We start from the raw sequence: 144,179 nt of genomic DNA on the forward strand, positions 1-144,179 counted from the left end.
ATTCAATGTAAATCTTTGTTATCATTTGCCATGTACAATTATAATAATTGAAAACTAGGTTGACAGAAAGCTTAAGTTCTTGATTAACAAAACATACATATGGATTTCAAAACATTTGAAAACTTCTGTTTTAAGATTTCTCCAGGAAGGTGGGTATGGTGGTGCACACCTGTAATCCCAATACTCGGGGGGTTGAGACAGAAGGATTGCAGGTTCATGGCCAGTCTTGGCAATGTAGCAAAACTCTCAGCAGCCTAGTGAGATCCTGTTTAAATTAAAAATAATAATAAAAAGGGCTGGGGGTGTATCTCAGAGGTAGAATGCCGTGGGTTCAATCCCCAGTAGCACATAAAAAATTATTTTTAAAAAACAGTTCTGTTATCTTAGATAGAAAGAATTAAATCTAGCCTGAGTGGGTGTTAAAATCAAATTGACTTCAAGATGGGTGCCGTGTTGCAGCTGTAATTCCAGCACTTGAGCAGCTGAGACAGGGGGTCAGTCTCAAAATCAGAGGCCTATAACTTAGTGATTCCCTCTTTCAAGATTAAATAAATGAATAGTAAATAGATAAATAAATAGGCTGTGTGTGTGTGTGTGTGTGTGTGTGTGTGTGTGTGTGAGAGAGAGAGAGAGAGAGAGAGAGAGAGAGAGAGAGAGAGAGATTTAAAAAATTGTTGAATGTTTGTTCTGATATTTGGACCTCACCCATATTACAGAATGACCTGTAGTGTTGAACAGAGTATTAAAAAGACAAAAAAAATTGTTTAACTCTCATGCAAAAGTAACAAGATTAAATGTGCTTTTGCTGAATGATATTTTTTTAAATTTCTTTAGAAAGAAAACCTCTACTCATATCAAACCACCCTACCCCAGTTGGCCATCGTCACTGAGATTTCCTGATCTATGACCTCTTTGTCTCCAACTCCATGCTCTGATTGCAACTGTCACTGAGTCACACAGCCTGCTCTAGGCATGGGGCCAATTTGATTACAACAACTGCTTGTGTGACAGAGAAAGGTAGTTTTCAGGGCCCTTGCAAATGGCTTACCCAAGCTCCTGACTCGGGCATAAATTTTGGCTGTCATTCACAAGATGGAAAATAAATATCCGAGTAACTTAATAAACCAACAAACTGGAAAATCCATATGAGCATAGTGTTCTATAACCAGGACACAGAAGAAATAACGAGACTGATCACATCCTAGACTTCTTTTTTTTTTTTTTTTGGTGGTACTGGGGGTGGAACCCAGAGGCTCTCTACTTCCGGGCTATACTCCCAGCCCCATTTTCTATTTTATTTGGAAACAGGGTCTCACTAAGTTGCTGAGAGCCTCACTAAGTAGCTGAGGCTGGCTTCGAACCTGCGTGATCCTCCTGTCTCAGCCTCCCAAGCGCGGGGATTACAAGCGTGCGCCACCACGCCCGGCTCACATCCTAGACTTCTAATAGGCAGACCTATGCACGGCCACTTTCTTCCAAAGCACAGTTTCCATATACTCAACACATCTGCAATCTTATTTTTATTTTCTAGGACTACAATGTGACTTGCTCATTCAGAATTCCAGATTTACAGTACGTGGCATGTGCATAAACAGTGTTTATTTAACTGAAGTGGAATAAAAATAATTAAGTCTCCTGGAGGCATAAAGGTCCCTGCTGGATAGCCTCATTTACCCCCAAAGCTGCTCCTTTGATGGGGAGCGAAGGAGGTTGGGAACCTGGTATTCTTTCAGTCTTCAAAGTCAAACTGAGTCATTACGTTTTTAACAAATGGTTTCAACTTCCTGGAGATGAAACATGTTTTTTTTAAAAACCTAAATTTTATCAAATAATATGGTATTCTACTAATGCAGTCAAGACAATCAAAACTTCATATGCGAGTAAGATATCCAAAGCACTGTGACAACTCTGTAGTATGCCACTCTATTTATTGTCCTATTTCCTCATTACCTTTCTTGGTTTAAATCTAAAACATAATCTAGAGCATCAAAATTACTAAAACTCCTGAAAAGAAGTAAATCTTTTATTATATTATTCTACTCTAATAATTTATCTTTGTTTCACTCATGTATTTTGTCCAATAAAACCCAGTAAATGGGCACTTGTCTGAGTGAAAAAATAGACAACTAATAATATTGCTGCAATATAATGAATAAATGTACTTCCCTGCTAGTGCTTTACATGTACCATCTAATTTAATCATCATAACAAACCTCTGTGTTGGTATTATTCTTGCTCCTACTTTACAGATGAGGAAAATTAGGAAGATCCAGTCATTTAGCTGGGCTTCTTGGCGCACGCTTGTAATCCAGAGGCTGAGATAGGCGGGTCGTGATTCGCGCATAGCCTCAGCTACTTAGTGAGGCCCTTTGCAACTTAGTAAGACCCTGTTTCAAAATAAAGAATAAAAAATAGGGCTGAGAGTATAGCTTGGAGGGAGAATGCGTGTGTGTTCCATCCCCAGTACTGCAAGAAAGAGAGAAAGGAAGAAGGAAAGAAAGAGAGAAAGAAAGAAGAAAGAGAGAGAAAAAGGAAAGAAAGGAAGAAAGAAAGAAAAGAAAAGTTAATTAATTTAATAATTTCCCCATGTTTACATATCCAATCTTTGGCCCCGAGGCCCAGTGGTTTCCTGTTCACACAAAGAAAACCAAAGAAAAAGATATAGTGTGTGTGTGTGTGTGTGTGTGTGTGTGTGTGTGTGTGTGTGTGTGTTACTGGGATTAAACCCAGGGCATTTTGAGCTACATCTGAGCTTTAAAAAACAAAGAACAAAAAAAAAAAAAAACTTTTTTTTTCAGTACTGGGGATGGAACCCTGGGGCAGTCTACCTCTGAGCTACACCCCCCAGTCCTAGTTTTTATTCTTTATTTTGAAACAGGGTCTCACCGAGTTGCAGAGGGCCTCACTATGTAGCTGAGGCTGTCGGTGAACCGCGATCCTCCTTTCTCAGCTTCCCAAATGCTGGGATTACAAGCGTGCGCCACCACGCCCGGCTACCTTTTTTATTTTAAAACAGGGTCTTTCTAGGTTGCTGAGAGTCACACTGGATCGCTGAGGCTCATCTTGAACCGTGATCTTCCTGTCTCAGCGTTCCAAGAACTGGGATTACAGGGTGCGCAACCACGCCCAGCTTGACTTTCTTATTCTAACCAGTAATTCAGGTGAGCAAGGAGACTCTTGGGCCTGAAACGAGGATGGCTCTAGGGGACTGCGAAAGGAAATATAAGATGGTCCAGGCAAGGGCACTCTAGTAAAAAATCAATCATGATTTAAGCAGAACAGAACTCTGTAAACCCCAGGAACTTCATCCCAGGCCTGAAAGGGTCTGTACTTTTCAGCCATCTCCATACTTCCCTGCTCTAGAATATTCATCTCCGGTGTCAGCCAGCATTTTGGTGTTTTTGTATTGCAGCTGGGGTGTCCTCCCGGGAACTCGGCTTTCCATAGATACCTTGGCCTCGGTAGAAACTTCTGTTCTTCCCTCTTGTCTGAGTCAAAGCTGGAACTTTTCAAAAAATATTCTAAGAAATAAAGGGAAGAAAATGAACCAAGAGAAGGAGGAAGAAGGGAAGGAGGAGGGGGAAAGTTCAGAGAACAGTAAGAAAGAATATCTAAGTCATGGGAATTGGTTAATGTTTACAAATGTCACCTCTCTTTTTAGGTTTTTGTTTTGTTAATTTGTTTCTGTTTTCCGGCCCTAAGAAAAGCTCTTTAGAAGTCCATCTATGAACACTGGTCGTGGCGGCGCACGCTTGTAATCCCTGCGCTGGGAGGCGGAGACAGGAGGTTCACACAGGTTCGAAGCCAGCCGCTCTGGCTTAAGAGACCCTGTTTCCAAATAAAAAAAAGTATAAAATGGGTCTGGGAGTGTAGCCCGGAGGTAGAAGGGCTTCCAGGAACCCCAGTACCACAAAAAAATAAAGTCCATCTATGGCTCTTCAATTTAGTAAATTCAAAGAGCTCAAGTTTATTCCCTCCCCCTCCCCTCAGGCGCCGGGGATCAAACCCAGGACCCTCTTCCACCAAGCTACACCCGGCCCTCTTAATTTGCCTTTAGGTGGGGGTAGATGGCAACTGAGATTTCTCTGTGCTATTATCTTATTTAATATGACAATGAAAGCAGATTATCATTAGCTTTTAATGGAATAGAAAACAGGTTCAGAAAAATGAAATACTTTTATACGGGCCCTTGGCTAGTCAGAGACGAGCAGGATTTCTGACCAGGCTACTTCTTTAATAGCTCCACTTTGCAACCTTCAGACTCCCTTTTCTTGTCCTAAGGCACCTCCTTCTACCCCTCACTCCTTTGTATTCTCTTCTGTACCCATAGCTTCCCCCGTAGCTGAGGCAAAAGACTCAGTTCTAGGGCAGTGTACCTAAAATTGAAGCCAAGAGGTTACATGTAAACCTCTTGCAATCCCAGCGCACGCTTGTAATCCCAGCACTTGGGAGGCTGAGACAGGAGGATCGCACAGGTCTGAAGCCAGCCTCCGCTACTTAGTGAGGCTCTCAGAAACTTAGTGAGACCTTGCTTCCAAATAAAGTATAAAATAGGTCTGGAGTATACCCCAGAGGTAGAAAAGGCCCTGGGTTCCACCCCAGTACTACTAAATAAATAAATAAATAAATAAATAAATAAATTAGAAACAAAGCCAGGTGTGCTGGTGCACACCTGTATTCCTAGTACTTGGGAGGCTGAGACAGGGGGAATTTGGGTTTGAAGCCAGCCTCTGCAACTTAAGATGACTCTCGGCAACCTAGTGAGACCCTGTTTCAAAAAATAAAAAGAGCTGGGCATGTAGCTCAGAGGTAGAATGCCTCTGGGTTCAATTCCCAGTCTCTCTCTCTCTCTCTCTCTCTCTCTCTCTCCCTCTCTCTCTCTCTCTCTCTCTCCCTCCCTCCCGCCCTCCCTCCCTCCTTCCTTCCCCTCCCCCTCTCTCTCAGGCACACATGCACACACACACACATCACAGGGAACTATTTGGAGTTGTGGGATGATTAAGAATCAAGCAAGTTGGTTTTTGTTTTTGTTTTTATTTTTATTTTTGTTTTGCGATGCCAGGGATGGAACCGAGGGATATTCTACCTCTGACCTACACCCCCAGCCCTATTTTTTTTTTTTTTTTTTTTTTTGGTGTTACTGGGGTTCCTGGAAACCCTTCTACCTCCTGGCTACACTCTTAAACCTATTTTATACTTTTTTAAAATTTGGAAACAGGGTCTCTTAAGCCAGTGCAGCTGGCTTGGAACCTGTGCCATCCTTCTGTCTCCGCCTCCTAAGCGCGGAGATTACAAGCATACGCCACCACGCCCGGCGTCCTATTTTATTATTTTGAAACAGGGTCTCACTGTTGTGGCCAGCCTCACTAAGTTGCCAAGGCTGGCCAGAAACCTTTGATCCTCCTGTTTCAGCCTCCCAAGTACTGGAATTACAAGTGTGTACTACCACATTCGGCTGGACAACTTCTTTAAAGGTAGAATTACTGAGATTCATTTTGTATACCTTTAAGGGTTTTAACGCCCATTTCCAACTTGTACCTGTAGAAGCTCTGCCCTGCAGACATTTTTTTAGGTTAGGTTCCCTCCCCACTTACATGATGGGGAGACACTGGTGGTCTAGGCTCCATGGAGACCGGCCTTCAGCTCTTGACTCAGAAGTGCTCTCAAACAGTGGCTCATTCAAGAGACTTAGAAAAGATATAGCACAATGTCCTGGCTGGTGCATCAGATCTTAGCTGCTATTGTTGCTAAAAGTAGCACTCCTGAGTGATTGCTTCCAGGAATGTCTATCCGGAATCTAGCCACAGAGACTGTGTGCTGTTTCTGGGAACTGGCACATTTCACATGCTGTCTCTTCCAGGGCCCATCAAGGCATAGCTGTCTCTGGTAGTCAAGGGAACACGGACCAGTGTGGAGATGCTCGGTGCAAGATCATTTTTTATAGAATCCAATAGGAATATGATCTGATATCAGCCCACCAAAAAAAAAAAAAAAAAAGCACCAACTATATGTGCCAGGTAATGAAGAAACTAAAGCAGGTCTAAAAAATTAAGCAAATAGACATATTAAGGTTATTCCGTGAGAAAAAAAAAGTCTTTTCTTCTCACCTCTTAGAATTTCATGGAATGAAATGTGTGCAGAATTACAAATAATATGCATCACATGTTTGCAACATATTTTAGGATTCTAATATGAGAAAAGATGGAGAAATCATTTGGAGGCGTGGCACTTTCCCATGTAAGGTCAGCATGAAATGATTTTTTGGCTACCTATAGATATATTTTTTTAACAACAGTCTATCATAATGCTAACCTTGAGAGACAAAACCACCTTGTTTTCAAAGAAATCTGGCTGACTTGATCATGTAGGATCTGTGTAAAAAACAGTCAAATTCAGGCCATTTACCTGAATGAAGCTGACTGAGATGATGAAAATGTAGAGCTTTGAAGCTGGAATGGGTTTTCTGTTTAATTGGCATCGCCAATATTTTTAAGAATATAGTAAGAGTAGGGACTATAAATAACTTCTATAGATTATCTAGTCTCCACGTTTCTTTTATAGATTAGGAAACTAAAGCACCAAGAAGTTACATGAATTTCTAAAAGTCACTTTGCTGGAAAATGGAAAGTGTGGTGCCTGACTACAGACTAAGACTTAATTTAGTGTGCAGACCTTTATTTTCTTTCTCGCTTGGCCTTCCTAAATAGCTCCCTAAGAATTGGAGATCTTTAAATATAAAAGTTCTTCCCTTGAGGCAAGGCAGTAAATGGGATATCACAACTACTAACTACAGGTGTTTGTCTTTTTCCTCTCTGCTTGTAATTTATCTCCCATTTGGTGAGTGGGAGAATATTCTTCTCCCTTCAAAAGCCTGTGTATGTTAACTGTGTGTCTCGTGACTGTGTGTCTCATAACTGTGTGTACAAGAGTAATCTCTTCTAATGCAAATTTTATTTTATTTTATTTCATATGGTACAGGGGATTGAGCCCAGGGGCATTTTACCTCCACGCTACACCCTCAGCCCTTCTATTTTGAAACTTAGGGACTCACTAAATTGCTAAGAATCTCACCAAATTGCTAAGGCTGGCCTCGAACTTGCAGTCCTCCTGTCTCATCCTCTCAAGTACTGAGATTACAAGCATGTGCTACCAAGTCTGGCTTTCACGTGGGTTGTAGAAAAGCTAATGTCAGACTTGACTAGCACATGAGAACGCAAAAAGCTGTTTAGGGCTGGGGTCACAGTTAAGTGGTAAAGCATTTTCCTAGCATGTACAAGGTCCTAGATTCAATCCCAGTACAAAAATAAATAAATAAGCCGGGCGTGGTGGCACACGCTTGTAATCCCAGCATTTGGGAGGCTGAGACCAGAGGATCGCGGTTCGCGGACAGCATCAGCTACTTAGTGAGGCCCTCTGCAACTCAGTGAGACCCTGTTTCAAAATAAAGAATAAAAAAATTGGGCAGGGGGTGTAGCTCAGAGGTCAAATGCCCCTGGGTTCCATCCCCAGACCGGCAAAAATAAATAAATAAATAAATAAATAAATAAATGCCTATTTATTTTCTAGTACGGTGATTGCACCCAGAAGCATTCTGCCTCTTAGCTACACACCAGCCCTTTTTATTTTTATGTTTTGTTCTGAAACACGGTCTCACTCAGTTGCTGAGGGCCTTACTAAATTGTTGAAGCTGGTTTTGAACCTGTAGATCCTCCTGTCTCAGCCTCCCACATGAGATTACAGGTGTACACCATCATGCCATGGCTTTTTTTTTTTTAACCTAAAAAGCTATGCTATTTAGAAAAGAAGGATCAGAAGATCATCTCTTTGACCTAGAAAGTTGTATAGTAAAGCTAAAACTTCTGTTGCTGATGTTTACTGCTGCAGCCAAAGTGCACTAAACCTTTTAGGTCTGGCACATGCGAGTGTTCAGTCACTGTGTGTTGAATAAAAGCACCAGAGTCCAGCCCTCAGCACGACGGGATTCAGTTGTGGCTTTCTCTCTGCCCTTGGTCAACCCACCTTTCTAAGCTCCGGGTTCATCATGTTTTACATGAATGTCTTGGATTAATCATCGGTAGATACATGTACTTCTTCCTGCCGAGCTCTGGCTTAGCAGGAAACCTGCCCCTTCCACGTAAGTCCAATGGGCCCATGCTACTAACCACCACATTGGTCACATCTGCCCCTGCCCTGGTATAGTGTGAATCTTTTCCAAGGAAGTTCAGAACTACAGCTAAAAAGATAATACCAGCCTGTTTCTGATGACTAAAACCAAAGCTGTATGGACCTGTACCTGGTTGGTGGCCATCTTCCTCAGTTTGATATCAATGGGAGAAACACCAATAGACTGTAAGAGAGAAGAAACAGCATTAGGGGTAGAACAGAGACAGAACAACCTTCAGCTCCATGATCCAGGCTCAGCGCATCCCTGTTCTTTATGCAATGAAGCACTAAGGAATTCTCATAGTAATTCCCCGTTTAGAAAAATTAGCTGCTTAACCAATAAAGGGTCTGTTAATTGGGGTGAAAACAGTTATATCTAATATTTTCTAATATCTCTTTAATTTCTAAAAAATTGAAGCCGGGTGTGGTGGCCCATGCTTGTGAACCCCGCATTTGGGCCGCTGAGGCAGGAGGATCGTGGTTTAAGGGACAGACAGTCTCAGCTACTTAGTGAGGCCCTTTGCAACTCAGTGAGATCCTGTTTCAAAAAAAAAAATAAGAAATAAGAAATAGGGCTGGGGGTGTAGCTCAGAGGTAGAATGCCCCTGGGTTCCATCCCCATTACTGCAAATAAATAAATAAATAATTGAAGACTTAAAGGACCGTGAAGCCTAAAGGGACAGCCAGACATTTCACTTCGACAGGAAGCAATTTAGCTGCAACAGACTTGAGAACTGAAGTGGGTTCTGCTGAAAGGAGATTTCGTAGAGTGGAGATCAAAGGCACATTTTGACTTGAGCCATCAGGGGGCTAAATGAACTATCATCTTACCTAAATGAGAAAGTAAGTCGTGGAGAAACCAGGCAGAATGGATATGACTTCCACGGTCCCAGGAAAGCTAAGAGAAAGGCGACTTCCCTGTCATCGCTTAGAATTTGGATGTTTTGCTCATCACGGGTTATTTGCATTAGGCTTATTTTGTAAGAAGCATTGCATACAATAGTATCTGTCTTAATTTCTTGGTTTCTTGCCCCTCCTTCCTTAGATTCTGAGCTTGAGGTAAACTCTCCACTCGCATCGGAGACGGAGGCTCAAAGCAAGGGTGTTGGCAAGGAGTGAAACAAGAGAACGTAATCGACATTTCGGAAACATGCTAGGCTGAATTGAATCAAGTAGCCACAGGGTGTGTTTACAGTTTGCCTCCCTCTATGTACTTCGTGCCCCCCAAGACTTCTTTTCTTTATAGTAGAGTCATTGTGCATCTTTATTTTTATTTTATTTATTTATTTTTTTTGGTGGTACTGGGGTTCCTGGAAGCCCTTCTACCTCCGGGCTACACTCCCAGACCTATTTTTACATTTTTATTTGGAAACAGGGTCTCCTAAGCCAGCGTGCGCGGCTGGCTTCGAACCTGCGCGATCCTCCTGTCTCTGCCTCCCAAGCGCGGGGATTACAAGCGTGCGCCACCACGCCCGGCCATTGTGCATTTTTAGTGGGTGACCCCAATATATATTTCACTAAATAATTCCTATGGAAGAAATACCGGGAAAGAATTAGATGCACCTTTCCTTCCTTGGCACTCTGAGAGGAAGACCAGTGTCATGAAACGCTAGGAGGCCTTCCGTTCTGCTGTGTGGTCCTGCCTACTCACACTGGATTTTTATCCTGCCAGATGATGAGCGGGTAGCAGCCCTTTCCCCTGCCATAGTGCGCTACTCAGAAGGAGAAAACCACACTATCCAGCTACGGTTGTGTCTATTGGTTTTACATGTGGATATGAACTGAGATTGGCATCTAATACATATCTAAAGAAACGCAGGCAGGCCAGGTCTCCTAGTTTGATACACATAGCAAAGAAGTGAGCCTAGTATGGTAGTAGTCTCGGAAATGGTGGGAAAATCCCAGGAGGCCATAGAATGATGACCCACTGAGTTCAGAAAGAAACACTAAGATTTTTATTTTTCATTCGTTATTTGTTGCATTTATCTTAAAATTTTTACTTTAGAATGTTTTATAATGCCAGGCGTGGTAGTGCACGCTTGTAATACTCACACTTAGGAGGCTGAGACAGGAGGATCGCGCAGGTTTGAAGAGACCCTGTTTCCAAATAAAATATAAAATAGGTCTGAGAATGTAGCCTGGAGGTAGAAGGCCCCTGGGTTCCATTCCCAGTACCACCAAAAAAAGAATGTCTTATAATGAGCATAATATGTTACTATAGCAATACATTTTTAGTATTTGTACCTTGATCTTATTTAGGAGTATATTTTTAAATTACCAATAGGGATATATTCCATTCTTTGAATTAGTTTGGAAACAAGGATAAAAAGATAGGCAGAATCAGATTGTGAATCAGAACGTGTAAATAATGCTGGATTTGGTCAAAGAACACGAGCTCAACTCCTACCATACTTCTAACTAGTTCACAGGAGCTCGGACAAACACTTTCACTTTTCTGAGCTTTCAGTCCACATTTACTAATGGGTATACGAGGGCTGCGATGTCATTCAGAGGCAGAGCTTGCTTGCCTTGAGTATGCATGGCCCTGGGTTTGATTCCCAGCTTAGCAAAACTTAAATAGAACCAAGATATATATATATATATGAGGCTTGATGAAATAATGCACATATAATATACATAGGTCTGAGCAGAGTATGGAGTATATAAAATTTCAAATAGTACATAAGTTTTAGATATTACTCTCAAACACTTTGATTTTCTTAGAATCTCTATATGTTATATATTATCATTAATAAACATATAAAGAGGCAACACTTAAATATGCCAACTTGCGGGGCGTGGTGGCGCACGCTTGTAATCCCCGCGCCTGGGAGGCGGAGACAGGAGGATCGCACAGGTTCGAAGCCAGCCTCGCTGGCTTAAGAGACCCTGCTTCCAAATAAATAAAAATAGGTCTGGGAGTGTAGCCCGGAGGTAGAAGGGCTTCCAGGAACCCCAGTACCACCAAAATAAATAAGTAAATAAATATGCAAACTAAGCTTTCTTGAGAAATATTCTAGCCTAATTTTGGGGCTAATGATTATTGCTTAGGCAGTTTCAATAGAATAAAAGTTTTCCTTTCTTTTCTTCTATTATTATCCCAACAACATCTGCTCAGTTTCATTTTAATCCATGGTTTTATAAAAACATCAAAATAATATCATTCACAAAAGACTTCTGCAACATATTCCATGACCAGAGATTAAAAAAAAAAAAACTCTGGCAAGAAACTGCACTCAAATATACTGGCTTGGATAACAACTCCTCCTCCTCCTCCTCCTCCTCCTCCCCTTCCTCCTCCTCCTCCTCCTCCTCCTCCGGATGGTCTGGCTTTAGGCCAGACAAGAAGGAGTTGGAAGGAAGAAGTAAAATTTGGGCCAAAAGGAAAGTTCTATCTGTCCTTGTATTTTTGTTAGGGGACAAATTCCCATGTCACTAAAGAAGAAATTTTACTTGAGCGTGGGTACCACTGCCTCATGCAACAGGCATTCTTTACCTTGGCTGACATTTTAAGCTAGGTAATATGTTGTTGTGAGGGTCTGTCCTTAGTAATATCCCTGGACTCTGCCCACTAAAAGCCAGTGGTGTTCCCTCCCTCTCCCCCACCCTCCAGCTGTGACAACTGAAAATGCTTCCAGGCATCCTTCAATGTCTTCTGGAAGCAGGGGGCAAAATCATCCCCATATGAGAACCAATTTTGTGGGATAATTGTCCATTATTTTTTTCTACTATGTTCAAGATGAAACGCTGACTAAACCTGAAACCCAAATTCAAATTTTACATAATATTTCTTCTAGAAAGTGTGTGTGTGTGTGTGTGTGTGTGTGTGTGTGTGTGTGTTACTGGGGATTGAACCCAAGGGCATTCTACCTCCACGATACATCCTCGGCCCTATTTTATTCTTTTTTTGTTTTTTGGTTTTTTTTGGTGGTTCTGGGGTTCCTGGAAACCCTTCTACCTCTGGGCTACACTCCCAGACCTATTTTTTTTTACATTTTTATTTGGAAACAGGGTCTCCTAAGCCAGCGCGCGTGGCTGGCTTCGAACCTGCGCGATCCTCCTGTCTCAGCCTCCCAAGCGCGGGGATGACAAGCGTGCGCCACCACGCCCGGCTTATTCTTTATTTTGAAACAGGGTCTCACTAAGTTGTGAAGGGCCTCACAGATTGCTGAGACTAGCCGTGAGCCTACAATCCTCCTGTGTCAGCCTCCCAAGTACTGGGATTACAAGCGTGTGCCACCATCCTCAGCTCCTCTAGAAAATTTTAAGGGAAAACTTTGAAATATTTGTCAATGGTTTGCACTATAACTAAGGGAAACACAGACAACAGAGTTGATCCCTTCTTTCTTTGTGAGAGTTCACTTTCTCTTCAGTTTGGAGGAATCGTAGAAATATGGTAGGGGAAGATGCCAAGACGATGTTCTCAGGTTGGGAGAAGTCTGTTTGCACATGTGTGTGAAAGGGTTTCTGGGCCAGGGCTGGGGAGGAGAAGAAAGACCAGCTCGGAAACACAGCGCGTTTATCAGTGCCGATGTGAACAAGTTCTTTTTACTCGGCCATCAGGTTGGTGGCATCAGAAAGGCCAGAGGGTAGTTTTACCATTTCCTTCTTTCCTATTGCCTTCCTTTTCTTTTTCTTCGTTTTCTTGTTTTCCTTCCTTTGCCCTCACTTATTTCTCTTCTCTCCTTGGCAGTACCCTTTCTCTTCTAGCTCCTTTCCCTGCTGATATATCTGAGTCAAGCCCTGGTCAGGGAAGCCCAGCATCACGGTTCTGTGTGGGGGCTCTGGAGCCGCATGGCCGGACTCTGAATCAGAGCTCTGCGATTTTCCTGCCATGAAACCCACTTCACCATGTTATCCAACCTCCCTGTGCTTCCATTTTCTTACCACTGAAATAGGGACAATCCTAACAGTGCCTGTTTGTGCTGAGATTAACAATAACATAGAGAAAGCAAGTGGAACAGAGCCGGGGCCTGTGATCACCATCCAGTGACATTTGCTATGATGGTTACCTGCACGTCCTCTGCCAGGGAGGAAGCTGTACCACACTTTCATGGGAGTTCAGCATCATCTGCCTGTTAATATTTATCAAGAGAGTTATTCTCTATTACTGGTTTGGGAAAGAATAAAGTTAGATGTCTGTTTCACCACACTTTTAGGAGTAAGGCTGGTTTAACACTTTTTGCTAGGGAAACAATATAGACAGATGCACATTTTGAACAGTTTCATTGAATTTCTCCCTGACACATTTTATTGTTATTGCTAATGTGAGTCCAATGCATACAATATTTTTATGTAACAAGGGAAGAAAAAAATTAAATTACATAAATAATAGCAGAATATTAAATATAGGAAACTGAAAAGCCTCTCTGAACAATACTTTATTATTTTTCTTTAGAAAAGACAGTGGTATGATAATAGTGCTTAATAAATAAGTATATTCATAAAGTTTTGGGGTGTAACTCAGTGGTAGAGTGATTACCTAGTATGCACAAGGACCTGAGTTTGATCCCCAGCCCCATGAAATAAAAGACAATATAATTTCATATAGTTATAAGAACAGCTATGGGTATAGCTAAGGAAATTGAGGCGAAGGGAAATTAATGATAAACAAGGAAATTAGGAAAATCATTTAAGAAGATTTAAAATGAATGAAATTAAAGTGAGAGATCAGGGAAATGCAAAATGAAACATAAATAGGATATGATTTTGAGAAGGTATCACATTAGCAAAAATTAAGAGATTATTAATATTTTTAAAGTGAGGATATAGAGAAAAAGATATTCTCATGCACTACTGATAAGAAAATAATTGGCTAAGAAAATTAATAATTTGACATAATTTTTTTTTTTTTGTGGTACTGGGGTTCCTGGAAGCCTTTCTACCCCCGGGCTACATTCCCAGACCTATTTTTACATTTTTTTTTTTTATATTTGGAAACAGGGTCTCCTAAGCCAGCGCGCGAGGCTGGCTTCGAACCTGCGCGATCCTCCTGTCTCTGCCTCCCAAGGGCGGGGATTACAAGCGTGCACCACCACGCCCGGCTTGACATAATTTTTAATTATTGGAATTGTGCATTCTCTTTCACCTAGTAATATCACTTATATAAATCTTCCTGAAAGAAATTGTTGCCTTTAACTCCAAAGTATACAAATATGTTCATTGAAGTATTGTTTCTTTTTCTTCTTCTTCTCCTTCTTTTTTTTTTTTTTTTTTTTTTTTTTTTTTTGGTGGTGCTGGGGTTCCTGGAAACCCTTTAACTTCTGGGCTACTCTCCCAGACCTATTTTATTTTATTTTATTTATTTATTTATTTATTTTGTGGTACTGGGAGTGGAACCCAGAGGCTTTCTACCTCCGGGCTATACTCTCAGACCTATTTTATATTTTATTTGGAAACAGGGTCTCACTAAGTTGCTGAGAGCCTCACTAAGCAGCTGAGGCTGGCTTTGAACCTGCGCGATCCTCCTGTCTCAGCCTCCCAAGCGCGGGGATTACAAGCGTGCGCCACCACGCCCGGCTCCCAGACCTATTTTATATTTTTATTTGGAAACAGGGTCTCTTAAGCCAGCGCGGCTGGCTTTGAACCTGCGCCATCCTCCTGTCTCTGACTCCCAAGTACGGGGATTACAAGCGTGTACCACCACGCTTGGCCTTGAAGTACTGTTTCTAATAGAGGAAAAAAACTAAAAACAATCCATAAAAAAGAAACAGATAAAAATAGAAGCAACTTGGCATGGTGTAATCTTAGTACTTGGTAGGCTGAGACAGGAGGATCACAGGTTCGAGGACAGCCTTAGCAAGTAGTGAGACTCTCATCAACCTAGTGAGATCCTATTTCAAAATAAAATATAAAATAGGTCTGGGGGTGTAGCTCAGAGATAGGATGCCCCTGGGTTCAATCCCCAGCACCACAAAGAAAAAAAATAGCAGATAATTTACAGTATATCCACATTAGAAAATACCATATGAAGCCGGGCGTGGTGGCGCACGCTTGTAATTCCTGCACTTGGGAGGCTGAGACAGGAGGATCGCGCGGGTTCGAAGCCAGCCTCAGCTACTTAGTGAGGCTCTCAGCAACTTAGTGAGACCCTGTTTCCAAATAAAATATAAGATGGGTCTGGGAGTATAGCCCGGAGGTAGAAAGCCTCTGGGTTCCACCCCCTGTACCAAAAAAAAAAAAAAAAGAAAAGAAAGAAAATACCATATGAGCATTTAAAAAAAAGTATAGGGCATGTTAAAGTAACAGAATAGTATGCAAAACTTGTGTTTAATTACACAAGAAAGGATCTAAAATTCTATATTCTCAGTTGCTAATAATGATTGCGTTTGAGACTAGTAGGATTAGAGTCCTTACTTTAATTCTGAACGACTTTTTATAGAGTTTGAAATTTTACAAGTAGCACTGGTTTAATTTTTTTAAAATGAACATAAATGAAGTGTTTTTCTTTGCACTTTGGGAATACGGGGGTGACGGTTGGAAAGACCATGTGAGCTTTTAACTCCAGTATATCTGATTTGATTTCAATTCTAGTATACTGATTAAGCTTTGGAACTTCTCTATCTTGATATTATTTTATGCCTTTAACAATTATTATTCTGATTTTTTTTTCTGGTACCAGAGACTGAACCCAGATTGATTTCCAAACCATACTGCCAGCTTTATTTAATTTTTATATTGAAGCAGGATGTCACTAAGTTTCTGAGGCTGGCCTCTAACCTGTGACCCTTTTGTGCCTAGAATTATTATTGTGAATTATGTCTGATGGCACAGGCTCACATAAGATTTGTTAAAATTTTGGGGAGGCAGTTTTGCTAAATCAAAGAGAATAAACATTTTGGGGGCATTTCTATCTATTAAATTATTGAGAGTTCAATCTTAGACATTTGGGAAGATAAAAGATATATGAGAAACTAAAGCTCTTGGTTTCTTAATTTGATATTCAAAACACACACTGGAGCCGGGCGTGGTGGCGCACGCTTGTCATCCCCGCGCTTGGGAGGCGGAGACAGGAGGATCGCACAGGTTCGAAGCCAGCTGTGCTGGCTTAAGAGACCCTGTTTCCAAATAAAATAAAATAAAAAGTATAAAATAGGTCTGGGAGTGCAGTCCGGAGGTAGAAGGGCTTCCAGGAACCCCAGCGCCACAAAAGAACAACAACAAAAATACAAATACACATACACACGAAACCCAAGAACATTTTGAGGAATAAAATAAAAAAAGATTTATTGTAGTTTAGTGTAGACTTTTTACATGCATTCAGAAGAGACAAGAAAGAGAAGCTTCAGTGAAAACTGCATTTTCACTGAGGATGGATAAATGAGACAGGACAGGTGGCCTTGAGCATTAAGAATTAATACAAGACCTGGGCTGGGGGTGCACACTTGCAATCCCAGTACTTGGGAGGCTGAGACGGAGGCTCACAGGTTCATGGTCAAACTCAGCCACCTTAGGCCCTCCACAACTTAGTGAGACCCTATTTCAAAATAAATAATAAAAAATACGCTGGGCGTGGTAGTGCACGCTTGTAATCCCCGCGCTTGGGAGGCGGAGACAGGAGGATCGCACGGGTTCGAAGCCAGCCGCGCTACCTTAAGAGACCCTGTTTCGAAATAAAAATATAAAATAAGTCTGGGAGTGTAGCCCAGAGGTAGAAGGGCTTCCAGGAACCCCAGTACCACCAAAAAAAAAAAAAAAAAAAAAAAAAAAATAGGGCTGGAGGTATAGCTTGGAGGTAGAACACGCCTGGGTTCCATCCCCAGTAACACACACACACACACACACACACACACACACACACACAAGAATGAATGCAAAAGACAAGCACTCTCTAAATTAGGAGATTGCTGAACCAAGCCCAAAGGACCCAGTTACAGAACTGCCAGAAGATATCATTGAAAACAAGCAAGCCAGGTGTATCAGTATATATTGGGTTGCTGTGTTGTATCAAACAGATATGCTCCCACACCCCTCTTCGTTCTTCTGGAGAACAACTCAAGGCTGGGAGTAGCTCCTCCCCGCAGGTCTGATCCTCACTGGTCTTGTGTAAAAGCGTACAAGAAGAGAGAACACAGCCCGTCAGATCTCCCTTGGCTTCAAGCGGGCCCTGGGCGGTTGCAGCTACACCGACTGCTATTAACACTGTTTTCTTCTCGCATTCCGCTTGAGTATGAGAGTGAGGTCAATTTCAAGGGTGTTTCCTCACTTCCTTGGTCTTAGTGATGTTTCACAATAATGCTTTATGGAAATTCACCTGCTGTTAATTCTGGTTTATGTGACGCAAAATCAGCTGCTCACCCACTGCGTAACTCTTACAGCACTTACAGTGGCGATGGTAATTTACTTTTTTTTTTGGGGGGGGGAGGAGTACCAGGGATTGAATTTAGGGCAATTCCATCTTTGAGCTACAACCCAGCCCTTTTTATTTTTTGTTTTGAAACAGGGTCTTGCTAAGTTGCTGAGGCTGGCCTCAAAGCTGCAATCATCCTGTGTTAGCCTCCCAAGTACTAGGATTATAGACATGTGTCACCACTTCAGTTTAATTTACACCTTCGTTAGACTATATACTTTTTGAAGTCAAAAAATGTTTTCATTTACGCCGGGCGTGGTGGCGCAGGCTTGTAATCCCCGCGCTTGGGAGGCAGAGACAGGAGGATCGCACAGGTTCGAAGCCAGCAGTGCTGGTTTAGGAGACCCTGTTTCCAAATAAAAATATAAAATAGGTCTGGGAGTGTAGCCCAGAGGCAGAAGGGCTTCCAGGAACCCCAGTACTACCAAAAAAAAAAAAAAAAAAATTTCATTTAATCTCTAGTGATGAATCTGGAATAAATAAATAAATGAATAAAGTAAATATCTCAAATAATCAACTCTCCTGCTATAGATCTCTTTTGTGGGTTTATCCAAGAAAAATCCATTAAGACTTTGAATTGAACTACTACTCACATGATAGGCTTGATGGTACACATTTGTCATCCCAGTACTTGGGAGGCTGGAACAGGAGAATTGCAGGTTTGAAGGCTTCCTCAGCAACTTAAGAAGACCCTGTTTCAAAATAAAAACTAAAATGGGCCTGGGAGTGTAGCTTAAAGGTAGAATAACCCTGGGTTCAACAAAAACCAACCAACCAACCAAACAACAACAGCAAAGAGTCTCTAAGGTTCTCTGTATCCTTCAGTGAGGACTTTTGGTTTTATTTAATAGGATGGATATTAGAAGTGAAGGTGATTAAAAAGAATAAAAAAGGTATAAACCCAAAATGATGACCACTGAAATTGAATAAGTTATACTTCAAGTGATTTTCAGGGGAATTTGATATTTAGATATATGTAAAGTACAAAGATACTGGGAGAGCACATGGCACTTAGGAACTTGGATAAAAGTATGCAAAGTTTCTGCTACCATTTTACATTTGAATAGCTAGGAACTCCAGAGATATAAACCCCATATATAAACTAGAAGTTGTCCTACTGGAGTAATAAGTTATAATTACTGTATTCAAATAACATTTGATAAGTAGCTATCAGACAACTCGCTTTATATTATTAAAATAATTTAATACCTATGAATTTTGAGATCTTACAGAAACTCGGAAAGAACGGCTCACTAAATATAGACATTAAACGAATATGGCGAAGACTAGTAAATGGAACATATCAAGAACAGTCAGCTGCATTTCTAACATGTAAACCGTATCCAGAGGTGGAAGACTGCAGAAAGCTATGCTATTTTCCCAAATCAGTTCTAAAAAGCCCTATGGAAAATATCAGGAACTACACCTAAAGAGGACAATAACAACAGGTATAGAGAAAACGAAGCCGTTCAGAGCACATGGCACAGCTTGGCAAAGTCCCCAGAAGGAAGTCTGGGACCTCCAACCGAGGAAGGAAACTTGAAATAAACAAAGATTGGCTAAAACCCAGAAAGCCATAAGAGTGTGAAGTGCTTTAGGGCCTGGTGATAAAGGGCTTTAGGCGGGTGAGAGCAAAAGCCAGCAGCTTCTCAGGATTCTAAATGTTTTGGAGAAGGAAGACACATCTCTAGTGAGTATCGTGACCGGCTGAATGACACCAGAAATGAAAGTTTTAGCGTCTAATGATTTTTAAAAATGGATTTTCTCATTTTGGTTTGTGGTTTTTTACCTGATATAACAAAAGCATAATACCAGAGGATTCTAAAATGGGCACATTTGGAGATGCTAATAAGATTGGTGTCATTCGAAGAAAACCCTAACAGTTAATTTTATTACTTGCCAAGCATTAAGTCATACTGCATCCTATATGATCTAAATGTTTCCTTTTGATTTCCATGTCTTCCTAGCTAGATTGTAATTTTCTTTAAAAAATTTTTTTGGGGGCACATTGTAGTCATACATCTTAATGGGGTATGAGATGGTGGAGACATACATGCACACATCACCCAATTAGCCCTTACCCAATTCCCACCCCATTCCCTCCCCCTCCCTCCTCATGGTGTGTGTGTGTGTGTGTGTGTGTGTGTGTGTGTGTGTGTGGTACTGGGGGTGGAACCCAGGGGCTTTCTACCTCCGGGCTATATTCCCAGACCTATTTTATTTTATTTGGAAACAGGGTCTCACTAAGTTGCTGAGAGCCTCACTAAGTACCTGAGGCTGGCTTTGAACCTGCGTGATCCTCCTGTCTCAGCCTCCCAAGCGCGAGGATTACAAGCGTGTCCACCACGCCCAGCTTTTTTTTCCCTCATGTTTGGCTTAGTGATTTGATATGTTTGTTAAAGTACATCATGTGCATTAGAGTAGACGGCAGTTTTCTAGACAGGTCTGTCCCTGGACCTGGCCCTATGGATTCTGCCATCTCTACGTATCTGTGATCAGCCTCTTCTCTCCAGCCCAATGGGCAGTGCCCTCATTTTTTATCTTGTATAGACTACTGAAACAGACTTTTTTGCTGATCTCCCAAATTTTACAACAGTGGTAGAAAGAAAACGGAAAACAGGAAGGAAACATTTAGATAACACAAGATATTAAACAAAACCAATAATAAACACTGCTTATTTTTTCCTTTAATACTGGCATTTCCTTTAGAGTTCCCTGGCCACTGCCACTTCAACTTCTATATTCTGACTGTAAATTATAACTATTAAACTATGCAGGTGTACACACAGCCTCTTAAGTTTTGTTTTGCTTTTTCAAATTATAGTAGATCACAAGAAAATCGCAACAGAATTCAAAGTTGTAAGAAGCCCTGAGCAGGCTGCAGAAGTACCTGCCTTTACATATGCCCAAGAAAGTGTATTAAAGTCCATTTCAAGCTGGGTGTGGTGGAACAGGTCTATAATCCCTGTACTTGGGAGGCTGAGATAGGAAGATTGCAGGTTCAAGGCCATCCTCAGCAAGTTAGGGAGACCCTGTTTCAAAAATAAGGGCTGAGGATGTAGTTCGGAGATCTCGGTTCAATCACCAGCAAACTGCCCCTCCAAAAAAATCCAATTCAAATGTGACATTGCAGTGGGAAGAGGAGGGAGGAGCCGGGCCTGGTGGCGCACGCTTGTAATCCCCGCACTTGGGAGGCTGAGACAAGGAGGACCACACAGGTTCAAAGCCAGCCTCAGCTACTTAGTGAGGCTCTCAGCAATTTAGTGAGATCCTGTTTCCAAATAAAATATGAAATAGGTCTGGGAGTGTAGCCCGGAGGTAGAAAGCCCCTGGGTTTCACCCCCCAGTACCAAAAATAAAAAATAAAAAAAGGAGGGAAATCTAAGAGAAAAGAGGGGAAACAGAAGCAGCCCTCCAGGGTAGAGCCCCAAGGCTACAGAGAACTCAGAGTGAGGTGTGGCCTTGATCCTGAGAAGAGCTGAGTGCTCTAAGTCACAGGCCAGAAAAAAGAGGCTAAAAGGAAACAGGAGCAGAATTCCTGTTTGTGGAGACAGGAGAGAAAGGACGGGAAAGGGTGGCAGGAGTGTCTTACTTTTGTATACCTGGAGACCGGGCAAACCTGAGGAAGAGCAGACTCAGTAGAGGTGAGAAAGGGATACTATTATAAAGAGACTCTTTAAAACAAGGCTTCTTAAGCTTAAGCTGCAGATGAATCACCTGGGGACGTTGTTAAAATGTAGATTCTAATTCAGTAAGGCTGGGTAGAGGCCAAGAACCCACATTTATTTTTTCTTTCTTTTTATTTATTTATTTTTTGTATTAGGGATAGAACCCAGGAATATTCTACCTCTAAGCTATACCCCCAGCTCTTTTCATTTTTTATTTTAAAACAGAGTTTCACCAAGTTGCTGAGGCTGGCCTTAAGTCTGCAATCTTCCTGTCCTGGCCTCCCAAGTATTCACCATTGTGCCTGGCTAAGAACCACCTTTCTAAGAAGCTTCCAGGGAAAGCTTTGCAGCTTTGAGTAGCAAGGATTTACAGTATTAAACAAGAGTGCTTGAAAGATTTTTTTAATGAAATAACCAATGAAGTTGTATTCCCCAAGACAGATATCTTCTAAAGGCTTATCAAATACTTTAATTATAAAATTATCTTCTCTTTTACCTTTAGTGAATGGCAATGAATGGATAACCTGACAGCCAAAGAGGGAATATGGTGCCCCGGTTCAAGCCAATAATAACATATTTGAAAGCATAATTGTTATTGCACGTCTATACTCATAACAAGGTAACAACTTGTCATCTTTACAGCAACATACCTGTAAGCTAAGTGTCCAAGAGAATTTCCTGTGATAACAGACATTCTTTGTATCTGACGGTCGGTGTGGTACCACCAGCCACTTGTAGCTACTGAGCACTTGAAATATGGCCGGCACACCTAAGGAATAAATAGCCACGCCTGGCTAATGGGCTGCCATGGTCATCGATAACTGCCGGCACCACCCAAAGACGGATGTCATTGGCCTTGACTGAAGCTGCGGTCTCCAGATCCTACTCATTAGGAAACAAGTATACCTTAGGCACAGAGACTAAGACAGCTGATAACAGCTAAGAAGCTACCTACCCCTCCCTTTATCTAAAGGTTGGATTCTAGCCGGGTGTGGTGGCTCATGCTTGTAATCCCAGCATTTGGGAGACTGAGACCGGAGGATCCTGGTTCCGGACAGCCTCAGCTATTTAGTGAGGCTCTTTGCAACTTAGTGAGACCCTGTTTCAAAATAAAGAATAAAAAATAGGGCAGAGGGTATAGCTCGGAGGTAAAATGCCCCTGGGTTCCATCTCCAGACCCGCAAAAAATTAAATAAATAAGTAAATAAATAAGTAAATAAATAAAGATTGGATTCTCCTGCCAAATTGTTGTCCAAAGTAATAATGATTAAAAATGGAAAGTATATCCTACCTAGGACTGCCCTATTGAAATATTATATAAAATTCTGAAAACACCAAGATAGACACAAGGTACACACTCACACACATGCAGGCTCTTGAAGGAGAAGGCGATGTGGGTTTCAGCTTTACGCACACACTTCCTACCTCTCTGATCTGCAGTTCTCAAATCTCTCTGGAATAGGATTGATAATAATACCTACTTGGCAAGGGTGTTGGGAAGGTAAGTTCTTGAAGGACATTGTAAATTTTAAAGTCCTAGGCAATGGTTAATTATTACTTACTAAAAGGAAAGTCAATGCCTAAAGCAAAAGTCAAGAGCTAACCATACGGAATCTTGTGTTGTACCGAGTTTGTACTTCACGTACGTGGTCTTAGAAATCTTTTGTGATAGATATTCCATTCCTTTAGATTTATTGCAACAGGACGTAACGTTTAAAAGAATGGGCACGCCAAAGCATGGATAATAGTCAGGGAGGAGCGCTTTATTTAGTAGCACAGGGTCTGGTAACCATCCTCCCTGCTAAGAGTATCCTGCGCATAAAGGAAATCACAGACTGCTCATTTCCTTTGTACTTGTAATCTTGTGGAAACTTCCTGTAAAAGGTAGTTATAGCATTAAAAGTAAACTGATTTCACACGCACCGGAAGCTACCAGACCAACAATTGCAGTCCTTAGGGAGAAAAAGAAAATAGCATCCTTATCCTTTACACTTTGTATTAGTTTGGAACAACATGGAAACTCCAGTGATGGAGAGAGAGACTCATGCCAGAGGCAAGGAAACTATTTAGAAACATGGTTACGATTTAGTAATTCCACTGAGAGGCAGAGCTCATTAGCCAAGAGACTGGTTACACTTAAAAAAAAAAAAGTCATTAAACAAAGTACAGCATGAAAATAGTGCTTTGATAACTACAGTTTTAAAATACAAAACCTTAATAACATCTCCTAAGGAGTAATGTTAAGGGTAATTTTAGAAGCAGAGACACGCACTTGTATTTTATATACTACTAGAACCTCAATTGTTGCATGGTTATACAAAAACAAATATCTGCTGAGAGCTAATATACAAATATTGGCTCAAATACACAAATATCTGCCGAGAGTAACAGCACAAGGCACAGTGTGTGTGTGTGTGTGTGTGTGTGGTGCTGAAATCCAGTTGTATTCCAGTCACAATAGGAAGCCAGAAAAACGTCCTGATTTCCGCCAGAGTGTCAGGCAATACAGCTGCATTTTTACACACAAAGTTTTGGCATATTTTACCTGAAAAGCTTTCCCATTTAAACCCACTGCTAAAAGCACCAAAAATAATGAAATACAGCCTTGGCCTTTAAGTCACATCATTTATTTTTATTTGATAATGGAGATTGAACCCAGGGGCATTCTACCTCCAAGCTACACTCCCAGCCCTATTTTTTATTCTTTATTTTGAAACAGGATCTTCCTAAGTTGCAGAGGGCCTCACTAACTAGCTGAGACTGGCCCTGAACCTGCGATCCTCCAGTCTCAGCCTCCCAAGTCCTGGGATTACAAGCGTGTGCCATCACGCCCAGCTAGATCACATAAAATTTAGCTGGGGAAACAAACATAAACTCATACAATGTCAATTAGCAAAAACCAATAAAAACATTACCAATCCAAGTGCAAATAATAAAGGCAAAAAAATCTCTTCAAAGATCATTTTTGTTTCCTTTTGAGATGAGGCCTCACTACGTTGATCAATGGTTCTGAACTCCTGGGCTCAAGGAGTCTTCCTGCCTCAGCCTCCCCATTTGGGACCACAGGCACCCAACAGCATGCCTGATGACAGATCTGAGTTCTTAAGAAAGATGATCGCTGCTTAGAGCCACGTGCCATCTGACAAAGAGAAGGGCCCCTCTTGCTCTTCTTCCAAACTCTGGTCTGATAGCTCCCTGGAATTTAGAACCCACCTAGGCCTCCTCTGCTTTGTTGATATCCTATCTCAACAATTACTTGGCAATTGTGTTGTTTTTCTCTCTTTGGCCCATAGATGTATTGATAATGAATCCCAACAGGTCACTACCTACCTACCTACCTACCTACCTCTTTTTTTTAGCAGAACTAACCCTCTGGTTATATACTACTAGAACCTCAATTGTTGCATGGTTATACAAAAACAAATATCTGCTGAGAGCTAATATACAAATATTGGCTCAAATACACAAATATCTGCCGAGAGTAACAGCACAAGGCAATGTCTACCTAGGCCCAAGATATAACTTGGACCACCCTTTTTTGTGTTTGGGCTAGAATAAAGAGTTCAATTTAGGGATGTGCTGGCAGACGGATGACAAGGAAAGTGAAAAAAATGAAGGACTAAAAAGGACCAAGTACCTGGCATACTTCTGAAAGAGCAGATTTCTTGGCCCCAGTACAGACTTGCTGATTGCAATCTCTGGGGTAGGGCCTAGGAAATCTGCATTGTGTCTCTGCAAGAAGAAAACCTTAATTAAGGCAAATTTCAAATATATAAAATAATGAGAATGTACATATCATCAACTTACAGCTGATCTTGTTGTTTTATATTCCTACCCACAGCCGGGTGTGGTGGCGCACGCTTGTAATCCCAGTACTTGGGAGGCTGAGACAGAAGGATAGCGCAGGTTCGAAGCCAGCCTCAGCTACTTAGGCTCTCAGCAACTTACTGAGACCCTGTTTATGAATAAAATAGAAAATAGGTCTGGGAGTATAGCCTGAAGGTAGAAAAGCCTCTGGGTTCCATCCCCAGTACCATAAATAAATAAATTTCCTTTTAAACCAGGGAAACTTTTTTTTTTTTTTTTTGGTGGTACTGGGGTTCCTGGAAGGCCTTCTAACTCCGGGCTACATTCCCAGATCTACTATTTTATATTTTTATTTGGAAACAGGGTCTCCTAAGCCAGCGTGCACGGCTGGCTTCGAACCTGCGTGATCCTCCTGTCTTTGCCTCCCAAGCGCGGGGATTACAAGCATGTGCCGCCATGCCCAGGGCAACTTTTTTAAAAGTTGGTAAATTGGGCATGGTGGCTTACGATTGTAATCCCAGTACTTGGGAGGCTGAGACAGGAGAATGTGGGTTCGCAGACAGCCTCAGCTACTTAGTGAGACCTTGTTTCAAATATGGGATAAAAATTAGGGCAAGGTTGTAGCTCAGAGGTAGAATGCCCCTGGATTCAATGATTCAATCTTCAGTAACACACACACACACACACACACACACACACACACACACACACACACACAGAAGAAGAAAAGAAAAAAAATCAGAAGTGTCCTCAGAACAGCATGTCACCACCAAACGCAGTGAATAGGGTGGGGATTCTGGGCCATGGGGTTCAGAACAACCTAAAAAATATTAATTTGGGATGTTGATCACATTGGGCCATGGGGTTCAGAACAATCTAAAAAATATTAATTTGGGATGTTGATCACATCTTGACCCTTTAATTCAGCCATTTGTTCAAAAGTGTCCATTACTGCCTGGCACATGACAACAAAGATGATTTTCATATCTCCTAAAACAATTCTCCTGATGCACTAGAACCTCAAACAAATGTACATCTTCAAAAGCGAGACGCCAGCCGGGCGTGGTGGCGCACGCTTGCAATCCCAGCGTTCAGGGGGCTGAGACCGGAGGATCGTGGTTCAGCTACTTAGTGAGGACCTCCGCAACTCAGTGAGACCCTGTTTCAAAATAAAGAATAAATAATAGGGCTGGGGGTGTAGCTCGGAGGTCAAATGCCTTTGGGTTCCATCCTCAGATCCGCAAAAAAAGGAAAAAAAGGGAAAAAAAAATAAGATGCCTTTGCAAATAAGCAACTTTCTTTGTACTTAGTCACGACTGTGATAGTTATCGTTGTGTGTGTGTGTGTGCGTGGTCCAGGGAACCGAGCCCAGAGGCATTCTACCTCTGAGCTGCACCCTAACTCTATTTTATTTGACTTTTTATTTTAAAACGGGGTCTCAGTTTCAGAGAGCCTCACCAAATTGCTGAGGCTGGCTACGGGTTTGCAGTCCTCCCGCCTCAGCCTCCCAAGAACTACAATTTCAGGCAGGCTTTACCCCTGTCATTAGTGATGGCTCTAAGGACCTGGTCATGTGTCTAGCAAGAGCGGGAGCACAAAGAAGTCAATGATTATTTGTTGAATTCATGAGCACCAGTACCGAATGCTTTACATTTAACTTTCAGAGCGACTACCACCACTTCTCCATGGAGTTTATTACCTGTTTTACAATAAAAGCGTGAACTAGGGTTTACTGAGTTCTTTCTATGAACTTTTTTTCTTCTTGCGGTCCTGGGGATGGATCCTAGGGGCATTCTACCTCTGAGATACACCCTTGCCCCGTTTTTTATTCTTTATTTTGAAACAGAGTCTAAGTTGCGGAGGGCCTCACTTAGAGGCTGAGCTGGCCTTGAACATGGAAGGGCGTCTCCCAAGTACTGGGATTACAAGAGTGCAACACCACGTCAGGCTTCCCATGAACTCTTAATCTGTTCTAAAATCCATGTATATTACTGTCTCATCATGAGGACAGCAGCTCTGTGAGTTAGGTATTATCTTCACTACACACAGGCACGGGAGTTTAAGCCACCTACCCGAGAACAGAGAATGTAACTGATGGGACTGGATTCCAATTTGAGTGGTAATGCCGTTAGTGGTTGTACTGGAATAAGAGGCCTAGATCAGCACTGACTTCAGGTTCTTTACAAGGATGTTTTATTTTTATTTTTTTAAATCCAAGGAACTTTGATTTTATTTTTTTTTAAATATGTTTTTTTACTGGTGCATTGTAGCCAAACATCAAGGCAGGGTTTCCCCATCACCCACATCTTCCTTCCTTGCTGAGCGTAGACAATCCTGCCGATGAGGCAGAAAGCCAGTCACATTAAAAAAAAAAAAAAAAATCTCAGAAATCAAGGGGATGGTTTTTGGGCACAGCGAGTGCTTGGCTCCTTCCTTCCTTTCTCGGACATTTACTAAGCACTATTACGTGCATAATACTGTTAACAGGTTAGCGTGCACGCTCCTCCGGAGAAGGATCCGGACGCTTCCTGAAAACAGAGGGCAGGCGAGAAGCGAGGGTGGGTCCTCTGACTCTTCTCCGGCAGGAACTGTTCCTCTCCAGGTGGCCGTGGCAGCACCCTTCACCCCCGGGGCACACCAATCTGAGAAAGAAGCGAAAAGCGCTTGGCAGAGCTGTGCAGGCGCCCGGCGTGAAGTCGGGAACTTGGGGGATCCGGTGCCCTGGGCACAGGCTGGCTTTCTAGGTAGAGATCTGCAAAGCCCCGAGTCCTCCGGAAGGGCAGACTCTGGGCTGCAGCTCGCGGCCCCGGCTGGTTTCGGTTCCAAAACCTCCCGAGGTGAATGCAAACCTGACAGCTGCCAATCCGACCCCCGGTCCGCCCCCGTGCGGGGCCGGCCGCGCCGTAGTTATGCAACCGCGCTGGCCGCGGGGGTTATTTCCTGTGCTCGGGGCGTGCAGATTCCCGTAGCACGCCTCCCCGGGGCCTCCACGGGGGTCGTCCTCCATTAACCACCGCTCCGGCTCCGGGCGCGAGCGCCCCGCACGGCACACCTCCTGCGCAGCGAGCAGCGGGCGGAGGGACACTAAACTAACCCCCCCGCTCACGCGCGCACACACGCGCGCACACGCACGCTCTTACACTGCCCCCTTGGTGCACGCAGCCCGGGGGCTGCAGCCAGCCGCGCAGCCCGGCAGACAGCAGGAGGAGCTCTCTCGGCGGCCCCCGCGAACTAACGCCGAACTCGCGCCGGCTCCGTCCTCTGCGCGGGGCGGCCCCGCACACGCCGTCCCGGCGGCCGACGCGTCCTCCCCGCCGAGCCGGGCGCGCCGCCCTGCAGCCCGCGGCCGCGGCGGCGTGCCAGGCCGCAGCGCGCGCGCACGCACGGCGCGCCCGTATCCCTCCGCGGCGCGCTCCCGCCGGGCCCGCGGCGGGCGGCGGGGACTACTTCCCGACCCCGGGCGTCGCGCTCCGCGCCGCCGCCGGGACTACTTGGCCGGCGCCGCGGCGGAGGCAGCGGGCTGCGCGGCCCCGAGGGCGCGGGACGGTGCGGGCGCTGGCGCAGGCCCGCAGCCGAGCCGCCGCCGCCGCCCGCCACGGCCGCCGCCAGCGCCCCGCGGGGGCCGGGCCGGGGGCGCCGCCGCGGCTGAGCCCACCATGGTGAGGCCGCCCCCGCGCGCCCCCCGAGCCGCCCCGCCGGCCTTCGCCCCGCCAGCGCCGGAGCCCATCCGCGGGAGGGAAAGATGAGCGAGGAGACGGCGCCCTCTGACCACGAGTAAGCGCGGCCCCCGCGTGCGGGCTCGGGGCGCGGGGGGCTGCGCGCGGGGCGGGGGGGGGCGTCCGAGCCCCCTCCCCCCCCGGCACTGGGCGCCCACCCTGCCGCCCCCCGGGACGCGAGGGTGCGGGAGCCCCTTCCTCCTGCAGCTCCGGAGCCTCGTCGCTCGGCCAGTGACACTTAAAAAGCGGATTAATAAGCCCTGGGCCCCCCCCCCCACTCCGCTTAAACTTACGACCTGTAAGGTTCTTGCTAAAAAAAAAATATAAGGCCAGGGCAGCGGCTTAAACACTGCCTAGGATGGGGACGCTTGGCGGGTGGGCGCTGGGAGCTGTGATGTCTACTTTCGGGCGGTCGGACGCGAGCACAGTGATGGATTTTGAAGGCTGGCTCTGGTCCTCGGCTCCCCGCGAGCGTTATTTACAGCGATTGGACGGGGTCTGCGTGCCCGGGCGCAGACAGAGGCGGCTGCGTCAACTTCTCGAGCATCCCGGCTCTTTTAAGGTTTTGCTCCCTTGGACCGGCTTTTCCGCTTTCCGAGCGAAATAGTCAGCCCTTTAAATATGTTTGCCTCCGCGTAGCAGCTGTCTGGAAGAATTATGTGGCGGTAAAAGTTTGCCAGCCGAGAAGAGAAATTTAATTCGGCGTCGAACATCAGCATCTTTTCTTAAGTCCAAGTTGTGTTTATCTTCGGAGGGCTGGAAAGAGTTAAGTGGCTCAGGACTAGTTCTTAATAGGGTGCATTCCTTTAATAAAGTGCATTCCTCAAGTCAGACCTTTTGAGAAAACCTTACAGTCCAACGCCAAGGCCAGTTTAACATAAAAGAGCTAGGGGAAAAAAATGACAAGAAGCATTCCCCCCTTCTCGGAAAACAGACACTTCTGATGAGCGGGTGCAGAAGGAGGTAGATTGCTGCAGTGTCGGTGCAGTCTAGAATAGCAGAAGTGGCCGCCATGTTCTCTCTCTTTTTGTGAATCGCCCTCATTTGCATAGCACACTCTTCATTCATAAAAAAAAAAATAATTAAGCATCCATCACCTCGGACACCTTGAGAGTATTTCCCAAGGAAAAAAAATCGACGCTTATTTGTCGTCTTGGTGTAGATTTTTGAGTTCAGGAACTAAGGAGAACTTGAAGTTTTAGATTAAATTTAAAAACACGCACACACAAACAGCTACCCTAGTTCTCAGAATGTTGACACAGTTATGTGGGAAATATCAGTTCGGGGAGGTGCTGGGGTCACGTGATCGCCTCCATTCATAAAATACCTGGCTGTCCATTCACAGTACAGTACACTGTCTCACTGCCTTCCGCAGATTAGACCTACTTTGAAGATCAAAGAGTCTATCTCAGATAGTGCTTGCTTAGGAGAAAAACTGCTAAAAAGCTAAACAGAATGACAGTAACTTATTGGTGCCTTTCTAGCAAGTAGCTGGGATTATAACGTTAAGTTTTTTTTTTTTTAAAGATGAGAAAAGACTTCTTACCATTTTAGTTTTTTGTTGTTGTTAAGAATATTGAGTATCTCCTTGTGGCTACAGCTGATACCGAAACAAGTGGAATGTGAACTGACACACGTGTAAAATAGATTTTCTACATGGGCCCGCTTAAAAAAAAAATACTTGCCGCCGTAGATACATAAACTGAAAGTGCAAGTTTTTTGTTTTAAAAAAAAAGTTTTTTGTTGTTGTGTGTCGTGGTATCAGTGGATGATACTCATTACACCAAAATGAGAAAATATTCTCAGTGATTTATACTTGGCAAGATGTCGATTTTTTAAAAAGAATACTAAACTTCATTGGAAGGATGGCTTTTAAAAAAATTCTAAATGTACTTGGTACGAGCCACTTGGCAATCCCCTCATTCATTTAGACTTTTAAAATTCTGTGTTTACAAATGTATCTTGCTTTATTTATAAATTATTCTCTATGAACTTTGTAGTACTCTTAGTTTGGGTAGGAAAATAACCTGTTTTATCACTTAATATTTTGGTGAGAGATGTGAACTCTTTACGGAGGTGAAATGTTGGGGGTTTACTTAAAAATCTATTTTATATTAGAAAGTGATATTTTCATTTGGTAATCAAATTTGCTAGAACTAACATTGCTTGTGCATTAGCTAGTAAACCACTAAGAATGAATTTGGAATGTAGCTTTTAATCTGATAATTTATATGTATCATCTGTAATATGTGAAGTAATGTTTTGAAATGGAAATTTATTATTTATAATCATATATTATGAAGAAACAAAAGAGATACATAGTGACAGAAGCCCTTAGCATAGTTTAAAACTGTTCTGTAATACAAATTTGATTGGGGCACTTACACAGTTCCCCCCTCCTCCTTTTTTTTTTTTTTTTGTGGAACCCTTCTACCTTCCGGGCTACACTCCCAGACCTGTTTTATATTTTATTTGGAAACAGGGTCTCTTAAGCCAGAGAGGCTGGCTTCGAACCTGTGTGATCCTCCTGTCTCCGCCTCCCAAGCACGGGGATTGTGGGCCACCACGCCCGCCCGGCTGTTTCTCCCTTTTTTTAAGCCACTGTTGATAGGGATTTAATCATAATAGATTCTTTGTCTCTCCCTTACCCTCTTTCTCTTTTCTTTTTTTGGTACTGGGGTTTGAGCCCAGTGGTATTCTACTTCTGAACTACACTTCCAGACCTTTTTATTATTTTGAATCTGTGAACCTCCTGTCTCAGCCTCCTAAGTACCAGGGTTACAGGCTCAGTAGAGACTACTCTTAATTTTATTTTTTTTCTACCTGATTTCAATGTTTAGAAAGTGAAAAATCATCAAATTGTTAACTTTTAAAAGATAGCCATTGCGGTAAATCCAGTAAGGCCTTTAGAGGCCTCATTGTGAAACCTTTCTGAATTCAGGGTTGTGTATGGAGACATAAATGGAGGCTGATTGTGAGTATACATTTATTTAAGAATTAGTAGATGTGTAAGTCTTTGTCTTATACAGTAGGAAAATAAATGAAGAAGGAATTTGAATAACAATGTTTTTATCTTAGACTTTGAGATTTGTGGTTAAAAATCATACTTTTCAGAAGGCAGTGAACAAATGTACTCTAGAGCAGAATGCTTTGTGTCAAATAGTAGAGGAACCAGGTCTACATCATTTTTTTGTTTTACAGAAATTATTTTAATACTCCAGTCAGATGTTTGCAGCAGATAACTTTTTGCATTATACACATTGAATAAACCTTCTAAATAGAACGTTGGGCATTAAAACCGTATTCTATAATTTGGGGGCCTTGCCCTGCTCGTGAGTTACTGTAGCTGCCCTTGTTCTCTGCCAGTCACTGGAGACGTGGCGTTTTCTGAAATATTAAAGCATCTTACTTCTTATGTTCACATTAGCCAGAAACATTTGCCATGCCAATACTAGGTTTTCTAACAGCAAGTTGGGACTATGTAATATTTTATAGTTGGGTTAACTAGAATTAGGTCACTTGTGATAACATGGTATGGTATAATCGGTTAGAAACATTTTTCCCTAAATAGAAAACAATTTTTTGTGGTTATATCTTTTGGTGAGTCGTTAAATGTATACCCCATGGTGGGTTATTCTGAGGGTGTATGTGAAGACACATTCACTTTCATATCTTTTACATATATGGATATATGTCTGCATATGCTATATGTGTGTGTAATTGGAAAGCATTCCAGAAGTGGGTGGCAGCATTAATATTTGTAGATGCAGTGTATATGTAATATAAACATTTGCTTAGAATTGGTCTTTGTAAATACCAGGTACATAACTCCCCACTGTCTTCAGCTTTATTTCACTCTTATTTTTTTTACTTAAAACTTTTTTTTTTTTTTTTTTGTACTGGGAATGGAACCCAGGGGCATTCTACCTCTGAGCTACACTCCAGCCCAATCTTTTATTCTTTATTTTGAAACAGGGTCTCACTGAGTTGCAGAGGGCCTAAGTAGCCGAGGCTGGCCGCAAACCGCGATCCTCCTCTCTCAGCCTCCTGAGTGAATTCTGGGCTTACAGGTGTGTGCCACCACGCCCGGCATTTGAATTGCATTTTTTAAGCCCGGTGTGCCGGCGTGCCTAGATCTCTTCCCCTAAAAGGCTTTTTTGGAAATCATTATATTGCCCGGAAGACATTCTCATGCCGTGCCCCTCCCCCAGTTTCCCTTCTTATACCTGATACATATTTATATCAGGGTTTTAGAAATCATGTAATGTTATGATCATTTACTTATGTCTCCTATTATGTAATTCCCTGCTTTCGTTTTTATGACTAGCATAATGCTTGGTTATAGATGCTTAGTAAAATGTGGTGGGATTAATGGAGGCAAGCTATGTATTTTGAAGTCATTAGCTATGTTAGAAAAGCATTGAGGTAAAAATTACGGGAAGAGCAAAGTGTGTGTGTGTGTGTGTGTGTGTGTGTGTGTGTGTGTGACACAGGGGTTCTGAATACACTCCCAGTCCTATTTTATTTTGAAACAGAACTGCTGAGGTTGGCCTCCAACTCAAAATCCCAAGAATTGGGATTACGGACGTGTGTCACCACGCCTTGCTAAATTATTATTCTTTTAAGAAGTTTTACTTTTATTTTTTTCTTAAGGTCAAAATTGATCTCATTTTTTAACATGCTTTGTTTCTATAAGTTTGAAAAATAACTTAGTTCAGGCCTAAAATTATCCTAGGTTCTGTTGGGATATCCGAATGTGCTTGGCTTCTGAGCTTTGTGGTATATCTCAAGAACCATTCATCAATGAGGAGAAGCACACATTGTCCCTGCCTTTTTTAATATAGGAAACTCAAAATTAAGCAGTTTATATCTGGCTGTTTATCAGTTTTTAAGGCCGAGCGTGATGGCACACGCTTGTAATCCCAGTACTTGGGAGGCTGAGACAGGAGGATCGCAGGTTCTTGGCCAATCTGAGCTCCATAGTGAGACCTCTGCAACTTAGTGAGACCTTGTTTCGAAATAAAATAATGAAATGGAGCTGAGGGTGTGGCTCAGAGGTCGAATGCCCCTGGTTCCTTCTCCACTACCCAAAAAAGAAAAAAAAATTTAAATCTTCCCTGCTCCCAAGCTCCTCCACGGTGCCAACCGAGAGGAAGTTACTAGGATTCAAGAAGTTGAAACTGATCGGGACAGGGTGAAATGGAAGGCTGGATAGTTTTATCCTGTAGCATTTGGTGACCGAGAAGTGCCTAGGGGAAGCGGTAACCATCGAGCCTCTTCTGTGTGTTTAACTTGAACTTGACTCGTCAGTCTTACCCAGCTTGGTGGGAGTGTTGGTGAAGAAAAATCTGCGGTTATTTTCTCCAGCCTTTAGTGGGAACTAGAACCCCAACTGCATTAAAACTTCACCCCATGCAGGAGGAGTGAACAAATTTACTTACAATTCTCTATTATATAACAAGCGTTAATATTTTTGGTGTATGAGCTGACCTTTCCCTGTGATATGGTAAGCCATATTCATATGTAGAATTTTTATTTCTTTTCCTTTCTTCATTTCTCCTTCTTGTAAGGACAATAGTCATTGAATTAGGATTCCCCCTCTCAGAATGAATTCATTTCCATTACATCTGCAATAATCTCATTGCTAAGTAAGGTCACATTCTTTTCTTTTTTTTTGCAGAACTGGGGATAGAACCCAGGGTCATTCTACCTCTGAGCTACACCCCAGCCCTATTTTTTATTCTTTATTTTGAAACAGGGTCTCCCTGAGTTGCAGAGGGCCTCACTAAGTAGCTGAGGTTCCCTTCGAACACGCCATCCTCCTGTCTCAGCCTTCCGAATGCTGGGATTACAAGTGTGGACCACTATGTCGGCTGTAAGGTCACCTTCTAAAGTGTAGAGGATTGGGATTTTGTCATGGTTTATTTTTTTATTTTTTATTTTTATTTTTTTGAGGGACACAATTTATCTCATAATACTAATAGAAATTACAGATATTTTTTTCCTTATAGCAAAATTACTTAGTTGTTAGAGCTGTCTTGACATAACATTTTTAGTCAACACTACCCTGAAATTGTTATAGTTATTAAACCCATAACTAGATCTTATATGTTAATATGTTGAAGATCCACCTTATTACTTTATCAAAATTAAAAATACTTTGGCAACTATGTCAGTGTAATTGATTTCTTGTGTAGTCCTGTATATTTTGTTTTAGGCCGTTCACATCGTTTGGAGAAGGGGGCCATAGGCGTCACTAGACTGCCCAAAAGCTCTGTTGGACACAATATTAAAATCTTCTGCTGTAGATTATATGGGGGCCCAGAAGGCTGACCCCAAAAATGGAAACATAAAATAGGAAGATTGAGAAACAAGAAGGAGATGATCGACAAATCCAACACACAGCTAATTCCCAAAGAAGAGAGTAGAGATAATGGAGAAGAAGAAATGTTCAGATTCTGGCTGTGGATTTTAAAGAAGGAAAAAATCAAACCCAGTTCATGGAACAAAACAAAGCCTCACAGTCTAGTGTTTATTATCTTAATACATGGGTAGATCAACACGAGAACATCAGTGTGGGTTCATATTGGAAAATTAAAGTGTTACGATCTTAATAAATGCCAGGAATACAGTCTTCTCATTCAGTCTCTGCCCATAAGAGATGTTTGTCAGTATAGAGCTCTGTTTTCCCGCTCTGTAGAAATTTAGATTTAAGATTTTCTCATAGAATGTGAGTGTCAGCTGGGCGTAGTGGGCACGCTTGTAATCCCCGCGCGTGGGAGGCTGAGACAGGAGGGGAGCACGGGTTCGAAGCCAGCCTCAGCTACTTAGTGAGGCTCTCGGCAACTTAGTGAGATGAGACCCTGTTTCCAAATAAAATAGAAAATAGGTCTGGGAGTATAGCCCGGAGGTAGAAAGCCTCTGGGTTCCACCCCCAGTACCACCCCAAAAAAAAAAAAAAATGTTATCTAACTCATAGTATATAGTCTGAGGAGTTTTTAGATTACATTATATAACCTTTTGAGATTATATTTTTTTCTTATTTTGAAATAGGGTCTTGCTGAGTTGCTGAGGGTAGCCTCAACCTGCAGTTCTACCTCTCAAGTAGTGGGATTACATGTGAGTGTCACCATGCCCTGCTTTTGTGGATTATTTATAAATGAATTTCATTTTCAAATATCCTTGATTCCATTTTTATTTCCTAATATCTTGTGTTATATAGCTCCCAGCATAATTAATTGAAAATTTGAAAAATTCTCAGCATGGCTTAAGGTCATTTTACGGATTTAATCTTCCTAACAACCAATTATTTTATTTTTTAATTACTTAATTAGTGCTACTACTTCCATTTATAAAAATGAGGAAACAGGTTTTGGAAAATTAATTAACTAGGCAAAGATTTACATAGCTGGTAAAGGTCTTCTGACACTCGGGTTCATGTCATAAAATAGTAGCTATTGGACTTTTGGACTGTGTCACAGTAACATACATTTTATCTTCTGACATAGTACATATAACACACGTGCCACAGTGATCTGTAAAAATTGCTTTTGTGTATATTACCGTGTCACTGTGGTACTTCAGCAAAGAAATCTGAGAAGAGTTATGTAACATTTGTGATCTCGAATCTAGCTACAGAAATTCAAATTTGAATTCCCTGGTGACCACTCACAACTTGACCTCGGGATTCACTCACCTGAGAATCCTTTACTTCTCGGTATTAGCTCTTATTTTCCTGAAACAGTAAGCTGAACGTAAATGTAAGTTTTTAATTCCACCAAGGAGATGCATCCTTACAGGACAGCACCCCGAATACCACGTAGTAGTTTAGAGACAGGGCTCGTCGATTGCGGTGGGTCTTGGTCGGCGTTAGGTTTTCATTGGAAATATGGTAGAATTACAGAAGTCAGCCTGTGTGTCATCACTGGAAGTCCAGGTTATTATGAAAGGCTGTGTGTATACCTATGATAGTTACCCCACTGGCTAATTTATAAACATTCCCAAACCATACATCATAAGGATGTCGAGGTCATGGAGGGACAGCATACATCCTGAGTATTTTATAGTAATCAGGGGATAGTAAATCAAACATCATTACATAGGACTCATTTTGTTTATTTAATTTTTGCTGTGCTGAGTATATAATCCAGTGACACTCTGCCACTGAACTCCTTCCTTCCCATTCCTTTTTATTTATCTTGAACTTGTGATCCTCTTACCTCAGCCTCCCAAGTAGCTGGGATTATAAGCATGTGGCACCAAGCCCAACCTGAGGTTAATATTTTTATAGACTATTTTGATGTATTAAGTAATTAAAAAAAACCTGGAGTGACCTTATAAATATATATTATTTTAGCCGGGCATGGTGGCACACACTTGTAATCTCAGTACTTGGGAAACTGAGACAGGAGGACCGCACAGATTTGAAGCCAACCTCAGCTACTGAGTGAGGCTCTCAGCAACTTAGTGAGGCCCTGTTTCCACATAAAATATAAAATAGGTCGGGGGTATAGCCCAGAGGTAGAGGTCCCTGGGTCCCATCCCCAGCACCACCACCCCCAAAATACACACACACACACACACACACACATACACACACACACACACACACACAATTTTTATGAACCAGTTAAAATTTATTTATTTTTTATTATTGCAGTATCAGGGGTGGAACCCAGGGGGCATTTTACCTCCGCACTACACCCCCAGCCCTATTTTTTAGTCTTTTTTATTTTTGAAACAGGGTCTCACTGAGTTGTGAAGGGCCTCGCTAAGTAGCTAAGGCTGTTCCTGAACTGTGATCCTCCGGTCTCTGCCTCCCGAATGCTGGGATTACCATGCCTAGCACACCAGTTAAAATAATTTTTTTTTTTTTCGGGTCTGGGGATGGAACCCAGGGGTATTTGACCTCTAAGCTACACCCCCTACCCTTATTTTTTTATTCTTTATTTTGAAACAGGGTCTCACTAAATTGCGGAGGGCCTCAGCTGAGGTTGTCTGCGGACCATGATCCTGGGGTCTCAGCCTCTTGAATGCTGGGATTACAAGCGTGCACCATCACACCCGGCTTACTAGTTAACATTTTTAAAAAAATCTGGAGTGGATTTGAATATATTCTCATCTCTAGTAAGTTTTCTACATACATCTCTAACAGAGTGGGCTGTTCCTTTGATATCACTGAAGCAGCGCTTTGTTAGACCAGTCATTATCTGCTAGACAATCAGTAGATATCTTGTTTTATCCTTCAGGTTCTTGCTTTCTTAAGGGTAAATTTTTTTTTTTTTTTTTTGGTGGTCCTGGGGATGGAACCCTTCTACCTCCGGGCTACACTCCCAGACCTATTTTATATTTTATTTGGAAACAGGGTCTCTTAATCCAGCTGAGGCTGGCTTCGAACCTGCACGATCCTCCTGTCTCAGCCTCCCAAGCGCGGGGATTATAAACGTGGGCCGCCACGCCCGGCTTACGGTAAATATTTATAATTATAATTCTAGTGATATGAGAAAAGTATTGAATGACAAAGTGTTATACCCAACAAATGCTTAATTACCCATATCATGCCAAAGTAGGGTATTATTATCTAAATGTCAGATTAATATTTGTTTATTATTATTGGTATTAGGGGCATTCTACCTCTGAAGTAGACCCCAGCCGTATTTATTTTTTATTTTGAAATAGTGTCTTGTTAAATTGCTGAGGGCCTTGTTAAGTTTTTGAGATTGGTGTTGAACCATAACTCCTGTCTCGGCCTTCCTAAGACTGGGATCACAGGTGTTCGCCACCATGCCTAGTCTTAAGTGTTTATTAGCGCCTGTAAAAGTAGTGTTTAGGTCTGTTTCAGTAAGGAAACACCTTTTAATTCAAAACCATTCTGTGTATGCTACATATTTTAGTAGTAATTAAAAGTTTCAATACAGTGGGCTCAAAAGGATCAGTCACACATGTGCATTGGGATGGTTTGCTGTTGGAGGCAGCCAAACAGATGGAGATCAGGGTGGTTCAGCATTTCTTACTAGTCAGACTTGCTTCATTTCCTGGATTGTGTATTGCTCCTAGAGTTGGCACCGTCATTGATGTTGGTACACGATTAAATAGCTGCAGCAAACATTTACTGAGCATGTATTATATGCCAGAGAAAAGATAGGAACTAACCTTTTTGAGGTTTATTGTGTCCGGGTGTTAGGACAGTAAGCTTTGGTAGTGTAGGTAACTACAATCCGAGTCTTCTCAAGCAATTTTCAGTCTATATTAAAAACGAATGATTGGTTCTTTGGTAATGAAGCGCTTACTTGGAGGTAGTGATTCCTTGTTACAAGTACAGTTTTACTAGACAGTGAGAACTGTTGAGAGTGAACTTTATCTTGGAGAGGCATCTACGTGCTAGGCTTAACCTTGGAGTTCTGAGTCTCGTGATTTTTGCAGTGTCATGATTTATGTGTCATCATTCACTTGAAGTTTGTCTGACAGGTTTGATGGTATGTCTTGTTAACTCTTCTTTAAAAGAGTTAAAGATTCAGGTCTGTCAACAACATAGACCAAAGGACCAGTTGCATATTATGAACTTAAGTCTTTTAATAACTGTAGCTTACTTTGTATTTTTGTGTTAAATATAAAATTTTATTCATTGTTTGTGAATAATACTTTGTGTTGTTGGTATGATCTATGGGACTGTTTATTTTATCTTTATTTTTTATTGGGGCATTGCAATCATACATCATCATGAAGTTCTGGGTGATGGACAAGTGTGCACACAGCACCCAGTGAGCCTCCCCCAGCTCCCAGCCACTCCCTCACCCTCCTTGCGCACAGTATGGAGACTGGCTTTGATAATTCTGTGTGTGCATACCATGACCATTGACATGTTTCCTTCATCAGATCTCACTCCCCCCTCCCTTCCTGAGGTCCCCTCCACCACTCCACTAGGGTTTTTCCTCCTTTCTCTAGAATCCCTTTTGTATCCCACTTTCTCCCTAGCTTCCACAAAGAAGGGGAAACATCTGACCTTCCATTTGTTGTGATTGACTAATCTCACTTAGCATAATATCCTATATTCCATCTATTTTCCTTCAGATGATATAATTTTGTTCTTTATGACTGAGTAAAATTCCATTATGTGTATATACCATCATTTTATAACCCATTCGTCTGTTCATGGACATGTAGGCTAGTTCCACAATGTGGCTATTGTGAATTGTGACATGCATGCGTTACTATAGTAATCTGTTTTCAATCCCTTTGGACATACCAGGATTGGCATAGCTGGGTCATAAAATCGGTCCATTTCCATTTTTCTTAGGAATTTCCACACTGATCTCCAAAGTGGTTGCATAGTTTTCAATCTGTGTGGGACTTTTTAAGAAATCAGTTTCTTCACCGGCAAGAACTTCGAAAGGATACTTTATAGCTATACGATAATTAGCGGAATTGTGTTGGGATTTAATGGACGGGCATAAGGTGTGTGGTTGTCAGTCACATAAATGGTCCAAACTGCGTAGATTTCTGGTGGGAAGAAAAAGGGATATTTTAAATAAAGGCACGATTTTATTTCCAAACTCCTCAAATAACTTGAACCTACTGAACTATATCTCACTTTCCACTCAGTTATTTATACTAAAAACTGAAAATGTTGTAGGTGAGCGATCAAAGTAGAAGTCACGAGAGACTATGTAAACACCCTATCTGTCATTGCCTATTTTGCCAATCTAGCCAATCTTGAGAAATTTTCCACTGTTACATGTTCAAGAATTACTATTCAAAAGTAGGTGGCAGTAACTGGTATAATTGTTCTTTCAGAAAACTCTTAATGCTTAGCTATACCTTAACATGCAAGGTGTCAGCAAGAGAGAACTTGTTTGTTTGTTTGTTTGTTTGTTTGTTTGTTTGCAGTACTGGGGATGAAACCCAGGGGCCATTCTACCTCTGAGCTACACCCCAACCTGAGAGGGAACTTGTTTTTAAACTATATTTTTAGGTTTTTTTTCTTCTCAGAAATGTAAGCACTTTTAGATACTCATAGTTTAGTCAGATTTCTATATGTAGCCCCAATTAGCAATTCAGGTTTCTTCCATAGACTTAAAGGTATATTGGGGGGACTGTAAAGATGGTCAAGTACCTTAAAACATCAGAATTTTCTAGAAAAGATGATGAAAGCTGCTAACATTTGTACTATTGCTTTAGAATTTAAAGAGCACCTTTACGTGCATTATTTCATATTTCCCAAACAGTCTTGTGAGATTGGTGGATATATGTATATATCTGAAATAGTCCTTCCTCTGTAATAATTTTAGACCTATAAAAAAAAGTAGGAAAAATGTACAAAGAATACATACATGCCTTTCAAACTGTCCCAAAATGCAGGATCTTACATAGCCAAGTCAGGAAATTAATATCTAAGCAATATTATCATCTACTGAGGATGCTAGTATCTACTGATACTGTTCAGGTTTTACCAGTTGTTCCAGCCCAGGGTACAATTCATGATCACACACTGCATTCAGTTGTCATGTCTCCTTACTTTTCTTCAATCTGAAACAGCTCCTGAGGCTTCATTTTATAATCGAGACATCCTTGAAGAGTACTGCCCAGGTATTTTGTAGAATGTCTCAAATTCAAGTCGCACTTTTTATTTTTTTATTTTGCACTACTGGGGATGGATCCCAGGGGCATTCTACCTTCGAGCTACACCCCCAGCCCTATTTTTATTCTTCATTTTGAAACAGGGTCTCAGGGAGTTACAAAGGGCCTCACTAAGCAGCTGAGGCTGTCCTCGAACCGCAGGCCCTCCTGTCTCAGCCTCCCGGATGCTGGGATCACCACCGTGCGCCCACGCCCAGCTAGTCGTGCATTTACCCAACAGCATCGTATTACAGAGTGATGGTGTTTAGGTGCATCCAGTTAGGAAGTGATTGTACCATTACTGATAATGTTAGCTTTGACCATTTGGTTAAGATAATGTCTGTCGGTTCTCTTAAATGGCAAATTCTTTGTAATGAGCATCTTCTGGGATGGTGCTTTAAGACCATGTAAGTAATGTATTTTCTATCGTGTGTTTGTTCAGGATTTTTGCATTTGTTGATGACCCTAGCCTACGGTTCTTGTGATGCTTCCGAACAGTGACATTTTCCTAGTTCTATATTCTACCCCATTTTTATTCATTAGAATTCCAAAAAAGTTTCTCACATATTCGTACTTCTCTTAGTATGTGTTATAGTTTGTTGTCTTTATTTTTATGCTCAATAGTCTCAGGTTTGACCAGTGGAAATCTAGGAACCAGTGCTAGGTGTGCTTCTTGGCTTTAAGGTGAGATTTTACAGGTGGAGAAAACTAAGCTGAAGTTGTTTTAGACCTTCTCAGTCCAAAGGCCGTGTCTACTTAGCTATACTAGTCCTTTCTTGCACTTGCTTTCCATTAATTTTGTTCTTTTTCTTTTCTGGTAAAGATAGGGCATAATCTAATTGAGATGTAGACAAGCTGGATGTGAGGGCCCCCACCTATAATTTCAGCACTTGGAGATTGAAACAAGAGGATAGCAGTAAAGTTCCAGGCCAGCCCCAGCAACTTAGTGAGACCTTGTTTCACAACTAAAACTAACAGCCGGGCATGGTGGCGCACAGCGGAGACAAGGAGAATCCTGCAGGTTCAAAGTCAGCCTGAGGGCTTAAGAGACCCTGTTTCCAAATAAAAATATAAAATAGGTCTGGGAGTGTAGCCCGGAGGTAGAAGGGTTTCCAGGAACCCCAGTGGCCCCCCCCCCAATCACACAATCTATCTATCTATCTATCTATATATATATATATATGGCAAATATGAAATTATATCTTAGATGTTTCGGAGTAAATAGAAAAATGAAAACATGTATGAAATAGGACATGATTGAACTGTGTGATGTGTTTATTTACTAGCAGTAGTGCAACTAGACCTCAAGATAAAAATTCATCTTTATTATTATAGAGCTCTTGGAAATGACTATTCCACCTTCTTTATATCAGTTAGATTAACATGCATGTATACACAGAATATTTGTTTTCTACTGTCTTGGTATAGTTCCTTGAATGTCATACTTTAAGGGATTTTTCCTTCCTTGTAGAGCAGTTTACCAGTGTGAGGCTAAGGCCATGGTTTATATGGCCCTATAACTGTGCAGTTCAGATTAAGTTTAGTAAAATTTAGTTTTAAAAGTAGATATAGCCAGGTATGGTGGCACAGGCTTGTAATCCCAGGGCGTGGGAGGCTGAGACAGGAGGATCGCACGGGTTCACAGCCAGCCTCAGCTACTTAGTGAGGCTCTCAGCAATTTAGTGAGACCCCGTTTCCAAATAAAGTACAAAATAGGTCTGGGAGTATAGCCTGGAGGTAGAAAAGCCCCTGGGTTCCACCCCCAGTGCCACCAAAAAAAAAAAAAAAAAAAAAGGAGATGTAGCATATCTTTTCTTTTTCAAGATAATCTTATCAGGTTGTGAATTGTCCTCTTGACCAAAACAAGACATGTATGGTTTTGTGCTAGACAGTGCTATTTTATTTTTATTTATTTGTTTATTTTTGCGGGTCTGGGGATGGAACTCAGGGGCCATTTGACCTCCGAACTACACCCCCTGCCCTATTTTTATACTTTATTTTGAAACAGGGTCTCAAAAAGTTGTGGAGGGCCTTACTAAGTAGCTGAGGCTGTCCACGAACTGCAGTCCTCCATCCTCTGGTCTCAGTCTCCCGAATGCGGGGATTCCAAGGGTGCACCACCACGCCTGGCGTGCCATCTCGTTTTAATAACCGACCTTAATGTCTACCTTCTTAGGGACTTTTGAGTTTTTTCTCACTGGGTGCAGGGCACTGCTGTGCTGTTTACCAGTTGTGTGGTCTTGGACTTCTTTCATCCTCACTTTCCCTATTTTGAGGGGTTACTATGAAGGGGACTCAGCATTTTTCCTGCAAGCTTTAGTGGTTGTGATTGCCCCTGAACGTACTAGCTTAGTAGCTAACAAACTCCATTGACCTTCATTCAGGAGTCTGAATGGACGGTGCCTTAAAGGAGAATGCAGTGAGTCACTGTGGTGTGAGCCTTGCCTATCACTTGACATCTGTATCTCAAAGGTTATTGTTTACATTGTCCAACACTGTTAACTTTTGTGATGAGTCTGTGGACTTATCCACCAGTATAATTAGCTATAGAGACTAAGCTCAATGAAGACAAGTTGTGGAGCTTTGAGAAAAGTTGATCAATGAAAAATATTAGATGTCTAGCTCCAAATAATTGAAAACTTCATAGCTTTTAATACAACCGAATCAACTTACTCTTTTGTTCCTGAGAGTAAAACTAGAATCAGTGGGTGGAAACTAAAGAAGTAGAAAGTGAATTTTTTTTGTTGTTGTTCTGTACCAAAGAGGACTTCTAATGATGCGATCTGTCCAATAATGGGATGGATTGTCTTGGAAAGTTGGGAGCATCTTCTAGTTAAGTGACACACAGGACTGATCGTCTGTGGATTCCAGAGGACCGCTGTTGTGTGTCACAGTAGTCTTGAGCTTTCAGGTTCCTTACACTGTTTATGTTCCATGCTTTTAATTTTTATGCATGCTCTGTTTATGTTCTCATCTTCTGAAAATGCACATTTTTGTACAAAAATAAAATGCAGAACTTTAGAGAGACACCTTACACTTTGAGATTATGGGTGAAGAAAAAATTGATAATCTCCATTAATCTCTTGTTACAAAGGAAAGGCCTTTCCTTTATAACAAAGATAGTTTATGCTTACTTAAAATTGCTGTGTTCCTGAAAATTCTAAATATAAGTGAATTCCCAGTTCAACATGAGCTTTTAAAGGACAAAACCAATTTTATTAGTAAAGAAAGCATCAGCTGGGGGTGTCGCTTGTTAGATGGGCAGAGACCGTGGCTGTAACATTCTAGTGAGCCACCAGCATCACTGAGTTCATGTGTGGTCAGTAATGTTTGATGCATGTTCCATAAGGACATCTTTTGGGGAGTTATTGACACGCACAGGCATTCTTTACTCTCATGTAAAAGCTGTGGGAATATGTTTGATTCACTCTGGCTTTGATACAAAAGCTATGAACATGATATGTGTTACTAGAGTAGTTCAGAGTTTTGGATCTTAGAAACACTTGAAACTTGTTATCTGTGCCCTTTCTCTAGTATCAGTAGAAAAATGTATTCTGTACATCTGTGTTGTAATGGTTTATTTTTAATAGCTGTAGAGATGAAAAGTTTATAGTTTTTCTAATAATGGCTTTTCTTTCCCTCCCTCCCCTCTTTCTTTCTTTCTTTCTTTCTTTCTTTCTTTCTTTCTTTCTTTCTTTCTTTCTTTCTTTCTTTCTTGTACTGGGGGTAGAACCGTTCTACCTCCGGGCTACACTCCCAGACCTATTTTATATTTTTATTTGGAAGCGGTGTCTCTTAAGCCAGCACAGCTGGCTTTGAACCTGCGCGATCCTCTTGTCTCTGCCTCCCAAGCGCGGGGATTACAAGACTGCGCCACCACGCCTGGCATATTTTTATTTTCTTAGTGCCTGCTTTTTCTTCTTTCAAGTAAAGACCATAGTTTGTAGGATTGCAAGTGCCTCGTTGTCATTTTTGTGTGTGTGTGTGTGTGTGTGTGTGTGTGTGTGTGTGTTACTGGGGATTGAACCCAGGAGCTTTCAACCTCTTAAGCTATACCCTCAGTCCCATTTTTTATTTATTTATTTTTTATTTTGTAATAGGGTCTCTAGGTTGATGAGAATCACTACTTACTGAGGCTGTCCTTGAACTTGTGATCCTCCTATCTAGTTTCCCTAGTACTGAGATTACAATGTTTCAAGTCACCTTTCTCTTGCTCCTTTGAATGCTGGTTTGAATCCAGACATAGAAAACTTCTTGTAGAGTTGGGCCTGGTGGCATGTGTGTCCTGTTACTCTTGCTGTAGTTATTCAGGAGGCTGAGACAGGAAGAACATTAGTTCCAACCCACTCTGCGCAGTTTCACAAGACCCTGACTTAAACGACTTCTTGGAATTTCTAGTTTATTTTCATGTGGTTCTTGGTTGCTGAACATTGTAGGGGAAGAAGTGAAATGTGAAAGGCTGTGTAGACAAGGTGTGGACATGTTTGTGAAAGAGGATTACAGAGTTTGAGACCTTTTTGTGGCAGTAGGGTGGAACATAATGTGGAGTACTTTTTTCAGGAGGTGCTGCTATGTATGAACTTACATTTATACTTGTAAAATTGTAGAAAATAAAAATATAATAGAGCATATTCACCCCCAGTATTCTTACTTGCACATAAGTGACGCAGGGTAAAGAATGACTACTTTTCCTTTCTAGTTGCATGTAAATAAGTTCCAGAGCAGGACTAGAACAGCAGAGTTTTTGTTTTGTTTTGTTTTGTTTTTGGTGGTACTGGGGTTCCTGGAAGCCCTTCTACCTCCAGGCTACACTCCCAGACCTATTTTATACTATTTTATTTGGAAACAAGAGTCTCTTAAGCCAGCGCTGCTGGCTTCGAACCTGTGAGATCCTCCTGTCTCTGCTTCCCAAGCGCGGGGGGCAGAACAGCAGAGATTTAAATCCTTGCTCCTGCACAGACACTTAACAACTGATATGATCTTTGCAAGTCACTTGGCCTCTTCAGTTTCCTCATCTGTGGAACTAATACCCTTGGGCAGGGTCGGGGTCAGGAATTAAAGATAAGGTCTTTAATCAGATATGCAGAACATATTAGGCTAAGTAGGTGTTTGCTGTTAGGTCTTCACTATTAAATTTTATTAAAGCTCTGATTTATTTCATTTTAGGTAGTTTTATTGTTTTTTGTGATCATAAAGAAATTAAGGTAATTTTTGCTTCTAAGAGATAACCATGATGACATTATGTTGCGTTTTTTCCAGATGTGTGTGTTTTTCTCCAGATTAAAACATAGTAGGTGCTTTTAAATTACTTCTCTATAACAGATCACGCTATCTCATACTGTTTTGAGATCATCGTGCATACTAAAATTTACTTAATTCTTAGCTAGTGTCTAGTTTCCCCTCACTCTCATACAGTGATGCAGAGCATATCTCATTGCTGTAATTTCCTTGATCACTAGTGAGAGTGACGGTCTGTATCTCCTACTTTATAAATTGTCTTGGTTTTCGACTTATTTTTACATTATTTTTCAAGCTAATGTGTAAGACTTTATGATGGGAGACTAATCTTTGCCATATGTTTCCCCCCAGTTCATCATTTCTTCTAATATTGTGATACTTTTAACCATATAGGGATCTTCCGCTTTTTATAATTCCTGAGTTTGTTTGGAAGTTTAGTAAGGTACTATCTACTCCAGAAGTACAGAGACATTTCTCTTAATAATTACACAGGTCTTTTCTTTTAAAATGGTACTGGGGAATGATCCCATGTGCCTCCAAGCTTTACCCTCAGCCCTAATTAATTTTTTTTATTTTTGTAACAGGGTCTTACTAAATTGCTGAACTACTGGAATTATAAGTGTGTGTGACTATTGGCTTAGTTATTATACAGTTTTAATTTTAGTCTAATGGAGAAATTCAAGTTTTAATTTGTTTTCTGTAGGATTGTCTTCTACTATTAACATTATTCATCAAATAACCCTTCCATTCTCCACAGATTTTATGTGCCTTATTATTGTCACATTTTAAACTTTTATATACATTTGCGTATTTTTGGAACCCCATTGTGGTTTTCTAATTTTCCTTAAAGTGTATTACTTTATTGGTGATTTTTGTTTTTAAAGGATATTATTGGGCCTTGCTTTCATAATTCTTGGTTCAAAAGAAGTTTTTTTGGGGGGGCTGGGATTTAGGAATGTTTTCTAATAAACATTAGATGATGGTGATGCACGGTTTTTATGAACTACACGTTATGAAATCTTGCTCTTATCTGTACCACACTGTATTAAATACTGTATTGGTTTTTGTTCCTGCTGCCTGCCTGATAGAACCCGCTGCCTCTCCTGCCCGCTTTCAGATTATATATAATATACACACACCTGATAACTATTAGGAAAAGCACCTCCCCTATTAAAATATTTATTTGGCAGGTATTCTGCTCAGTGCTTATTCTGTACCGGGCACTCTTCTAGTTTATGCAGTATTTAGGGAAGAAAACAAAGATCTGGCGCTGACGGTAAGTGGGGTGGGGTGGGAGGGATCACAGAAGTAACGAGGAGATCGTGGTAGCACAGGCTGCACGGCATGTTGAATGGAGTGGAATTGGTTGTCCTGTTATGTCTTTAAAATATGTAGTAAGACCTTATTCTAGAGGTTGGGAACAATTGAAAAGGCACAAAAATACAACAGATGCCAGGCCTTGGTGGTACACTCTTGTAATCCCAGGGATTAGGCCAGTTTAGGAGAATCACAAGCTTAAGGCTGCCTCAGCAAGTTAGCGAAGCCCCGTCTCAAAACAACAACAAAAAGGGAAGGGGAGTGGGGATGTGACTTCAGAGAAAAATGACCCCTAGGTTGGTTCAGTCCCCAGTCAAAACAACTGCAAGATCCAAGCTTAGAGCCACGCTGCACAGCAGTTTTATCTCCAGAGTATGGCCTCAGTCCATTCAAATTCCTAGTTAGCATCTTAAGTTTGTATTTCTCACCTAAGTTAGTAAAGTATCTTTTGTATCCTCTGAAGACTGCCTTTTCTCTTTATCATCTTTTCCTTTATAGGGCAGTGTGATTTTTTTTTTTTTTTTGGTGGTACCGGGGTTCCTGGAACCCTTCTACCTCCGGGCTCCACTCCCAGACCTATTTGTACATTTTTGGGTCTCCTAAGCCAGCGCGGCTGGCTTGGAACCTGCGCGGTCCTCCTCTCTGCCTCCCGAGCGCGGGGATGACAGGCGTGCGCCACCACGCCCGGCGGGTGGTGTGATTTTTTTAAAGTGTGGATCTTAAATCATTTCTCTGTTCCAAATAAAGTTTTTATTAAGAAAGCAGAATCCTTAACATGACTGTGAGCTGTCTCTGTGTCTTGCTCTCCCCTTCCTGCTCTTAAGAAGCTATGACCCTTTTAGCACATTTTGTCTAATGTTCTTTCTGGCTTTGTGGCCCTTGCACAAGGGTTTCCTATCAGGAAACCCTTCCCTTCCTTTTCATCCTCTTTCTAATTTACCCCTGCTCTTCCTTTTAGCTCTTTCAGGATACAGACTATAATGCAGCTGGTTCTGGGAAAGACTTGAATCGCTCTGAGATCAGAAACCGTTTTCTCTGAATGGCACATAAGTGGAAAAAAGTTCAGTATCTTACAGCTTTTGCCTAGGTGATAATGTATTTGTACCTCTCTGTCATTAAAACTGCATCTGGAATATTTGATGTTTATCTCTAAGTCAAAATCAGCTGGTACAGGGCACGAGGTGAACGAGGGCTTCTAGAGAAGAGTAGGGAGAGGAGGCTGGGATGTTGGAATTTTCCTTCTTCAGTCTTGCTTAGGATTAAAATTCCATAAAATACAGTCTTCAGAGAGTATCGTGGGAATGGCATTGATAGATCGAGAGGGAGGTTGGGAATGTGTGTGGCTCTCCATTCAATGACTTAATAATTACGTGTACCCCAGGTAGCGTTCTGTGTGCACATGAATAGAGGCAGTCAGTACGGCGTCTCGGGGCGGAGCTAGGCAGACCGGAGCAAGCTGGGGGGCCCTGGGTGAGAGGATTTGGGGAGCAGAGGCAGCACCCCTGTGGCGCCTTCAGTGAGTGAGCAAGAGAGATGATTAGAAAGGAGGGATTCTAAGTAAGTTTGCTGGGGGTTTGCAAGTTTCCAGCTTTGTGGTTAGTGTATGCATGAAGGGGTTATTCTAGGGCCATTTCACCTGTGAGCTACCTCAGCCCCACCCCCTTTCCTTTTTTATTTTAGAAACAGGGTCTCACTCAGTTAATGAGGCTGGCTTCAGACTTGCAGTCTTCCTGTCTCAGCCTCACAAGTACTGGGATTACATGCAGCCTTGGGCCACTGTACGGAGCTTGAGTTCTGTGATTAAGAGAAAAATGTCTTCAACATTTTGAAGTAAGACTGTTAAAGAAAGTAACAACTGAAATCATTTAGTGGAATTAATTGGTTTCTTGTTACTTGTTTAACAGATCCCAAAGTATGCTATGTTTATTTGTATACTTTTTATTGTATACTTCCTTAGATAAATGCTAAAAATGGACAAGGACAGTTTATATTTCTGTTTGATTAATGAGGCATTATTTGTTACTCGAAAATTGGAGATGAAACTAGTGCACGTTTGAGTGGGCCCCAGTGTATAAGGATTTAGATTTCACCTGGGCACGATTTCCAGCTTCTCTAAAGATGGAAACAAGGCAAGGGTCCAGCCTCTTTCTTTTGCATACGGATATCTAGATGTCCCGGGACCATTTCTTGAAGACGGTTTGTGTTCTTGAAAGGTCTTGCCACCCTTGTTGGCAATCAGTTGACTGTAGGTAAATGAGTTTATTTTTGAATACTCATTCTTACATGTGTCTATTCTTAAGCTAGTGCCACATTGTTTTGATTACTGTGATTTTGTAGTAAGTTTAGAAATCTAAAAGTCTGAGCCCTAAAGTCTCTGTTCCTTTAACCTGTGGTCATATTGTGATTTGACAGAGATGTTCTTGAATCTAGGAGCTTAAAAAATAAAAGAAATAAAGTCTTTGTATATTTTCTCTGAATAGAGCATTCCTTTAGTGTTTAGCCAGGCGATTTACAGTTCTGTCTTATGCCATTTACTTCTTGTGTAATTATGCTGAGCCTGGAAGCCTGGAGATTTTTTAAAAGACCTTTTCAGGTTTTTTCTGTTCACACATTTGGCCTTCCACATTCCCTGGTATGTGACATCAGTTTTGATTACCCCAACTTTTTTTTTTTGTTTGTATTTTGGAGCCCGGCTGGAGTATTTTGCCTACCACTGGATTGAACTGTTTGTCTGTCTGTCTGTCTGTCTGTTTGTACCCAGGGTCATTCTACCTCTGAGTTATACTCCCAGCCTTACTTTATTTTGTTATTTTGTTTTTTTAAAACAGGTTCTCACCAAGTTGTCGAGGGCTTCACTAAGTTGCCGTGGCTGGCTGTGAACCTGCGACCCCCTGTCCCAGCCTCCTAGGTACTAGGATTGCCACTGTGTGCCAACATGTGTGGCCAGCTTCCTGAAGAGTAAAAATAAGTAGAATTAGGTAGTGAAATACAAATTAGAGATTGTTCATGTTCAGACTCACTGATAAACCTTCTTTAGAAGGGTGGGAATTATATTTCTCCTACCGTCCAGTAATCTCTCTTGAGTATATCTTTCCTAATTGAAACCTAGGTCTAGGCGCAGTGTAAGACTAGACTCCTTCTCCTTGCTTGTCTGCTTTCTGAGTTCACGTCCTCTCTTAGGATTCATCCATATTTTATATAACCAGCATGGAGACATCCAGCCTTCCTTCACACACGGCCTTCCAGTCTATATTCCACAAGCCACTAACTTTAAATTTAATGAGAAGAGTCAAAACATTTTTAGAAGAAATGCACGTATATGGCAGGGTTTGTGGGGTATTTTGTGGAAGAATGTGGAAAGGACTGTGATATTAGGCTATATTTGAGCAAGTCGGTGTGACTTTAAGAGAACTATAATTGCTGTAAGTTGGGACAGAAATATTGTTTCAGGATGGTGGAAAGAGGTACATTGTCTAGGGTGCAGCAGGAAAGGGAGTATAGTTATAAAAATTGAATCTTCATGTATATCACTGAAAAGTAATTGCTAGCACCTGTTACAGAGACAAGTGGTATTTTTAATTCATAGCCCTTAACAGACTCTGTGGTGTGTGTGTGTGTGTGTGTGTGTGTGTGTGTGTGTGTGTGTGTGTGTGTAAGTTTGGGGAGCAGATTTTTGAATGGATAATGCATATACAAAATATAAAAAATGCAGAAGGTTATTTAATGAAAAGAAACTTGCTTGTCACTGTGCCATTTTCTTCCATTTTTACTGTATAAAAATCATATTCATACACAAGCCTATGTTTGTATGTGCCCCCCCTCTTCCAAATGGCATATTAAACACAATTATGTACCTCTTTGGAAAAACAAGCAGACTAAATAGTACTTGGAGATCAGCTCACTTGATAATATAAAGAACTTTCTCATTTTTGTCATGACTGTGTAGTATCCTCTTGAAGAGCGGTTTCATGGTTTTCTGTTGATTGATAGAATACTTTCATTCTTTTTCACTGTTTAAATAATTCTTCTCTTAAAACTATGCACATAGAGATGTAATTTCTTTTGGACTACACAGGCACAATTTCATACATGTAAAAGAAGCGAATCGACTTGATCTTACTGCCAGAGAATATGCACATCTTAAATTTTGGTGGATATTTCCAAATGGCCTTTAAAACCACCTCTTGTAACAAATGTCTTGATATTGGGTCATCTCTTTAATTTGCATTTTTCTTATTGTAAATAAAGTTAATTTTTTTTGTGTGGTACTGGGGTTCCTGGAAACCCTTCTCCGGGCTACACTCCCAGACCTATTTTTTATATGTATATTTTTATTTGGAAACAGGGTCTCCTCAGCCAGCGCGTCTGGCTTTGAACCTGCGCGATCCTCCTGTCTCCGCCTCCCAAGCGCGGGGATTACAAGCGTGCACCACCACACCCGGTGTGACTTTTTTTTATTTGCTACTTTTGTCTTTATTTGTAGTTTTTGCTATGTGGGAATGTGTTTAATATAGCCAAATGTAATATTTTAATGACATTTGAATCTTAGAAATTTCTTTCTGTAAGATTGTTTAAATTTTTAATTTTCGAATTCCTTTTTAATCTCATCACAAACTCTAGTATTAATGTTGGCTTCTCTTCTGTGATCTCTTGTTGATGGGAAATACTATTTATAGTTCAGTTCTTTTTGGCCTAGAGCTAGAGAACTTTAACATGAAATTATAGTAAACTACTGATAATTGAGGAGTCATAAAAATAGACAGTAGCAGTGCTAGAATATGGGACCATTCAAAGTCATTATAGTGTTGAACTACTTTGGCAGGGTGATGATACTGTCTACCAGAACCTAAAACAATTAATTGTAACGGGATAGTTTGTGAATAGTTCTCTATTCGGCCTTACATTTTAGTTTTATTTCTCCTTCTGGAAGACTTTTTAGATATCCATGACTTGACTAGATTAAGTGCTTGTATTATGTAAGCAGTTTGTAGAAGATTTAGATTCTGGGTTATTTGATTCTTAGCTGTACTTAATGATTCTTATTTAAAGTAAAAAGTCCTGAGAACAGGACTGCATCTTTGGTTTGTTATAGAAAAACATAAATGCAAGGCGAGATGAATATAGACAGTCTCAGAATGCACATACTGTAATATCATAAATTTGATTTAATAAATCAAGTCATTATAGTATTCATTGAGCAATATCTATGAGTCAAGCACAATGCTGAGCACTTTAAGTGCATAGCTTTATTTCCTTCTCATAACACTACGATAGACCATTGTTACTGTAGACCAGGAAAATGGGGTACAGACAGCTTAAGTAATTTACTCAAGATTACAACTTTTAATTGGTGGCATTGCTTTAGGAACCTACGAGGTCTGATTTGAGGATTGCTACATGGAAAGAAACCATAACTTTCTTTCTTTGTATATGTAGCGCATAAATAAATGCCCTTGAAATACTATATCATCCTCAAGCACTTCTACTAAATACTTTTCTCCTACAATTAGTCTCTGTAATGTTTGTTTGAAAGTTGCTGTAGAGGCACTATTTACATTCAGTAAAAATGGGTGCTGTTATTTCACAGATCAGACTGAGGTAGCGAGATTTAGTGCCTTTCTCATGATCACACAGTTGAGCCAAGAGTTTGGAAGTCTTATGAACATCCTCACTCTAATCACTGCAAAAGATTCGTGTCCAGAACTTCTAAAAATAACAAAAAGATAACCTGATAAAAATTATCCAAAGACTTAAGCAGAAGGTAAACAAATGGCCACTAACCACATGAGGAGAGACGCCCAACACCGTGAATCATTAAGGAGAGGACATTTAAGTGCACATTGTCATATGCACACTGCGGAGTAAAATTTGGAACATTGAAAACGGCAAATGTTGGCAGAGACATGGAACACATGAAATATCATGACTGGTGGAATGTATGGGAAAGAGCTGGGTAGTTTCTTATATAGTTAACCTTGTACCTATCCTATGACCATAAGTTCCACTTTTAAGAATTATTACTTAGGAAAAATGTATCTCTACAAAAAAACTTGTGCAAGAAATTTATTCTTAATAGCCAACAACTAGAAACAGTCTAAATACCCCTCCATGTAAGAAAAAATAAATATATTGTAGTATATTTATTCAACTAGAGGACTATGTGATTAAAAAAAGAAACTACCAATAACAACATAAGCAAAAGAAGTTAGACAAAAGGCAATACGTGATAATAATTCTGTTTGATTCCATTTATATGACAGCTCAAAATAGGCAGAACTAATTTCTACATTAGAAAGCACACCAGTGATTACCTGACCTGAAGGAGGTACAAAGGAATTTTCTAGCATTATAAAAATGTCTTATATGTTGATTATACATGTGCCTTAATCTGTTTGGACTAACAGAATACCACAGATTGGGTAGCTTATAAACAACAGAATTTTGTTTTTCTCACTGTGCTCGAGGACTAGGTACCAGTAGATTTGGTGTCTAGTGAGGGGCCACTTTCTGGCTCTTTCAGCTGTGTCATCACAGGGTAGAAGCAACACAGTAGCTTTCTGGAGTCTCTATAGGGCACAGTAACCCCAATCTTGAGTGTTTTGACCTCATGACCTACTCAGCTGCCCAAAACTCACCTCCTGATACCATCTTGAGGGTTAGGACTTCAAATACAAATTTTGGAGAGACACAAACCCTTAAACCATAGTAGAAAATACATAGACATTTGCTTGAATTTGTTGAAGTCTGTATGTTTAAAGTTGATACCCATTACTGTATGCTAAGTATACCACAATAAAACATATGCATACAGCTTTTTGTTTTAAGCAAGGGGGAGCTTTTAGGCAAGCACAGTGACAACAGACAACTTAGAACATGTATAGACACACTAAGAAACACAGAACTGTTAGACCTTCAGCTGATATTCATAATAACCAAGACAAGTTTTAGTTTTAGTCTGTATAACTTTCTTGAGAAGTCAACAAGATATACTACTTTTAAAAAGTATGTATTCCAAGTTTTAGAACCAAGAGGTTTAGTAGTTGTATAGAACATTTGTATATTAAACATATTATCTATATTTTATTTTGTTAAGAATCATTGTTTCTGAGTGTGGTGGTGCACGCTTATAATCCCAGAATTTGGGAAGCTAAGATCAGAGGATCGCGATTCACGGACAGCCTCAGCTACTTAGTAAGGCTCTCTGCAACTTAGACCCTGTTTAAAAATAAAGAATAAAAAAATAGGGCAGGGGGTATAGCGCAGAGGTTGAATGCCATCCACAGCCCCCCCCCCCAAAAAAAAAGAATCATTGTTAACATTGGAAAATAATTCTGAAATGAAGCTAAAAATGTATTCTCATTTAAGACTAGAATCTGCCAACCCTCAACAACTTAGCAAGATCCTGTTTAAAAAAAAAAATCAGGCTGGGGTCTATTTGAGAGGTAGAACACCCCTGAATTTACTCTCCAGTACCAAAAAAATCTTCCAGAAAGAGGACACGAAAAGTTACTAAAGACTAATTTGCTTGATAACTGCTTTGGATTCCTAGTTGGTAGAAGAAATAAAAAAAAAAATGAGCCTAAGCGTATTTGTTTCAACATTATTTATAATATGTCAGAACTGTTAAGACCTCAAAGTTGCCATATGCTGAAATACTGCAGCGATTGTCCTGCTTATGTTACAGCAAGTGGACATATCTATCTATAGACAAGTTTGATGGTAGCCCATCTAGTTTGACAGTGTTTATTTCTTTCCAACCTACAATCAGATTTTCTTGAACTACTTGAATTCAAATACAGTTCCGTAATCGTTAATTATGAGGCTAGTGTTCCAAATAAAGGATAACCTTTAAAGTTGTGGGTTCTTTTTATTTATTTATTTTTTACCTCTTTCAAGTAGGTCACTGTGTGGACTGTTATGGAAGTAGTAAAAACATTAGTTACCACATATTAACTAATATAATCTTTGATTTGTCAAACAAGACTGACAGCTTGGCTGATGCTTGTTTTTGTTTATCTTTGCATCTATTTTAGTAATAGTTATGCACACGTGCGAGCTGTGGTGATGACCCGCGATGACTCAAGTGGTGGGTGGTTACCACTTGGAGGGAGTGGACTAAGCAGTGTCACTGTCTTCAAAGTCCCTCATCAGGAAGAGAATGGCTGTGCTGACTTTCTTATCCGCGGAGAGCGACTCAGGGACAAAATGGTAAGGAAAAATGGATCTATTGCAATAATTTTAGGATACTTTCTACAGAAGGAATCACTGTTTAAATTTGTGATTAGGTTTTATTTAAGAGAGTTATTGTTGTCCATGACTCAGTGATTATGTTTCTGCAGCTGTTTTTATGTTAAAAGACAATGCAGTAAAACTTTTTTTGTAACTGAATCTGACAATATATACACATGAAGGGGTGCTGCTTTTCTCTTTAGATTTAATACAGAACATTGATGAATAGTTCTTCTAGCTATTAAACCATTTATACCCTTTCTCCCTAGTATTCTGGGAGAATTCAGAATACTGGCACATGTAGTCTATGGGCCAAATTCAAACCTACCAATTTTAAAATACTTTATGGGTGCACTGTAATTATACGTCATAGGGAGTTTCAAAGCTGTACAAACATACACGCACACAACACTTGGTCCGTTTCCCTCTGGATCCCATGCCACTACCCACCCCTCCCCCATACATATTAGTGAGATTTGTAGTAATACCTTTATATACAGACTTAGTGTTATTGGAAATGTTTTCTTCATCAGTTTTTCTTTTTCCTCTAACCACCATTTTTTAAGAAATACGGAGTTGGGCGTGGTTGCGTACCTTTGTAATCTCAGCATTTGGGAGGCTGAGACCGGAGGATCACAGTTCTCAGACAGCCTCAGCTACTTAGTGAGGCCCTTCGCAACTCAGTGAGAGCCAGTTTCAAAATAAGGAATAAAAAATAAAGCAGGGGTGTGGCTCAGAGGTTGAATGCCCCTGGGTTCCATCCTCAGATCCGGGGGGTGGGGGGGAGAAAGAAAGAAATATGGGCTACCAATGGTTTTTGTATTTTTAAAGGTTGATAAAAAAGAAATATAATTTTGTGACACATAAAAATTATTGGAAATTTAAATTTGAGTGTTTATATATAAAGATTTTAAAATATAGGCAGTAATTTATATTTGTCCATGACTCCTTGTATAGTATAAAAACAAAGTCTATAAATAACTGTACCACTTTGCAGAAATATTTTGCTAACTCCTCCTCTAGACTGCTCTATTCTGAATTTTCAGGTGTCTTGATATTTTCCCATATCAAGCAACTTATTCTAGGCTCATAAGATTAACGAATGGCTAGCCTAATTCCACTCAGAAAAAATGTTTTCCTACATACACATACTTTTAATTTCAGTCTAGACTTTGAGAATGTTAGTTATTTGCTTTCTTTCTATTAATGAGTGAAACTTTCGCCTTTCTTTTGAGAACCCCAAACATTAATTATAACTAAAAAGATAAGTCGTGCTTGTATCATTTCTGTATTAAGGATAGGAGAGCATACACTTAAGCCAAATGAAAATAAAGTACCAGAAGTAAGGTCCTTGAAAATAACTAGAATTCACTTTCAATGTGTTTTAATGAACCAGTTTACAAGTTTCTGTGTTACTTCTATTGAAATGTGTTTTAATATGAAAATAATTACTTCGTATGTAAACATTTTTAATACTACCTTTTCGTTTTTTAGCTTGGTTTTTTGAGTTGCTCGTCAGTGCAACCAGTTTCTTCCTCAGCTAAAAGGAAGGTTAACCTAAATCATCTTGAAAGCCTTCTGACTTTGATACTTTGCACCTTTTTAAATTTATTTCTATGTTATACATTCTACAGCGTATCTCAGTTAGCTAGGATGTGCTTTTAGTATGGTAGGAAACCCCAGTTGAAGCCAGAAATTAATATAATAAATTTAACGGGTCATCTTTAAAGCGTTTAAACATTTAAAGGTGCATCTGGCCTTCAACAAAATGGTATCTGGCGGATTCTGCTGTTTTAAACATGGAGACTTCTATGAACGGGCTTATAGTGACTTTTCCTAGAGTATAATGTCCTGATTTGAGCTAATGATAAGTGAGAATGCCATTGGAAAAGAAGCTGTGGATTTTAGAAACTGAGCAAAATAGTAAGGATTTAAGATAATTTGGTGGGACTTTTAAATAGTAGAAATAAAGAAGAAAGGAGTCAAATGTAGAATATGAGTTGGGGGAAAACGCTTTCTAGAAAAAGTGTAAAAACAAGGAAAAGATGACCTATAAAACAGAGAAATAAATGAGCAAAATAGACTTGGATATATATTAATGGAGATGAACAATTTATTTTAAGATAATTAAGGGACCATATCTATATTAAGTTGGGGTGAGGGTGGTCAGAGGTAGCTCAGCTTGATGGATTCGGTGAGTGTTCAGAATGTGGCTTTAGTGAAAATAAACGTGAGATTCGGAAAAACAAACTTCCCGATGACAGGGATGAAGGGGAAAGACAGAAGAATAGAAATCTATTTTTATGATGTGGAATCATGATAAACTAGTAAGAAAATGGGTTCTCATGCTAGGAGTACTGACCAGGAATCAGAACATTGGGTGTTTTACCTAATCACTTTTCTCTTGAGGAAACTTGACTTTGAGAAACAGGGATAATAAACGTCTCAATGTAGACATAAATGGAAAATTGCTTTTAGTTGGAGAGTTGCCGTAGTTCTTACAGGGAGGAGCTAGAGTAAATTTTTCTAGATTATAGACAGGTATGTGATCAGAGACAGTGGCAGTACTTCATGCTCTAAATTGAAGACAGCAAAGCACTGTGCAGGCTCGAGACCAGTGGGACAGTGACCTGCAATCGGCAGATACTTGAGTCTCGGGTGGTGGACTCCTGTCTACGACTCCCTCTGTAGAGTGCAGTACAGACTCGAAACATACATGCATGCATTCTGGGGCCATTGATGTCCTTTCCATAGATATTTTTATGGATTTGTTTTATCCATTTTATTTATAGGTTACCAGAGTGGGCAATCCCACCCTGCAGAGGGTGGTGGGATGAAATATACCTACATAAAAAATGCAGATTTGTCATTGCATATTTGTTAATTCACTTAAAAAGGTAGATTTTGGTGGGGACATTGAGTGCTTTTTTTTTTTTTTTGTATGAAAAGGGGGCAATATGCCAAACAAGTTTAAAAAACTCCATTTAATTCATTCTTCTGGGTTTTGCTTTTTTTTTTTATTTTTTTAAAAGAATTTCATTTGAGACCTGGGCATGGTGGCACACGCTTGTAATCCCAGCATCTGGGAGGCTGAGACAGGAGGAATCACGGTTTGAGGACACCCTCAGCTACTACTTAGACTCTTTGCAACTCAGTGAGACCCTGTTTCAAAATAAAGAATAAAAAATGGGGCTGGGGGTATAGCTCAGAGGCAGAATGCCCCTGGGTTCCATCCCCATTACAGCAAAAAAAAAAAAAAAAAAAAGTTCATTTGAGTAGCTTTTCTTATGTAATAACTAATTATATAAAAGACAGCTGCAATTCTGTATCCAATTTGCCTATAGGTCACATCTTAGAATCCCCTACTTTATATAATAATGTAAGTGAAATTATTACCCCTCAAGTTCCATGAATAAAATTGTTCCCCTTAAGAAAGAATAAACAGTAAGAAATGGTACAAATGGTCACATGCTGACTGAAAAAGACATAGTAGGTAATACTTTAAATGGATTGTTTGTAAGTTAGAATACTGGTAACCATGGTCAAGAAGAAAGGTCATTCTCTGTGATGAGCGAAACAGTACCAAGGCCAGAGACTCTTCCAACTTTGCTTTATAATACTTGCACTAAAAATAAAGTCTTATTTTCCTTCCTAAAGGGTTAGTTTGTGTCACATTTAGCCAACTATAGAATGAGAGGGGGAAATTGTGTCTGTTCTGAACATGTACAAACCCTTTTTTCTTACCATTATTCCCCAAACAATATAACAACTATGTGCATGTCATCTTCATTGTATGAGGTATTATAAGTAAAATAGAGATGAGTTAAAGTATGCAGGAAGATATAATGGTCTTGTGCACCCTTGCAGTTTGGTATCTGCTGAGGGTGTACTGGAGCCAGTCCCTAGGGTACTGAGGAACAACTGCATTGCTTTTCTCTCTCTCTTTCTCTCTCTCTCTCTCTCTCTCTCTCTCTCTCTCTCTCTCTCTCTCTCCTCTCTCTCTCTCCTCTCTCTCTCGTACTGAGAAACAACTGCATTGCTCCCCCCCCCCAAGAGGCATTCTACCTCCGAGCTACACCCATCCCTATATTTTATTCTCTATTTTGAAACAGGGTCTCACTGAGTTGCAGAGGGCCTCACTAAGACACAGGGCCTCCTGTGTCTGCCTCCCAAATGCTGGGATTCCAAGTGTGCACCACAGCTTGGGGCTCTTCTTTTCAATAAGAGAGAGGACACAGATGAAGAGCAGGTCGCTGGGCGCCTCTCTGAAAAGGCTCATGTTGTGTTGGGGCAGCCCTCATTTTCATACTTGGAGTGATGAGAAATTACTCTTTCCTATGATGGTTACCTGTACCTTGCCCTCCTTTGTGATATCTACAGAGAGTTTCTTTGCTAGGTCATCTTTTTGGTATACTCAATTAGAGCTTCCCAACCTTTAACTTTTGATGGGTTAAAGTAGCTGGAGCCTATAAACTGGTCCCTTTAGTGTTCTGTTGTTTTCCCTGTATGTGCCCCAGGAGGAAAGGAGGAAAGTCTTTTCATGCTTTTTTGATGATTGAGAAAGAAACATCAGGCGTGATACCATCTTTCTCACAGATACTTGAGGATGGAATGGTCCTGTCAAGGAAAGATTATCAGAACCTCTTTTGTGGTGTATCTGAGCTATATTCACTGTTCCCTTCTAAATCTGTATAGACTGCATGTATGCATGTATGTATGTATGTGTGTGTGTGTGTGTATGTAATCTGTCTGTCTCCTCTCTTTTTTCTGTACTGAGGATTAAACCAGGGGCATGTCTACCTCCAAGCTCTAACCCCAGCCCTTAAAAAATTTTTTTAAATAGGATCTTGCTAAGTAAGTTATTTGGAGCATAAACGTTGTAAAATGGTAACTAAAGTTTGACTGTGATTTGGGTAGAGAATTTTTACAAAGACCACATTCCTCGTGATCACTCTCTCTTTTACGTTTAGTTTACATTATAGTTGCTCTTTAAGTCTTTCACTTCTCTTTTATAGACATTTTGTTAAAATATCAATCATATGTAGATTATGTTATTTGATCATTTTAGCAGAATTACCTGTAATATCTAATTTTAAAGCACTGAACTGTAGTATGCCTCTAGATTCTATCTGTATTAACAGTCAATAGAAACAAAATTTGCTAAAATATTTTTCTCCTAAACAGATTTTTATTACTATGGGGGAACTAAAATAGCTATGCTTACGTTTATATAAATAAAATACTGTAAACTTACTAATATTAATGCTAAGTATACGTAAATTTACTAAAGTGATGCTTTTTAAGGCGTCATGAGACTTTGACAAAAGATAGAATAGGCTAAATAGAAAGAGTAGGACTCTCAACACAGTATTACTAAGATGATCTGTGAAAATAATTAGTGTAGTTATAAACCTAGAGTGATAAAGGTAATTTCAAAAGGAAAAAAGGAAAAATAAACATTTCCAGTTATAGAAGTTGCCAGAGAGATTAAGGAATTCTTGTTAGGATTAATAAGTTGTTAGGTTATGAATAAAAAGCTTTTCATAAAAATTAAAGTGCTTCTATCCAGACATGGTGGTGCATGCTTGTAATTTCAGTCCTTAAAAAGCTGAGACAGGAGGATTGCAGGCCCAAGGCTAGTCTCAGCAACTTAGGGAGACACTGTATCAAATGAAAAAGTCTGGGGATATAGCTTCAGGGTAGAAATGTTCCTAGGTTCAATCCCCAATAACCCTTTCCCCCAAAGGGTACCTTTAAAATAATAGTTCTTTAATTTTCAAAATGGAGTTTCATGCCAGTTATTGGAGACTAAAAATTAGATTTCAATTAAAAATGAGAATCAGGCCGGGCATGATGGCGCATGCTTGTAATCCCTGTACTTGAGAGGCTGAGACAGGAGGATCGCACAGGTTTGAAGCCAGCCTCAGCTACTTAGTGAGGCTCTCAGCAACTTAGTGAGACCCTGTTTCCAAATAAAATATAAGTCTGGGAGTATAGCCCAGAGGTAGAAAGCCTCTGGGTTCCACCCCCAGTACAAAGAGAGAGGGAGAGGGAGAAAGAGAAAATCATTCTCTATCCTTAGGAAATGTTACAAGACCAGGAAAACATTTTTTTTTTTTTTTTTGCTTTGGGTTTAAACTTTTATTATACAAAATACAGAACAAGAATTTTTGCTCAGCTTTCCCACTGTGCCTCTGTGAATTAGTCTATTGCGAAACTGTAGTCCTTTTGCAGAAGTGTTCCTCCACTAAAAATTGCCTTAACTAGCTTCTTCCTTGGGATCCAGCCTTCTGTGCAGTGTCTCCTGAAAGATACAGTTCTCCTCAGTAGAACATCAGAGTAAAAGAGCGAGAGTTGGAGTAGAGGTGTGCGGGGTTTTTATTGCTCCTCCTTGCCCTTGCTGGCTCCCACTACATCCTCACGTATATAATCCTGTACTGGCGCTCGGTTCTCTGCAGAGCACATCCGTCCTCGGCTTGCCTTTTCAGCCAGCGGCCTCGCATTTGCTCCCCGCGGCTGGCTTTCCACAGCTGAGCCTCATCATCCTTCTTGGCTGCTTTTCTTTGCGGTCTTGACCTTCTGGTCTTCGCTTCAGCAGCCTACTTTCCTGGATCTGGTTGTTACCCAGAACTGTTCCATTTAAGGAATTTACAATTTCCTGCCATTTCTTATTTCTTTTCCTCCTGCTCTTCAATTTCATGCCTTCTCTTTTACTTTGCCTCCCAATTTCTCCTAATTTCACTAGATTCCTTCTGGGTTCAGTAACTTTTATTATCGTTACTATTATTTTCTTTTTAATATTCTCTTCAATCTCATAAACACTCCTATTCATATTTCAGTAGACAATGCATTGCTGAGTTTTTAGCCTTACTTCACATTAGGAGCACTTCATTAAGTTTAACAATATTCCCTTTTACTTCTCCACCTTTTTTTTTTTTTTTTTTTTTTTTTTTCTGGTGGTGCTGGGGTTCCTGGAAGCCCTTCAACCTCTGGGCTATACTCCCAGACCTATTTTATATTTTTATTTGGAAACAGGGTCTCCTAAGCCAGCTGGCTTCGAACCTGCGCGATCCTCCTGTCTCTGCCTCCCAAGCGCAGGGATTACAAGCGTGCGCCACCATGCCCGGCCTCTCCACCTTTTTAAAATACACTTTTATTGGTACATTGTAAGCATAGTTGATACTGAGACTTAGTGTGGTAGGAACATACATGTACACCTCACCCGGTGCATTTCCCTCCAGAGCCTCCCTATTTATGATATTGAAGTTGGTGTTGATGGCTCTATGAGTGTGTGTAGATTATTGGTCTGATTCCACCACCTCTCCCTTCATACCCAACCTCCTCAGGCCCCTTCCACTATGCTACCGCTGTCTTTCCTCATTGTATGAAGTCTCTTTTGTTTTCTAGTTTCTTTCTAGTTTCCACATATATGAGAAAACATATAACCCTTTACTTTCCGAGACTGGCTAATTCATTAATTAATAATCTTCTCTAGTTCTATCCTGCAGACGACATAATTTTGCTTTTGTTTATGGCTGAGTAAAATTCCGTTTTGTGTTTACACCTTAGTTTCGTAACTGTTCACACACACAGAGGGTGGTTCTATTGTTTGGCTCTTGTGAACTGTGCTGCTACAAACATGGGTACACATGTATCACATGTTACATATGCTGACTTACATACCTTTGGAAACATGCGTAGGAGTGGAATAATTGGGTCATATGGAAGTTCCATACCAAGTCTCCTGAGGAACTTGCAGCTGGTTTCCATAGTGGCCGTGCCAATTTGCAATACCACCAACAGCGTATAACAGTACTGTTTCTTCACATCCTTACCAGCATTTATTATTATTTGTATTCTTGATGATTGCCATTCTAACTGGAGCTAAACAGAGTCTTCATGTATTTTTTATTTTTTTTATAAATTGTGAACTTATTGAATTTGATGACAGCGTACCTTGACAATAGTCATAAGAAAAACTAGAAATTGTCACTTATTGTTCTACTTACTCAAACAGGCGTACTTATTCTTGATTTTATTTTGTCTTTCCCCTTCTCATATCTTGCTCCTTTTACCACAGATAAGCCTAATGTTTTTCAAACCCAGTTTCACCTAGCACCTTCTAGCTACAATATTGTTTACCATAATGAACTTTCTAAAGCTTTAGTCTAATATTCTCTAGTATTCCCTAATAATTTCCTATCCAGGCATGGTGGCGCACGCTTGTAATCCCAGCATTTGGGAAACTGAGACAGGAGGATCGTAGTTCATGGACAGCTTCAGCTACTACTTAGGCCCTTTGCAACTCACTGAGACCCTGTTTCAAAATAAAGAATAAAAAACTTAAAAACCTTCAGAGTCTCAGGTCTAATTTCTAAGTCTTTGATCCATTGTGAGTTGATTCCTGTTGGTGGGAATGTAAACTAGTTCAGCCGCTATGTAGATCAGTGTGGAGATTCCTTAGAAAACTGGGAATGGATCCCCCGTATGATCCGGCTAGACCACTCCTGGGTATCTTTCCAAAGGGATTGAAATCAGAAAACTACAGTAACATATACATACCCATGTTCATAGCTGCACAATTCATAATAGCCAAGATATGGAACCAGCCTTAGGTCTCCATTAACAGATGAATGGATTGCAAAATTATGGGAAATACACACAATGGAATTCTACTCATCAGTAAAGAAGAACAAAATCATGTCATTCACAAGAAGATGGAAAGACCTGGAGAACATTGTTAAGTGACATCAGCCAGGCACAGAAAGAGAAGAGACATACGTTTTCTCTAATATATACCCAAACTCGGGAGTACTGATACTAGAAGTACTCCAGATAATGGAGGGGAAACCTCAGCAAAGCTAGAATGGAAGGATAGAAGAGGAAGAAGGCTGAGGTTGATTCATGGAGGAGCTACATCTGAGTATGTGTAAAAGAATGAATGTAGCATGGTCAACCTGGGCACTCATTTTTGGGAGGGGATGAAAGGGAAGTGGTGGAGAGGGCACCAAGCACAGTCTGAATGTGTGCCATTTTCAGTATCATCCACATAAATAAATAAATTGATTAATTAAAATAAACCTAAATTAGATCAATGACACTCCAGTGTGTCTTGGAAAAATTCTATTACTAATAAAATAAAATTTCAATTATTTATTTAAAAAATAAAGAATAAAAAATAAAGCTGGGCGTGGTGGCGCACGCTTGTAATCCCAGCATTCGAGAGGCTGAGACCTGAGGATCGCGGTTCGCGGACAGCCTCAGCTACTTAGTGAGGCCCTCTGCAACTCAGTGAGACCCGGTTTCAAAATAAAAGAATAAAATATAGGGCAGAAGGTGTAGCTCGGAGGTTGAATGCCCCTGAGTTCCACCCCCAGACCCGCAAAAAAAAAAAAAATAAAAATAAGGCTTGGAGTGTGGCTCAGAGGTAGAATGCCCCTGGGTACTGCCAAAAAAAAAAAAAAAAAAAAAAAAATCCTAGACACAATCTCATCTTGGCACAGAACATTTGTAATGTGGCCCTTATCTCCATCTTTATTTAACTGCCCTTATCTCAAGAAAAGGCAATTGTTTTCAGTGTTGCCTAGTTATTCATGGGTCATCATAATACCTTGCACTGAATATAAGAAGTTGCCCTCCCCTCTTTTACATTTAATAAAATGGAAATATAAAGCGAGCATATTAAGAGTTTACATGGAGTAGAGAATGTAGCTAGTTTACTAGTCCTTAGGAAATACTGCTGGCAAGGAGTAGTTGTCCTATTAGGACAATTGGTGAAAGAAAGTGCTTTGGGCAACCCAGTTTTACTGTGAATAACTGGAATTGGGAGATATAATAGTAATGATGTTTAGCCAATCCAAAATCACCTGTACTTTTCAGGACCAGCGCACTGAGAAGTTAGTAACTTTACTTACAATAATGAATATTTTTTACTTTCTCCAAGCAGTTTATTTTAAATAAGTTTTTACTAGTATTCCTTGACAAGGAAAACAAAACTACCTGTTAGCATTTCTGTGATTTTTTTTTTTGGGGGGGGGGTTCTGGGGATGGAACCCAGGGGCATTTGACCTGAGCTACACCCCCTGCCCTGTTTTTTATTCTTTATTTTGAAACAGGGTCTCACTAAGTAGCAGAGGCTGGCTGGCTGTGAACCGTGATCCTCCGGTCTCAGCCTCCTGGATGCTGGGATTACAAGCGTGCGCCACCACACCCAGCTTTCTGTGATCTTTATTTCAGAGCTTCATTCATGATTGCTGATTAAGATTTAGCCGGGCGCGGTGGGCACGCTTGTCATCCCCGCGCTGGGGAGGCGGAGACCGGAGGATCGCGCAGGTTCGAAGCCAGCCGCGCTGGCGTAAGAGACCCTGTTTTCCAAATAAAAATATAAAATAGGTCTGGGAGTGTAGCCCAGAGGTAGAGGGGTTTCCAGGTACCCCAGTACCACCCAAAAAAAAAAAAAATTTAACATTTAGAATACGTCCCAAATACCTTCCTGGTTGCTTTATTTCTTCTCAGACAACTTCAGTTTAAAACTTTCACCTTTCTTCAGCTCACTTTTTGCTAATTTTATCATTTCTTCTTTACTATTTAATTGTATTATTTTTTCATTTTATTTTATTTTATTTGCGTGTGGTACTGGGGATGGAACCCAGGAGTTTTGACCCCTGGGCTACATTCCCAAACTTATTTTATATTTTATTTGGAAACAGGGTCTCACTAAGTTGCCGAGGCTGGCTTCAAACCTGCGCAATCCTCCTGTCTCAGCCTCCCAAGTGCTGGGATTACAAGCCTGCACTACTTTCGGCTAATTATTTGTTTAAAATTAACATTCTGTTCTTTAGTCACTCTCGACTTGTACTGGCTTATATCAGTTTACACTGATTTGGTCTCTCAGGCTCATCAGAAATATGTTGGCCTCATCTTTTTCTGTTTGTGATATATTTCATAATATATATCACATTCTGATTAACTTTAAATGGTTATAGCCTCCCTGATAACTTGAGTTTAAACTCTTTGACCTCCAGTTATCACCTTATTTATTAGCCCTCCTCTTTATCACTTTTGTCTCATTAGAATCTAAATTATAATTTGAATACACCATGCTTTTAGCTAATTGGCTGGTTGCTAGTCCTTGGTTTAAAAGCAGCTGTTGTTGGAGAGTGTGTGTTAGACATACTGTGTTAGTCTGCCCCCAAGTTATTAGTTGTTATGAGTGAAACAAAACTGCACTTAGACTAACCATTTTCATCCAGTCAATTTTAAAAGCCTTTGGAGAATAGTACAATAATTGAACATGGGAGTTTTATCCTATATTCCCCAAAATAAATTAGAACATATCTTTAGCAGTTTTGTTTAATGAGCATACTTTCCTCCTCGTTTTCCTTCTTTAAATTCTTACCCCAGTTTTTTCTTTCATATAAAGGGAAAACTTTGGAGATGGAAGCATTTTAATTGCTTTCTGAGTATTAAACTCTTTGGAATCTACTCACATAAGCTTGTTGAAGTCCTGAGTTCCTATATTTATCACACTGCTCCCTCTGCTGTACTCTTAAAAGACCCCCACCGTGGCCGGTAGCTTGTCATGGGCCAGTGGTACCACCTGGTGACCAACATCATCACTGCTAACACTAACCGAAGGTTTACTGTGTCGGGCACAGTTTTGAGTACTTATGTATTACCTCATTAAATTCTCAAAACTCAGCTAGATAGTAAATAATGTAGTCTGCTTGGGGACCCAGGTAGTCTTGCCTGAAAATCCCACAGGCCTATCTAATTACTATACCAAATTCCTCTTCCAGTTTTTCTTTATTCTTGGAAAGTATACGTATTATGTTCCTGATCTTTCTGTATTTTCATAGCTTAGTCATTTTATCTTAGATATGTTTTATTCATAAATATCCATTCTCATTAACTACCCTTCTTCCCTCTTTTAACCCTAGCCCTGGCAGCATAGACGGCTGTCTTCTCTCCTTTCAAGTATACCAGATTTTAATAAATTCATGTTAATAGTAGTTTTCATTTGTTCTTAAATCCCTGAGTTCACCTAGCTATATTTTTCATAATCACATCTATTTAACATTAACAGAAGAAAGAAAAAAACAAGAACAAAAATATTTGTGCTTTTCATTAGCACTAGATTGAGAGACTTTGAGATATTCTTAAAATACCTGTGGTTCCAAACGACTTTATCTAGCTCGAGAAGGATTTAAACCATGATCTCTTAACCAACTTAGATCTGTTTCACTCAGTGTTAGAGTACAAAGTTGATCTATACCTACAAAATTAAAAATTTCCCCTTTCATTACAGTGACCTTTCTAAGAGTAACTCCAGTCAGTCCATTTGCAACAACTGTATTCTACTAAAATCTTGTCACATCTGTATGTATGCAAATCTGGGTTTTGTTTTTGTTTTAATGTAGTCAGTGTGGGTATTTAAGTGCTTTTCAGTTTTGTTTGGGCTTTTTCTAGTTTGTTTTCATTATACATATTTTTAGTTAATACTTTAATTCTAATGTCAATATAATTAATCAAAAGTTTAAAAAACTGTAGTAGTATTTATTTTTTGCTAATCGGCCACATTCTTAATGGGTCAGTTATGCATCAGTTAAAGGTTATCTTTGGCAAATTACTTGGGCAACATAAAATCTTAATATTTATAATAACTTTATACTCTTATCGTATTATTATTATTATTATTATTATTATTATTATTATTATTATTATTATTATTTTGGTGGTACTGGGGTTCCTGGAAGCCCTTCTACCTCCGGGCTACACTCCCAGACCTATTTTATATTTTTGAAACAGGGTCTCTTACGCCAGCGCGCCTGGCTTCGAACCCGCGCGATCCTCCTGTCTCCGCCTCCCAAGCGCGGGGATTACAAGCGTGCGCCACTATGCCCGACTCGTTTTATTAATTTAAACTATCTTCTTTTGGATAGAAATGAGAATAGGATTACTGATAATACTCCTAAATTTTTCTTTACCCTAGGGGAGCCCAGTGGCAAAGGTTTATAATCTCAGTACTTGGGTCGGAGACTGAGGCAGGATGATTGTAAATTTGAGACCAGCCTCCGCATTTTAGCCAAACTTGCTTCAAAATAAAAAGGCTGAGCATGTAGATCGGAGGTAGCACATCCCTGGGTTCAACCCTCAGTATTAAAGAAAAAGGTGTCTTAACTATAGATTAGTTTTAAGATTATGTTTTTAATGGCTTCTAGCAATGGCCTTTAGGGTTGTCTTAACAGGACCACATCTTCTTGTATGAATAATGTACAAGAGCGGGTTTTACATACTGGGATGGTACCATAACCACATCAGCCGCAGGAGTACCTTTTCATTTACTATGTTAGCAGTTCCCTATTGGCCAGTAATAATTTGCCCCTTTGTAAAAATAGTGTAAGAATTCACCTGTTATTTTTGGAATGGTTGCTTATCATCTCTTTACATAGATGTGTAGTTGGTATTTATGGTTTGTTATGCCAATTATGAATACAGTAAACATTGAACTCTGCTTCCTTTGTGCCTATTAATACTAAAATACCGTAGGATACAGAATTAATACAGTAAAAACCACGGTGGGCTAAAATCAAAACACATTGTTCTGATACAGTTGAGGGGGGGCAGTGAAAAGTAGGGAGCAAAATTCAATAATTTAAAAATTTCTAGCACTTAAATTATTTTTATTTTTCAGGAATATAGATTCTATATGCATCACATAATTGGTAAAGTCTATATAGCTTCCAGTCTCGTGGTTGATGTGATTTGTGATAGAAAGCTGGTACTATTACTTAGTCAAGGCATACCACACATTGTCCTTAGTTTGATGAAATTACATAGTTTTTGCTGTGTTTTGTTTTTGGTGGTACTGGAGGTGGAGCCCAGGTCCTTTTCTACCTCCGGGCTGTACTCCCAGATCTGTTTTATACTTTATTTGGAAACAGGGTCTCACTAAGCTGCTGAGAGCCTCACTAAGTAGCTGAGGCTGGCTGATCCTCCTGTCTCAGCCTCCCCAGCGCGGGGATTACAAGCGTGTGCCGCCACGCCCGGCTCAAATTACATGTTTTTATTTTCCTTTCTCTGCTTAAATGTTGCATTTAGCCCACTAAGTCCCAGGTTTTCAGTCCTGTGAATATTTAAGCAAAACAACAAAGTTACGACATTTTCGGGGAAATGGATGGAAGTAAAGAATATCGTGCAGTGTGAGATTAGCGAGTCTGAGAAACTTAAGGGTCAATGTCTTGTCTCATATGTGGAAACTAGAGAGAAAATAGGAAACAAAGGGACTTCAGGTATTTAAGGGGATTGACCAGGAGAGGGGTGGAAGGGGTGGGAGGAGGGGGTTGAGGAGGGAAAACGAAGAACAAATAAACAGTTTTATTTTGCTGTGTCCGTGTATGGAAGTGTCACTCCTCCGTCACTGTTATGTACTGAGTGCGTCAGATCTGAGGAGACGCTCTCCAGGATTGTGTGCGTGCTCCTTTGTATGACTTTGACATCGCTATGATGTGTGAGCAGAATGCGCCAGGAAAGTGACACGCGTGCATCAGAATGAGGAGTCATGATCTATATGTTACACTAATTTGTACTATAGAATTATGTATTGTGTCTTTGCTAATAACTTACAATTATATGTTGTATTTAAGCTTTTATAGGTAGTTCACATCTGGGACAATGAAACGAAATGGGCTAAGTCGAACATGAAACAGCTTTCTAAAGGTGTCACTTTAATAGTAAAGATAATATATTTTGGACGTGGTGGTTATGAGGATGACGTAAATGTTGAGCGCTGCTGAATGTTTTTGGAGTCATATCCTAAATATTGTCTGTAAAGATGTCTGGTGATTGTGCCAGTGGCTGGATAGATCATTGGCCACTTTCTATCCCACTGCCTCGTCCTAAAGCCGTAATAGCTGCTACTCTAGAAGCCTTTTTCTAAAGGTTCTTTACTGCATTAAATATTCCACATATCAACAAAATGTTTTTTACCTCCTAATACCACTTTATAAGTAAAAGTTAATAACAAAATTGAGGTCTAGTTCATAATTAGTTAACAAGTTGTCTTTGTACCATTTAGTATAATATGTAAGCCGTATTTCATGACTTTTTGGTGGAACACACTCCTGTGTAGGCATTTGTATGAATCAAAGAGCTAGTTCATTATTATTTCCATTTCCTCAGTATATTTTAAAATGAGCTCATGCTTAAATTTTTCCATGAGTTTTGGGAGCCTCTAAAACATAGATACCACTTGAAACTAGTGGAAATTAGTGTAGATCATGTTGAAACTTTATTAATCTGAGAGAAAATAGCTGGGAAATATGAATATAAGAGGAGCTAATTAAGAATGCTTTCACATAGTAAAAAGGGATAGTGATAGTTTATGTGATAAAAATTATGCAGCCAGCTGGGTGCAGCGGCACGTGCCTGTAATTGGACGTGAGAATCGGAGTCAGGAGGGTCACAGGTCTGAAGCCAACTTCAACAACTTCAGCCCTCAGAAATTAGATGGGATTTAAAAAATAAAAATCGGGCTGAGGGTGTAGCTCAGAGGTAGTGTATCCCTGAGATCAGTCCTTAGTACTGCCAAAATTAAAGCAAAACAAAACCTATGGCACAGATTCTTTTTTATGCCACTTTCCCCCTATTAGCTGTACTGGGAATTGAACCCAGAGACACTCTACCACTGAGCTATATCCCACCCTTCTTAATTTCTTTGGGTTTTTCTTCTTCTTTTTTTTTTTTTTCTTTTTCTTTTCTTTTTCTTTTTTCTGGTACTGGGGATGGAACCCAGGGACATTCTACCTCTGGACTACACCCCCAGCCCTATTTTTTATTCTTTATTTTGAAACAGGCTCTCCTGAGTTGCAGAGGGCCTCACTAAGTAGCAGAGGCTGTCCTTGAACTGCAATCCTGTCTCAGCCTCTCAAATGCTTCTGATAAGGGATCTTGCTAGGTTACCCAGGCTGACCTCCAGCGTGTGATCCTCCTTCCTCAGCCTTTCAAGTAGCTGAGATCACAAGCGGGTGACACCATGCCCTGCTGTCCCCTCCCCCATGCACTTTAACAATTTCAGTTTACCATTATTTTCTATAATACTGCTTTTCCTACTGTTTGTGAATGAATATAGTAAAAATGATGTAGCAGTTTCTGGTGCCAGTACTGTACTTCTTGAATTAATCATGCATTTTATTGTTATTGAATAACAAATAGTAAGTCTATATACAATGCCTTCGCAAAAGACTGACTCGTAAAAGCCCTGGATGTATATGTTCATTCCTTTCTAATACATGAAGAGTCTTTAAAGTAAAGGTAGCAAAACAGTTGAGGCAGTTTTATTACATTGCTTTGAAACAGACAGTACTGAATCTTTGTCGCTTGCAAAGTGACTTGCAAAGTTCCTAAAAGTTTAGCATTTGGCTCTTGGGAGCCATTACGAAAAGGATCTGGCATACCAGTGCTTGTGTTGCACCTAGATTGCTCCTAAAGTCTGAAACAGGGGTTCCTAGTTCATGGTCTACAGCTGAGTATCCATGAGAGTGGATAAATCCTGACAGTTTATAGAAAACAACTTGCACACATGTGTATTTTTCTAAGGAAGAATATTTGTTGGCTATCCTGTATCATAAAGATTTGGGCGCTCTTTGAAGGCCAAATATAGCAACCTCTGCCCTCACCCAGCTTATAGATTAATGAGGGAGACAGTCATTAATCAGGTAATAACTGAAATTTGAAAAGCCTAAGTATATATGGTAAAGTCTGTAAAAGACCTTAGCAGACCTTATTCAGTCTGGGGATCAAGAGTGGCTTTCCTTAGAAGCTATGTGTGACTTGAGATCTTAAAGTGGGGGACATTTGTAAGGTGAGGATGAAGAAAGGATTTCAGACAGAGGGCATCCTCACAGTCACCAAAGGGTGGGAAAAGGACCATGGTAACTTGGACAGACAGTGCCTGGGACAGTGGGAGTGGGCATCGGAGTAGACCAAGACCGTCTCACGCAGGGCCCGGAATGCCATGGTCTCAATTGAAAGCTTTGAGGAGGCTGAAGACTTGAAATAAGGAGTGGTCTGATGAGATTCATACTTGTTATAAAAATCACCACTCCACCTGCAGAGTAGTAGAACTATGTGAAGGGATTTTGAGCAGGTGCATGGAAGAGGCATGGAAGAGCAGGTGCATGGAAGTAAAAATAATTGGAGATTGTCATGAGTACTGAAAAAAAATGAAGTCGATATTGTAGCTGAGTTTTATTTGGAGTTTTTTGTTTATTCTTGCCTTCTTACAGAATATTACTGAAACAATTAGGGTATATAATTTTAGTTTTTTATTAGATTAATTTAATTATATGGGTCGCTAATAGATACACTTTTGAATAGTAATAATGACAACTCATATTAAAAGAATATATGGGTGTCAAAAAAAACAAGGCTGAAGCCGGGCATGGTGGCACATGCTTGTAATCCCTGTGTTTGGGAGGCTGAGACAGGAGGGTCAAAGTTCTTGGAGAGCCTCAGCTACATAGTGAGGCCCTCTGCAACTTAGTGAGACCTTGTTTCAAAATAAAGAATAAAAAATAGGGCAGGGGGTGTAGCTTGGATGTAGAATGCCCCTGGGCTCCATCCCCAGGACCTTAAAAAAAAAAAAGCATCCGGACATAATATATGTACCCTCATAAAATAGTTCAGAAAAAATGAATGCATAGGCATATACATAGAATATTAAAAATAAATGTGAAAAATTTTAGTAAAGAGCAAATAGCAATTACTTATATTCTGGTTACTTTTCTATAAATTTGAAATCATTTCAAAATAAAATTGAAAAAGAGCACACAGCCCAAGCATGGTGGTGCATGCTTGTAATCCCAGTCCTGGGGAGGCTGAAACAGGAAGATCGCAGGTTCACCGCCAACAGCAGCTACTTGTGAGGCCCTCCGTAATCTAGTGAGACCCTGTTTAAAAATAAAAGAATAAAATAGGGCTGGGGGTATAGCTTGGAGGTCCCTGGGTTCAATCCTAGTAACACACACACACACACACACACACACACACACACACACACGGAAAAAAGCAAAGGCATGTTGTCCTGCGCGGTACATGAAGCTCTTTACCTGAATGCACATGCAGTTAAAGCGGCAGGGTTCAGTGGCACATGCCTCTTACCCCAGTACTTGGGAGGCTGAGACCGGAGAGTCTTGGTTTTTGAGAATAGCCTGGGCTGTGTAGTGAGGCTCTCAGCAACTTAGTCATATCGTTTCAAAAACAATAAACAGGGCTGGAGACATAGCTTGGAGGTGGAATGAATGCCCTTAAGTTCCATTCCTAGTAACCATACCCATGTGTGCACACACAACCATTCCATAGCATGAGGTATTTAGTATTGCTGGTCATTTTTAAGATGAGGAAAGTAAGGCCTTAAAATGTATTTATATATATTCTGAGAAAATGGCAAAGCAAGAGTTTTTAATCTGTTTATGACCATTAAATCCTTAAAATGTTAATGACTTCCTAAGAAATGTAACCAGTACCCCTGCCTCTTTCCTACAAATAATCACTGGCATATTCTGAGAATTTTTTATGCAGTGGGAATGTATATATTCTTTAAAATGGATTATAAAAAACATACTATATATAATTTATGGTCTTTGTTGAATGACTTTTTGAAGTATATTAAAAGTTCAATTCAGTGTGTGTGTGTGTGTGTGTGTGTGTGTGTGTGTGTGTAGCACTGGAGATTTGATGGGTCCAGCCCGTCAGCTGTGGGGCAGAGCAGGAAAATGAGTGCCAATGCCCCCAAACAAAACCACATGGAGCCGGGAGACGTGTCAAGCAGGATCTCGTTTATTTCTCTCAGGCAACCCAATTTAAAGCAAAAACACCACAAGGGGGGTTTCCAACAGGAAACTATCCTAACCTATCAAGCTAAAGGTCACCCTCGCATGTGTAAAGTACATAACTTGCAGCCAATCATTATCCAGTGCACGAGGGGTTCACGAGCACGGAAGCATTATTTGAGCCAATAAGGCTCAACATTACCAAGTTGGGCTAGCGGGGGCAAGGAGAGTAGCCACGCCCACCATATCCGCTCGGCGCTACGTTGCAGATTCATTCATCGGAAGTTCAGGCGGTTGTGCAGACCTGCGCTGGACGCTACATGTAGCTGATTCATCAGAAGTTCTGTCAGGTGGTTGTACAGACGCCAACGGGGATTGAGCCCAGTGATGTTCTACCTTTGAGCTACACCCCCGGCCTTATTTTATTTTTATTTGTAAATGGGGTCTAGCTAGGGTGCTGAGAGTCTAGCTGCTTGTTGAAGCTGCCCTCAAACCTGTGATCCTCTTGTCTCAGCCTCCCAAGTCCTGGGTGTACAAGTAGTGCACCACCACGCCTGACTCTAAAAATATTTAATATAAATAATTTTAAAGTTATAACTTTTCTCTCACTTTAATTTGTATCTAAGAGCTACATTGGATACATGTGGTATATGTATGTTAATTTTGACATTTGACTTTTGGCAGGTGGTTTTGGAATGCATGCTTAAAAAGGACCTCATTTATAATAAGGTCACACCAACGTTTCACCACTGGAAGATCGATGACAAAAAGTTTGGCCTTACATTTCAAAGTCCTGCCGATGCTAGGGCTTTCGACAGAGGCATTCGAAGAGCTATGGAGGATATTTCTCAAGGCAGGTTTCCTTGCTCGTTTCTCTGATATGATTACTCATTATGTATATGAAGTAGAGGTCATCTACTTAAAAGTTGGCCCAGCTTTCTGTTGTGTAGGGAGGCTTTGAAAGGTCACAACAGGTGAAGAAGAAATAACGGACCCTTGAGCTAGTTTGTATTCACTGAATCACAGTCTGTTCCAGTGGCTGGTATGACTTTGAAGAGCCTGTCAGTAGCCCTCAGATAATAAGAGTTTGAAGAAGAGGGGAGCAGTAAGAGAGCTGGTAAAATCCCAGTGAGGTATTCCACTTGTATATATTTATTATTTCAGTCACTCTCTTTCCTTGGTAAATAGGTAAAAAAAAACTCATAATATTTAAATATTTTAAATATTTTAAAAATAAATGTAGACACTAGTTACTCAGTGACAAAATTCTTTGGCTACTGGTTACCTTAGCTACTTTAAAAGATTAGAATTTGGCAAATAATCTTTAATATTATAATTCAGGAAAAGTAACTGCAAAATACTAGTCATTATATCTTTATTACAAGAATCCATAAATTCTGAAGAGAGAAAGCATCTCTTTAGTGAATGGAAATGTACCTGTAAAAGAGGAAAACAGTCACTTTTTTCTTTATCATTCTAACAAAGGGCAAAGTACAAATGACCAGAATTTGACCAAATTGGCAGACAGCTCAGAATAATCTCTAGTCAGTCTTCTGAGGTGTTGAAACGACTTAATCCAATAGTCATTAATACTAAAAATCTAAGGCAAAAATTCTATGTTTAATTAACTTTTATCTATTATTTTAGGATGCCCTACATCTAAAAATGAAGCTGAAGGAGAAGATGATTCACAAGTAAGTTGTTTTACTTGAAAGGAATTTGTAAATATAAAGGATGTAGAGGAAATTACTAGATTTAATAAACAGATAACTTGTAAATTACTTAAGAAAAGTTCAAAAACACTGTTTATCTGAGTTTTCCAGAGGAGTAGAACCAAGATGTATAGAGGGAGAGGTTTCCTTGTTTGTTTTTTTAGGGGTTGGCTTACAAGACTGTGGGGTAATAAGTTTGAAATCCATAGAGCAAGTGGGCAAGCGTGTGTGCTGGAGATTGGCAGAAGTTGATATCACAGTCTGGGGTTGGGTTTCCAGGCTGGCCTCCGGCTTCCCTCTCACCGCCTTCAGCTGTGTGTGAGGCTATCCACATGGAAGAGCACACTCTCCTCACTGTCCACAGATTTAAATGTTGCTCATATCTAAGAAACACTTGCACAACAGCATCTGGACTGCGTTTTGACCATATAACAGTGCACAAAAAATAGCCTAGCCAGATTAAAACACAAAATTAATATCACAGATATTCCATCCCCCATGGGAAAAAATAGGCATAGTTCTTATATAAAATAAAATCCACAGAAGAGGAATTGCAAATTTCTAGTACACATATGGATACCACTGCATTTTAACTGACTTGTAATCAGCAGGTAATATAACTTAAAGCAAATTAACAGTTTTTGTTTCCAACTGACAGAACTTTAGAAAAAATAAAAAATGTTACTGCAGCTGGGCGAGGTGGCGCGCGCTTGTAATCCCCACGCTTGGGAGGCTGAGGCAGGAGGATCGCACAGGTTGAAGCCAGCCTCAGCTACTTAGTGAGGCTCTCAACAACTTAGACCCTGTTTCCAAATAAAATATAAAATAGGTCTGGGAGTATAGCCCGGAGGTAGAAAGCCTCTGGGTTCCACCAAGGAAGGAAAGGAAGGGAAGGAAGGGAAGGAAGGGAAGGGAAGGGGAGGGGAGGGAGGGAAGGAGGGAGGGAGGGAGGGAGGAAGGAAGGAAGGAAGGAAGGAAGGGCCCCATTAATTAATGGGGATGCTCTGAGATTAATTGATATCCCCTGGAAAAGTGCATTTTGGTGAATTTTTTTCTAGAAAACTTTGTGACTGTGTATCTAGCTCTTCAACTTGCAGTGATGTATATCAAAGAAATAGAGATCTATAAAAATATTATACATGAATTTAGTTTTATGTGTGTATGTGCATATGTATTTAAGTTGTATTTGATAACAAAAATAAGCTGCTAGCTAAATAGCTAACAATAGGATGATGGGAATGATTGATTAAGATATCTGTTATGCAGCCTGAAAATTGTTTACAAATCTTTTGCAATATATTATATATATATATATATTTTTTTTTTTTTTTTTTTTGATGGTACTGGGGGTGGAACCCAGAGGCTTTCTACCTCCAGGCTATACTCTCAGACCTTTTTTATATTTTATTTGGAAACAGGGTCTCACTAGGTTGCTGAGAGCGTCACTAAGTAGCTGAGGCTGGCTTCGAACCTGTGCGATCCTCCTGTCTCAGCCTCCCAAGCGCGGGGAGTACAAGCGTGCACCACCATGCCCGGCTCTTTTACAATATATTAACAGTAAAATCACAAAAATAGGCATTTTGTTATTCGTCCAAAATGTACTGTGGGATTCTGAGCAATATGGCTTTCTCTTTAGTATTTTTATAATAGTAAAAGAAGCAATATATATAATTACTGTCTTCTACAATGTATGTGTTTGGCGCCTTTGTCGAAAGTCAATTGGCTGTAAGTAATGGCTTTGTTTCTGTATCTTCTCTTCTGTTCCATTGGACTGTATGTCTGTTTTTGTGCCTGTACCATGCTGTTTTTGTTACTATGGCTCTGTAATATTTCAAAATCAGGAATATGATACTTCCTTTATATTTCTTATTACTGAAAATTGCTTTGCTTTTCTGGTCTTTTATTCTTCTGTATGAGATTTATGACTGGCTTTTCTAGGTCTGTGAAGAACGACAATGGTATTTTGATAGAGATTGCATGACTGTAGATCACTTTTGGTAGAATGGCCATTTGATAATATTCTGACTATTCAAGAGCAAGGCAGATCTTTCCATCTTCTAAGATCTTCTTATATATCTTTCTTTAAAGTTTTATAATTTTCTTTTTTTTAATTTTTTTATTAGTGCACTGTATTCACACATCATAATGGGATAAAAACTTGTGTAGACATACATGCACACATCGCCCAGTTAACCCCTACCCAATGTAATTATTATTTTTCAACAATATTTAGTGAAAAGATTATTATTTCCTTCACCAAATGTTCTTGGATACTTTGTCAAAAATAACTTGACCATATATGAAAGAATTTATTTCTAGGCTTTTTATTTTACTCCACTGGTTTATATATCTGCCTTTATAGCAGTACTACGCTGTTTCAATTATTGTAGCTCTATAAGGTTTGAAATCAGAAAATGTACATCTTCTAGCTTTGTTCTTTTTCAAGATTGATTTGGGTATTTAGAATTCAAATTTCATGTTAGGATAGATTTTTTTTCTGAAAAAAAAAAATGTACGATAGTTTTTCCTTAAAAAAATATCCTCTGGTAAGAAAGAAAGCAAAAAGAAATACTGAAATGTTATCTCTAAGTGATCAAAAGTTTGATATCAGACAAATGAATCTGTTATATGAGATTACCATTGTTAATTTTGGATAAATTGCTATAATATTAGATGTCAACCACTAAGCCAAGCATGGGAAGGAGGGAAGGGGAGGGAATAGAATGGGGGTTGGGTAGGGGCTAACTGGGCGATGTAGGATTATGTCATCTGCTAATGGAGATAATTTTAGTTCTTCTTTTCCTAATTTGAATTTTTTTGATATCTTTCACTTTCACTTGTTTTATTGTTCTGGCTACAAGGACTCTGTTAAAAAGGAGTGGTGATTCCGGGGGTGGTGGTGCACACTTGTAATCCCAGCACTTGGGAGTCTGAGACAGGAGGATCGCACAGGTTCGAAGCCAGCCTCAGCTACTGAGTGAGGCTTTCAGCAACTTAGTGAGACCTATTTCCAAATAAAGTATAAAATAGGTCTGTGAGTATAACCCGGAGGTAGAAAAGCCCCTGGTTTCCACCCCCAGTACCACAAAAGAAAAGAAAAGGAAAGGAGTAGTGATAGAGGGCAGACTTGTCTTGTTCCTAATAGTAAAGGGAATTCCCAGTTTTTGCCCATTCAGTATGATGTTGGCTTTGGATTTATTGTATGTTTCCTTAAGGATGTTGAGGTAAGTTCCTTCAGATTTTCTGCAGTACTTATTTGTGTGGTACTGGGGATGGAACCCAAGGGCATTCTACCTCCAAGCTACACCCCCAGCCCTATTTTTTATCCTTTCTTTTTGAAACAGGGCCTCACTAAGTAGCTGAGGCTGTCTGCAAACCACGACCCTCCAGTCTCAGCCCCCTGAATGCTGGAATTATAAGCGTGCACCACCACGCCTGGCTTTTCTTCTTTATTTTGAAACAAGGTCTCACTGAGTTACAGAGGGCCTCAGTAAGTATCTGAGGCTGGTCAGGAACCTGGATCCCCCTGTGTCAGCCTCGCTTCTCCAGTACTTTTAACATGAATAAGTGTTTGATTTTGTCAAAAGCTTTTTCAGCATATATTGAGATGATTGTGATTTTTGTCTTCAGTTCTATGTAGGTGGTGAATGACATGCATTGATTTGTGTATGTTGAGCCAGATTTTTCTCATGTTGGGTAGGTTGGCTTAGGGCATATCAATCTTGTTAATCTTTTCAAAGAACCAGGTTTTTGTTTTATATTTTTTGTTTGTTTGTTCTCTATTTCATTGATTTCTGCTCTGATTTAATGATATCCTGCCTTCTACTGACTTTTTGAGACTAGTCTGCTCCTGCTTTTCTAGGTACTTGAGGTGTGTGATTACGTTGTTTTTGGTGACTTTCTGTTTTTCTTATGTGGGTACTCAGTGCTATAAATTTTCCTCTTAAAACCGCCTTTAAAGTATCTTATAGATTTTGGTTTATCATGTCTATTTTGGTTTAATTTTACAATCTTTTTATTTCTTCCCTTATTCTCTGATTCAGTCCTCATTCAAGAGTGTATCATTAATATGGTCCCCCCCCCTTTTTTTGAGAAGGTTCCATGAGCTGCTGAGAACGTGTATTCAACTGTTGTTGGTTGGAATATTCTGTATATGTCTATTAGGCCCATTTGCCTTCTAGTGTTCTTTAGATCTGAAGATTCTACTGATTTTTTGCCTGGAAAATTGATCTGATAGGATGAAGGTGTATTGATGTCTCCTAATAATATTGTTTTTGGTCTATTTGAGACCTAATGTTTGAAAGAGTTTGTTTTATAAAAGTAGGTGTACCTACATTTGGGCCATAAATGTTTACTATCATTACGTCTTCTTGTTGGATTATTCCTTTAATTAATAGGTGATTGAATAGTAAGAGATTGCTTTATCTCTTCTGATGCTTGAGCCTGAAGTCTGCTTTATCAGATATGAGCATTGCTATATCTGCTTGTTTTCAGTCTACATTTGAATGGTGTATATTTTTCCATGCTTTCACATTTAGCCTAGCCTATGATATCTTTTCCTTGTTCCAAGCTTGATGGCCCAGGGAGACCACCACCGATCTGCTGGTGGTGATCACATGGAGCTGTCAGTCACGGCATGCAGTCACGGCATGTGCATACTCTGCTGGTAGAGAGGGTGTTGAATTCTCAGCCTATGGTTATGATCACATGAACCCCTGCTGGCCTCCCTGCTTTCAGGGATCATGCTCTGATATGGAGGGATTATACTGTTTTGAGCCTGGGGCTTGGGTGTCTCAGTTATTTAGCACCAGGAATGCTGCTGCTGCTCTGCGTGGCTACAGTGATGTAAGACCCTCTTGGTCTCTGGCTTTGGTGCATATAGTGCCCAAACCCTGCTGGGCATGAGTTTTAACCTTCCAAGCCTGAAACTGGTGGGTTGGGTTATTTCACCCCACAGACAGCACGGCTGGAGGTCCCGTGGTGATTGCTGGAGGCTCTGCTTCAGTAGCGTCGCAAACTTGCTCTAGGGCTCTCCCGCCAGGCTGTCCCTAGGGGCTGTCTGCCAAATCACGTTTCTGCTGTGTCCAGCATTAATCCACTCCACCTCCATGGGGAGGGGATTATTTGCAAGCTCGCAGGTGCCCTGGGTCTGTTCGTTGCCACCTAGGCCCCGTGGCCGTGCAGGACGGGCTCCGATTGGAAATGTTTGCCGCTTGAGGCCCTGCAGGCCGAGATGAATTCAGCCGCAGCCACAGGATTTCGCTGCACACCCCGGCTGGGCAGTCTGGGGATGAGTTAGAGGCACTGAGCATGAAGAGAAGATCGAAATGTGGTCACTGGCTCAACAAGAGTTTGCTGCTTCAGGAGTTGGTCTCTGAGCCGCTGGCTGGCAGCTGCTAACTGCTCACCACATCGGTGCCACCGCCACTCTCCACGCACCAGATGAGTCGTGTGCGGCTCTTTGCAGTTCTCTGCTCTCTCTGCTTTTTCTACTGTGTTCCGACTGTTGTTCTTCTGAGTTTGGGCTGCTTTTCTTCTCTTGCTACGAAGCAATATCCCCGTTAGTTGAGACTTGGAGTGCCTGAAACACACTGTCTCCCTCTGTTCCGCCGTCCTTAATCTATACAGCAACGTTTAAAGGAGAAAAGAAAAACCAAACACTGGTCTGTGCCTCTGGTCTCGGCTACTTGGGAGGCAGGAGAATTGGAGTTTTAGGAAAGCCTACACAGCAAGACCAGGCCTTGTCTTTAAAACAGCAAAAAGACATGCTCCTGTCCGCGGTGTCTTCGTAGGCCGGCTCCCTACCTTGTCCTGGCTGGCTTTGAGATCTTCTGGCCTCACCCTGTCTGGTAGCAGTGTTTAAAAGCATGTGCCACTGTGCCCTAGTACCACCCAAAAAAGGGAAAGAAAGGTGTGTGTGTGTGTGTGTGTGTGTGTGTGTGTGTGTGTCCCTTTAAGAAGCTTTCTACATTCTTAAATCACACATTTACTTCTGAGGTCTATGTGAATATAATGTGATCTGCATTGTTAATGTTTTGTAGCATTTAGGGTTCTTAATGTGTACCAGGCACAGATATTTTTAAGTTCTAATGAAAAAAATAGATTTTCTTCTTTCTTAGGCTATTCTAAATTGTTGTTGTTGTTCTGGCAGCTATAACAAAATGCGTAGACCGGGCAGCTTATGCCCTACAGAAATTCATTCCTCAAGGTTTTAGAATTTTTGGAAAAGCTATGAACGGGATGCTAGTAGATTCAGTGTCTGCCAAGGGCCCGCATCTGTGTTTATAAGTGGCACTTTTGCTATGTCCTTACACATGATGAAAAGTGTAAGACCGCTTTCTGAGGCATCTTTTTTTTTTCTTTCTTTCTTTGTGGCATTGGGATTGAACCCATGGGTACTGTACCTCTGAGCCACCCCCACCCCCCTTTCATGGTCCTGGTGATGGAACCCAGGGGCTTTCTAACTCCAGGATACACTCCCAGGCCTATTTTATACTTTATTTGGAAACAGGGTCTCACTAAGTTGCTGAGAGCCTCACTCAGTAGCTGAGGCTGGCTTTGAACCTACGCGACCCTACTGTCTCAGCCTCCCAAGTGCTGGGACTACAAGTGTTGCGCCACCACGCCTGGCTTGCCTTCCCCTTTTTTAAAGACAGTGAACCTGCAATCCTCCTGTCTCGGCCTCCCAAGTGCTTATTTACGGACACTAGTTCATGAGGGATTGCCCTCCTAACCCAGTCACCTCCAGGTGGGCCCACATCCTAATATTAGTGTATTTTTAAATTTTTAAATGAATATATTTTATTATTAGAAACTCTTAAGCATCCCAAAACATATGAGTTCAGAAATAATCTCTGCTTTAAATTTTAGAACTAGCTAAAATAGTATAAATGGCTTAAAAGTTTTTGATACATTTTTATAAAATTTGCTTTCCAGAAATAGTTGTTACAGATTTTACTTCTGTGTGTGCATAATTAGCAATGAAGGAGACTGCCCATTTTCCTTATCACTGCTTATTTTTAGTGTTGCCAATTTAATATACATCTAAGTTTTTGACTTGCTGAAAAAGATATTAATAGTAGGAAAATCCGTTTTTCTAATTTAGAACTCCCTAAAATGTTAATAAAATGATCACAATTCAATAAGTACTTTGTATAGTTCTTTAAAAAAGAAAAATAAATTAGCCAGTATCGTGGCCCATGCTTGTAATCCCAGTACTTGGAAGCCTGGGACAGGATTGCAAGTTCACAACCAGCCTCAGCAACTTGTGATGCCCTCCACAACTTAGTGAGACCTTGTTTCAGAATTAAAAATAGGGATTGGAGTAGAATGTCCCTGGGTTCAACCCTAGTACTATACACAAAGAAAGAAAAGAAAAGAAAAGGAAAGGAAAGAAGGAAGGAAGGAAGGAAGGAAGGAAGGAAAGAAAGAAAGAAAGAAAGAAAGAAAGAAAGAAAGAAAGAAAGAAAGAAATTGTGTCTTAATGTAACTGTGCCTTTGGCAGATTCTGTACCTAATTTATAATGAAAAAAAATGGTGATTCAGATAAGTTAATTGCTTCTGTTTTATGATGCCCCAGTTGAATGGGACAAAATTCTAAAGCCCTTTTCTTAGCCTTTTTGGTTTTTCAGGTGGTTTTTTTTGGGGGGGTGGTACTGGGGTTTCTGGAAGTCCTTCTACCTCCAGGTTACACTCTCAACCTATTTTCTCTTTTTATTTGGAAACAGGGTCTCTTAAGCCAGCGCAGCTGGCTTCGAACCTGCGGGATCCTCTGGCTCCACCTCCCAAGTGCAGGGATGACAAGCGTGCCCACCACGCCCGGCTTTCAGTGTTTTTTTCTCTGAAGTTTATTTATAATTTCTGACAATTAGTCTATAAATCTTTTAAATATCTCTAAAACAAGAAGAGTGCATTTCTTGAGTTGTGGAATTTGAAGAAATGTTTGCTAGATACCCTTGTTTAGCCAACTTCTTTTCAGTAATTTAGCATTAACTGTTACAACATATTGCAACAACTGTCAGGAAGATTAAAATAATAAATAACTTTTTAAGTAATAAAACTAATAAATATTAGTTTTACGTGGCTACATATAATATTAGTATAAAATATTAAATATATATTATATATTATATAAAATATTAGTTTTAAGTGGTTATATAACTAGTTTTAAGTAATAAAACTAATAAATATTAGTTTTAAGTGACAGTAGACTCTCACATATATATATTTTTTTAAGTTTTGTTACTTATTTCCTGGTAGAGTAAGAGCTTTTAGTTTTCACAGCATTTTTACTTATTATCTTACTAGGTCTTATGATAGTGCAGTGTCACAAAACAGTGTAGATATTATGATTTTGTAGTTGAGAAACTCAAGTGCCAAAAAGTATAAATGGCACAAGTCTACTAGAGCTCACATTTGTACATTTAGAATTTCCTGGGAGTGTAGCTTTGTGGTAAACTGCTTGCCTCACATGTGTGAGACCTTGGATTCAATCTTCACACCACCAAAAAATAATAATACAATATCCTAGTCATTTTATGAGCTTTATTGCTTAATTTTAGGAGTAGCACCAACAAAAATTTTAACCTTTTCATATTATAAATAAGCTTATGAAAGTTTAAACCTCTAAAATTCCTAGCCCATATACTCTGAATTATTTTAGAATGAGTATTTCAGCCATTTTTATTTAGCTATCACTGTTTTTTCTGAAATAGTACAACAGTAGAGAAATAGAAGCTGGTTATCTTGTTTAAAAACTAAATGAAACAAAAATTTCCCAGGACTTTTTATCTTATGCTGTGCTAAAATATTTATTATTTAACATTCATTTCATAGAAATTACTGCTTATGACATTTTGAAGGTCTGTAGTGTGATGGCCATTGACTGAGTATACCCCTTGCATAAGTGTCTTATCCTGGTTTATCTTCCAAGTAATTGGCAAATTCAGTCTAAGTTTTTTTACTTAAGGAGATTATGCACTGCTGCTGTCTTCTTTCTGTTGACTGTATCATAAGACACTGATTTCATATTTTCATCTTTCTAATAATGTCTATCATTTTCTCTGTATTTATATGACTTTTGTTATAATTAAGGGCTTTTTTGTCTTTAGAATTAGACATCTCTTCAGCCAGGCGTGGTGGCGCATGTTTGTAATCCCAGTACTTAGGAGGCTGAGACAAGGGTATCGCAGGTTCAAAGCCAGCCTCAGTAGCTTAGTGAGGCTCTCAACAACTTAGTGAGACCCTGTTTCCAAAAAAAAAGTATAAAAATATGTCTGGAGGTGTAGCCCCGGGGTAGAAGGCTCCTGGGTTCCATCTCCAGTACCACAAAATAAACATAAAAAGAACTAGACATCTCTTCAACATAGCATAGTAACCTAATTCTTTGTAAGTTCTTTCTAATAACAAAGCCTATTTTGCTCATAAAGCTGATTTCCCCCCTAAATTTCCTATCTTACTTTATTTTGGTACTTTTATTTTATTTTGGGCCTCCCACCTCTGAAATACATCCCCAGCCCTGTTTTACTTTTTACTTTGAGATGGCTTCTTTTTAACTGAGGGTCTCACTAAATGCCAAGACTGTTCTCGAACATGGGATCCTCCTGTCTCAGCCTCCCAGGTACTGGGATTGCAGGCGTGTGCCTCCACATTTGGCTCTGTTATTTTATTTTGACATTTTTTTTATGTCTTTTGAGTTTTGGGGATTGCCATTCATTGTGATAGTGGTGTTATATTCTTAATAATTTGCTAAGTACTTTTATAGTTAAAGTGTGTTATTTTTTTGAGTTTTCTTCTGTTTTGTTTTCTGGCAACTAATGAATTAAGGGCTGTTCCCATTAGGCAACTGAAGAGGATACTTCCAGTTCTTTAGTGAAAGATCACCTTTTCCATCAAGAGACAGTTGTTACCAGTGACCCTTATAGAAGCTCAGCTATGAGGCCATCTCCCTTTGAAGATCTGAATGCCAGAAGAGTCTACTTGCAAAGCCAGGCCAGTCAGGTAAGAAGATAAGTATTTTTTAGCATGTATTGCATATATTTAGAAATTAAATGTGTTCGAGAAGGACATTAAGACCATCTGCCCTTTCCTGGTTAAAATTAGTAGCAACAAAGAAGGCAAGAAAACCCGGAGAATATATTTACAGTGACTCTTAATCTGTAGTGTGCCAACAACCAGCCATTCCCAGAACTATTGATTTACTCCACCCTTTTCAGAAAAAAAAATTTACTTAGCTCTTCCCTGGAAATCTACCTTTTAAAGAAGGTGAGTAAACACAAAGATGCAGTAAATTAGTCATCTTTTATGTATTTCTATTTTATTCTAGCACTCCCCAGAGGGTAGCACCACTCACTGCGGGTACCTGTGCATCAGGTCAGAGTTATTATTTTTAAAATGTCCTCAGCAAACATATTTTGGCAAATACACTGATACATTTTTAAAATTTTCTATAACTTACCTCAAAAACTGGGAATGTATGCCATATAGAACCTTCTAATGGCTTCAGCTGACCATTGGAGCCAAGAGTAAAACATTGGTTATAGAACAGCCTGTGTTGTGTTGCACACAAGTGTTACAAATCTATCAGATTATTCTTGACCTTAATTCTTTTAGTAATATAAACAAATATTGTTGTTAAAAAGGCATTTGAAACTATTACTTTGTGTGAAGTTAAACCATAACCACTATCCATCTGCAAAATTGAAGATCAGTTGTGGTTTTTTAAATGTTTTTTAAGCGTCCTTTCTTCTTGATAGGTGATAAGATAAACAGTTGACCCTTGGACAACCACAAAATAAAACTTCCATGTATAACTGTATTGTTATTTTGTTATTGTTTTGAGGCAAGTTCTAGTGTTGCCCAGGCTGGTCTTGAACTAGACTGAAGTGGTCCTCCTGTCAGACTACCCACTGGGGCTATAGGCATATGTCCTTGTGCCTGGCTAAATATTTTAAGACCTTTATTAGCAGGTGCTAATGTTGACTTTTAAAATCAAGCTTTTATTACAAATTAAAGATGAAGTTCATAAAAATCTCAACCAGATATGAAGCAATTAAAACCCTTATAAAGGTATGTATTTAGCAAAACAGATTTATCATTACCAAAAAAGGACATTTTTAGGTAGCAGTCGTGACACCTGAGTTGCACAGACAGTGCACATGGTTCTGGTTATGTGGCCAGTGAGCAAGAAGCAAGCACTTGAGCCTTAGGGCTCCAGTGTTTTTCATACTCATTTCTCGTTGAATGATCAGGTAGTGGTAGAGACAGTAAGTGATGGTTACTTAGCCCTTAGCCCTGTCCTACTTAGCCTTGGGAACCAACACGTTCTTCACTCCTAAAGCTAGAGTCGTCTGCTTTTTGTCTCTGCCATCTTGTGGTTTAAGGTTTTCTGGGTAGCTGAATTGGTCATTTAAGTTGTGACAAGGGTTATTGCCTTATTGGAATACCACCAACTGGATAGCTTATGAATAATGACTCCTCATACTTCCAAAAGATGGGGACTCCATTATCAAAGCACCAGCATAAAAAGAAGGCCTTCTTGCTCTCACCCCAGGGCAGGTGGCAAGAAGGTGAGAGGGCAAGAGAAAGGAGCCAGACTCACCCTTAAATCAGGAGCCCTCCTGAGATCAAAACATTTGTCCACTCCTAGAGGCAGAGCCCTTATGGCCTGACCACCTCTTAAATGTTCCACCTCTCGACCCTTGTGTTAGGATCAAATTCCCAACACGCAAACTTTATGGTAAACATCCAAACTAAAACAGTCTTAATATATGAATTTATATAGGTGAAAAAAATCTCAGTAATTAGAAAGGCTGATTTTTTTTCTCTTTTAAAGTTGTACATTTAATAAATAGTGTAAACATTTCTTAACAGGAATAAACCACATTTACCTTCAGCAGGTACTCTTGGGGTTGTATACCAGTTGTCCTTTTAGATATGATCCAAAAGACACCACAGGATGAATTTCCATAGCACAGAATCATAATCTCAATTTGCAGATCAGAAACCTCATCCCAAGATAACAGAGTAAAGTCATCTTTCAAAGACTCAAATTATTGAGTTTTAAGAAAATGATATGCAAAAATCAGAATGTAAAATTTAAACCATCGTAAGGGCTATGGTACTAGTGGTCACATATTTAGCATATTCTCTACATAAAATAGAATTTTATGATATGCTAGATCACCACTAAAAGCTAACTTGGTGAGTATAAGTGATCAACAGAGTAATGAATATGTTTTGTATATTTAATTGCACTCAATGGAGAAGCTTGATAAAATTCTTTTCTAAAACAATGGACAGCCTTGCCAAAAGGGCTGTACTACTGACTTGCTAAACTAAAACGTCTTAGGATTTCACCTTATTGCAAGTCCACAAGTTAACCTGCTAGGCTTGTGAATTCTGCCAGAAGACACAATCCCGCTACGTATAACTCTGTTACTCTCAGCACAAGAGAGTAGCATGAGCTCTATGTTGTGTTGTGGTCCTGCTTTCCCAAGCCCCGTGGGGTGATGCTCAGGGAGATGTTGTGCCCTGTGTTTCTATCACAGCCAAGTCATGATTGTCAGTAAGCCTACCTATTTACCTTGTGGAGAGAGATACTGTCTTTCTTATTCTGTGCACTAACCAGGCTTGTCATTAGGGGAGCTGCACTGTATCTTTCAAGTCTGGAACAAAGGCACACAGTGTCTAAATGGGACCTGTGGAGAATTGTTACCTAATGCCATAAAGTTTTATGACATATATAATAGGTTAGACCCTTAAGAGTCCATCAAACAACTTAAAGAAGAATATCCCCAGTCTTTTCCTCTTGCCGTCATCCTGTAAGTAACCATTAACTTTGGATTTCATGGTAATATTCTCCTGCTTACCTTGATTTCTGTCACTTATGTGGTTTTCTTCTGTCAGTGGGTATTTCAGCTGTTTCCAGGATTTTTGTTGTTATTAGGCCTTGCGGTTAGCACAGACTTCATTGTCTTTAGCATGCATGGATTATTTTTTTTTTTTCATGTTCACATGCATGATTTTTTTAGGGTCATTGGGAATAGGCTTCTGATTTTGATGCTATATAAAGCTTTGGGACAAATTATACAGGGATATACACTGGGCATTTGAGTGGCTGTAGAAATGTCTGTGCTGGTTCTTTTTAAGTTGATTTTAACTACATGCTCTAACCTCATTACTGAGTTATAAAAATTTTCAGTATCAACTTCTCTGTGTATCCTAAGTACAGATCATTCTTAAGTTTTACTTGTGGCTAATATCTCCTGGTTTGTGATTGGCTTTGCTCTTTGTAGGATTTCAATGAACATTTTTTTACTGTAGTTGAATTTCTCATTCTTTTCCTGATATCAGTTACATACTCCTGCCTATCCTTATCTCAAGGATTTCTTCCTATTCTAAAAGTTTTGAAGTTTTGTTTTTAATCCACATTAAATGGAGTTATCTTCTGTAATAGGGATCCCATTTTATTTTCTCCATACAGATAATTAGTTCCAGCATAATTGGCCAGGGCCTTCCCACTGCTGATGAACAGGCCATGTCAATCACTCTCAGGCCTCCATGTGTGTTTGAGCCTGTTTCTGGCCTCTGGTCCATTGTGCTCTGTCACTGCTCTGGTGCCGCACCGTCTTCTTTACCGTGGATGGAGTCTTTGAGAGCAAGTGTCTTTAACTTTCTTTTTCCTCTCGGCTCTTTATTTAGCTGCTTAACCTTTCATAAAATTTAGAATCAACTTGTCAAGTTGTAAGAAAATCCTTTTGTGATTGATATTTGAATTGCACTGAATCTTCTATCAGCTTAGGTGACATTTCAGTCTTCCCCATGAATACGGCATATCTCTCTCGTTCTTCTATATCTCTTAATAAAACTTTGCATTTTCTTCAGGAAGATACTTCACATCTCTTATAAGATTTATTCCTTTGTGCCCTTTGTTCATTCTATTGTTGCTATTGCAAATGGAAGCCTTCAAAACTTTATTTGTAGCTTTGAAGAAGCTTCTCCTGTGGATATTTAAGCCGATAAATAACTTTAGGTCATTTAGTTTTATCAAAGAAAAAATTCCCATCTGCCCTTTTTTCTATGATCTTCTGCTTGTTAATTTGTATTTTTGTTTGTTTATTTATTTAGGGTTATTTTTGCAGTACTGGGGAACCCAGGGGCATTCTGTCTTCAAGCTACGCCCAGCTCGATTTTTTTATTCTTTGAGTTGCAAAGGCCTCAGAGGCTGACTGTGAACTGCAATCTTCCTGTCTCAGCCTCCCTAATGCTGGGATTACAAGCATGTGCCATCATACCCAGCTTCGTGTGTGTGTGTGTGTGTGTGTGTGTGTGTGTGTGTGTGTGTGTGTATTGCGGTACTGGGGATAGAACCCAGGGGCATTCGACCTCCAAGCTACACCCCCAGCCCAATTTTTTTATTCTTTATTTTGAAACAGGGTCTCACTGAGTTGCAAAGGGCCTCACTAAGTAGTAGCTGAGGCTGTCCATGATCCGTGACCTCCAGTCTCAGCCTCCCAAGTGCTGGGATCACAAGCGTGCACCACTACACCTGGCTTATAGTGTGTGTTTTAATTCTTAATTCCTTTCATGAAGCCTTACCACAGACCATTAAACATAAAGATATCTGTATGTATCAGTATAAAAAACAGACAGTAGAAAAGTCCACTTGTATTTATAACTTAATATATCCACATATACTGTGTGTATGGATGCACGTGTATAAAGTTTTGGAAGAGTATACATTTTTTAATAACATTTAGCTTCTAAAAATGAGGACCAAACCTCTGAGATAGAAGGAAGAAAGATATATATATATATATATATATATATATATATATATATATATATATATATACATACACATACATACATACATACACACACATACATACATACATACATACATATATACTTTATATGGCTGGAAAGTTTTGACATGCCACCGTTTTTTTCATTTTCAAGTTACAGTTTTATTAAGTGTAACAGTTGGACTTGGATCAAAATGTTTCAGGAAAATAAGAAAACAAGACTGAAATATTGATAATTATTGAAGCTAGGTGATAGGCCTGTGTGAATTATTATACTTTTTTTCTTTTGTATATATTTTAATTTTTAATTATAAAATTCTTAAAGTTAAACACCGATATATTTTAACCATAATCCAGATCTGAAATAAGCTTTGCAATTCAAACAACCAAGCCATGAATTGGAATATTGAGTGTCCTTATTTATTTATTTATTTATTTATTTATTTATTTATTTATTTTGGTGGTACTGGTGTTCCTGGAAACCCTTTTACCCCTGGGCTACACTCCCAGACCTATTTTTATACTTTTTTAAAATTTGGAAACAGGGTCTCCTAAGCCAGCACGGCTGGCTTCGAACCTGCGCGATCCTCCTGTCTTCGCCTACAAGCGCAGGGATTACAAGCGTGTGCTACCACGCCCGGCTGAGTGTCCTTATTTTTAATGTGTAATTCATGTATCATAAATTCACCTTTCAGTGAAACTAGACCCCTGTTTCACCCTGCACAAAAGTCAACTCAAGATGGATCAGAGACCTAGAAATTTAGACCCAAAACTTTGCAGTTACTAGGAAACACAAGACCAACTCTTTAACATAAAGATACCAAATCCTCAATAAGATCCATAAAGCTCAGGAAATAAAATTGAGAATCAATAAGTTGAATGGCATCAAATTTAAAAAGCTTTTATGCAGCAAAGGAAATAAGAGTCTGAAGAGAGGACCTACAGAATTGGAGAAGGTCTTTGCTAGCTATTCTTCCAATAGACTACTAATATCTAGGCTATTTAAAGAACTAAAGAAAACTTAACACTATAATCCAACCCAATTAAAAAGTGGACAATTGCCCGGGCATATTCAGGCTGAGACAGCAGGATCGCAGGTTTAAGGTCAACCTCGCAATTCATCAAGACCCTACTTCAAAATACAGAATAAAAGGGCTGAGCTTGGTGGTAGAATGCCTCTAAGGTTCGATCTCCAGTACCAACCCAATTAAAAAATGAGCAATTTAACTGAATAGAGACTTCTCAAAACAAGAAATTCAAGTGACCAACAAATATCATTAGCAGTCAGGAAATACAAATCAAAACTATACTGAGATTCCCGCTAACTCCAGTTAGAATGGCAGTTGTCAAGAATACAACAGCCGGGCGTGGTGGCACACGCTTGTAATCCCCGCGCTTGGGAGGCTGAGACAGGAGGATCGCGCAGGTTCGAAGCCAGCCGCGCGCGCTGGCTTAGGAGACCCTGTTTCCAAATAAAAATGTAAAAATAGGTCTGGGAGTGTAGCCTGGAGGTAGAAGGGCTTCCAGGAACCCCAGTACCACAAAAAAAAAAAAAAAAAAAAAAAAAAAGAATACAACAATAGTAAGTGCTGGTGATGATGTGAGGGAAATAAGATTTTTTTTTTTTTTGAAAGTTGAACCAGTGGCATTCTACCTCTTAGCCTACCCCCAGATCTGTTTGTTTTTTATTTATTTTTTATTTTGAAACAGGATCTGACTAAGTTGCTGGAGGTAGTCTCAACCCTGCAATCCTGGCTCAACCTCCCAAGTACTGGGATTATGGGTGTGGGATTACCACTGTGGCCATCTGAAATAGAAATTCTTATACTCTTGGTGGAATTGTTAAATTAGTACAACCATTGTGTTGCCTATGGAGATCAGTATGGCAGTTCCTCAAGATTAGAAATAGAACTCTATGTCCCAGCTGCAGTCCTTTGTATCTTTCCAAAAGGATTACAGTCAGATATATAATGGTACATAGATACCCGTGTAGAGCAGCACAATCCACTGTAGCCAGTTATGAAACCAACCAAGGGGTCTATCAGCAAGTGGGTGGGTTTTTAAAAACTCTTATATAGCCGGACGCGGTGGCGCACACTTGTAATCCCTGCGCTTGGGAGGCTGAGACAGGAGGATCACACAGGTTCGAAGCCAGCCTCAGCTACTTAGTGAGGCTCTCAGCAACTTAGTGAGACCCTGTTTCCAAATAAAATATATAAAAGGGAGTATAGCCTAGAGGTAGAAAGCCTCTGGGTTCCACCCCCAGTACCACACACACACACACACACACACACACACACACACACACAACACTCATATATATACACACGATGGAGTTCTACTCAGCCATAAAGAAAAATAAAAATTATGCCATTTCCAGGAAAATGAATATAACTAGAGGATGTTATGCTAAGTGAGATAACTTGGTCTCAAAAAGTCAAGCGTCATGTGTTTTTGCTCATGTAGAAACTTAGAAGAAAATAGAAAAGAAACTTCTTGAAAATGGAGAGAAACCAATTAAATAGTGAGAGGGTATAAGGGAGAGGAAGGGACAAAGGAGAGCTGAGGGAGAAGACAGACTAGTTTAGATATGAAGGTATCACACCAATCTCACTAGCATGTATCGGAGGAAGAGAGAGTCACCTGGGTGAGGTGATGTATACATATAAGAAGATGTCGCTTCAAATTTCACTATGATGTGTAATTAGATTGCACCAATACAAATATTTAAAAAAAAAATTTAGCCTTCTTTGCCGGGCGTGGTGGCACACGCTTGTAATCCCAGCATTCGGGAGGCGGAGACTGGAGGATCACTGTTCACGGACAGCCTCAGCTACATAGCGAGGCCATTCGCAACTCAATGAAACCCTGCTTCAAAAATAAAAAGACTGAAAAATAGGGCTGGGGGTATAGCTCAGAGGTACACTGCCCCTGGGTCCATCCCCAGTAACACTAACACACACACACACACACACACACACACACACACACACACACACTACCCTTTTAAAGTATACAGTTGGTGGTTGCTGGGATGGTCACAAGATTTTTGCCACTCTCCACACTATTGAGTTCTGGAACATTTCCATTTCCCTCCCCTCACCAACCCACCCCCACACACAAATTTCATTTCAAATAGCAGTCATTGCCCTTGTTCCTCTCTCCCCTATCTTTTATCTACCTCTACGATGACATAGTAATACTTATTTTTTGGTTGAGGAATAATTCATTTTACCACATTCTGTTTATGCATTCATCACTCGATACATATTTAGGTTATTTTTACCTTTTTGGTTACTGTAAAACTTGGTAAATGTAATGCATACACTTTAAAAGGATAAGGAAAGACCTACGTTGCAAAGAAAAAATAAAGGTGGGAGAAAACCAGTGGTTTTTATAAAAGTATTTTGAAAACCATCGCACCCAAAAAGTTAAAAAGTTTTGGAATGTGCACCGTGTACAGTTTTGTTAGAAGAAATCCATTCTGTTGTCAGTTACATAGAAATTGTTTGTATTCTAGATAACATTTGCTCAGCCAGGCCTAGACGTTCAGGGCAGAAGTATGGAATATCTACAGCGGCAGATCTCCAAGGAATGTGGAAGCCTAAAGTCCCAAAATAGGGTAAGTATATCGTCTACTATGAGTTTTAGCTGATTCACATGCAGGTGAGCTGGGCTGGCGGCGCACGCTTGTAATCCCAGCATTCGGAAGACTGAGACAGGAGGATCACGGTTTGTGGACAGCCTTAGCTACTTGGTGAGGCCCTATGCAACTCAGTGAGACTCTGTTTCAAAATAAAGAATAAAAAAATTGGGCTGGGGATATAGCTCCATCCCCAGTACTGCAAAAAAAAAAATAATAATAAATAAATAAATAAATAGGTGAAATCTTCTATTCGTACTTCTCCACATAGTAAAAAATGTATTAGAAAAATTTTAATGCATAAAGTTGCTACAGTATATGCTTATAATCCCTGTTACTTAAATCCATCCAAACTTCTTTGAGTCTGTATTTATATCATATAGGACCAATAAGAATTTGTATATTGTTCATTTAAAGGGCTGTTCTCATTAGCATACCTTTAGCCCAGACCTGGAACTTAACCCTAGTTCTAAATACCTAAAGAATAGAAGACTGCCCTAATCTGAGTTCTTTGCTTACTTACAGACTGGTTCTTATGTCCAGGACTAGAACTAGCTGATACAAATTTGACTATAAGAAACCCACCTTTTAGCTGAGCGTGGTGGCGCACACTTGTAATCCCAGCACTTGGGAGGCTGAGACAGGAGGATCGCACAGGTTCGAAGCCAGCCTCAGCTACTTAGTGAGGCTCTCAGCAACTTAGTGAGACCCTGTTTCCAAATAAAGTATAAAATAGGTCTAGTATAGCCTAGAGGTAGAAAAGCCCCTGGGTTCCACCCCCAGTAGCACCAAAAAAAAAAAAGAACCCACTTTTTTGGGTGATAAGTAGGGTCAAAAGGTATATTTGCCACTGTGATGGCATATTCCTATAATATCCAGTATTTGGAAGGCTGAGACAGGAGGATCACAGGTTTAAGGGCAGCATCAGCAGCATAGGCAATCTAGCAAGATCCTGTTTTCAAATAAAATATAAAATAGGGCTGGGAGTGTAGCTCAGAGATAGAACACCCCGAGTTTAATCTCAAGCAACACACACATGCATGCACACACGCACACACATGCACACACAGAGACTTTCCTAGCCTCAAAGAGCCAGTCTACTTAGAATAGAGAACAAGAGAGGGTGTTTTAAGTGGGGTGGAGAGTGCCTTTTAAGTAATTGTTCAGAGTTTCTGTAGAGCTGAGCAGTAAACATGTGTGTTCTTGTATTAGTTGGTTAGAGCTTCAATAACAAAATACCACAGATTGAGTGGCTAAAACAACAGATATTTATATATTATCTCACAGCTTTGGAAGTAGAAGTCTGAGATCAAGGGGTCAGTATGTTTAGTTTCTTCTAAGTCCTCTCTCCTTGGCTTATGAGTGGCCACCACTCATAAGTTTTCCTCTGCACACACACACAGGCCTAGTGAATATGACCAAATTTCCTCTTATAAGGATACCAGTCAGATGAGTTAAGTCCTGCCCCAGTGTCTTACTTTAAAAAGTCACCTCTTTAAATTCCCTGTCTCCAGATATAGTCATATTCTAGCACGCTAAAGGTTAGGTCCTCAACATAGGGAATTCAGTGGAGGGAGGGCAGGTTAGCCCATTATACTCTTTCCTCTCGTCCCAAACTTCATTCCCCTCTCATTACAAAATATGCCTTCATCCCAACAGCTCGAGTCTTAACCCGTCCCAGCACCTACGCTAACTCCCACAACTTTCCTAAGTAGCATCTCAACCAAGTGTGGGTGAGTTGAGGTGATTCATCTTGAGGTAAATTTTCTCTCCAGATGTGAAACCAGACAAGTGAACTGCGTGTAAAATACAGTGGTGGCAAAGGCATATGACACACATTTTCATCCCAAAAGTGAGAAACTGAAATGGAGGAAAATGTTGTAGGTCCGAAAGAAGTCCAAACCCAAGGAAAATTCCATTAAATTGTAAGGCTTGAGATAAATCTTCTTTGGGTTTCTGCTCTATTCTCCAGGCCCACCGGGATGATGGTCCCACCCCCTCACGGTTAGGTGTGAATTTTACCACCCTAGCTCTGGGCTGCTTTCCCAAGGCCCACTGGACTGAGAAGGCAGCCCTTCCTTCAGGGTCATTCTTCTCTTTTCTTGAAGAATAATGCATGTTCATGGCCACATAGTAGTCTTAGCATGTCCTCCATAATCCCAGAAGTCCTAAAGCCTTTCCCTTTTAGCCCGAGTTGACAACATTTCCTTATTATATGCTTGTCCAGCCACACCCTCGGTATCCTTTCCAGAACTGACTGTGTGTGTGTGTGTGTGTGTGCGCGCGCGCGCACGCTTTATTTTTCTCCTTTTTTTTGTATTATGGTTAAATTGACAATTTTCTACATCTTTAAATTCTGGTTTCATTTTGTTTAACAATTCCCTCTTTATCTCTCTCCTTTAACATGTTACTACCTACAGCAAAAAGAAACTAAGCCACTCTTTAATACTTAGAAAGTTCCTTTGGTGCATATCCCTGTGTATCACTCAAGTCCTACCTTTCAGAAAACGTTAGAATACAAGCCATCCAAGCTCTTTACCACTTTATAGCAAGGATTATTTTTCTTCCAGTATCCAATAACGTATTCCTCACTTCCATTCACGGCCTCACCAAACGAACCTTAAGTCTGTATTTCTGCCATTAGTCTCTTGAAGGATATTTCAGACATGCATCCTAAAAGCTCTTTCAGCTTCTACCCATTACCCCGTTGAAAAGCATTTCCACATTTTTGAGATAATTATTATAGTGGTACCCCGCTTCTTGGCACTAAGGTCTGTATTAGTCAAGGCTCTCCAGAGAAATAGATCCAGTAGGGTGTGTGGATAAGGCTGTTATAAAGAACCAGCTCTTGCCGTAGCAGAGATACAAATCTAAAATTTGCAAGGCAGCCATCAGACTGGAGACCCAGAGAAGACTTGCAGTCTTGGTCCAGAGGCAGCCTGCTAGCAGAACTTAAGCTTGTTTACGGGAAATTGGTGTTTTGTTCTGTTACCAGTTTTACTCCTTCAACTGATGGGATCGGGTCCACCCACATCGTGGGAGGTCCTGTACTTCATTCCTCGTCCATCGATTAAAATGTTACTCTCCAAAAAACATAAAAACATCCAGAATAACATTTGAACAGATATCTGGTCAGTGTCGCGCCACCAAGTAGACACTTGAAATTAGCCGTCATAGTCTAACCGGTTTTCATCTCTTTCCCTTTTAGGCCCCTTTGAAGTCTATCAGACATGTCAGCTTTCAAGATGAGGATGAGATTGTCAGAATAAACCCTCGAGATATTTTAATACGTCGGTATGCAGACTACAGGCATCCTGACATGTGGAGAAACGACCCTGAGAGAGGTGATACTGACTCCAGCATTCACTTCTCTAAACCAGACAGTAAAAAGTCAGACTATCTGCATTCTTGTGGGGATGAGACTAAGTTAAGTTCTCTCAAAGACTCCGTGGTATTTAAAACACAGCCTTCTCCATTAAAAGTGAAGAAGTCAAAACGGAGAAAAGAGGATGGTGAACGTTCTCGCTGTGTACACTGCCAGGAAAGGTTCAATCATGAAGAGAACGGCAGGGGAAAATGCCAGGATGCTCCAGATCCTATCAAGAGATGCATATATCAAGTTAGTTGCATGCTCTGTGCGGAGAGCATGTTGTATCACTGTATGTCGGACTCGGAGGGGGATTTTTCTGATCCCTGTTCGTGTGACACTGGCGATGACAAGTTCTGCTTGCGATGGCTGGCCCTGGTGGCTCTGTCCTTCATTGTACCCTGCATGTGCTGCTATGTCCCTCTGAGAATGTGCCATCGCTGTGGCGAGGCGTGTGGGTGCTGTGGTGGGAAACATAAAGCCGCTGGATGAGGTGGTCCAGTGCCAAAACCAGCGTCAACTCTTGTTTCCAGGAATTAGCTAACTGGGTTTTGTGGAAGCTTTTGGCAAGCACATGGAGTCCGGCCTGGTACCACCGAGTCGCGCGTGGAGGAAGCAGAACTCGCCAGTTCGTGGCGTTTCACAAATGCCGGCCATGCCTGCCTTTTCCTCTTGAGTGCGTGGCATGTTTTGTTACAGGCTGTAGACTATTTGCAGAAGGAAATCATTTCTGGTTATTGACTATAAAAAGTCAGCGTAAAATATGATCCAACTAAAAGGGGTTAATTTCTGGCATTTTTGTATATTTCTGCCTTAGGTGATGGGACTTTTAATGGTTTGGGTTCATGAACTAAAAATAAAAGTGCACTAGGGGACAGTCGATTTCAATCTAAGAAAAGTTAACACTTGGGAATTATAAGAAGTAAAACAAGTGCAACTAAATCATTTATTAGTTGTTTTTTGAAAGCAGTTTTATGTATAAATAACAAATGTTTATATTTAACTAAATGTAAGGTACGAATTATTACATATTAAACTTTTCTTGCCCTTCCTAGTTCTGAAGTAGATATGCATATATCTACTGTCACATTCCATATATTTTGAGTATTTAACTCATCTAGCTAATAATGTTTTTATTCCATGTGAATGATTTGATATTTTCATCCTCATTTCTCTTTGGCTACAGTTTATATTGAGTTATATCTATATATTCTGGTAATCTAAAATCCCTTAAAATATTCTAATAGCCTTGAGTGACCAACTTTTTTTTTTTTAAGTACAGATGTAATTGTCTAATGTTCTGATGGGAAGTAACACTTATTTTTATATAAAAAGATTGAGTAAACAGAAAAATTGAGGGTTTTGTTTTTAGTTGTGCGTGTGTGTGTGTGTGTGTGTGTGTGTGTGTGTGTGTGTGTGTGGTATTCAACCAGCAAGTTGTTTTCTTTCAGAGTTTCCTCCTTCAAAAAATTATATGGCATTTACAAATGTTGCACAAGGCAAAAGGCATAACTGGATAGCGTAAAGCAGTTTCCTCTTGAGATCGTCATTTATCATCCTGCTCAGCCAGAACACGTTCAGCTGTGTTACTAATTTTTTAGCTTAATCCTCAATGCTTACTGTCCACATAACAATGATACTTTTCCTCAGTTGTATTTTATTTTTACTTAAGCTGGCCAAAAGCAAAATTATTTTATGTTAAAAATGTATGCTAACTATCCAAGAAAGGTATTTAACCCAACATTGTGAATGAAATATTGTGTGCACAAAAATTTATTTCTTTTGCAGAACATTGTGTTACTGAGTGTTTAATTAACAGAATAGTATGATATGTGTTCCAACAAAACCATTTAAACCACCTTGGAGTCAAATTGTCTTTTTTTTCCTAAGTATTACATCAAATGCTAATAACCAAGTAAGGAATTCTTTGAGAACATTCCCTTAGAGGAATAAGGTTGGGAAGCGTGCCTTTGTTTTTTTTTTTTTTTTTTTTAATTAATAGCATGAAGTGTCAGAGTTGATAGAAATTAAAGCCACACTACCATTTGAAGCTCATTTTCTATGCAGGTTTTTAATGTCATTTATGTATCATAATATCAAACCCTAGCTTATGTTAGCTTTCCTCTTTTGCCCCAGATCAAATGAACAATGTATATAACACTATCTGTCTGTAAAGTACTTTTTTTTAAGAAAGCATTTATATTTATATGATAGCTTGAACTGACAGCATTGTGTATATAGCTCATCTTGAAGTATTATTTCACATTGAAAAGAAGAAAAATATATTGATAGCTATAGACGTTACGAAGAAGAGGTTATTTCTAGTTTTGTACTTAATCTTAATTGGATGAGCCGGATCCAAACACGGCCCGCGGCAGCAGTTTCCAGTCTTATTTTTACAGTTTATATATGTGAATGCTGCCGCCCCAGATGATTCTCATCCCTGAAGTTTTCAGCAAAACTGGTTTCCTAGAATAGACTGTTAACTTTCAAAATTCCTTTTTACTGGTGAAATGGAAATACTGACTTTCCTTGAATGAATTTTCATATTTGTAAGTGCTGAGTTTATAATTCAGGTTTGAGCAAGGTGTGAATAACTGAAGAAAATAACTTGCTGGCTCTATAGGAAAGCGCTGTGGAAATTATCTGTGTATAATACTTCTAAGAAGAACAAATTTAATCATTTCTTCTGCTAAGCACTAATCCGTATAGTGCATCTCCTGGTTCTGTACTGTATTTTATACGTGACATATATGCTTTAATATTTTAATGTCTGTGCATTAATATTTTCAGTTTGTTTAACCACTTTGCTGCTAAGGTTTTGCCATCCCATCCCCCTTTTTTCCTTTACAATTCTAAACAAGTTTCTTCATTAAAAACTATGGTGATGAAATGGTTTTTATTTCACCTTGGATCTTTATCATTAACATACCAAATTTCCGAATCAGTCTAGAAAACTGATAATGTTATCTGAAACTTACGTGGAAATTTTTTCTTGAGTAAATGAAAACTCTTGTGTGGAAACAAATGGGTGTTTGAAATCTCTATTCTCAGACATGTATAGGTAATGCAGAAACATTTTCTCATTCTCTGTACAGATTTGGCACTGCCATTTGGCATTTCTGCTAAACCTTTTCTGGTTTTTTTTTTTTTTTCCTTTTATCAGATTGTGTAAGCAAATGGCTCAACAAAACTGTTAACTATTTAAAATGAGCTGATCTAAATGGCGTGAAAAAAGGAATGTAGACTGATGAGCTTGTCTTGTTCAGAACTGATTATTCTCAAGTGATATTTCCCCTGGCTTGAAAGGGGAATCCTTTGATTTCTGGAGAAATACACGCGTGGAGCTTCAGCTGGATGATTTCCAGACAGAGGAGCTGGCACTGGGCATCCAACAGCGTTCCTCACTCTTACAGGCAAGGGCTATGCGAGCGGGGGCCGCCTCCTTCCTACCAGGGAGCCAGGAGTGAGAAACATCTCAAGGAAACAGAAAAATGATTCTTCTCTCTAATGAATTTCATTGGTTGCTGAGAGATCTTAAGCACTTTTTTCTTACATACCCTGTTTTAAAATATTTATTGGTATTTGGAACTGGCAATTAGACTTACTGGGTATGCAGAAGCATTTTTAAGAACCAGTTCCTTTAATTTGCAAAAGCCATTACCAAAATGGTATTTTTCTTCCCATTGCCAGTCAGGGAGACTTTTTTAAAAAATCATATGAACATAACCACTTGTATTTTATCATGGCAACTTTAAAGGGATTGTGTGTATATGTTTCTGAGACGATGATAGGGCGGGGGTTAAAATTCAAAGGGAAAAACTTGAAACTACCTATTTTCATTGGTTATTCAGCAGTGCCTAAAATGAACTTTTGAAGTCATACAAATGCACTTTCAATTCATGTGTATAGTGCCATCTGATATCTTGGGTAAGTCTTGCTTTTTCTTTTTTCTCTCCCCTTTCCCTTAACTGAATGGCACAAAGGTATTTCTTAATATTCGTGTAACTATCCAGAGTGCAAAAAACGTTCTTTCCTTTGGATGGCCAGTGTAAAAAAAAAAAAAAAATTTTTTTTTTTTTTTTTTTTTTTTTTTTTTTTGGTGGTACTGGGGATGGAACCCAGAGGCTTTCTACCTCCGGGCTATACTCCCAGACCTTTTTTATATTTTATTTGGAAACAGGGTCTCACTAAGTTGCTGAAAGCTTCATTAAGTAGCTGAGGCTGGCTTCGAACCCGTGCGATCCTCCTGTCTCAGCCTCCCAAGCGCAGGGATTACAAGCGTGCGCCACCACGCCCGGCCTCAGTGTAAAAAATTTTAAGGTGGATTTTTCTGTTGAAATTTACTTAGGCTTATGATCACACTTGGAATATATAACTTGGAATTAGGTATTTGAGATAAAGTTTTTAATTGTAGCCCAAAGGTGCATAAAGCAAGTGTAACCTTTTTCTGTGTAAAAGTTTGAAAACTGTAATATTACCTGGAAAAAGCAGATTCGTCACTAAATATTTTCATTCTTGGTTTGACCTCCAGGATCACATTTCTAAGTCTAAGGGAAGCACTAGAAACCTGCATCATCATCATCATCATCATCATCATTATTGCACTTAAAACAATGTCTGTAAATCATGGTAATGGCACCATAAGGTGTTTTGCAGTCAAACTAAAATATATACATATATTTTTTTTAAAGAACCGGAATTGATTTATATAAACCAAAAGAAAAAAAGGGCTTCAAGGTACCGTTTGCCTAGCAGCCAGGTGGTTATAAAACTTTCATATGCTTTGGTACACTGAAATGTTAGCCATTGTTCCTGAACGCTTCTTAAATTGCATAAGTCGTTAGTTCTGAATTTTTTCAAGAATAACCTAGTTGAAAAGCCTTTGTATTAAAGATACACTTAGATTTTTGTGGACATTTCTAGTGTGTAGTGTCATTTGCGTTGTTTCTCTTGACTTCAAAAGTGCCTCACTTGTGTATTACTTCCATTAAGAGCTTGACTACATTTTTCTAATGAGCAATGGAAAAAACTGTTTTAACACATGTCATCATGTATCTTCTCAGATATAGTTAACTGGGTTGGTAGTTTTGAGTATACAATGTAAATATGCATATACAAGTTTGTAACTGTTCATTACAATACCCATGTAATTGGACATATCAGATGATATCACAAGAATTTGTTTTAATGGTCTCCCCTTGAATTACCTGATTAAACCTATCATGAAGTATGAAAGGACTTTTTCTTACTTGTTTAGAGCTATCAAATTATCACATAGGAGAGAATTACTGGAGACAAATATAGATGGATGGGAACTTTTAATCAGAATTTTTTTATTATTTTCTTTTCTTTTTACTGGGGATTGACCCCAGGGGCATTGTACTTTTGAGTTATACCCCCAGACTTTTTTATTTTTGTTTTAGAAATAGGGTCTCACCAAGTTGCCGAGGCTGGTCTTGAATTCAGCCCTCCTGTCTCGGCCTCTCAAGAACTGGGATTACAGGCATGTGCCTGACCTTGTTTCATCCTTTAAAAGTATATTTTAAACTGAAAGTTTACGTATAGTCTATCTTAATGACTTGCATCAGCTCTTTTTTCTTTTTCTTCTTTCAGTACATTATACTTGTTATTTTGGGAGAAAAAACGTTGCAGTCTGGAATAAGCACCTTCGGTGAAACGTGTGGATGTTGAACCCAAGTTAGTGTTTGTATGTGTAGGTGTGTGTTCTAGTCAGGTGCACATATAATATAAACAAAATATAGGAAGAGGTGTTAGGTAACTACTTTAAAGTCGGTGTGTTTCCACCAGAATACCTTTTGTATTACTAGTTACTGTTGTATCATCTAAAGAGTCAAGAATTAACTATACTCTTACATGAATTATAAGATGTAGTCTTATGTGCTTATTTATGGGTTTTTAGTAATTTGCTTTTTATTCTTCACATCAAATTAATACCCCCAAGTATGTGAATAGTTTTCATATCAAAGAAATTAAAACCAGGGTTCCTCATTGGCCATCCCAGTGTCATGCACCAGTGCTCCTTGAGAAAAGTTCCCTATTAGTATGAAAGTTGTACTTGGTTACGTTAAAACTGCAAACCTTAGAGCTGTTGGTTTTTAGAGACCTTTAAGTGATGGCTAAAGAAAACTTCATAATAAAAGTCTAACAAAATTATAGTTGAAATAGTGTGTTTTTCAATGTAATGTATTTTATACTTGATCACCTTTAATCCTCAGATAACCCTATAATGTATTATCTTCCTCACTTTTTTTTTTTAACTTATTTACTTTGTGGTACTAGAGATTTAACCCAGGGACATTCCACTTCCAGCCATTTCCAGCCCTTTTTTTTTTTTTTTTTGAAATGTTCTTGCTAAGTTTCTGAAGGTCTCACTAAATCACTGATACTGACCTCAAATCTGCCCAAGGACCGGGACTGTAAGTGTGCGCTACCACACCTGGCTTCTTCCTATTTTACGAAAGAGAAGATATCAGCCTCAAGAGGTTAAAAAATATCCCAAGTGTCCATCCAAGTGAAGATGTTGAATGGAAATGGAAACACAGTACAGAAACAAGGACAATCAGGTTTAAAGAAATAAAATTGTTAAACAAATGACTTTGCTTCCATCTTCAGTATTTTGGGAAGGGAGTTCTCAGGCTAATTATTTAATTAATTCATCCAGCATTACATGTCCTATCACCAAGTTGCAGAACATACTTTATTTTTAGACACACTTAGAAAATTGGCAAAAATTGACTTTTGGGGGCCCTGAACCAAATTTTAGTGAGTTTGAAAGGGTTGGTTATAGATATACTTCTGATCTCAATGAAGTTAGGAAACAAAACATATTTTGAATATGTAAGAAACATTAAAAAAAAATTGCAAGCCAGGGGTGGTGGCGTACATTTGTTATCTCAGCATTTAGGAGGATCGCTAACAGCCCCAGCGACTACTTAGTGAGGCTCTGCAACTCAGATCCTGTCCCTGTTTTGAAAATAAAGAATAAAAAAAATAGGGCTGGGGGTATAGCTCAGAAGTAGAATGCCCCTGGGCTTCATCCCCAGTACCTCAAAGAAAATGCAAAAAAAACCCTCATGATTCACTGGGGAACCAATAAAAATAATATTATTATTTAAACCAGAGTAAACAACAGTTACCAGATTATCAAATATCAAAATATGTCAGATGCAGCCAATGTAGTACTTAGAAATGTGTAGATTTAAAGTTTAATTTTAAAAAAGGAAGTCAAGCCGGGCGTGGTGGCGCATGTTTGTAATCCCCTCGCTTGGGAGGCGGAGACAGGAGGATCCCGCAGGTTTGAAGCCAGCCACACTGGCTTAAAAGACCCTGTTTCCAAATAAAAAAGTATAAAATAGGTCTGGGAGTGTAGCCCGGAGGTAGGTTTTCCAGGAACCCCAGTACCACCCAAAAAAAAAAAAAAAAGTCAAAAGTAACAGCTGCTTACAGAGTCAGTTATAGTTGGAAAAAAAGTAGCTTCATAAAATTCAAAGAAAGGCACCAGGTGTTGTGGTGCACACCTGTAATCCCAATGGCTGAAACAAGAGGATTGTAGGTTTGAGGTCAGCCTCAGCATCTTAGCAAGACCCAGTTTCAGAATAAAAAATGTTTGAAAAGGTTGGGGTGTAACTTAGAGGTAAAATGCCCCTGAGTTCAATTTATAGTACTGGGGGGGGGTGTAAAATTAGAATGTATTGAACTAGAAGATAAGCATAAAATATGGATAAACAGAGCCAAGACGTGTTGGTTTTGAAAAGATGAATAAAAATGATAAACCTTTGACAAGATTGATCAAGTAACCAAGGACAAATAAACAGGATCGGAGTTGTATGTTTCTTTTTTGGGGGGTGGTACTGGAAGCCCTTTTACCTCCGGGCTACACTCCCAGACCTATTTTATACTTTTTAATTTTTGGAAACTGTCTCTTAAACCAGCATGGCTGGCTTCAATCCTCCTATCTCCACCTCCCAAGGGCAGGGATTACAAGCGTGCCTCACCACGCCCGGCTTGAAATGTATTTTGATGGATATAAAACCCCGATCCTAGCCAGGCGTGGTGGCACACGCTTGTAATCCCTGCGCTTGGGAGGCGGAGACAGGAGGATTCCACAGGTTTGAAGCCAGCTGCGCTGGCTTAAGAGACCCTGTTTCGGCCTCCGAGGCCGGATGGAAGCCTGCCAAGGGGTGAGGCGTGAGGCTGGGCCGGGGCCAGTGAAACCGGGATCGGAGCCTGCTGTGAGGCAAGGCAGGTGCTGGGGCTTTCGAGGCCAGGATCAGAGCCTGCTGAGGGGTTAGGCTGGTGTGGGGGCCAGCAAAGCCAGGATCGGGGGGCCTGTCAAGAGGAAAGGCCAGTGCTGGTCCCAGAAAGGCCGGGGTCAGAGTCTACCGGGTGGCCAAGCCAGCACAGGGGCCTTCAGGAGTGGGATCGGGACTTGCAATGCAGCATACACACAGAAATATCACAGAAAATTAAAAAAATCAGATGCTTTCCCTAATATGCAAAAACTTGGAAGAAATGGGTATTAGGAGGAGATCTAGTTGAAGAAAGGGCCCTATGGAGGAGCAATTAAGGTGACCAATCAGAGGGGATGGGATGGGGGAAGAGGGAATCTCTTTAAAGCACATGATGTATGTAAACAAATATATCAGAGTTAATCACTAAATCAAGCCTGGGATCGAGGGAGGGGGAGGGAATGGGATGGGGATAGGATTAAGGCTAATTGGATGGTGTGTGCTTGTATATCCTTGCAAGTCTTGTATTTCATTGTGATGTTTGACTACAATGCACCAATAAAATATATATATAATTATATATATATATGTACATACACACACACACATATATATATATATATATATATATATATATATGACTCTGTTTCCATAAAAATTTATAAAATAGGTCCGGGAGTGTAGCCCGGGAGTAGAAGGGTTTCCAGGAACCCCAGTGCCACAAACAAACAAACAAAAAACCCCAAACATTTCAAGAACAAGGTGAGAGGAAGACTTGTTCAGATACACACAAGCTGGAAGGATCCATCACCATCAGACCCACACCATAATACACGTGAAAAGAAGTCTTCCAGCTAGGAGGAAATGATACCAGATAGAAATCTAGATCTAAGCAAAGAAGCAAAAGAGTGCCAGAGGCATTGACTACATGATCCAATACTTTATTCATATTTAATTTTTTTAAAAAAGAATATTAACTCACCAAAATTACAAAACAGTGCAGAATGGTTTATGACTTGTAGAATCATGACAGGAATAGCACAAAGGCTGGAAGGGGGATGTAGAATAGTAGATTCTTAAACTACATGTGAAACATTAGGACATCACCTGAAGGTAAGCTGGTGGATATTTATACTGTAAACACTAAAATCACAAGACAGTTATGCACAATCTCCATGCACAAAGGAGAGAGCCTTGATAGAACTTGGCCCTCCTCACAGCCTCAGGACCTCACTCTGCATTAAAAATAAAAGCACTCAGTAAGGCGTCTTCTGAAACAAAGATACTATCCCTCCTTGGCGCCCATCAATACAAGTAAACCAGGTTTTGAAATTATTATTTTCTTGGGGCTCCCCCCCCCATTAATCACAGGAAAAGGAAAGTCGGTAGAAGATTCCTGTCTTGTCCAGAGCTGCCCTTTCGTGTGCATATCAAATCCTCTAAAAAAAAAAAAAAACAATTTTCCCTTGGCTAGGGATCAGATGTTATTTAAACATAGTTTATCTTTCAGCCCCAAGGGGTCCTCTTCATTTTGATTTGGTATCTCTCCTTAGAAGTCATTAAATGTTTGCTGAAAAAGCGAATGATTGACTAAGGGCTACTTAAATCATGTGGAAACAGTCTGAATTGAGATGGGAGGGTCGCCCCTACTTTCTCACCCCGCCTTCAGAACTCTTGCCCAGACTGTGGCACCTGATGATGCTTTTGCCTGCCTGCCTTCCAGCTACATCATCACACTCTGCTACTTCTGTTCTGCCATTTTATCCTGGCCTCAAGTCATAGGTTGGCTATACACACGTCTGATTAGTTTATTCATCAAATATTTCTGCCTGTTCTTCACACACCGTGGGCCAAGAGAGCTGTCATTCCCGACCCCCAACACTGGATAAAAAGCCTATTCATGACCTAAATTAGCTACCCATTTTTAAGAGTCTTTACTCTGAAGAACGTCTGAACAGATTTTTAAAGGACTAAAGGAGGTGAGGGTTATATAACCAAATGTCTTCTGTTAAATGCTCTCTCTAGAAAAACTTACTTTTCTCCCGAATAGCATGCAAATAGTGATGTTGGCAAAAACAAATTCAGACTTAGATTTGTTGGGCTCCATTTGGCGAATTGCCGTGGCTTATAAGTATCAACTAGGTTGGCACTCCTGAAGAAAACGTTAATAGGCGATAAGAGACGTGGTATTGGACAAAAGATTTGACAAAGTTATTGCAGTTTTTATATGTATAAATGAATCGTTGAGACAAAACGAAGTAGGAAATGTTTACCACCTTTCGTCTGTCACAGCCTGACGACTCATAACATTAAACATAGTACGAAGGGGGAACGGAGAAAAGAAGTCGAGACAGACGGTCGCGATTGTGCGTGGGGAAAGCAGATGAAGACGGATGGATGGCCTGTGGTCTGCAATCTTTCCTCGTCGACTCCTCATCTCTAACCACCAGTGGATGCTGGAGTCCCCCAGATTCCATTCCTGGGTATCTTTGCTTCCTCTCCGTGCTGAGGAAATTTCACTGGCTTCAGGGGCATCAGCAGCCAACTAAGTGCCAACAAAACGCCTCTCATTCTGGCCCAGATATTTCTCGAGAAACAGGTTCCAGTTGCCAGCGGATATATCCAACCTGCTATCTTTTCAGTAGAGCAAGGGTTGTCAAGCTACAGCCTGGGAGGCAAAGCAGACCTGTTTCTCATTCAGCCTGCGAGGTAAGAATGGTATTTGCGTGTTTCTGAGGTTTGAAAAATCAAAAGACTTTAGATTTCATGATGTGAAAATTGTCTGAGATTCAGATCTCAGTGTCCATAGCTCAGTGTTCTGAGGACACAGCCGTACGTGCTTGTATTGGCTGGGGCTACCTTCGTGCTTTGGTGGCAGAGCTGAGGCATGACACAACCTAAAACATTTACTATCTGGCCTGCAGAGAACACATTCGTCAGCTGGGTGTTTGTCAGCCAGGCGTGGTGGTATGCACTTGCAGGCTTGAGGTCAATCTCGGCTACTTGGCGAGTCCCTTGGCAACTGAGTGAGACCCTGTTTCAAAAACAAAAGCAAAAACAGGCGGGGTATGTAACTCAGGTAGTACCCTAGTACGCGAGTACAATCCCCAGTACCACCCCCAAAATAAAAAGAACAAGTTCGTCCTCATTCTAGAGTACAACCCAAGTAGTGCTGTGTTACTTTTGAGGCCTAATAGACAAGCAGCTTCTGCTTATTAACTGGAATCGTCAACTTTGAAGGCTTCAGCATCCATAGAAGCAGTCGGAGTGCAACCAGCTGACATGGAGCGTCCCTGAGACTTCTGGGGAGAGAGCTGCTCCAGTCCCCACCCCACGGCCAGGTCAGCAGAGAGGCCCCAGCCAGACTGCCAGGCTGGGCCCTCCCTGGATCCTAGACCCACAGAAACCGGGAGCAACAGTAACACGTCTGCTGATGCTGTCAGGGAGGGACTGCACGCTGGGGGTGATTTGTTATGCCTCCAACTGAGATGCTACCGTGACTTTTCCCTGGGGCTGTGACAGTCTGTTTCCTGGCTCCCCTAAATCCACCTGGACGGGGTTGAGCTGCCAATCAACTGCCCGTTCCCTCCTCTGAAAGAGCGTTGTATGACCCCATCCTTGACATGCCTTTCTGTAGGTGAAGCATAAATAGGTCCTTGCTCCTTTATTTGGTTGGCTCCAGCCGGGGGAACTGTGAGTGGATATGACTTGTAAACAGGCACGTTCTGGAAGCTTCCCTCGTGGTTTCTGCGTGAGCAGACACACAGGGCTCTTGTACAGACCCCTGCTCTCCCGTGCAAAACCTCAGCATCGCAGAGCTGCCGAGCCTCACCTCACCCACCGCGTGGCTGCGAGCCGCCGCCGCCCTTAGCGTGGCCTAGGGTTCCTTTATAATCTGGTCTCTTGACTCCTGCTGCCCCATCTCTTCAGCAGGCCCATGTCCTTAAGCCCTTTGCACATGCTGTTCCGTCTTCCTGGAATGCTCTTGGCCGCCTATTAAACTGTACGTGCTCAGGTGCGTGATTGGAGCACACCCGTAATCCAAGTACTCGGAAGGCTAAACAGACAGGAGGACTGCAGGTCCAAGACCAGCCCAGCAACTTAGCAAGATTCTTAAACCTAGTGATAACCTGTTTCAAAACAAAAACTAAAAAGAGATTGGGGTCTAGCTTGGAGTTAGAATACTGCTTGAGGTCAATTCTCAGTACCATAAAACAACAAATATGGATACTCACAGCAATGCATATGTACAAAACTTCCCTGAAGCCTTTTGAAGCCTCTTCCAATATCCTCCATCAGTGTCTCCCAGACTTGCTTACAGGCCAGGGAGCATCTGTCTCTATGTGGTGATGACTGCTTGTCAATCTGAGTGGCCTGCTCGATTCTAATCCCCCGGTAGACTGAGAATGTGTCTTCACCGTGTTGCCATCTCATCCGCTGGTCCTGATACAATGGCCAGTACTGAAGATTACCCCCGAAATGTTTTTTGAACAAATGCTGGAGCCAGAGGAGCTGTGGCAGCGAGGGATAGTATAAATTTGGGGTAAATCCTGCTCGGAACATCTCACATTTCTTGCCTTCCGCATTTTTCTGCAGAACAAATTAAAATGACATCAAGGGCAAAGTTGAAGGACAAAGAAGTCACAAAAAGTCATAGCGAAAATTACTGTGATCGTGAGATTTCCCTCGTTTTGTGTGGGGGAAGGATACTGGGGATTTAACCCAAGGGTGTTCTACCTCCGAGCTGCATCCCCAGCCCTTTTGATTTTGAAACAGAGTCTTGATAAGTTACTGTGTGCTGGCCTGGAACCTACAATCCTTCTGTCTCAGGATTCCGGGCACAGGTGAGTAGCGCCGTGCCTAGCTGGATGGAGCTCAGCTTGTTCAAGCACCACTATACTGCCTTTCCTCTCCTCCTCTTTGCCCAACAGTCCTTTTATTTTTGTTGTTGTTGTTGTTTTGGCAATGCTAGGGATTAACCTAGGGCCTTACCCATGCTGGGCAAGCACTCTGCCGCTGAGCAAACCCCACCCCATGGAATAGTCTTTTTGTCTCCAATTCCATAAACATTAAATTTCAGGCAATCACCCAAATTTCAATACCCTAGCACACCTCAAAGAACTGCCCTGGGTCCCTGCCTGAGCAGACAATTCTGATTCACCCAGAGGGCGTCGCCACTGGAGTCTGAGGGCAGGTTCAAAGTGAGCAGGTAGGAGGATGCCTGTGTGGCCCGGCCCCTACCTAGGAGGGTGGAGATGAGAGAGGACTGGGTCTCCTCCAGCCCTTCGCGTCCACAGAACGGCGACTGAGCCGCAGGCCACTTATGAGCTATGGAGACTGCTGGGCCGCAGAATTGGATTATCATGTTTAGCACGACAGTGACCTACTGAGCAACCTAAGGCGAGCCTTAAATTTTCTGTTCATTTCTTTAAAAACCCACCTCAAGCTGGGCGTGGTGGCGCACGCTTGTAATCCCCGCGCTTGGGAGGCGGAGACAGGAGGATCGCGCAGGTTAGAAGCCAGCCGCGCTGGCTTAAGAGACCCTGTTTCCAAATAAAAATATAAAATAGGTCTGGGAGTGTAGCCTGGAGGTAGAAGGGTTTCCAGAAACCCCAGTGCCACACAAAAAATAAATAAAATAAAATAAAATAAATTTAAAAAAACCCACCTCAAAGTAACATAGCAACTACCAGAAACTGTGAGTGTTACCTGGATATGTCCTTGTTTTATTCCAGTGCAATCCCTTGCTCTTATTCCTCTAGCTAGCTCTTCGGGCCTCAGCAAGAAAAGTGGTTTGGTAGTAACTGAGAACTAATGTTCTCGTAAACCTTGGCGAGTCTAAGATTTCATAATGGACTTAGCAGCTGCAGGGTTTTGATGATGTGCCCAGAAACACAAATCACAATTGGACCAAGGCTGTGAATGCACTGGTTTTGAAATAAGGATGGATAGGAGAGGTGATGAAATTTTGGTGAGGATAAAATAAAATGCCGGATGTGAACATGCTTTAAAAATGTTCATGCGTTTTACACAGAGACCCACCCATATCGCAGAGCAAAACGCCACATTCAATAACCTCGTATCTCCTTAACAAAACTGTTGATTATTTAAAACAGGTTCTATTGAGGGTGGTGTAAGGAACAGTCTTCACACGGCTCCCGGTCTCCCGCCCCTGCCCCACCCATCACCATGTGACATGTAGAAACCCAGTTTAGATGAGAAAAGCAGAGCAGGGGAGAACTGGGGAGAATCCCGGGAGGTAGAAGGGTTTCCAGAAACCCCAGTACCACACACACAAAAAAATGAAATAAAATAAAATAAAATAATTTTAAAAAATGTGGACCAGGGCTCACGAAAAGAGATACGGAGGCGCCCCTCCCGGCTGAGCCAGAGAACTCCACGCGTGCTATCTGGAAATTAAAACACTGGTTTGGCAATACTTACTGCCTGTGCACCAGCCCCCCAAGCTCACCCCAAAGTGACCCCTGACAATTGCTGGGCCAGGGCGAGCTCGTCTCCATTGCTGTTTTAGGAACCCCCTCTTCCCGGCCCGGGTTTTGCTTAGACTCTAATGGGAAAGTTCCAACATGGTGGCTTTGGTTGGTGCAGGTGCATCCAGCTGTGGATTCAGAAGAGAGCAGCGATCACCGCAAAGGCAGGGACACGAGGAGGGAGGTATACAGAGTCATCTGGAGCCTGCTGCAGGGACACCGTTCCCACTCCCAGGAATGGCTCCCCACAGCACGCTCTCTGGAGCGTGGCTCTTCCTTCTGACCAGCCTCCTCCTTTAGCGCTGTTTGTTTGTGGTGCTAAGGGTTGAACCCGGGGCATTGGGCCACCAATCTACACCCACAGCTCTTTTTTTCTTTTTTTTTTTCAGTGCTGGGGATGGAACCCAGGGTCATTCTACCTCCAAGCTACACTCCCAGCCCCAGCCCTATTTTTTCTTCTTTGAGACAGGGTCTCACTGAGTTGCAAAGGGCCTCACTAAGTAGGGGAGGCTGTTCAGGCAGAAATCCTAAAGTCTCAGCCTCCCAAATGCTGGGATTACAAGCAATTTGCCACTAGGCCTGGCTAACAATCAGGGTTTGCTTTAAGTATCTAATTGACTTCAATTTGGAGATTGAACTTGCATAATTTGAATTACAATTATAATTTTGTCATTTGTAAACTCCAGTAAACTATGCCAAATTTTTATTTGAACCAGCAAAATCTATATCATTCTTATCAGAGTCACAGATTTTATCTTGAATGTGAGGATTTTCTAAGAGTACTAATTAAAATGGAGTAATTTAAACTCCTTAAAATATCTCATGTTTTAGAGTTCAGTTATTTAATTGCAAAGGGCCTCACTAAGTAGCTGCAGCTGTCCAAGAACTGTGATCCTTCTGTCTCAGCCTCCCAAATGCTGGGATTACAAGCATGCGCCACCACCCTGGCTCCTTTTTTATTTGTTATTTTGAAACAGAGTTTCACTAAATTGCTGAGGGTTTCAGTGAGTTGCAGAGGAACTACCATCCTCCTGTCTCAGCCTCCCAAGTGCTGGGATTACAGGCAAGTACCACCAGATTGTATTGGATATCAATAAACATTTGAAAGAATGAAGGGTATTAGGCATTTTCCTCTCTCCTTGGTCCTCTCTTGAGGCACGTGTCCTAGGACAAGAGCATCACACATTATCAGATCTCTTCCTCAGTGGCAATAACCAGCTGGAGGACAAGAAGACCATGGGTACCTGGCGTCACAGGAGGAGTCGGCCCGGCATGAGCCCTGCTGGGCATGTTGGTTGGGATTCCTGGCCTCTGGTTTCTAAGGTTGCTCCCAGTCCTGAAAACAAAAAGAAAGAAAATGCAGGGAGGCACTGAATAATCAACGTGGTTTTTTGAGAGTGACCAGAAAAATTATGGGCTGGGCCTAACTTTCACCAAGTAGATGAGGCAAAATTAACTCAAAGTGTGAGAAAGTGATGACGGTCCTGTTTAGGCTATGCTATGGCGACCACTGTACATGGTATTTCTTGCCCCTCTATCTCTGCATGAGGAATATTCCTACTCAACCTCTCAGCTTCATCTAGGACAATGGACCAACCATCCTTCCTTACGACCTTTTAACTGGGATGCCACTTTCTGGCACTTTCAAGCTCACCGGCTGCCCCTTTCCAGGTCCCTTTGCCAGCCCTCCTCGTCTGCCCCAGGGCTCCTGCCTCTCCTCTTTTTTTCTCAGAGTGATTTCATTCAGAAACATGGCTTTATTTTACATTTATTAACTAAAGAGTTCCAAATTTCTACCTCCAATTTATAACTCTCCCCTGCCTCTCAAACTTACATAATCCAGAGAGAGAGAGAGAGAGAGAGAGAGAGAGAGAGAGAGAGAGAGAAGAAGAAGAAGAAGAAGAAGAAGAAGAAGAAGAAGAAGAAGAAGGAGGAGGAGGAGGAGGAGGAGGAGGAGGAGGAGGAGGAGGAGGAGGAGGAGGAGGAGGAGGAGGAGGAGGAGGGGGGGGGGGGGGGAGGAGGAGGAAAGAGAAAAGGGAGGGAGGGAGGGAGGGAGAGAGGGAGGAAGGAAGGAAGGAAACAATAGTAACCAAAAAATCCCTCTTAACATCTCCGCTGGATTTGGTGCTGGTATTTCCATTCCCCCGTCCAGATCCACTCTCCATCCACCCTCTTCCTATCCTGTGCCCTGGGCCCGGTCCTCTGGCTGCCAGTTGGGTCTGCCCCATGGGGCGAGGGCATAGGAGGGAGTGTGGCCAGGCTGTGCCTGCCTTGACCCCCTGCTCCCTGCTCACCTTGGGTTAGATGTTTTCCTCTACTGAGCGCAGCCCTCCTCAGGAGCAACAGCCACTCTCCCTGGCATCTGGTCAGCCTGGTCTCCCTCCTACTGTCCCTAAAGCCTAGAGGTGGTGGCAGCGCTGTGCAGCGGCCAGTCCAGGGCTTTCCACCACCCCTGCTCTCCTACTAGCCCCTTTATTTAACGCTTGTCAGTTATCTAATTGAAGTATACATGTTTCCTGCCTGATCCCGACAGGCGTGCTCATCTGCAGACAGCTTAGAAGCAATGTGGCCAGCCAGGCGTGGTGGAGCACCCTTGTAATCCCCACACTTGGGAGGCTGAGACAGGAGAATCACACGGGTTCGAAGCCAGCCTCAGCTACTTAGTGAGGCACTCAGCAACTTAGTGAGACCCTGTTTCCAAATAAAAATATTAAAATAGGTCTATAGGTCTAGGAGTATGGCCCAGAGGCAGAAAGACCCTGGGTTCCCCCCTCCAGTACCACCAAAAAAAAAAAAAAAAAAGCAATGTGGCCAAAATAAGACTCGTGTCCTTTCTAGACCTCCCAGACCTTCTTATCATAATAAGCATCCGCATCTACCCACTTTGTTCAAGAACTTAACTCTCAACCCTACTACAAGATGTAATTTTTCTGGGTGTGAATCATTTTTATCCAGTTTGTTTGTAGCTTTCCATGTATAACAGAGACCGTGTAGAATCAGAAGCCTGGGGCTTTCCTGGAAGCTCTTTTGCCCATTTGCAATGGGAACTTCCTAATATTTCTCACTCCACTTTGAACCCCTCAGTAACACAATCTTACTCATCTTTGATTCATTATGTAGCAGATTGGCTAGGCACTGGTCTTGTTAGTGGGCCCCTCCTCCTTGTTCTCTTGTATGTATCTAAACTTTTTTGTATTTTACTTGGGAATGAATTCAGGGACATACTACTTCTGAGCTACACCTCCGGCCCTTTTTATTTTTTATTTTTGAAACAGGGTCTCACTAAGTTGTTGAGATTCACTTTAAATTGCTGGGGCTAGCCTCAACCTGCAATCCTCCTGTCTCAGCCTCTTAAGTACTAGGATTACATGCATGCACTATCGCACCCAGTAGTAGTTAAACTTTTAATAAAAAGATAAACCTTTTTATCTGATAGTACTATGCATTTAGTCAATTTTTTTTTGTTTGCACTACTGGAGATTGAACCCAGGGACATTCTACTTCCAAGCTATACCCCCAACCCAATTTTTTGTTCCCTCTTTTGAGACAGGGTCTCACTAAGTTGTGGAGGGCCTCACTAACTAACTGAAGCTGGCCTCAAACCTTTGATCTTCCTGTCTCAGGCTCCCAAGTGCTGGAATTGAAAATGTGCACTACCACAGCCATTTAGTCCAATCTCAACTTCCTTAGAGATAATACTTTTTCAGCCTTAGCATCCTGTGTCTTTTAGTTTGATTTCTCCCAAAGTGCAAGGAATGAAGATTAAGTAGGAATGATTTTTGGCTTTTGAGTTGTTTTTGAACTAAATGAAGTTTGCAAAACAACTTGGGAGACTTTTACACGAACAGCTGTGATGTGACCCTGTTGAAGGAAATGTGCATTGAGGGGGGAAAAAAAGCAAAGTATAGACACTAACCACGCTGGGAGGTCAGATTGAGAAGAGGAAGAGGAAGACTGGGGGCATTGGGGACCAGGGAATACTTCACATTGGAGCTGAAAGAGCTAAGCATTTTTCCTGATGTCTTTAAAAGAAGTTTTAGCCATTTTTGGAGAATAGCTGATTGTAGCTGTTTATGAGCATCACGACGTTGCTAGGTGACCCGGGATGAGCAGCAGGCTAGCCCATCAGTCACTTTCTGCAGAACTAGCAAGAAGGGCCCTGTGGGGGTGGGCCGAGCCCCCAGGCGCGCCGACTGAGTGGATCCGCTTTAGAAAACCTTCGTTTTCCTCTCTCCATTCTGGTAAAACAACCTGCTCAGGATTTTACATCCAACTTTATCCCTGCTCTCTCATCAGGGCCCCCTCAGAGCTGGCGGCCCCTTTTCTCCATTATGACATTTGGCCTCCTTTGGGAGAAAAGCAGATCTGGGAAGTCACCAGGGAGGAGCCCGAGCAGTCAGTAGAGGAGAGGCGTTTTGTGCTAAGCCCAGCGCACCAGCGCGGGAATGTGTGGGAGGCTAAGCCTCGGAGCAGGAGCAAGGCTTGGAGTCGGCCGTGTGTGGCCAGGCTCACTCCTGACTGCCCGCCAGACACCAGGGCTTTAAACATTTTAGCCATTCTGAAATAATAGTGCCCTGAGGCACGGTCCACTGCCATTTTGAAATACAGCAGTGGGGGACCAGGCTCCTGATGCATCTTTGACTAATCAGCATGGACTTAGGTTGGGAGTCCCCAGGTTCATGCAGCTAGCTCAAATGGGCAAAGGCCGCTCGTAGGATAGGGGGTGTTCTACCTTTGAACTATACCTCCTTTTTATTTATTTATTTATTTATTTATTTATTTATTTTTTTGCGGGTCTGGAGTGGAACCCAGGGGCATTTGACCTCTGAGCTACTCCCCCTGCCCTGTTTCTTGTTCTTTATTTTATTTTTTATTTTTTTGTCTTTTTTTGGAACCGGGGATCGAACCCAGAGCGCCACGTGCTTTGCCACTGAGCTACATCCTGGCCCCTGTTCTTTATTTTTGAAACAGGTCTCACTACGTTGCGGAGGGCCTCACTAAGTAGCTGAGGCTGTCCGCAAACCGCAATCCTCCGGCATCAGCCTCCTAAATGCTGGGATTACAGTGTGTGCCACCATGCCCGGCTTCCTTTTTATTTTTGTTTTAAAACACTTGCTGAGAGACTTGCTAAGTTGCTGAGGCCGCTTTCAAACCTGTGATCCTCCTGCCTCAGCTTCCCAATCACTGGGATCACAGGCGTGCGCCGCCATGCCCGGCCCAGGCGACACTCGGAACGCTTTCTGGAGCTGGGAAGCCTCCTGGCCTGCCCTGCTGACTGCCGGCGGCTTCCTTCCTCTTCCTGCTGCTGTCCTTCTGCTCCCCGGCCAGCTCCCAACTCCACTGCTGTGTTCTCAGTCCCCTGGCTTCTGCGGCTGCTCTTTCTGCAGCTCTGATGGCTTCCACGACATTTCCAAATTAGAAGAGGTCCTAAGCACACTCGTCCTGAAATGCCACTTCTGTCTAGAGCACGTCACCTGGTGCAAAAATTGTGAAGGCGATTCCCCACCATACACAACAAACAGATGACTGCTCTGAATGGACCACTGGAGAATCACACCCCTTCTTTCTGTTGGCACAACTGCCCAGCAAGGACATGGCAAAAGAAGCCAGGCCTGGGCTTCTGCCCTTGCTTATCCTCTGCACTCAGTCGATGCCCTGTGAACACCATACCTGGTGACCTTGTGCTGAACTGAGACCACATGCTCATCTGTAGAAATAATAATAGCCAGGTGTGCTGACACGCGCTTGTAATCCTGGTCCTTGGGAGGCTGAGACAGGAGGATCGCGGTTCGAGGACAGCCTCAGCTACTTAGTGAGGCCCTCCAAAACTTAGTGAAACCTTGTTTTAAAATAAAGAATAGCCAGGCGTGGTGGTGGTGCACACTTGTAATCCCTGCGCTTGGGAGGCGGAGACAGGAATATCACGCAGGTTCGAAGCCAGCCTCAGCTAGCTTAAGAGACCCTGTTTCCAAATAAAATATGAAATAGATCTGGGAGTGTAGCCTGGAAGTAGAAGGCCCCTACGTTCCATCCCCAGTACCACCAAAATAAATAAATAAAACATAAATAAAAATAAAGAATAGAAAAATAGGGCTGGGGATATAGCTTGGAGGTAGAATGCCCTTGGGTTCAACCCCCAGTACCACAAATAATAATAATAATAATAATAATAATAATAATAATAATAATAATTGATTATGGGAAATTTCAAATCTATACAGAGGAGGTAGAATGATCGGGGATTTGTTTGTAAGGAGAAAGCTCTCTTAGCAGCTATTATATTACCCTGCGGTTTAGATTCTATAAGAAAAGCAGGGTAAACACTTGGTTCTTTCTCTTCAGGTACAAATTTTCAAAATAGTGAGGTGGTCTCTGTTCTCAGTCCACATTCTCAGTACTATAATCCAAAGCAACTGAAATATAACCTAGGGGAAGGAGGATCTATTAGCTCACGGTTTCCTTGGAGATTCCGGGTTCAGTCCATGTGAGGCTGGAGACCATGGATCTCAGGACGTGGCAGCAGGATGCAGAGACGGCAAGGCTGTGCCCTCCAGTCGTAGAGGCCAGACACAGAGAAAGTAAGCAAGGGCGTTAAAGACACAAGGCCACGCTCCAGGGACCCTCCAGCCGCAGCCCCAGCCTCAGCCGACACCCAGTATATCCTTTTAATGGCTTGGTCTGCCGATGCGATTACAGCCTCAAAGACTTACCTGCATCACCCTAGGCTCTTCAAGGGCCATTCTATATGTGACTAACATTCCCTATAGTTCTTCAAAAGCAGCCATTGGTATGCGGGGGGTTGGATGGCTATCAACCCATCACAGAGCTTATTTTTATTCGTTTTCAAACCGTCCTGTCTTCGGGCAGTAGGAACTCACACCATTTGTCTCCCTCAGAGTGGTCATTCTATGTAAAATTAAGATTCCCCGTTTACACGCACGTCCATTCGTGATTTCATTGTGTAAGCGTGGGCTCATGGTTTTTCAAAGGGTTATAGCATATCCTTATCATTATTTACTTGATTCTCTGTTGTCCCGCATTAGCATTTCCTTGCTTTCTAGCACTGCAAATGTGCCAGGCTCATTTGAACACTCCCCATCGCGATCCAGTGAGTGCCAGCGGAGGGCAACACTTAGGGATGGAGCCCCGGGCCAGGATGTGGGGCGCTGCTGGGGCGCTGCTGCTGCTGCTGCGGGGCCTTCTCAGATGACAGACCCAGGAGCCTAAGTACACGTGCGTGCGGGCACAGTCACACATATACACACCTATCTACGTTTAAAAACACGAGTTCCTTCTAAAATCTGTGCTTTCAATCAGTCACCACTGGCTTCATTCTAGCCTTCCCCTTCTCATGTGTGTGGTGCTGGGGATTGAACTCAGGGGCATTCTACTTCCAGGTTATGCCCCAGCCCCATATTTTTGTTTGTTTGTTTGGGGTTCTTTTGGTGGTACTGGGGTTCCTGGAAGCCCTTCTACCTCTGGGCTACACTCCCAGACCTATTTTTTATATTTTTATTTGGAAACAGGGTCTCCTAAGCCAGCTGGCTTCGAACCTGCGCGATCCTCCTGTCTCCGCCTCCCAAGCGCGGGGATGACAAGCGTGCGCCACCACGCCCGGCTCAATTTTGTTTTTTATTTGGAAACAGGGTCTCTCTCTCAGTTGCTGAGACCCTCACTAAGCAGCTGAGGCTGGCTTTGAACGTGTGATCCTCCTGTCTCAGCCTCCCGTGTACTGCGATTACAGGTCTGTGCCATTATGCTTGGCCTTGTAAGTCTATTCTCCAACCATGAGAAGTTAGATTTCTCTATCTACGCTCTCTGTACCTGTCATTCTCCACCGCACTGATTGTCCTTCCTGCGTGGCCCTCTGCCCCTCCCGAGACACTGCTCCCTCCTTGGCTTTCTTGTTTTGTACGCAAAGCAACCCCAGGGGTACCAGGCACATCTTATTCATGCAGTCCCCGACCTTCAGAAATCTTTGAACTAAACTCGAAAGGAAAGGAGGGAGAAAAATGAGAATGGAGGTGTCACGACTCTGTTTTTTTGGAGTCTGTGTGACCCTGTATGTATGACGTGGTACAAGCTTTACGGAAGAGTCTTGAGGAAAAATGGGTTTGTTTGTAGGAATACTTTTTGTTTTTAGATTTTTTTATAGTTATTGTTTTTTTGATAATGATTTTATTAACTTTTTACAAATATGGCTCTAGTGATGTCGGATGAGGTCTTGGAATTAAGACTGTAAGAACAGGTTAAACTGATTTCGTAAGAAATAAATTTTGGGGTAATATGTCTGAGCCCTCAAACGCTCCCTGTCTTGTTTTAAGTTGTAATAAAATTGGCTAGGAAAAAAAAAAGGAGATTTTAACACACTAGTAGATATATTACAACAACAAGATATATATTTTTAAAAGCCCAAAAGAGAACTTAGTCATACAAAAAGTTTAAGTAGTTTAAAAAAAAAGGAGGCTAAGGCGCACACCTCTCACTATTATGACTAAGTTTGGTCTTGTTTACATTATTGAGAATAGGCTGTGGTAACCCCTTAGGAAAAAAAAAGCTAATTAGTACTATTTATTAGAGTTTACAAAGATAAGAAATAGATGGGTTAATATTAATGGTAAAAAAGTATTTTATTTTAAATTAACTAGAACAAGACCGGTTTAGTGTTTATTAACATATGCTTTAAAAAAACACAACAAAACAATTTAAAAAAAGGTGTTTACTTACTAAAACAGGAGGCTATACAAATCTCTCTGGTTATATTAGACTTGGTTTTTTTGCAATGTTTAAAAATAAAATAAATATAAATATTTAAATATATATATAATAAAAAGAGCTTATTATAATATAAAAAATATATAAAAAATCTTAACGATAATTTTTAGTTATAGCTTTGATTTCTTTATACAAAAAAAATGTTGTACCACAAGTCTAACAACAGGTCAGCATGTGCTGCCAAATCGAGATGTGTAAAGATGGGTATCCTAATTAAATTGTGTATAAAAACCATTAATCTAAAAAACAATAACTTATATAAACCAAAGTTATCCAATAATGTAATCAATTTCTCTTTACTGTATATATTTCTTGTCTACTACCTTACAAATTACAATCAGATACAACATCCTTGAGTTGTCCGTGTCTGTTTGTCACCCTCAGCCAAATCTTTGCCCACCTTCCAAGACCCCTGTCCCAACGGTCCCAGTGCTCCGGGCCGAGCTGGTCTGTTGCAGGAGAGAAGAAGAGAAGGAAGAAGGAAGGAGGGTAGGTAGGTAATTTTGTTCAAGAATTTCATAGAGAAAAGTACAAATACTCCTCAACCTACAGTGGGGTTATATCCTAATAAATTATCATTAACTGAAAATGCTCTTAATACACCTAACCCACTGAGTATCCGCGCTTAGCCCTGCAGCAGCCTACACTGAGGCAAGCTCATCTAACACAACGCCCATTTTTTAATGAAACATGGAAGATAATCTATATTGTGTTGGATTTTGTACTGAAAATGAAAAGCAGAATGGTTACACGCATATCCAAGATATGGTTTCTACTGAAACCCTTTTTTTTTTTTTTTTTTTTTTTGTGGTACTGGAGGTGGAACCCAGGGGCATTCTACCTCCGAGCTACACCCCCGGCCCTAATATTTTATTCTTTATTTGGAAACAGGGTCTCACTGAGTTGCCGAGGGCCTCACTAAGTAGCTGAGGCCGTCCGCAAACTGAGATCCTCTGGTCACCTCCCGAATGCTGGGATGACAAGCGCGCCACCACGTCCGGCTTGAACTCATTTCGCTATCTCATCTAAGCAAAGTTGAAAATCTCTCATCAAATCATGGTAAGTCAGGGACCATCTATATTTTAAAAGAACAGGACCCTGGAGTTGCAGGTGCTCTTTGACTTTTAGAGCCCTGGTTAAAGTGGAGGATGAACCACCCAGGTAGTAATGATTCACTGTGGGGTGGAAGAAAAGAATAGAACTTCTATGTATATTTATTTTTAATTATTATTATTATTTTTTGGTGGTACTGGGGTTCCTGGAAGCCCTTCTACCTCCGGGCTACACTCCCAGACCTATTTTTACATTTTTATTTGGAAACAGGGTCTCCTAAGCCAGCGCGCGCGGCTGGCTTCGAACCTGCGCGATCCTCCTGTCTCTGCCTCCCGAGCGCGGGGATTACAAGCGTGCGCCACCACGCCCGGCTATTTTTAATTTAAAAATCAGAAAAGTTTAAGATGCTCACCAAGCTCCCCTGGGACAGGACTAGGAGCTCGCCATTTTGGGGACCTATCTTTTGTATACACATTTAAAGGGACTAACAGATATTTCATTTTTAACAAACAAATCAAGATAAGATGAACAAAAGACTTTTGCAAATTCCTGCAAAATAACCTTAAGATCGAAGATAAAACTATTATTATAAGCACCTGGTTCCACTCATGAAATGGTAGTACAGTCCTACATGAGATTCAAGCAATGATAAATTCAAATGAGCCAAAGAATGACAGAACATCGAAAAGGCCAGGTGTGGTGGTGCACACTGTAGTCCCAGGACCTGGGAGGCTAGACAGGAGGATTGCAGGTTTGAAGCCAATCTCAGCAGCTGAATGAGGCCCTCAGCTACTCAGTGAGACCCTGTTCCAAAATAAAAAATAAAATAAAGTCGTAGGTCTAGCTCAGAGGTAGAATGCCCGTGGGTTCAATCCCCAGCACCACAAAACAAACAAAACACATTTTATGTATGAATTGTTATTTTCTATTTTCAATAATGGCTTTCTCCTTCCATTGTTATCTAAAATATTAGGCATCATGATAAGGCAGGTGAAAAATGATCCAAATGTGAGACAAACTTAGATTCTTTCCAGCTATGTTTAAATCTCCATGCTGTGATACTCAAGCCAAGGACAAAACACAGATTCTTTAAACTCAACAATAAATATTCAGAATATTCCTTTCATTGCTATTAGTAAAATATTTTTACAAATGATCATGGAGACCCTTTGCTGTGTCAATATAACTGAAACGATGCATACAAATTCACATGGCATTGATACTTCTGATTACAGTTGTAAAACAAAAAAAAATCATTGCTGATAATATGAATTTATGAAAATCAGAAGAAAAAAAAACCCATGGAGAGTGGATTTGCTCTCCAGGCAAATCAAAGGGATGGGTCATGGGTAAACTGTGGCCAGCTTGTGAAACCGGCCCTTTGCTTCTTTGTGTAAATAAAGTGTTATTGGAACAAGCCACACTTATGCATTTATGTGCTGTTTGTTCCTGCTTCTGTTCCCCAGTGAGCTTGGTAGTTATGACAGAGGCCATAAATGGCCTGCCAGGCTCAAATATTTAGCATCTGGCCTTTTACAGAAAAGCCTACTGACCCCCAAGTTAGATGAAAGTCAAATAGCCTTGTAGCCAGGCATGGTGGCGCACGCTTGTAATCCCTGTGCTTGGGAGGCTGAGACAGGAGGATCGCACAGGTTCAAAGCCAGCCTCAAGTACTTAGTGAGGCTCTCAGCAACTTAGTGAGACCCTGTTTCCAAATAAAGTATAAAATAGGTCTGGGAGGATAGCCCGGAGGTAGAAAGCCTCTGGGTTCCAGCACCAGTACCACACACACACACACACACACAAAGTCAAATAGCCTTAACATATCAACATATATTGCATTTTCTGGAATGTTTTAATAATGATATATACAAAAGTCTACTTTTCGCGCAAGTCTCCACATAAAATTGAATTTGGAATGCATAATTTCAATAGTAAATGGAATTTTTTTTTTTTTAGTACTGGGGATGGAACCCAGGGTCATTCTACCTCCAAACTATACCTCCACCCCCTATCTTTTTATTCTTTATTTTGAAACAGGGTCTCACAGAGTTGCAAAGGGCTCACTAAGCAGTAGCTGAGGCTGTCCTTGAACCGCAGTCTTCCTGTCCCAGCCTCCCAAATGCTGTGCCACCATGCCGGGCTAGTAAATGGCATTTTAAGGTTAACAACCACCAGTGTGTACTGATGGTTTGTGTACATGTAGTCCTTGAAGGGAGTGGCTGCTCTGACCTAAATAAATACAAATGTAAAGGGTTCTGGAGTTAAAAATACACAGCATACATCAAACTCATTTTCTATGTGGTTCATAGGCCAGCTATTGCTCCAAAAATGGCAAGGCCCGAGGCCACAGAGAGCTCCCAGATGTCATCAGTGAGGTACGCTTCATCCAGACAAATGGTCCAAAATGCCGGCGTGGTGCGCGCGCTTGTCATCCCAGCACTCGGGAGGCTGAGACGAGAGCATCACGGTTCGTGGACAGCCTCAGCTACTTAGTGAGGCCCTCTGCAACTCAGTGAGACCCTGTTTCAAAATAAAGAATAAAAACTAGGGCAGGGGGTGTAGCTGGGAGGTTGAATGCCCCTGGGTTCCATCCCCAGACCCACACAGAAAACCAAAACAAAACAAAAAAACTGTCCAGGACCTTTTGTACCTCACAGAAGTTTCTAGTTACCTGTGCCAACGTGCTTGACCGAAACTCTGTACCTGTCACCAGGTATAAAAAATTTTCAGTCATTATCTCTTCAGATGTTTCTTCTCCCAAATTTTCTTTGCCTTCTTTCTGTGACTCTAATTATAGTTGTGGGTTTTTTATTTCATTTTTACCATATACTATACATCTCCTCCCTTTTTTTTTTTAATCCCTCAATGCTTTGGTCTAACTGTTTTCTTCTGATCTACTTCCAGCATTTGACTTTTTTAAAGCTGTGTTTAATTTGCTGTTAAGTCCACCCATTAAAGCCTAATTCTTTTTAGCTTTATTTGATTTTTTTACCCTTTCCAATTCCCTGCCAATGTTCTTAGACTTGTCTTTTAACTCCTAAAACACATTCATCATATATATTTTAAGTTTACATCTTATCACTTCACTGTCCAGATTTCTTATACATCTGTATCTATCTCTTTTTTTTCTCTTGATTTTCAAATATATCTTATCCTTTTGTTTGCCTGGTAATTTTTTTAAAAAAAAAACTGGTATCTTCACATGGAAGAAACATTCTAATGCTCTGGATTATATTCTCCTCCAAGAATATACACCTCTGCTCAACAGGTGTCTAACCTGGGAGTGACAGCAGCTATAGACCACCTTAATTCAAATGGGAATTGGAATGACTTGCGGCTGGGCTTCACTCCTTGAGAAATCATTAGATATCATTTCTAATGTACCTTATTCCATGGGTGTAGTCCCTGAAATGTTTACCAAGCCTCCTCCTCTGCATGCTGTTCCCTTAGTCCTGTGAGTCTGTTGAAAACTTGTCTAGCTTTTCAGCGATTTATTTATTTATTTATTTATTTATTTATTTATTTATTTATTTCTTGGACTAGCAATTTGCCTTAGGGGAGGGGGAAGCAGTTGTGGCTGAGCTTACCTCCCTGGGCTCCCCTGCTCTCAAGGAACTTGATCCAGAATTCCTCCCCACCTTTATAGTGATCTAATACCTTCCAAGAGACTTTTAAACTTTTAGGGTTTAATTTTTCTGCAAGTTTTAAATAGGAAAATACATCTGAAACAATCTGCTGCAATCAAAGCTGGAAGCAAAGTTCCATTGGAAAGGAAAGATGAAGTCTGAGTTCTTGTTTTATGAAAGATCAAATGTACTAAAGCTGCTGGAATTACTGATTTTTTTTTTTCTGATGCCATATAGTTACTTGCAGATTTTTTTAAAAGAATTAATACTGTTCTTTTAAGATAAAGGTGGCTGGGCTTATAATCCCAGTACTTGGTAGGGTGGAATAAGAGGATTCCAGGTTCTTCCCCAGCCTTAGCTTAGTGAGGCCCTCCGCCAACTTAGTGAGACCCTTTTTCAAAATAAAGAATAAAAAATAGGGATGGGAGCATAGCTCGGAGGTAGAATGCCCCTGAGTTCAATCCCCCAGTCTGTCTTTATTTCTCTCTCTCTCTCTCTCTTCTCTCTCTCTCTCTCTCTCTCTCTCTCTCTCTCTCTCTCTCTCTCACACACACACACACACACACACACACACACACACACACACACAGTGAGTAAGGCAGGAAAAACTTTTTTTTCCCCTTTGAGATGCTAGTGATATTTTACTTCCTGAGCTATACCTCCAAACCTTTTTATTGTTTTATTTGAAGCAGGATCTGGCTAAGTTGCTGAAAGCCTCCCTAAATTACTGAAGCTGGCTTCGAGTCAGCAATCCTCCCGTTCAGCCTCCCAAGTATTGAGATTATACTTTTTGTCTTGTCATACTGGTTGTTACGGATTGGGAGAATATGAACTGTTCCCCGGGAGGGTCCCGGGACACACTTTCCCCCAACCCATAACAAAACCCAAAAGACCAAAAACATAAAAACCACGGGTTCTTGTCCTAAGCTAAGAATAAGTATGCAAGCTTGGACAGTTGCTGAAGATTTAAAGAAGTTTATTAGAAAGATAGAAATACAGAAAATAGAAATACAGAAAATAATTACAGCCCCATGCCAGAATGGCATGATGGGGGAGGGTGGCCCGGGCCAACTCACCACTCCCAAGGTACAGCACGTGGACCGGACTTTTTATACCCATGACCTCCATCTTGTTTGTGTAATTCTGACGTATGAACGGTCCCTGTAAGTTACCTCCCCCAGCCAGGTGTGACAAGGTGTTTCCTTTCATGAAGGCCAACCCTTCCTACCATCTTAGCTAGCTTATCCAATCATGTAGATCTATCTTTAGATAAAGAAAGGCCCAGTTCTCCTCTCCTATTGAGTCCTTGCACAGATTTGCCCCTCACCCAATTTTTGAAATATATGAATGATCATAGCTTTCTCAAATCTTCCTAGGCCATTCCCAATACTGGCACCTGGTGACTGAACCGGGGTGGGGAGCATTCAACCTCTGAGCTAACACCTCTAGGTACAGCTAGGAGGTGGATGAGAGTCTCACTACTTGCTGAGTCTGTCCTTGAACCCGCAATCTTCCTGTCTCAGTCTCCCAAGTACTGGAATGATAGGCTCGCTCCACCAAGCCTGGCACAGGTTTTTTTTGTGTTGTTCTGTGGGGGTTCTCAGCCAGGTGCTTGAGCTGGTGATCTGGCCTGGAGCTAATGATTCTCTCATCTTAACTTCTGCAGTAGCTAGGATTACAGGCCCACGCACCCCACACACACACCAGAATTTGCACTAAGGAGAGAGAAGTTTGTAAAGAAGCATCTGGAACATTTTCATCGTTTTAAGTGTCATTGTTGCAAGTAATAGTTTAATCACTTACAAACTCTCCCACTTGCAGGACAGTTGAAAAGTAGAAATAAAAGTTTTCTGACCTATTTAAAATTTTCTAACTGAAAAAAAAATGCAATAAGCCTTGAAGCCATTTGCTAAAAATGCAAAAATGTAGCACCTTCTATTATTTGCCCACCAGTAACAGGAATAGAAATTTACCAAGTTCCCTCTTCTGTGCTCCCACTCCCAAAACTCTTTGCCTAATTGGTAGTTGGGATTAAAAATAATAAGACTATAATATAATAAGCCTAATCAATGATAAACTTCTTTCATTTAGGGTTACATATCTTTGTGAATTTTTAAAATTATAGCAGCCATTAACATCGAGTATAAAAATAAACTGAATTTAGAACCAGACATTTGAAGCATATTGTTAACTTACATTAACAATTTCTTAATGAAATAAACAGTGGTGTTGTACTGTTTTAATATGTTATTTTTAAATGTTTTATTATTTTTTCTTTCTTTAGATGCTACTTAGGATGTACATAATATACAAGGATCATAGTAGATATATAATTTACAAATAAACTTACATGTATTTGGAGTAATATTCAAAATATCTGCTGATGGGTATGTGATAAAAAAATCTGAATGCTATTTCTCTAGAGAATATGTCAGAGGCAACACACACACACACACACAACACACACACACACAGAGCTGGGCAAGCATTCCTTTGAATTGCAGAGCCAGGCAAAAGTTGAGTTTAGATAACGGCCATCTTCCCTAGGCGAAAGGTCTCAGGGGGAGCCAGCGGCCATCTTCCCCGAACCTGTGCTCTGCCTGAGAGCTGGCGGCCATCTCCCCAGCCCCGCACTCTCTTCCTGAGAGACGGCGGCCATCTTCCCCGGCCCCACGTTTACTCTGAGAGATGGTGGCCATCTTCTCTAGCCCTGCATTCTCTCTGAGAGCCAGCGGCCACCTTACCCAGGCACATGCTTTCCGGGAGAAGTGGCAGCCGTCTTCCCCGGCCCTGCACTCCCTTCCTGAGAGACAGCAGCCATCTTCCACGGGAGAGTAAGTACTGCCCAGATATCTCTCATTTTGTAATATTAAGCTTGATCAATGAGAAGCCGGGCGTGGTGGCGCACACTTGTAATCCCAGCATATGGGAGGCTGAGAAAGGAGGATGTGGGCTCACGAACAGCTTCGGGTACTTAGTGAGGCCCTTTGCAACTCAGTGATGTTTCGGATTGACAAAGTATGGTTTGGGGAAACTGTTCCCAGGGACCCCTGTTAGGGTCCCGGACACAATTTCCCTCAAACCACAACAAAACCCAAAATGACCAAAACCAGAAAAACTGCGGGTTCTTGTCCTAAGCTAAGAATAAATATGCATAGGTTGTACAGTTGCTGAAGATTTAAATAAATTTATTAGAAATATAGAAATACAGAAAATAGAAATACAGCCCCGTGCCAAAATGGCATGGGGGGGTGACTCGAAATGAATACACCAAACTGATCCCACGTGGACTAGACTTTTATACCCATGACCTCCATCTTGTTCACGTAATCCTGACTAGTGAACGTCCCTGTAAGGTACCTCCCCTTAACCCTGAAAGGTACCTCCCCCAGCAAGGTGTGGCAAGGTGTCTTCTTTCATGAAGGGCAAGGTCAAACCCTGCTCCATCCTCCCTAGATCATCATGTAGGTCTGTCTTTAGATAAAGGCCTAGTTCTCCTCAACTAAGATCTGTCTTTAGATAGAGAAAGGCCTAGTTCTCCTCTCCTATGGACTTGTTAATCACCTTTAGCTAGGTTAATTTACATTGGAATAGTTGCCTGCTTTTAGGCAGAAACCAAGTCCTTGCACAGATTTGCCCCTCACCCAGTTTTTGAAATATATTAATAATCAGAGCTTTCTCAAATTTTCCTAGGCCATTCCCAGTACTGGTACAAGTGACATGCTGTTTCAAAATAAAAAATAAAAAATAAAAAATGGGGCTGAGGGTATAGCTCAGAGGTAGAATGCCCCTGGGTTCCATCCCTAGTATCACACACACACACACACACACACACACACACACACACACACACACAAGACACACACACAAATGATTGATCAGTGAGAGCCACGCTTGGCGGCTTATGTCTGTAAGCCCAACTACTTGTAAGTCTGAGACAGGAGGATTGAAGTTTGAGGCCAGCCAGGCAACTTGTCAAGACCCTGTCTCAAAATAAAATAATAATAAAATAAAAACAACTGAGGATGTAGAGCACCCTTGGGTTCAATCCCCAGTACCAGACTGAAAAAAAATAAACTGATTGGTGAACTCAGATTGTAATGAGCTCGACCTACCCAGTACACAGTCCTCCGTCCTTATTTAATTCGTGGTTTTAGCGAGTAACTATTGCCTAGATCCATTATTTCCTCAGGGGTTGCAAAATACAGCAGAACCATTTGATCAAATGGCTATTGTCCACCGAATTTTCAAACTTTTAAATGGATTATTTCTTTGGAGTAATGCCAAACTACTGTTTCTCTGTGTAGTTGAAGCTCTTTACGTTTGCGAGCTAAGCTACAGCTCTGCTCATGTGGTTCCTATCCATGGCATTGTCTTGCCATTTGTACAATCTGGTTTCATTCACCCCAGGGAGTAAGTGCTGTCCTGGACACTGTTTATGTTGACAGTCTTTGGGCTAATTATAAAGTGTCCTGATGGCCCTTTACATTTTCTTTTCTCTTCTTCCCCAAACTCCTCAGTTTCTGCTTTTTTTCCTCCTTTCCCTGAACACATGTATCTTTTGTCTTTCAACCACTTTTCTTAAAGTCAGAGTGAAGTAGAAGCTTTACATTACAGTCTAAAAACTTACTCTTGATTTTTAGCAAGTGTGGATTTTAAACGGGAAACTTGTAGCATTTTCTCTTCTTTTTATATGATAATCTGTTTTGTTTATTTTTATTTTATTACTTTTAATTTTTTATTGGTGCATTGTAGTCATACATCTTAATGAGGTACAAGATGGTGGAGACATACATGCACACGTCACCCAGTTAGCCCTTCCCAATTCCCGCCCTCTTCCCTCCCCCTCCCTCCTTCTCAGGTTTGGCTTAGTGATTGACATTGATATGTTTGTATCTCCTTCTTCCTCTAGAGTTCCTCCTATGACCCATTTTTCCCTAGCTTCTACATATTAGAGAGAGCATCTGACTTCTTATTTTTGTGACTAATCTCACTTGGCATAATGTTCTCCAGTTCCATCTATTTCCCTGTAAATGATGTAATTGTGTTTTTCTTTATGGCTGAATAGAATTCTATTGTGTACATATCCCATAGTTTTGTGATCCATTCATCTATTGATGGGCATCTTGGCTGGTTCCGTAGTTTGGCAATCGTGAATTGGGCAGCTATGAACATAGATACACATGCATTAGTTTGGTAGTTTGGTTTCCTTTCTTTTGGGTAGATACCCAGAAGTGGTATTGCTGGATCATATGGTAAGTTCATTCCCATTCTTCTGTAGATCCTCCATACAGTTTTCCAAAGTGGTTGCACTAATTTGCAATCCCACCACCAATGTATTAGAGTTCCCTAAAAAAATGACTCCCTGTGTCAGGACACCAAGCTCCAGGGCTAGAAAGATCTTTGTGTGTGTAGGGGATAGGTGAATGTATAGTACTAGAGATTGAACATAAAGGGCATTTTACCTCTGAGCTACAACCCAGCCTGATTTTATTATTTTTATTTTGAAGTAGGGACTCACTAAGTTGCTGAGGACCTCACTATTTTGCTGAGGCTGGTCTTGAAACTGTAGTCCTCCTGTCTCAGCCTCCCAAGACCGGGCTTACAGGTACATGCCTTTACACCGGGTTTAGAGATATCTTTTAATCCAGAATTTTTCATGAAAAACATTACTAATCACAGATCACTTCCACCTTGAACACATAGGGTCTATCTGGACCTGTGTCGGCTCTTGGATGGTAACTCCATTGTTCTCAGACGTCTTTTCACTAAGCTTTCGAAGTCTCTGGTATTTATTGAGAGCCACAGTGTCCAATGACTAAGTAATAGACAAAGAAAGGCTTGGTAATTATGGCCACACCATCATAATATCTCCCATTTAAGTGATAGATGTCAGTCAATTAAGACTTTGCCACTCTCTCAATACAGCACTTCCAAAGCAGCTTATTGGTTATGATTCATTTTGACTGGAAACAATACACTTAAAATAAGAGTGTTTTAAGCAGTGTGATGTCCATCATCTCATGTTCCAGAGATCTAGTTTTTCTGGGCATTGTGCAGGGCCAAAGACTAGGCCTCTTCCAGCTTCTTGTTCCACCATGCGTGGCCGCCACTCTTAAGAATCCCATGCTTCACACTTATTACAAGAATATTACTTATTATATCTGGATTCCAACCAGAAAGGAGGAAGAGGGCAAAGAAGAGTATCTCACCTTTTTATTTTTTAAGGATATGCTCTTAAGTCGCACATACCGCTTCTTTTTGCTTTAGCCAGAATTAGCCACATGCCAGACCAGCTGCAAGGGTGGATGGGAAATATCACTGTTCCATGTGACCACGAGGGCAGTTAAAGACTATGAGTTTTATTGCCATGGAAAGAGAAGAAAATGGACATCAGGAGACAACTAATAATAATTCAAATAATAATGTTAGCTACAAGGCAATCATGAGAGCAAACAAGAACAATGGGGAATTTAATCCTTACATTCAAACAAAGATATCTAGGCTGGACATGTACCTCAGGGGCAGAATTCTTGCTTAGTATGTGCAAGGCCCTGAGTTTTATTCCGAGCGCTTCAAACAGCAACAAACAGAAATTCAAGGTATCCTTAGACTACTCACTTAGGCTAAAATAGTAACGATGAGCCGGGTGTGGTGGTGCACGCTTGTAATCCCAGCATTGGAGACCAGAGGATCGTGGTTCAGGGACAGCCTCGGCTACTTGGCAAGACCCTTCGCAACTCAGTGAGACCTTGTTTCAAATATAAAGACTAAAATAGTACCAATTATTCTGGATAGGGTGGGCTGATCTTTTTTCCTAACATTACATCAAACTGATGTATACTCTGCTTCTCCTACAAAAAGAAGACTTAAGTCTTTCTGGTGCCTTTTTGATGTAATTTGAAAGCCCACACTTGATGAAAACCAAATTATTGTGGCCAGTTGTCTCTATTGCAGTTACTTCCCTTTTTCAGAGGGACAAAAAAATCTAAAATAGTTACATGTGTATTATATTTTTAAAGTTGGAGCAAATGAATGCTCATTGAATCCGTTTGGTACTTGGGTTTCTCGGCTTGGGTTTTGAATTGGTCATGTGGGAGAGGAATTCCTTGAAATCATTTATTTATTTTATGCTTTATATAAAGCACACCATGTTCCCAGGCTCAAATGTTCTAAAAGAAATCCTCACTTCCAAAACAACATATTGTCCAAAGTATTTGCCCTAACTCATTCTGCCGGGTAATGGCGGCTGACTCATTGTGTGCTGGCAAGACTTCTACCATCCACAAGCACTTGGAATTCTGTAGACATTGGGATAAGCTTCCCATTGGGTCAAGCAGTGGCTAAGGACCTAATGGAGGTTGTGGTTTCTCTCTGTGAATATGGTACTCAAGTTGGAACTCGTTGTGGGAGAGTTCAGGGTCCACTTTGATTGGATGGCATCTTCCCATCCATCATTCTTTGGTCCTCTCCCATGCAAATGTCCAAATTCTCATGTTCCCAAGCTTTCCCTGATCAACTTTTAAGGCTTTCTGGTTGGTGCCTCAACCTCCAAAATTTGTAATCTAATTGAGTACAACAATTTCCATGATTGTTCCCAGGATTTAATTTGTGATTAAAAGCTTCTCACATTATCTTCTTCAATAATTTCTAAATCTTTATATATATTCTCTCTCCACTTTCCATTTCCTTGTGTGTGTGTGTGTGTGTGTGTGTGTGTGTGTGTGCGCGCGCGCGCGCACATGCGTGCGTGTAGTATGAGGGATTAAATCTAGGAATGCTCTGCCTATTTTTATCTTTTTATTTTGTTTTATTTGAACACAGGATGTCACTAAGTTGCTGAAGGCCTCGCTAAATTGCTGAGGCTGGCCTTGAACCCACAATTCTCCTGTCTCCGCCTCCTAAGTACTGGGATTACAGGTGTGCCCTACCACATCTGGCTTCCATCTTTTTTTTGGTTACCATCTTTTTTTTTTTTTTTTTTTTTTGGTGGTACTGGGAATTGAACCCAGTTACATCCCCAGACCAATTTTCTTTCTTATTTGGATACAGAGTCTCACTAGGTTGCTGAAAGCCTCACTAAGTTTAGCTGAGGCTGTCCTTGAACCTGTGCACCTGCTATCCCTCCCTCACTTCTATAAGGTCTGTCAAAATTCTTGCCTCGTTCAAAATGTCCTGGATAATGGTCAAAAGTCCAAGTCGGAGAATCAAGGAATTGATTACCATTCTTTGCTATAACTTAAAAGTCTAACTGTGTTTTAAAGGATAATGCCCACAAAATAACCCACTCGCAATACTTTGACTTGAAGGATTTTTTTTACTCTCTTTTTCTCCCCTACTGTTTTGAAGGGTTGTGTTGGAGCAGTAAGGGAGGAGTATCAGGTCAGCTCTGAATTACTCTCTTTCTCTGTCCTCTACATCAACAGCGTGAGTTTGTGCCCATATAGTTCTCATTTGATTTTATTTATTTTTGGATAAAGCTTCTTCTATTTTCCAAAAGAGATAAAATTTAATATCTGGCTTTACTCAGCTGGCTTATTCTGGAAGGTTTCTCATCTTCCAGGCGGTAGAGGCGGGAGAGATGAACTAGTGACCTGCTTCTTCTCATAGTCAGTCTCTCAAGAAGCCCTCAGCACTTTCGCATCAATGCCAAACCTAGAAAACAGAGATGATCACAATAAAGACATAACTTAAGAAAACATGAACTTATCCATCAAAATGTTTTCAGGGTCTAAGACAAACAAGATTACATTTCCCAACGTGAATACTAACTTACAACATAACTTCGAGCTTACATGCTCTCAATCCACTTGAAGTTAACCTATTCTTTTTCTTTTTATATTTATTTATTTACTTATTGTGGTACCAAAGGTTGAACCCAGAGATATTCTTTTACTGAGCTACACCTCCGGCCCTATTTTATTTTATTTTTTTGAAGCAGGGTCTCACTAAATTTCAGTGAGGCCATTAATTGTCCCCCTTTTTCTCTTTTGCAAACAGAAACTCTGAACCCAGAACGATGACTCCCCAGTCTCCCTTCCCTCAGCCCCTGGCAACGTTAGTGTACTTTATGACTGTAAGAAGTTGATTTCTCTAGATGTGTCATGGAAGGGAACACATGCAGTATTTGTTCTTTTGTGAATGTTTTTTTTTTTTTTTCAGTTAGCATTCTACCTGCAAGGCTCATCCCTGTTGTTTGTAGGTTTCAGAATGTTCATTTGTGTTATAGCAGGTGTCAAAATTCCCTCCCTCCCTTCCTAATGGTGTAGAGTAACATCCCACTGTATGCAGGCCCTTTTTTTTTTGGTGGTACTGGGGTTCCTGGAAGCCCTTTCACCCCCGGGCTATACTCCCAGACCTATTTGCATATTTTTATTTGGAAACAGGGTCTCTTAAACCAGAGAGGCTGGCTTCAAACAAACCTACGTGATCCTCTGCCTCCCAAGCATGGGGATTGCAAGTGTGCACCACCACGCCGGGCTTGCAGGCTTTTTTTTTTTTTTTTTTTTTTTTTTTTGGTACTGGGGATAGAACCCAGGGCATTCTATCTCTGAGCTATACCGCCGGCCCTATTTTTTTATTCTTCATTTTGAAACAGGGTCTCACTGAGTTGCAAAGGGCCTCAGCAAGTAGCTGAGGCTGTCCTCGAACCGTGACCCTCCTGTTTCAGCCTCCTAAATGCAGATATTACAAGCATGTGCCACCACGCCCAGCTAGCACAGCGTTTGTTTATGCGTTCATTTGTCATTGGATACCTGGGTTACTTCCACCTTTAGGCTATAATGAATAATGCTGTTTTGATTATTGTAAGAATATCTTTCTAAAAAGGTTTTTTTTTTTTTTTTTTTTTTTTTTGCAGTACTGGGGATGGAACCCAGGGGCATTGCACCTTCCAACTACACCCCAGTCCTATATTTTAGTCTTTTTTTTTTTTTTTTTTTTTTGTAACAGCATTTCACTGAGTTGCGAAGAGCCTCGCTAAGTAGCTGAGGCTGTCCTGGAACGATGATCCCCCAGTCTCCGCCTCCCAAACGCTGAGATTACAAGCGTGCGCCACCACGCCTGGCTGTAGGAATACCTCTTTCCATTTTTTTTTCTATACTGGTGATTAAGCCCAGAGGATTCAGTTCCAACTTTTAAAAATTGTGTATCATTTTTTGTTTTGAACAAGGATCTTGCCAAGTGGCTGGGGGTCTTAATAAGTTGCTAAGGCTCCTAATGAACTTGCAATCCTCCTGTCTCAGCCTCCCAAGTACTGGGATTACAGGCATGTGATAACCACCAAGCTGGGCAGAGCGCTTTTTGAATTAAAACATAAAAACACCCAAAGGTCTGGAATTTATCTGTGTTCTCCTGCCAGGCAGAGGGCTGTCTGTGGTGGAGGCTGACGCTGTGGTGTGGTGGGCTTGCTTCCCACAGCTGTAAGTGGACTTTTCTGGGAAATGAGAAAACGTATTTGTCCAGACTTCAAACTTGTCACTTTTCATAGGCTCGTAGGTTAGGTCTCAGGTTGCCAGTTTTCAGGTTCTAGGCTTGGTTTTTAGACAAAGTACAGCTTCCAGCTTCAGAAATTTGGGAGGGAAAGAATGTGCTTAGAGAGGTTTATGATTAAAAAAAAAAAAAAGCGTAGCAGTCTTCACACACATCAGATGGCTCTTTTAAAATTACATTTTGATGGGTTAAGTGTAAATGATCCCAAACCATGTGGATTAGATTTCCCAAGTAGCACGCAGGGACTTAGAATCATAAGAAAGGAGATCTCAGTAAGTTAGCATTGGGCTTTTTCAGACTCCAAACGCTTTGCTGGTCCTGGTGCCTGGTAGGCTCTCACAGTCAGACTCAGTTTTTTGTGACAATGACTCAGAGGATGGTTGGCTGAATTTAGTGGAGAAACGAGGCCTTGCCGGTAGCCAACTAAGCTATTCATACTGAACGCTCGGCCGAGGCTCTCATTATTCCGGTTGTCTATCTGTATCAACAGATTTACGAATGACTCGGTGGTTACTCTCCTCCGTGGGCCACACGTTGACACCACAAACACCGACAAGTCGGCCAACATCACCGCCTCCCATGACGGTGGCACCTGAGCTTGGTGCAGGTGCGCCGTGACAGAGGTTCTCAGGTCCCATGTCCAGGAGCTCAAAATTCTTAGGATGAGGGAGTGGGAATCTGGAGTCCATGAGTGTTTCCGGCAATGCTACTGCAGGTCTACTGAAAGGTCACTTTCCTCCAGGAAGCACTGGTCCTCCAGGTCTGCCTTCCCCTTTGCAGCAGGGGAAACTCCTGGCTGCCACGCACAAGTGCTCAGAGGTCATTATGGCTCCAATTCATGCTTGCTTGCTTTCTCTTTCCTTCCTTCCTTCCTTTCTTTCTCTCTTTCTTTCTTTCTTTCTTTCTTTCTTTCTTTCTTTCTTTCTTTCTTTCTTTCTCTCTTTCTTTTGGATCTGGGATGGAACCCAGGGGCATTCAACTTCTGAGCTACACCCCCTGCTCTATTTTTTATTCTTTATTTTGAAACAGGGTCTCACTAACTTGCGAAGGGCCTCACTAAGTAGCGAGGCTGTCCGTGAACCGCGATCCTCCTGTCTCAGCCTCCCGAATGCTGGGATTACAAGCGTGCGCCACCACGCCTGGCGAAATTAGTATTTGATTATAGAACAGAGTTATATTTTCAGAACGTAAAGGAGGGACACTCTTCTGGGATATTACTTTACCTTTTTTTTTTGGTGGTACTGGAGGTGGAACCCAGAAGCTTTTCTACCTCCGGGCTATACTCCCAGACCTATTTTATACTTTATTTGGAAACAGGGTCTCACTAAGTTGCTGAGAGCCTCACTAAGTACCTGAGTCTGGCTTCGAACCAGCGCGATCCTCCTGTCTCAGCCTCCCAAGCGCAGGGATTACAAGCGTGCGCCACCACGCCCAGCTTGGGATATTACTTTTTAAAGGGATGTCGTGCCAGAGGAGGCTGGCTGGCAGTCAGGAAAGGGAGCGCCTGAGTAGACCATGCGTACAGTGACTGGCCTCATTCCAGTTGCTCCTTTTTATTAGAATCATTCAAATGGGGCTACTTCTTGGAGACGTTGAAATAATCATGCGGGTGATGGTTCTCAGAGTATGGTCTCAGATCAGCAGATCAGTAACATCAAGGAACTTTTTAGAAACACACATTCTCAGCACTTGCTGAGTTAGAAACTGAGCAAAGGGGGCAATCTCTGTTCTAATAAAACTCACAGGTAGTTCTGAAGCATGATAGAGTTCAAGAATCAGTAACTCAGAAGAACAAAAACCTTCCTTAATGTCTAATTAATAACATGTGAATAATGCATGTATAGGGTTTAAAACTGTGTCTGTGCCCAAATGCATTAAAACAGTATGTGCTTTATGTAGGACACACAACACACACATGCCGGCCCATGATGAAGTGTATTCTGGAATTATATAGAAGATCTTGTGTTAAAAATTCTGAAAAGTGAAATTAGGTGTTGGGGTGAAGAGAAAGAATTTTCCTTTTCACATTATACTTTTCCAAATTGTTTGGTATAGGTTCCTTTAAATATGTGCACATACAATTTTTACGTGAAAATTTTAACTTTTTAACAAAACTAAAAAAGAAATAAGAAACTAGTAGAATTTTTTTTTCTGATTGTGAGAAGGAAAAACACAAAAAAAGTAATCAAGGATAAAACGCATAGATTTATATAAAGATGTAAAACTTTTTTTTTTGTAGTACTGTGGATTGAACCTAGGGATATTATACCCTTGTGCTACATTCCCAGCCCTATTTTATTTTATTTTCATTTTAAAACTTCTCACTAAGATGCAGAGAGCCTCACTAAATTGCTGAAGCTGGCCACCAACCCGCAACCCTCCTGCAACCCTCCTGTCTCAGCCTCTAAAGTATAGGTATTACATAAATGTACCACTATGCCTGGCCCATAAAACTTTTATAAAAATCAGCTGTGCATGGTGGTGCACGCTTGTAATCCCAGTATTCTGGAGGTTGAGACAGGAGGATTGCAGTTCGCAGACAGCCTCAGCTACTTAGTGAGGCCTTCTGTAACTTAGTGAGACCCTGTTTCAAAATAAAGAATAAAAAATAGGGCAGGGGGTGTAGCTCAGAGGTCAAATGCCCCTGAGTTCCATCCCCACACCCACAAAAATAAATAAATAAATAAATAAATAAATAAATAATAAACAAAGGGACTTCCTGGAAGATGGCGGTGGAGAAAAGTGGCGTTTATGAGTCCTGCTAACAATCGATCTCTATTACCACAAAATCAGCGCTTTTCCTAGCCAGAACCCTACAAACTCAACCAAAACGCTTATAGAACTGATCGACAAATTCAGCAAAGTGTCTGGATACAAAATCAATCTTACAAAATCAGAAGCTTTCCTGTACACCAACCATAAATCCACTGAAAAAGAAATTCAAAAACACTACCACTCAGGATCTCCCACAAAAAAATAAAATACTTAAGAATAACCTTAACCAAGGAGGTAAAAGATCTCTATAAAGAAAATTATAAAACATTGAAAAAAGAAATTGAGGAAGATCTTAGAATATGGAAAGATCTTCCATGTTCATGGATTGGCAGAATAAATATCATTAAAATGGCCATCCTCCCAAAAGTGATCTACAGATTAACACAATGCCCATTAAACTACCAAGATCATTCCTCACAGACATAGAAAAATCAGTCCTTAAATTTATTTGGAACAACAAAAAGCCCAGAATAGCCAAAGTAGTTCTCAGTAACAAAAACCATGCAGGAGGAATCACAATACCTGAATTTATTTTATTTTTTATTTTTTATTTTTTTGGTGGTACTGGGGTTCCTGGAAGCCCTTCTACCTCCAGGCTACACTCCCAGACCTATTTTATATTTTTATTTAGAAACAGGGTCTCCTAAGCCAGCGTGCGTGGCTGGCTTCGAACCTGCGCGATCCTCCTGTCTCCGCCTACCAAGCGCGGGGATTACAAGCGTGCGCCACCACGCCCGGCAATACCTGACTAAACTATACTACAAAGCCATTGTAATAAAAACAGCATGGTACTGGCACAAAAATAGATGCATAGACCAATGGAGCAGAATAGAAGACCCAGAAATGAATCCACACACTTTCAGCCAATTGATTTTTGACAAAGGGGCCAAAAACATACACTGGAGAAAAGATAGCCTGTTCAGCAAATGGTGTTGGCAAAACTGGTTAACCATATGCAGAAAATGGGAAATTCATCCCTCTTTCTCACCCTGTACAAGAGTCAAGATGGATCAAAAACTTGGAAATCAAACCAGAGACCTAGAAGCTCCTTGAAGAGGGCATAGGTCCAACACTGCAATACATAGGCACAGATAAACACTTTCTCAACAAGACCCCAAAGGCACAACAAATTAAAAGACAAGTCAATACGTGGGATTGCATGAAACTGAAGAGCAAAGGAAACTGTCAAGAACCTCAATCGAGAGCCAACAGAATGGGAGAAGATTTTTGCCACCTACACCTCCGATAGAGGACTAATATCTAGAATATACAGAGAACTCAAGAAATTCAACACTAAGAAAATAAAGCATCCAATAACAAAATGGGCAAACGAACTAAATAGACACTTCACAAAAGAAGAAATTCAAATGGCCAATAAATGCATGAAAAAATGCTCAACATCACTGGCAATCAGAGAGATGCAAATCAAAACTACCCTGAGATTTCACCTAACTCCAACTAGAATGGCAACCATTCAAAACACAAACAACAACAGATGCTGGCGAGGATGTGGAGAAGTGGGAACTCTAAGACATTGTTGGTGGGATTGCAAATTAGTGCAACCACTTTGGAAAACAGTATGGAAAATCCTCAGAAGAATGGGAACAAATCTACCATTTGATCCAGCAATACCACTTCTGGGTATCTACCCAAAAGATAGGAAACCAAACTACCAAACTAATGCATGTGTATCTATGTTCATAGCTGCACAATTCTCCATAGCCAAACTATGGAACCAGCCAAGATGTCCATCAATAGAGGAATGGATTACAAAACTGTGGGATATGTACACAATGGAATTTTACTCAGCCATCAAAAAAAACTCAATTACATCATTTTCAGGGATGGATGGAACTGGAGGACATTATGCTAAGTGAGACTAGTCAGTCACAAAAATAAGAAATCAGATGCTTTCCCTAATATGTGAGAATTAGGGAGAAATGGGTCATGGGAGGAGCTCTTGAAAGAGGAAATCCTATAGAGGAGCAAACAAGACAACCTAAAGGAGGAGAAAGGAGGGGGGAAGAGGAAAATCTCTAAAACACATAAAGTACTTAAACATATCAAAGTCAACCACTAAGCCGAGCAAGGGAGGGAGGGACGGGGAGAGAATGGGGTGGGAATTGGGTAGAAGTTAAATCAGTGATGTGTACATGTATGTACACACAAGTACTTTACCCCAATATGATGTATGAATATAACGCACCAATAAAAAAATTAAAAAAAATAAAGACTAAAAACTAGGGCTGGAGGTGTAGCTCAGAGGTAGAATGCCCCTGGGTTCCATCCCCACTATCAAAAAAAAAAAAAAAAAAACTTAAAAAAAAAACCTTTTTATAAAATCAACACACAACCAGTATGAACATTTCTTTTTTTTTTTTTTTCTTTTTCGGTACTGGGAATGGAACCCAGGAGCATTTGACCTCCGAGCTACATCCCCTGCCCTATTTTTTATTCTTTATTTTGAAACAGGGGCTCACTAAGTTGCAGAGGGCCTCACTAAGTAGCTGAGGCTGGCCACGAATCATGATCCTCCGTCGGTCTCAGCCTCCCGAATGCTGGGATTACAAGCATGAACATTTTTTTGGGGGGGAGGTACGGGGGTTCCTGGAGACCCTTCTACCTCTGGACTACACTCCCAGACCTATCTTTTATACTTTTTTATTTGGAAACAGGGTCTCTTAATCAAGCCAGCGCGCGCGGCTGGCTTTGAAACCTGCACGATCCTCCTGTCTCCGCCTCCCAAGCACGGGGATTACAATCTTGCGCCACCATACCCGGCTTGAACATTTTTTTTTTTTTTTAAGCAAAGCAACTAAGACAAATCAAAGGAAAAAGAGATGTGTCAACAATATTGGAAACAAAAAAGGAGACACTGCTATATAACTTGTAAATTAAGACAAAAAAGAATATATATTTTGGGGCAACAAGTTAAAAACTTTAAATGAGATGCACAAACTGCTAAAAAATATTTTACTAAAACTGGTTAAAAAAGAAAAATTGGAAATCCCTATATCTACTGAATCCATAATTACAAAGAAAATTACAAGTCGGCACAGTGTATATGCCTGCAGTTCCAGCTACTGGGGCGGCTGAAGCAGGAGGATTATAAATTCAAGGCCAGCCTGGCAACCAAGTAAGACCCTCTCTCAAAAAGAAAAAAAAAAAGGAAAGGAATAAAAGGACTGCAGGGGGTTGGTGGTATAGCTCAGTGGTAGAGTGCCCCTCAGTTCAGTTCCCAGTACCATCGGAAAAAAAAAAGTAATACATCCTTTGAATTATAACAAACTTTTTTTCCCCTTTTTTTTGGTACTGGGGATTGAACCTAGGGGCTCTCTGCCTTTGAGTAATACCCCTAGTGGTTTTTTTTTTTTTTTTAAAGAGGTTGTTGAAGGGCATGTTAAATTACTGAGGCTGGCTTTAACCTGCATCCTCCTGTCTTAACCTCCCCAGGAACTTGGATTACAGGCATATACTACTGTGCCTGGCTTAACAAACTTTTAATAAAGAAAAAAATGAAAAAAAAACCCTGTCCATTTTGTGTGTGTGTGTGTGTGTGTGTGTGTGTGTGTGTGTGTGTGTGTATGAGGGGGATTGAACCCAAAGGCATTCTACCTCCAAGCTACACCCCCAGCCCTTTTATTAAAAAAAATTTTGTTTTGAAACAGGCTCTAAGTAGGTTCCTGAGAGCCTCACTAAATTACTGATTCTTGTCTCAAACCTGTAATCTTCTTGTCCCAGCCTTTCTGGTACTGGGATTACAGGTGTGTACCACTGTGTTTAGCTTGAAACAAAACAAAATACCCTTATCCTAAAAGAACGAAATCAAAACTACCTGTAATCTCAAAACTTGGGAGGCTGAGACAGGAGGATTGCAGGCTCTAAGTCAGCCTCGGCAACTTAGCAGATTCTCAGGAGTGTAGTGAAGCCCTGTTTCAAAAGAAAAAATAGAATTCCATTGTGTGTATTTCCCATAGTTTTGCTATCCATTCATCTGAAGAACAAAATTATATCATTTGAAAGAAGATGGAAAGCCCTGGAGAACATTATGTTAAGTGAGATCAGCCAAGCACAGAAGAAGAAGATACATATGTTTCCTCTAATATGCCCAAACTAGGAAACACAAAGAATACCAGAGGGACTTCAGATATTGAAGGGGAAATACTAGCTAAGTTTGGATGGTAAGATAGGAGAGGAGGAAGGCCGGTCTCGATTAATAAGGGTCTACACTTGAACATGTGTAAAATTATGA

The 144,179-nt window shown here is 40.8% G+C and overlaps 1 protein-coding gene across 1 annotated transcript; it reads left to right on the forward strand.

Annotated features, from left to right (window-relative positions):
* Positions 1-28,729: 28,729 nt before the first annotated feature.
* On the forward strand, positions 28,730-98,953 carry SPRED1 (sprouty related EVH1 domain containing 1; the record flags this gene model as incomplete). Its single annotated transcript, XM_080707579.1, has 7 exons — positions 28,730-28,761; positions 55,907-56,081; positions 75,617-75,785; positions 76,580-76,626; positions 86,485-86,643; positions 94,972-95,073; positions 98,303-98,953. 7 exons carry the CDS (start codon positions 28,730-28,732, stop codon positions 98,951-98,953), a joined length of 1,335 nt encoding a protein of 444 aa, XP_080563705.1.
* Positions 98,954-144,179: the final 45,226 nt, after the last annotated feature.

Source organism: Muscardinus avellanarius (assembly GCF_963383645.1).
Source record: "Muscardinus avellanarius genome assembly, chromosome: 12".
NCBI classification, from domain to species: domain Eukaryota; kingdom Metazoa; phylum Chordata; class Mammalia; order Rodentia; family Gliridae; genus Muscardinus; species Muscardinus avellanarius.